This window comes from Coenobita brevimanus, chromosome 3 (assembly GCF_032717465.1).
Source record: "Coenobita brevimanus isolate Jiangsu-jjx chromosome 3, ASM3271746v2, whole genome shotgun sequence".
Lineage (NCBI taxonomy): Eukaryota > Metazoa > Arthropoda > Malacostraca > Decapoda > Coenobitidae > Coenobita > Coenobita brevimanus.
The window spans coordinates 22,010,927-22,155,105 of record NC_136956.1 but is presented as its reverse complement, the minus strand read 5'-3'; positions in this window follow the sequence as shown (position 1 = coordinate 22,155,105).

The following is a 144,179-nucleotide window of genomic DNA, read 5'->3' as shown; positions in this document are numbered from 1 at the left end:
GAGGCGTTGCGGAATCTATACCACCCAGAATCCAGCCCATAAATTCATCGCAGCCAAAGGGTCAAAGAAAATGGGGGACAAAGGGGACTATTGGTTAGCACATCCAGGACGCAACTAAACAAAGCCGAGGTCGATTCCCGTGCATGTACAAGTAGTAGTATAGTACCATTTTCTGTTATTAATCTCTTGTTACAGCTCAGCATTGTACGTGGAGAGATGGCTGCTTTACTGCCAGTCAAAGGAAACAGTATACTTAATCCCTGTCAAAGAAGCTGAATGGAAGTTATGCATTCACCCGTGCCTGTCTTTGTGTCTGTTTATGCACGAGATATCACAAAAAGTTCTGTCTGTTTATCTATAGCCAGACGCCATAATCCCGTAAGGAGTGGCCGTTTGACTGTGAGTTATCGGTAGTTGTTTTACGGGGAGGGGCACTAACCCTCCGCCAACCCACTTGTTGACACGTAGGGAACACGTATGGTTTGGTTATATGGTTGCCACTCAGCGTTGTAAATGGTTTCCAGGCGTACAGGAAACCATTCGGCATGTCACTCAATGTAAAACCCCTGAAAAGGAAAGAAAAGTAATAAAAAGTGACAGGAAAGATGGGAGAAATAGGAAGAGAGGAAAGCAGACAGAGGAAAGAATGAGAAAGGTGAAGGAGGAAGTAGCAGCACTACATCAAGTGAGTGGATGATGGTCGCCACCACCGACCAACTAAGTTATAATCGGATTTCGGTGAATTTTGATAGGTGAGCAGGCAGTGGGGAAAGGAAGAGCTGAACAGAATCTGAGGTGAATCCGGATGCAGAGGCAGGAATGAAACATAAATTGGTCTGGTGTTGGTGGAGGTATGCGCTCTTTGAATATATATATACTAGTTACAGACTGCATCCTCACGCCAGTATACACGTTTGTTAAAAAAATACCGTGTTTACTTGCAGCCTAAAATGTTTCAATGACTCTATACATTTCCAGTTGAGAAAAATACCATCCCACGTTACCATCCAAATTAATGTGCACGCAAAATATTTCCCGAATGTGCTCAAATATCTGGATTAAATTTTATGTGAAGGATAGAGGATTTCCTGACACCAATTAATATGCTAATTTGAGTAACGTGAATAATGTAGCGAGCTATTTCAATGATGTTTTAATTTTACGAAATAGCGAGAGTAATTGGTATAGCAATTTTCCAGTTCCGCACATGATGGACGGAAATAAAATAGAATATGTTAAATAAATGGCTTTCGAAAGTAACGGGGATTTATATGTATGTTGTTGCTGTGTCTGTATGGAATAGGTCTAGAGTTAACCCAAACATTTACAGTGCATCCCCTTTGGTAAATCAGTGCCGTAGATTTCAAGGCCGTGCCACTCAGTCCAGACACCTGAAGAAAAGCAAGGGAGTCGCTCTTCCCTGAGTAGCATTACGTGAGCAACAAACCCAACCGACACTTGCATTAAACCCTTAAGGGACACATAGAATGAGAGGACCTTGACCCACTAGAGCGCCAGGCGTCTTTTTCTCAGGTATGTCGTTATAATCTCCCGTATTAAAGGTTTCCCGGGCCTTAGGAAAGTATTTAGTCAGTGTATTTGATCAGAGGTGGCCTACAGCACAGTCAATAGAGGCGCCTTATGATACGTGACAAAGATGTATGTGAGGTATATATGAGGCGAGACGAGAGCTTTTTAGTGAAGAATTGTTACTGAATGAGCAGAGAGAGAGAGAGAGAGAGTGTGTGTGTGTGTGTGTGTGTGTGTGTGTGTGTGTGTGTGTGTGTGTGTGTGTGTGAAGGAAAGAGGGTGAATGACGTGGTTGTTTGCATATACAGCAGTGGTCGCAGACTCTGGAGGCAAACTTCAGCATAAAAACACCCCTGCTAATACCAATGCACCAGTCTTGAATGACAGCCCTAGCATGTACCGTACTCAATATAGACGGTGGGTTTTAGTGCCAGAGTGGTGACGTGGGAAGGAGTGTGGCACTTGAGAGGGCTGCTAGGCTTGAGGAACGGACTGTTATGACTGCACGGACTCGGACACACACACACACACACACACACACACACACACACACACACACACACACACACACACACACACACACACACACGGCAAGTATTTGAGGTGTATGAGTTTGTGAGAGAAGTAAGTTGAAAAGTAATGAGACACACACACACACACACACACACACACACACACACACACACACACACACACACACACACACACACACACACACACACACACACACGGCAAGTATTTGAGGTGTATGAGTTTGTGAGAGAAGTAAGTTGAAAAGTAAAGAGAGACAGAGTATGGCCAAGAGATGTAGTAAAGATACAACACAGCATGATGGTCTAAATAACGAAGATTTAGAGGAAGCGAGGACTTTTGGGCATCTGGGGCAGGTCTCAGGTACAGATGGAACTCAAGACCGTAAAGTAATGCACAGGATATAGAGGCAAGAGTACTAAGAGCTTTGACAAATGTTTTAAAGGAAAGATCAGTGTCTGTTCAAGGTGAAATGGGTTTGTATGAGGCCAGCGTTCTGTAAGGTGTAATGTATTGATGTGAACCGCTCGCCCTGGATGCTGGGAACCGTGAAAGGGTGGGAATATTGGAAGGGACTTGCTTAATATCCATATGTGGGTGAGACAGAGTGACAGGGTGAGAAATGGCACTGTGAGAAAGGGGTGTAGAAGCGAATGTTGTGCAGTTGCATTAAAAGGTGGAAGTATTGGAGGGGAAGGGCTTGATATTTATATAAGAATGAGACTGGCAAGATGTGAAATGTCACTGCAAGAAAAGAGTACAGAAGGGAATGTTATATAATTGCAAAAGGAAATAGCAGACCAGTGTGTTAAGGAAAGAACGAGTGATGAGGAACGGATAAAACAGGTATAAAGATCAAAAGCAACAGGTGAGAACGAAAAGGGGAGGCCAGGGAATAGATGAAAGTGTAGTGGGAACGAGATTTTGGGTCAAAGAAGCCTGATAACTGTAAAGGGTAAAAGAAAGTTATAATATGGAACAGCAAATCAGGATGAAGTGGGTTGTGTAGGGATAACTCACTGGGAGATTCCGTAACTCAACAGGACATAAATGGAGATAGTATAACATGGTTTCAGTGCTGAGGATTACATGTAGCTAAGACTCTGAGTGTGAGTGATGTTGCTTTCTTAGGTATTCAAGAGACAACCGAAGAGTGTGTACATTGAAAGATAATTTATACAGGAGTTTATAACATAGGATAATGTTATGGTTCCAAATCAGTGTGTCCATATGATTACTTAAATTCATTCAAAGATTTAGTATACTTTCTGTGTTTAATTTCTGTATTTGCGAATTAGTGGGTCTGTTGCTTCCAATGAATTATTCACATTTGCGTATTTAAATTATGTCACCCAACATTGCAGGCACGTCAGTCAAACGTGTGTGTGTGTGTGTGTGTGTGTGTGTGTGTGTGTGTGTGTGTGTGTGTGTGTGTGTGTGTGTGTGTACGCTTGTGTTTGCATATGTGAAAGTACCTACCAAATACAGAAGTGTGTGTGTGTGTGTGTGTGTGTGTGTGTGTGTGTGTGTGTGTGTGTGTGTGTGTGTTTGAATGCTTCTGTGTTTGCATATGTGAAAGTACCTACCAAATATTGAAGTGTGTGTGTGTGTGTGTGTGTGTGTGTGTGTGTGTGTGTGTGTGTGTGTGTGTGTGTGCGTGTGTGTGTACGCTTCTGTGTTTGCATGTGTGAAAGTACCTACCAAATACAGAAGTGTGTGTGTGTGTGTGTGTGTGTGTGTGTGTGTGTGTGTGTGTGTGTGTGTGTGTATGTGTGTGTGTGTGCTTGTTTGAATGCTTCTATGTTTGCATATGTGAAAGTACCTACCAAATATTGAAGTGTGTGTGTGTGTGTGTGTGTGTGTGTGTGTGTGTGAGAGAGAGAGAGAGAGAGAGAGAGAGAGAATGCACGCTTTTATGTTTGCATGTGTGAAAGTACTGAAGTGTGTGTGTGTGTGTGTGTGTGTGTGTGTGTGTGTGTGTGTGTGTGTGTGTGTGTGTGTGTGTCAGCTTTGATATTGGTACACACGGCACACCACACTCCACCTCATTCGCTGTCCATGTCTCAGTCCCCTAATGGTAATCAATCGTAGACAGGAACAGAGAATTCGTGGAAGATTTTATTTCTCAGTTCTTTTATACCCCTTGCTTAACAGTGAGTCTTAACAGTTTCCCTTTTGCGATTTACTCTCCCAATTCTCGACCCTTTGACTATGAAGAAATATTTTGCATGCTATTTCTACTGTCTTCAGGCGATGATATGAAGCATGGGAGAGTTTTTCCATGTAGAGAGCGGAAATACAACTCCTTAATTTCCATCACGTTATTTCAGTCTAGCTATCTATTGCCAGACGCCTTAATCCCATACGGGGTGGCCACAAACAAATCGCCTCCACGTCAAGCTGTCCCCCGCCGTTTCAATGCCCTTCTCCTTTATTTCCTCAGCTGCATATACTTGTCTAGTATTAGTATAATTATAAAAGGCGTCAACGGCGTGAAAGGGTTAATATAATTTTTCGAGCAAGTAATTCTTTTTGGAACAGCAAATCTCATAATCAAAAACCTTACCCTAGATGTACACGCATACTTAAAGAATATATTTTTTCATTCATATACCCTTCTGATGGTTGTGTCAGTATTATAACACTTAGGACGGAGAGAATGGAGAGCGAGAGACTGACGAGGAGAGTGTAGGTGGAGGGAGGGGAGGGAGGTGGAGGCCAAGGATGAGATGGTAGGGTGGAGTGGAGAGGTATAGGAGAGAGGGGGTGTAAGCTGGGAGCAGGGCAATGGAATGGCGGGGGACAGGGCGACATGGAGGTGATTTGTTTGTGGCCACCCCTTACGGGATTAAGGCGTCTGGCAATAGATACATAGAAAACACTTGGGCATTTATTCTTAGTCTCAGTTAAATAAAATAGTCTGGGATGAGATTGAATAGAATACTAGAGTTGTCCCGATCATTTGAGTTCATGGTATAACTTTCAGCTGAGTAAAAAGATCTTATACCAGCAAGATATACAATGCTATAGTCCTTTTACCTTAACTTGGCCCGGATTTTCGTCCTTTTGTAGCTTATTCCACGTAGCAAAAGGGCAGAATAGAACACTGCTACAGCTCCATATTTTCTCCATGGCACTTCTTTGTGACTAGCGTTATATACAGTTGTTAATCTCCTGTTACATCTTATTATTCATGATGGAGGGATGGTAATTTTGAGTCAAGTTAGCGTAAAAAGAATAGTGTCTTCTACCACGACAGGGCTAATAGGTATGCATATGTAGAAAGACACAGATTATTGCTCATATATATTTCTTCCCCTATCTATCTATTGCCAGACGCCTTAATCCCGTAAGGGGTGGCCACAAACAAATCGTCTCCATGTTGCCCTGTCCCTCGCCATTTCACTGCCCTGCTCTCAACTCACATCCCCCTCTCTCATGTACCTCTCCACCCCATCCCTCCATCTCATCCTTGGCCTCCCCCCTCCCTCTCCCCCATCCACCTCACTTACATACACTCTCCTCGTCAGTCTCTCACTCTCCATCCCCTCCACATGGCCAAACCAGCTCAATGTGTTCCTCGTAACGCTTCCTATCACATCCACATTTCTTTTCGACTGTCAATATATTAGTCAGTCTCTTGTACTAGTAACCCGCCTGTCATATATGGATATTAAACACTAGGAGTCCTCTTTATTAAGAATCCGATACCCTTTTTACTCTAACTTGGCCTAGAATCGCCATCGCTCCATCTTGAATGCTGAGTTGTAACCATCGATAAAATTAAGAATATGGTGCTAGTCATGAACAGGTGCTGTGGAAAGGATGTAGAACCGTAGAGCTAACTTTTTCTGCCACTGAACTACGTGAACTAAGCTGCACAAGGACGAAAATCGGGGCCAAGTTAGTGCGAAAGAACTATTGTGTTTATGATTAACTAGGCTTCTTTACTGGACTTTTTTAAAATGTATTTTCTCGCGTGATGATTGAGTCTGGGTTTATATGCTGCCTTTTGCACCAGTACGAGTGTTAAGAAATGCTAAATATGCGTTTGGTGCAAAGGACAGAAGGAGAAAGGAAAGCAGGAAAACAGCAGTGAATGTAGATCAAAATATGGTAAAAAAAAATGCAATTAAACTATTTTCAAGAAGAAAGTGTACGAGAGAGATGGAATAGAGAAGGAAATGGCAAGAAGTAAAAAGGTAAACGAGTTAAAGAGAACAAAAGAAAGACTTGGTTAGAAAATGTCAAGGAATTTCCAAAAGAATAAGGAAATGCTCTGGAAAGATGTAAATGTAAATATATATACTGTACAAACAATCTTATCCATAGTTTAAGATTAAAAGGGTTTATATTAGACCCGAAGTACACGTAAACCCCTCACCACGATTTTCTGTTTTCGTGTTACCTTCAGACAACTTGAAATAGCTCTGGATGGATATCTCGTAATTTAAGTGTCAGTGAAGGCTGTATCAGATAACTTTACATCAGAAACTCACTTCAGTCTATGCGAAATCATGCTGAAGTAGTAGGAGTGGAATGGCAGTAAGTTCTTAGAGTGAACTGGAAAGCCTTTTGACTGTGGAGAGCTTCTTAAAGTAAATAAATAGATATTCTGCCATTCTGCTGTAAGCTAATTTGTAACAGGTGTCGTGCACTAGGCTTTTCTTTTACGTAAGGTACCGTAGTAAATTAGTGTTACATTGTCAAAACAGAATACAAAGTTCCGGTACATAAGAATTATCTACTACATTTCTGACGATAAGTTTGTATCAGTGTATGTGTGGATGTATTTAAGTATGTATATATGTAGCCTGTGTAATAAAACTCCGAGCCTCGACAAACGTTATTTATAAATTTCTTCATACAATAATTCCGCTTCTAGTTGTCGACATTCCCCATCAGGGTAATTAACCGACAATCGAGAATGGTGAGTGAAAGTGCCTCCATATTCCATAATTGCTGCCACCAATTTTGTTCAGTATATAAGAGACATTGCCAGCAGTGGGGTTAGAGGAAGCCTTCATTTAACCAGCACCCCGAGAGGTCAGTCCCAGAGTGTAATTATCTGGTGGTGTCGGTACTAAAATTTAAAACTACGTCGCTTACTTCATAGCTAAGGATCGCCTGGTCTTTTGAAGGAGAAAAGAAGAGGAAGAATAGGAGAAGAAGAAAAGGTCTCAATGCATGTAGGGCCGCGTGTTTATGCTTGTGTGTGTGTGTGTGTGTGTGTGTGTGTGTGTGTGTGTGTGTGAGAGAGAGAGAGAGAGAGAGAGAGAGAGAGAGAGAGTTGGGGGGGGGAAGTCATACAGTTCAACTTTTGCCGTTATGGTGGTCATCCCAGGCGTAAAAATTCTTCTGACGTTGGCAGGAATAAATCTGAACTTTAGTGTAATGTATTATCCATAAGCTTAACACTCAGGTGAGGTGGAGGGAGGGAGAGGGAGGGGTAGACCGAGGATGAGGTGGAGGGATGGAGTTGAGAGGTATATGAGGGGGGGGGGTGAGTTGGGGGGGAGGGTAGTCAAATGGTGGGCGACAGAGCGACTTGGAGGCGTTTTGTCTGCGGCCACCCTTTCCGGGATTAGGGCGTCGGGCTATAGATAGATAGATAGATTAACACTCAGCTCCTGTGACCAAGATGAATAAAATCCCTTAAGTGCACAGGAGTAGAGTCCTAGAGTTGTTCCTGCCATGAGAGCGTTAATGATGGTTATATGAACACACAGATTTCCACTACTCACTATTACATTTAAGACTCGACTTGCCCGATCATGAGGGGGTAGTTGATACGATGGAGTACAAAGAAAACCAAATACTTTCAGATTTGCTGGTCTTTTTCTTAGTTAGGATAGCATATGATAGGGGGGTGGGAGCTGGGAGCAGGGAGGTGAATTGGCGGGACAGGGCGACATGGAGGCGATTTGTTTGTGTCCACCCCTTACAGGATTAAGGCGTCTGGCAGTGGATAGATAGACGGATAGCTTATAACCAGCGTAACTAGTCTATGGGTCTAAGGCAGGGATGAGACAGCACGAGAGCTCCCAAATACCCACCAAACCCTTCACCTGAGGCCGGAAGGAAATAGTAAGAAGGAATACCATGCTTCATAAAATGGCTTCGGTGATTGGTTGTAAATATTATTGTTGGTGTCGGACGTCTGTTCTGATGGTCGATGAGTTAACCCAAGCATCATTTTTCTACCAGTCATTTCAAAGCTTGAGATTAATATTGTGGATATTTGATGGTCTTGTAGTTATAAATGGATAAAATCGTGCTTTGTTGTATGTTGAACGCCTCCTCTTCACTCTATCCATCCTTTCCCTACTTAGAGTAATATAACTTGCTAGATTTAACTCTGGTAGAATATCTCTTTGTACGGTGTAAGGCCATGAATCTGCTATGCCATTTACATCATGGTTTTTCAGTAAAGCTGTGGGATTCTGATTAACAAAATTTATTGACGACTCTGCAGATTTATGAGAAGAGCTTCATGTGTTTTGAAATTTGAAGTGGGTAGCTTACCATACGTCACTTACATTATGATAGGAGTGTGTGAGTACTGTGTTTGTTGCTGTTTCCGCCCTCCCCCCGTGATGATTTCTCTCTCTCTTTCTCTCTCTCAGAAACGAATTGCGTCACTGAGGAAACGACCATGATGGGTGATACCAGTGAATTTTGAATGTGTTCCTTCAAGCGAAAACACAAATCTCGCTCTCCCACAGGTGATTCCATGTGTCAAAGAACGTCACTGCCTCCCATGAACCTTAATTATTCCTGTTATATATACAGAAACCTATACTGAAAGATTCCCTACTGTAATCCCAGGGAGTATGCCTGAAGTAAATCGCTGTTAGGACATGTGGAGAGGATGAAGAGCGAGAGACTGACGAGGAGAGTGTAGGTGAGTGAGGTGGAGTGGTGGAGAGGGAGGGGGAGGACAAGGAAATGGAGGGATGGAGTAAAGAGGTACATGAGAGAGGGGTGTGTGAGCCGGGAGCATGGCAATGAAATGGCGGGAGATAGGGCGACATGAAGGCGATTTGTTTGTGGCCACCCCTTACGGGATTAAGGCGCCTGGCAATAGGTAGATAGATAGTATTCTGCATGTAGCGTCGGATCATCTTTCGGTATTTCTCCAACTGCCCTTCCAAACGGGTTCGTACAACATCACTGGTTTTTGCGTGAAGAACTAAGAAATTATTAACTCTTTCAGACTTCCAGGACTCACTCACAGATACATTTAATCGTCTGGCGTCATGTGGAGAAGACATTAATTTCGACCATGATAAGGTTAATAATTCCGTCTGATAATAACCACATATACGAAGCTTTAGGTACCAAATACAAGCTGGGTAATAGAAGGTAAAAGAAGGAGGCTTACGTATACACCTGTTAACTACACAAGCGTTTTTATCACTCCACCACAAAGCCGTTTTCATATTCTTACGATCTCCAGTGGATTTTATTTGAAGTAGGATGGAGCTTTAGTAATGAAAGTGGCACATAAAGTCAATACCTAACACGTCTGTCTATATCTATCTATATCCCGACTCCCTAATCCCTCAAAGGGTGGCCGCAGACAAAACGCCTCCAAGTTGCTCTGTGACCCACCATTTGACTGCCCTCCCCCCAACTCACTTCCGCTCTCAACTCCATCCCTCCACCTCATCCTGGGTCTCCCCCTTCCTTCTCCCTCCCTCCACTTCACCTATATACACCCTCTTAGTCAGTCTTTCATTCTCCATTCTCTCCACATGTCCAAACCGCCTCAGTGTATTTCTTTAACACGTACACTTCTGAATTTCCATCGTAAGGTGTCTCAGAATGTCTAGATATAGGAAGAATGACTGGAAAAAGACTCAGAAGAGGCTGGAGCAATCAGTTCTCGCCAAGACCCAATCCTTCCCATACCCGCTGTGCTTGGCTTAGGATTCACTCAGGTCCTCATTTGTTCTGCGGGGAAAACAGGTGCAGCGAAGAAACAAACTTTGTCCAAGGGTATGACCGGTCCAGGAATCAAACTCCAGTGCCATCCAATCAGGAGATGGGCTGGCCCAATCACTACACGACCTGCCCCTCTTATCTGTCTATCTATCTATCTATATCTATCCATCTATCTGTCTATCTATCTGTCTATCCATCTATCTATATCTCTATCTATCTGTGTATATATCTATCTATAGCTCGATGCCCTAATCCTGCAAAGGGTGGCCGCAGACAAAACGCCTCCAAGTCGCTCTGTCACCCACCATTTGACTGCCCTCCCCACAGCTCACTCCCTCCTCCCTCATATACCTCTCAACTCCATCCCTCCACCTCATCCTCGGCCTCCCCCTCCCTCTGATACTATAGTTTATTCACTTCAACTTGGCAAAGATAATTTTTTTCTCTTGTCATCAACATCCCGTGAAAGAAGAGGATAACAGTACAGCTCTCCATCCTCTCCACAGCACTTCTTCGTGACTAGCTCCATATTCTAGGGTTGATCTATTGTTATGGTTCAGTGTTCAGGATCGGTGAGCAGATTTGTCAAGTTAATATGAACAGGGTATAGTATGGATGATCTATTGCGATAAGTGGAAATGTTGAGTGGGAGAGAGACAGGTCAGAAGGTGAATTTCTCTCTCTCTCTCTCTCTCTCTCTCTCTCTCTCTCTCTCTCTCTCTCTCTCTCTCTCTCTTTACGTATCTGTCTGTCTGTCCATCTGTCTGTATCTTCTGTATCTGTCTGTCTGTGTATCAGCCTATCTCTCATTCTCTCTCTCTCTCTCTCTCTCTCTCTCTCTCTCTCTCTCTCTCTCTCTCTCTCTCTCTCTCTCTCTCTCTCTCTCTCGTCAAAGGTGAGTCAGAGTATCAGGACAGGTAAAATATACTTAAATTCGTCATCGGAGTGAAAGGGTTAAGAAAACTTTCGAATTTCAGGATATTGATAATTATTAACCCTTTCACGAGACGATATATCCCTGAAGCTGAATGAAATGGTCAAAAAAACAGTAAAATGACAAAGGACACTACTGATACCCGCACCCACCCCCGCGGTATTCAAGGAGAAGAGAAAGAACGATATACTTGATATGGAATTAATTGCATCCTTGTAGGCCACAGGTCGTCCCAGTTCAACTATTTACGGCTGTTTTGGTGCGACGCAGGTACATGGTCGACTATACTCTTTTAACTGTAACTTGGTCTAAAACTACCATCTCTCTATCTTGAATGCTGAGTTGTAATAATCTAACACTCGAATATAATGCTAGTCATGAAGAAGTGCTACGTGAACGCCTAAAATTGCCATCTCTCCATCTTGAATGCTGAGTTGTAATAATCTAACACTCGAATATAATGCTAGTCATGAAGAAGTGCTACGAGAAGGCTTAGAACTGCCATCTCTCCATCTTGAATGCTGAGTTGTAATAATCTAACACTCGAATATAATGCTAGTCATGAAGAAGTGCTACGAGAAGGCTTAGAACTGCCATCTCTCCATCTTGAATGCTGAGTTGTAATAATCTAACACTCGAATATAATGCTAGTCATGAAGAAGTGCTACGAGAAAGCCTAGAACTGCCATCTCTCCATCTTGAATGCTGAGTTGTAATAATCTAACACTCGAATATAATGCTAGTCATGAAGCAGTGCTACGAAAAATATGTAGAGTCGTAGCATCTTTTTCTGCCAATGAGTTGCATGAAATAAACCGCAGAAGGACGAAAATCTGAGCCAAGTTAAGGTGAAGCAACTATAGTGTTCTTTTACAGTGTGTATATACCCGTATGACAGTATATACGGGTATGTAAAGCCAGAGAAACAACAATTTTCCCTGTTCCTGCTGAAGAATATTTAAATCTGGCGAAATACAGTGAAAGTCCAATCTCTGCCAGTGCTTGTTTCAGATGGTTCAGTTTCTCTCCTATGTATTCGTCAGACTTTGGGAAGATATTTGTGTGTCTACGTTAATGTTTTGCCCTTCCCTTCTGTGATATATTTACGATCATTCCTTAGGTGAATTATCGACTATATTGTGGTTGAAAAGATTAGGAGAAACACACTGAGGTGGTTTGGGCATGTGGAGAGAATGGAGAATGAAAGACTGACTAAGAGGGTGTATGTAGGTGAGGTGGAGGGAGGGAGAGGGAGGGGTAGACCGAGGATGAGGTGGAGGGATGGAGTTGAGAGGTATATGAGGGAGGGGGGGGTGAGTTGGGGGGAGGGGAGTCAAATGGTGGGTGACAGAGTGACTTGGAGGCGTTTTGTCTGCGGCCACCCTTTTGCGGGATTAGGGCGTCGGGCTATAGATAGATAGATTGATCATTTTTACCCTAACTTGGCCCAAATTTTCGTCTCTTTCCAGTCTGTCACGTAATTAAATAATAAAAAAGAAAGATTATGCTACAGTCTACACTCATTCCATAGCACTTCTTCGTGACTGGCATCATTTTCCTGCGTTTATTCCTACAACTCAGGATTCAAGACTGAGTGATGGCAATTTTAGGCTAAGAGTAAAAACGGTATAGTATTCCTGTATTCTGTATTTCTGTGTGTGCTTGTATGTATGTATGTATGTGTATGTATAATGAGTTGCCCTGCCCCTCTCTGTCAGATTTACGGATGTTTCAGTACGATACAAGTTCGTGGTCAACTATTACGGAACTGTGAATCTGTAAATTTGTGTGTGTGTGTGTGTGTGTGTGTGTGTGTGTGTGTGTGTGTGTGTGTGTGTGTGTGTGTGTGTGTGTGTGTGTGTGTGTGTGTGTGTAATATCACCCTTCAACACACTCCATTATAAAGCCTGACCCCATCTTTCAAAATGGTACAGTGACTTAAATGACCTAGTGAGCGGGTGAGTGAGTGAGTGAATGAGTGAGTGAGTGAGTGAATGAGTGAGTGAGTGAGTTAGTGAGTGAGTGAGTGCCACAGTTAAAGAAAACTTGATGTATTTAGCCACTCATTTGGGTGAGGCAAAAATGAATTATTAACCACATTCAGCTCTTTGAAGAAAATGACGTCTTAAAGGTATTCATTTTGTGTCTTAAGTAGATTCGTTTTGCCACCAAAGGACGGTTTTATTTAGCTGGGGAAAAGCCTCTCTTAAGGGTTCAGAATGATGTTTCGTTTTCATCTACGATACACTGACGCCCCTTTCACCGGTCTCTTTTAGCCCCCGGATGAGTTTATTCAGATTAGGAAATGGCATTCAAGCTAGGGAGTGAAGTATAAGTTTTCCTGATCCCTTCACTAAAATGTTCAGAAAAAAAAATGCCTGGATGTATCAAGAAAAAACTCCTCTAATACGTGAGTGGGATGAAGAGGTTAATTTCTTCACACCGAGGACATTATATTTATTCATTTCTTGCACCCTGTGACGACTTAAATTCAGAGATTGAGAGGCATCTGTCATTGATTGTGTTCATGAAAGCTGTATGTAACCTGTTCCAAAAGTTACCTGTGAAGAGAATCCTTTGTACGTGGCAAGAGAAAAATGTAACAGATGCCCTCAAGCTGAAGGATTTGGTGTTGTACGTTTTACTGAACAACATTCGTCTTTCTCTGTGTCCCACTCTGGGGAGAGATTCAAGACACTACTGCTTCCAGAATCTTCATGGTGCATTGTTACAACTCCCACTTATATAATGTAGGTCGCAGGTACTCACAGGTCGTCATATGATGTAGTCAGCAGGTACGGTACTCAAAGCTGGATCTTATGAGGTAGGCCGCAAATAATCACATCTGAATCATATGAGGTATGCCGCAAATCTCGGGTTAAAGTCCCCATGTCTGAAGCCCGGCACTCCTACCTACCACACACCTTCACATGCCACCGCTTGGGCATTAATAGGCTACCCATCGTCGTTACAGAATATATGCTAGAGCTGGCAGATGCAGGAGTGGTGCTTACATGATACGTCGGTGGGTCCTGGGAAAGATCTAGGCTGCTACTTGTCAGTTGCGGAAGCTCCCTAACACCTCCTCCCAAGCGATTTATTCTGCTTATTAAACCTTTACCGACCTCCTCTGTGTTACCTAAATCATTCTATCACCATCGCCTGCATAAATAACGTACAAAGCGATGTTAGCCGTATCTGCAAATAAATCGGTATGGAAATGGTGTTAGGGAGCTTTCTTGACTACCGAGGATACGAACCCCAGTGAGCTTTACCATAATTCGTATACCGTACTTAAGCTGCCCCCTGCCCCAGCCCAGGATTGAACTCGCATCGCTTCGAACAACAGCCCACCTCCCTGACCACCATCTTCCCCCACACATCACTCTAATGATGAGTATTTTCCTTTTACTCCAGGCTTTTCGGTGAACTGCTGAGGCGTTCTGTCGATAAGGCAAGATTTACGACGCAATGTCCTGACAGAAATAGGGCTCCGTTCCCTACCCTGGCCTGTTTACCGATTCAATCACTATTCCTATTTTGTCATGGATTTTTATTAGGCTCGAGGTGTGAAGGGGTTAATTGTGGCTCTTAAATCCTTCTAAAAATTCCGTCTCTAAGCTTTCCTATCGTCTATGGGTAAAATAATGTAAACTACGTAGACGGGTTGAAATATTTAACACTCAGGTTCCTACGACTCTTTCTTGGTTGGATTGTCGTGTGGTGCTGGCTGGAATTGAATGATAGTTTCTCTCTCTCTCTCTCTCTCTCTCTCTCTCTCTCTCTCTCTCTCTCTCTCTCTCTCTCTCTCTGTCTGTCTGTCTCTCTCTCTCTCTCTCTCTCTCTCTCTCTCTCTCTCTCTCTCTCTCTCTCTCTCTCTCTCTCTCTCTCTCTCCCTATCTATCTATCTATCTATCTGTCTATGTCGATCTCTATCTGTTATTACCTCTCTCTCTCTCTCTCTCTCTCTCTCTCTCTCTCTCCCATTACTGACACATACTCCTTTGTCTCAGATGCATAAAATCACCTAGCATAAGAATTGAATACCATAGTCGTACCGACGTTTGAGAATAAGTACCACATTGTAATACACTACTCACGTCAGTAGAAGCGGTAAGTACTTTGTTATACCACTACGAATCTCCACTACGAAATCGAGGGGAGGCTAAGGAGCGAGGGATGGAAGGGAACAATCACTGGAAGAGAACTGAATTATACAGTGTCTTTTCCATGATTTCTGCTACAATATAATTCTCTCCAAAAGCACTGTATTATATTCACTTTTAAGAAATCCGAGGCAGCCACAAGAGGGAGCGATGGAGCGAAATTCTACGGTGGAAAAATCCTCGTTTGGAATAGGTATCAGTTATATTACTTAAGTGTTTCAGCACTATACTTCTCAGCTCTACAGAATCATAATAACCAGCTCTGTACTCTATCAAATGACTCTATATTCAGTTCCGGGGCATCCGAATGACCCGTTGATGTGTGCGACGGGCAGATAGCTTCAATAGGACACGTATCGCTTACATAAAATACGCGTTTGGTTCCAGCACAAAGCGACAGAATCAGTAGCACTAGGAAATCGAAGAGGGCGGGAGGAGCAGGCGGGCGACGTGCACCTTCCTCACTACCTGGCGAAGCACTGGCACTCCATCCGGCCCTGAATCGTGGTGCCGGCCGGAGACGAGGTTCACGTACAATCAATTTCCTTTGGTAACTAAGATTAATTTTTGGAGGAAGGACAGAGAAGGGAAAAGATCGAAATTTCCCACATCTCTCGTTCTTCCTATTAAAAAAAATCTGGTTGTAGCTGTGAATCTAATCCCTGAGTTAACCAGGCGCCACAAGCCACTCTATATTATACTAGTTCGTACTCTAGCTTCTATACTAGCTGTCACGTCAGAAAAAATCCTACCATCATCCTGAATAGAGTGCTAGAGTTGTCCCGATCGTGTGAGAGGGTCTGAGGGCAGCATAAAATTCTCAGGTCCCCATGGCTTATTCTCAGCAGCGTTAAATCGTGTGGAGAGAATTGGAATACAGGGGTAGAGATAAAAGCAGTGAAATGGCGGGGGACAGAGGGACATGGAGGCGATTTGTTTGTGGCCACCCCTTACGGGATTGAGGCGTCTGGCAATAGATAGATAGATAGATAAATGCACCATGACAGTGTTAGTATTTCCCTGTACGTACTTATCCAGCCAAGTGACTGACATCATTTTAAAACCATCACCCCATTTTTTTTTATTTGTGCTGTCACTAAACGATTGTACTCACGTTAGAAGAGACTTTTGTAATTAAAGATGTAACCATAAGTAAGCAGTGATAAGAAATAAGGAAGTGAGCATAGAAGGGTCGGTTTCTTGATGGTGTTGTGATACCACCTCTAACGTATGGAAGTGAAGCTTGGACCTTGTTGGAGGGACACACGTCAAGAGTGAGAGCAGTGTAAATGAATTAGTTGAGAGGAGCCTGTGGAGTTACATGGAGAGACAGTCTGACAAATGAGGAAGTGAAGGAGCGTTGTGGTGTGGATGTGGATGTGACAGGAAGCGTTAGGAGAAACACATTTAGGTGGTTTGGCCATGTGGAGAGGATGGAGAGCGAGAGACTAACGAGGAGAGTGTACGTGAGTGAGGTGGAGGAGAGGAGATGGAGGGGGAGGCCGAGGATGAGATGGAGGAATGGATTGAGAGGTAGCCTATATGAGAGATGGGGGTTTGAGTTGGGGGGAGGGCAGCGAAATGGCAGGGGACAGGGCGACATGGAGGCGATTTGATTGTGACCACCTTTTACGGGATTAAGGCGTCTGGCTGTAGGTAGGTAGATTATTTTAGGGTGTCTACCTAAAATTCTTTAAAGTGATGTGGTTTTAGGAAGAAGGCGAAATACGCAATGGTACTGAAAGGGTTAATGAGTTTTGATTCCACAATGCTTATAGTTATTCAAATGCAGGTAGATTTTTTTTTTTTTTGTGCAAAGAAGAAGGAATCAAAGGCCAGAACCCCGCAAATTGTTCCCTCCAAGAAGAAACATAAACAGCAAAGAGCCAAATTCAAGATCCGTTCATTTCGAGATGCCAGGACACTGCGTATGGAAGTGTGAAGTGACTGAATTGATGGAAAGAAATGCGATTTATATGTAACGCAATTCTTAACACAATCTTCCTGCTGTTTATGCTATTTCATTGAGCCCAGCAAAGCCCTACATACAAAGCAAGGGCCTATATTCCCGATAAAGCTCCCTAACATCTTTTCCCAAGCGATTTATTTTGCTTGTAACACCTTCACTGCCCTCCTCTGCGTGACATCCATTCATCTGATATCGCCATACTTTGCATAAATATCGTGCAAAAGGATATTAACCAGCGCTACCCTAAAATAAATCGCTAAGGAAGAGATATTAGGGAGCTTCATGAAACTACGAGAATACGGGCTCAGGGTTTGGTGAAGACTATCTATTCCATTCCGTTTGAATATCTATCGTAAGCTGAAAAAAAAGCCGTCTGGAAATTCTCTCTCTCTCTCTCTCTCTCTCTCTCTCTCTCTCTCTCTCTCTCTCTCTCTCTCTCAAATTTTTCTCCAAAACTGTATACCTTATATTTTCTTTTCACTACCTCAAAGCGATTTTATTTAACCAAGGAGAAATTCCAAATCGTGTGGGAGCTAAATAAGGCCATATATAGGCTAATCCGTTGAGTTCTAAAGTCCCTTCAAGGCTGAGTAAAACCGTCTGGCGATAGAAAAAGTCCTCGGGTTCAAAGGGTTGGCATCAATTACACATCTTATCTATCTGTCTATTGCCAGACGCCATAATCCCGTAAGAGGTGGCCGTTGGTCTTTGAGTTGGTTGTTCTCCGGGGAGGGGCACTAACCCTCCGCCAACCCACTTGTTGACACGTAGGGAACACGTATGGTTTGGTTATATGGTTACCACCCAGCGTTGTAAATGGTTTCTTGGCTTACAAGAAACCATTAGGCTTGTCACTTAATATAAAGCCACCTGAAGGGGAAAGAAGAGTAATAAAAAGCGACAGGAAAGATGGGAGAAATAGGAAGAGAGGAGGACAGACACAGAAAAAGGATGATAAAGGTGAAGGAAGAAGTAGGCAGCACTACATCAAGTGAGTGGATGATGGTCGCCACCACCTACCACAAACCTCCTTCTCACAGCGCATATTCTTTTGTCACATATGAACGCCATTCACACACACACACACACACACACACACACACACACACACACACACACACACACACACACACACACACACACACACACACACACACACACCTCTAATATCCCTAAACAGGCATCGTTGCAAGCGTTCTGCGGAGTTTATTTGCACTAATTCCTACCTGTCTATCTTTCTACAGTCAGATGCATTAAACCCGTAAGGGCTGGCCACAAACAAGTCGCCTCCATGTAGCCCTGTCCTCTGCCCTCCCACACACACACACACACACACTCCTCTCACATATCTCTCCACTTCACCCATCCATTTCATCCTGGGTGTCCTCCTCCCTCACTCCCCCTCCACCTCACTCAGTCACTTGTCGGCCTCTCACTCTCCTTATGGTATTTCTCTTGACACTCTCAATCACATCCACGTCACGGGCTGAAGAGCATAAACAACGCACTCTGCAACATTTATGCAACAGTTCAGCTCTGGAACTGTCTCCCTCTGTCTGTATTTCCTACTTCCTATGATCTCCAGTCTTTCAAACGCAGTGTGTCCAGGCATCTCGATATGAACGGATCTTGAATTTGGCTCTCTTTTGTTTTTTTCTTGGAACTGTTTTGCTGACTCAGCCTTTGGTTCCTTGTTCCTTGCATAAAAAAAAATCTAACCCTTCACATTATAGTGTTCGAAAGCAAGAGTTGAAAAAGATTTAGGATATACTGTTTTCACCTTAACTTGGCCTAGATTTTGTCCCTTTTTGCTGTATATTTCACGTAGCTGAGGGATTGGACAATACTGTGGCTCTGCATCCTTTCCATAGCACTTCTTCGTGACTAGCATCATGTTCTACTGTTAATCTCATGCCACGACTCTGTATCCAATATGGAGAGATGAAACTGGCTCTACATCCTTTCCACAGCACTTCTTCGTGACTAGCATCATGTTCTACTGCTAATCTCATGTCACGACTCAGTATCTAGTATGGAGGGAGGGCAGTTTTAGGCCAGGTAGGAGTAAAAGGGGTGTCGTGCCTGTCACCTGCAAAATATGAGTAAGGAAGACACTATATAATATCTGCTAAGTCACAATCTTCCCCTTGAATACAACCCGCAACCGACGATGTTTGATCCAGGTCCCTAATTGCTCTGCTGGGTGAACAGGGACAAGAGGGAAGCAAACTGTATCCAAGAGTCTGATCGGCAAGAGAGTCCATTTATTATATTTTTTGTTTTATTTTTTTGTGGGTTGGGTATGCTAACTTTTATACCACCTCGTCCTCCTCTCATAGTCTCACGAAGCACATTATGGCGTCGTGACTCGTGTTAGGTATGAGGATGTACGCTTTTCACTCTAACTTGGCCTAAAACTCCCATCGCTCCATCTTGAATGCTGAGTTCTAAAAATAGATCAACACTAGAATATATTATACCCATTTTTACTTTAACTTGGCCAAAAATTGTCCTCTCTTCATCTACAGTGTTTAGTTCTAGCAGTAAATTAGCGCCAATGATGCTACTCATGAAGAAGTGCGATGGAAAGAATACAGAGCCATAGCATTGTCTTTTGCAGCCATTGAGCTACGTGAAATAAGCTGGGGTAGGACTAAAATCATGGCCAAGGTAAGATAAAAGGACTATAGTTACAGAGTTGTGGCATTGTCCATTTCTTCCTCTGGTCTACGTGAAATGCGCTACAAAAAGATGACATGGCCACGTGAAAGAGGAAGTTGTTGTTCTTGCACTTTAATCTGTTTCGAAACGAGTGATATATAACCTTCGATACGTAATACTTAGTGTAAAAATGCACTGGGCTTTTGGCAGGGGAGTAAAGGCCAGAGGTGAGAGAGAAGTGTTGAATGTGAGTAACCTACCGAACAACTGTGCATGGGAGAAATGTGGCTAAGGGTGAGAGACTTGGATTAAGAGAGGTGGACGGAGAAGGGAAGAAATTCACGGAAACTGTGCTTTGAGAGCGCTAGGGACGAGAATGGTATGAAGAAGGTAGGGTTTATAAGGGAAGGGAGAAAGGGCAGCGAATGGCGAAGCGAGGAAGCCAAAGATAGAGGTAAAGAGGAAGAAAAAGAACTGTTTGAGCAATACCTGTGCGGGAGAAGGTTATGGAATTGGGTAGAGAATAGCAGGAATCGACTGGAATTCAGGCGAAAGGGAACAGAGTCGACAGCAGAGCAAATCAAAGATGAGGTGAACAAACAATATCGACAGAGTGGTAAGAGAAACAAAGTGTTGAGGAAAGAAGCTGATAGTCTAAAACGAACGAGAGAATAGGTGGACTAAAGAGGATGAAGAAGATTGCATGGAAAAGCAGTAATTGACTCTGGTTAGGTGTAAAAGACATGGAGAGAGCATTTGAAAACCTTTTGAATGTAAATGACGACTTGGTGGCACTGGTAGAAAATTTGGTCGGCGCAGATTTACATGGTGAAGAGGAAAGCGGGTGCGATAGGGTAGGAAAAGTCGGAGGTAGGGGAAAGCCTTGCAGAATATAAAGTGCAGGAAAGCGGAAGGAAAGGATGGAATGGCAGCAGAAAGCATCATGGAAAGGGGGTAAGAATTGCGTAATGGTTCGTTGCTTTAACACATTCACTACTATGACAGGTTTTTCTACATACTTCCTCTTCCAATAGACGATTTTACTCCCTTTAAAGGCGACGTCTGTTATCTAACCCCTCCAGTTTGAAGTCAGTCCTAAGCTGAATAAAATCGACTAGTAACATTAAGAATAACATTTAAAATACATAAATGAAAGCTAAATTTATGCTTTTTCCAAATGAGGTAACCTGATTGACACTGCGCATGGATTATTTTTATCACTTTCAATATAAGGACTAATCAGTGTGAGGCTTGCTGCTGATACCTTCCAATAAAGCAGCCAGTACGTAGGAAGAACTCATTACAGAAGCAGCTATACATTCATACAACTAACTACTGACTTGCATCTCTACTGACCCCCTACATCTGGACGACATCAAATACTGACAGTGAATTTGGGTCCCGTAATAAATCTAGTATACGAGATTGACGGATGACAACCAAGGAATAAGTTGCACCAAGAGTTTAGTCATATTCGAGTGTGTGATGAATATACAGTTTGTCTCCCTAGCTAGACATTGGCCAGAACTGCAGTATTGTTGGATGATAATGAAGCTTCCCAGACGTTACTATAAATGATCCAGTAATTAGAATGTGCAGTTAATTACATCCTCATCTAAATGTTAGTTTCCATTCATACACCTTCCCTAACAAGAAATATTTTTAACATTGTTCGAAAGTAACAATTTTAAATATTTAGCGGTTTCTTAATTTAATGTATGAATAGCAAGAGATACGGTATGAAAATTGAATGTAAAAAAATGCATATGTTTTTGTTAATCTTCGTGCTATAAATTTATAAATAAAAATTAATAAGAAAACGAGAAACATCACTCAGGGCGTACATCACCAGCGCCCAACAACTGATCAGAGAGCCGAATACTTGACACTGCCTTGTGACCTTGACCTACCAGAGATTAGTCTCAAAATGGAATTACTCTTTCTTGTTTCTTCCAAAATCATTCCACTAATGTTGGTTCAGATCAGATCAAAACTGAGTTGATTTTACCTTCTGACCTTGACCTCTGACCATTCCCTGTGACCTTGACCTTTGACAGATTGTTCTCTTTATCCTTGCTTGAAGCTTTTTCCATCTCGTATAGGCTACGGCAGACAGAAACTGTTTAATTTGACCCAGATATGTGACCTTGACCTCTGACATTTTTCTCAAAAGCATAATATAAACCCCTTAAGTGATTGTCAACTCACACATAATACAAGTTACGGTCAAAGCTCTTTCAGTAATAATTGTTCACACACTGACAATAACAGCACAAATAAAAACTTTTTGATTACTGTTTAATTGACACAAATATTTACATTCCTATCAGTTGGCGGCCATCGTGGCATTGTGGAAATTACGGAAAATGCTCGTGTACAACAATCTGCAGCTTTTTTGTTCATAGCTGCTCGATTTTCTCTGTTAGTTTCCTTGTTTAGACGGGACTGTAATAGTTGGCGGAACTCTTTTTATGCTAAGACTTCTCTTGACTGAGCACGGTCATGTGATCACCGTCAGTAAAATTAATAACTGCACCAGTAACACAGAAACGATAAGAGTTAGTTTTAGACATTTCTGAATGGTAGGACATATGTCACTTAAAAAAACCTTTCTGTGGTAGTCTAAGTGATATAATCTATACTTCTTTTACCTTAAATTGGCCCAGATTTTGTCTTTTTTTAGCTTATTCTTCAAAATGACCTCCAGTCTTTTCAAAGCAGTGTGTCCAGGCATCTCGAAATGAACGGATCTTGAATTTGGCGCACTGGTATTTTGTTTTTATTTTTTCTAGGAGGGAACAATCATGGTGGGCTTCTGGCCTTTGGTTCCTTCTTCCTTGCATTAAAAAAAAAAAAAAGTTAGATCCGTGACAGAATAAGACAATAGCTCCACCATCTTTCCATAGCACTTCTTCCTGACTAGCACCATATCTAGTGCTAACCTGTTGTTTAAACTGAGAACACCAACTCGAGTGATAACAATTTTAGGCCAAGCTAGGGCAATGGGGGAATAACACACTCTCAGTCAAGGGTAAAAGAGTGCGTGTGGTAAGCTGCACTCAAGATCCGTATTTTGAAAGGACTTATACGCGGCTCTTCAGCACCTACTCTTTGCCTTTATATCTCTAATTTTACCACAAAAATATTCATTGTATGTTATTTTTGGCGCCACTGTTCATCTTAGATTGAATGATATAAAAGTCACTTAATCTTTTTAGGTATGGCATACAAAATCAGTCGCTCAGGAAGATGTGCTTGATAATATTCCAAGCTCACGAGACTAACCCAACCGAACCAAATCATCCCTACCCTACCCTACCCTACCCTACCCTACCCTACCCTACCCTACCCTACCCTACCCTAACCTAACCAAACCATCCCTACCCTACCCTACCCTACCCTACCCTACCCTACCCTAACCTAACCTAACCAAACCATCCCTACCCTACCCTACCCTACCCTACCCTACCCTACCTTACCCTAACCTAACCAAACCATCCCTACCCTACCCTACCCTGTCCTACCCTACCCTACCCTACCCTACCCTAACCAAACCATCCCTACTCTGCCCAACCCTACCCTACCCTACCCTGCCCTACCCTAACCCAACCAAACCAATCCATCCCTTTCCTACCCAAACCTAACCAAACCATCCCTACCCTACCCTACCCTACCCTACCCTACCCTACCCTACCCTACCCTACCCTACCCTACCCTACCCTACCCTACCCTACCCTACCCTAACCCAACCAAACCCAACCATCCCATTCCTACCCTAACCTAACCAAACCATCTCTACCCTACCCTACCCTACCCTACCCTACTCTACCCTACCCTACCCTACCCTACCCTACCCTACCCTACCCTACCCTACCCTACCCTACCCTACCTTACTCTACCCTACCCTACCCTAACCCAACCAAACCAAACCATCTCATTCCTACCCTAACCTAACCAAACCATCTCTATCCTACCCTACCCTACCCTACCCTACCCTAACCTAACCTAACCTAACCTACCCTACACTGACCCAACTTACCAAACTCCTGTGATGGACGGACCACAATCTCCCTTACATATCCAGGTCATTACTCAAGCGCTGATGAGGCTGTCACGGTCTCAGGTGTCTTGCCCTCACCTGACACCTGCGCGACTGATAGCACAGGTTAATTAGGAGAGAAGGAAATCTTAAATAATGTATATAGTATAATCTTAAGCCTTTGGAACTGTGACGTGTTTGGTTAAGTGGTTAATTATAAGAGAAGGAAATCTTTAATAGTGTATGGTAAAGTTCTAAGCCTTTGGAACTGTGGCGTGTGTCGTTAAGTTTTGCTACCTTCAGACGGTTTTATTCAGCTTTGGAGGGGTTGATTTTGTCCTCCATTAACCCCTCATTGACAGAGGTGTTTCCTGGGCTGAGCTAAATCGTCTGGATGTAGCAACAATAAAATAAAACATGTCCTCTAAATGAAGGGCTAAGTGATGTGAACGGGGTCAAGAGGGACACAAGGGAAGCAGACTTTTTCCGAGAAAGAGAGAGAGAGAGAAGGAGAGAGAGAGAGAGAGAGAGAGAGAGAGAGAGATGTGCCAACTATTACACCACCAATTATTGAGGTTTAGTCAAATATAAATGTAAAGTTTGTAGTCTTTAATTGATCATAGTTCAGTTGAGAGGATTACACATCAGTTCGAGAATGGACGTCGACTAGAATTATCGGTGTTAATCATACTCCTGTCACCTTAACTTGGCCCAGAATTTCAGCCTTTTATAGCATGTTTCACGTAGCTCAGTGACGTAAGAAAAATACTGTGGCTCTACATCCTTTCCATAGCACTTCTGCGTGACTAGCATTATATTACGGGATTAATCTAATGTTACAAATCAACATTCAAAATAAGATTATATTATTTGGACTACGAGTAAATAGAGCACAGCTGGTGATGCTGGCACTATCTTTCTCTTAGATCCTTACCTCCTATTAATCCTATCAATCTGCTGACGTATTTATCTGGATTATTTTCACAGCCTCCAGACCATGTTATTAACTCAAGGAAAAACTCAGTGAAATGAGTGATGAAAGTTGCACCACACTTCTCCATTAAAAGAGAGAGAGAGAGAGAGAGAGAGAGAGAGAGAGAGAGAGAGAGAGAGAGAGGGAGAGAGAGAGAGAGTCGAGAGAGACTTGAACGCTGAGTAAAATCGTGTGATGATAGACATAATAGAATGAAGAACACATTATCATAGTGAAGTGATCTATCCCTTCACACAGTTGACTTATTTTTCTTCCTTTTAACTGAATCTTTTATTGAACTTTGCAATAACTATACGAACAGGCTTACACGTAACCTCGCATAACCCCATCACTACGAAAGGACCTCCAAAAGCCGATTATACTGGTCTAGAAGCAGGAAGAATAAATGATGTAGAGCAGAGAACTCAGCTGATGGTCTCCTGGGGTCTCCTGTCAACTTCCCCTATGGACCCAACTCATTCTAATTCTAGTAATGATCCGTATTATTAAAACTAAGAGCGCGATGCAAGAGTTAACCATTACTCCCAGTCCTTCATGTAAGCAGCAGGTGAACTCTGGAACTGTTCACCTCTGTCTGTATTTCCTGCTACCTAGGTCCTCCAGTCTTATAAACGCAGTGTATCCAGGCATCTCGAAATGAACGGATCTTGAATTTGGCACCCTGTTGTATTTATTTTTTCTTGGAACAGTTTTGCGGGCTTCTGGCCTTTGGTTCCTTCTTCCTTGCATTAAAAAAAATCTTAGTAATTTTAGACGATGGTAATAAGAATTTAACCTTAAATTCCTCTATGTATTTTATGCATCAAAAAATATAGTTAAAAAAAAAAATGGGATCTTTCATGCCTTTGCACTCTTTCTTGAGGGGACAAAGGAAATCTGGATCACATGTAGAATGAGGAGGTAGGCCTGTCACATCCATTTAGTCAGAAAGTGATACTACAGCAACAGACAGAACATAAAGCGTATAATTCTTTCAGATTTAAAAATACAAGAGGCGAGAGCCACGTAATGAATTTTCAGATAACGCCAAAAATCAACGTTTCTCAATGTCATAGAGTGTCTCATAGCTAGATGTTGCTGTGTTTCGTATCAGATGGAACACATATAATGCCTTCTGTTCGTTCTCAAAAATCTCTAGCCCTTACTTTCTTTTTTTATGCTGATTGCTAACACGATGACTCTCCTCTGCATTCACCGATCAACTTATTGAGACCTCCTATGTCTTTGCACTTTGCCCTCAGGTCGATTAAACACTCTAAAAGCTAGACCTTGTTTCCACCTCACCACTGTCTCTCTGTATAAATCCTACGTCTTTTTATGTAGCATTATGAAGCATCCCTTACTGTACTGGCAAGTCTCAGTTTAGTTAACCCTTACCTCAGACTAATTCTCTTGTTTATTTTACCATTTTTCCCTCCATTATGCATCACTGTTATAGTTAAAGTCACCCACCATCCACTCACTTGATTAATGCTATCTTGAGGTGATTCGCGTACTGTACTGGAATGTCTCATTGTGCGTGACCCTTATCTCGTAACTAATTCTCCTGTTTATTTTATCATTTTCTCCCTCCATTATGCATCACTGTTATATTTAAAGTCACTCACCATCCACTCACTTGATTAATGCTCTCTTCAGGTGATTCGCCCACTGAACTGGAATGTCTCGGTGTGCGCGACCCATATCTCACAACTACCGGTAAGTCTCCTCATTATTTTATCATTTTTTCTCTTCCATTATGCTTCGTTATTATAGTTAAGGGCACGCACCATTCACTCACTTGATTAATTCTGTCCTCAGGTGATTTGTCTACTGTTGTGAAATGTCTCAATATACTCGACTCTCATCTCAAAACTAATTCCTGTTTATTTTATCATTGTCTACCTCCATTGTGCTTCACCTGTATAGTTAAAGTCACCCACCATCCACTCACTTGATTAATGCTCTCTGCAGGTGATCCTCCACCTTGTGACAAATCAGATACCGTAGTTTGATGTGGCTCATAAAACTATTTACTTTGCTGAGAGGTAAACATGCAGCTTAGAGGACGCCTGGTGGTTATGTGGATTTGGCGCCTCAATCGAATGTATTCCATAAGTGTTACGTCCAAGTATTTGTGGGATTTATTGCTCACATATTACCACTTGGGGACAAACATTCAATAAAAAAAAAATGAATAAGAATGAAAGTTGTGAATAAGGTCCGTATTATAACAGGTCTGTGCATTTTGAGTTTATGCGCAGGTGTGTGGGGAGCTGCAACAAAACTGGGCGGGGGGGAAAAAGAAAATGGTATTAGAGTAGAGGCTTCCTTAATATTTACCTGATGATGCGAACTCGTCTGTAAAAAAATGACAGAAAAAAATCAGTGGAACGTCTGTATAAATGACCAAAAAAAGAAATCAATGCGAACACGTGTTAAAAAAATGACAATAAAATCACTGCGAACACGTCTGTATAAATGCGAAAAAAAAAAAAATCATTGCCAACACTCCTTTGAAAGATGACAAAAAAAAAGAATTACGAACACGCCTGTTTAAAACAAATCGGTGCGAACACCTCTGTAAAAATTGCAAACCAAAATTAGTGCAAAGCATCTGTTAAAAAAAAATGACTACAAAAATAACCGTGAACACATCTGTAAAAAAAAAAAATAAACAGATTAATGGGAATACGTCTACAAAAATGAAAAAAATCGGTGCTAACACGTCTGTAAAAATGACAGCAACAAAAAATCAGTATGAATGCGTCCGTAAAGAAATGGCAAAAAAAAAAAAAATCAATGAGTAACTAAGTAATTTTTGTAAACAAGACATCATTGGAAAGTGTATTCTCTTTTTTATTTATTTTTTCTGTATAGTTATAGTGGTGAATGGAAGTGTCGGCTCAGAATAACTGGTGACTAGAATAAGGCATTTGATCGTGGCCGGAGCATGACTATACTCTTTTCACTCTAACTCGGCCTAAAGTTGCCGTCTTTCCATCTTGAATGCTGAATTGTAGCAAATGATTAACACTTGAATATGGTGTTAGTCACGAAGAAGTGCTGTGGAAAGAATACAGACCATAGTATTGTTTTCGTCTGCCACTGAGCTACTTGAAAAAGACTGGTAAAGGACGAAAATCTAGGCCAAGTTAGAGTAAAAAGAGTATAGCTGGGGAGATGCAAACTGGCCTCCCACAGCCATCCGCCATGTTACGTCACTGGCTTCCTTACACGAGAGGAGTCAGTTTGGGGGTTGACGTGCACAAACCAACTCTTCTTTGATTCTTGGTTTTTACTACAGAGCCCTAATCTTAATCCCTACGTTCCTGATGGGGTAACGAAATGATCAGGTAACAGGTAAAAACGTACTTCTTCAATGAGTCTATCTTGGTATTTTATCTTATCGCCCAAGTAAGTCTTTTTGATCCTCTTGAGATGTGACAGGAACAAGGGGAAACAAGCTTTGTCCAATTGTCTGATCGATTCTGGAATGAACCTTGGACTCAGTTACCAGTTGATTGTGCTACCCAGTGCATCATTAACATCCCCTTTGTTGTTGGCAATGTCGAGATTCATCTGATTACAACTTCTAAGAAACACCGATGCCTTTGTTCGTCAGGTGCAGTGACCTTTGACTCCCTGTAAAATGCTAGTAATGATCTTGCAGTCCTTGAAGTGTGGCATTCAAAATCGATACCTTGTTTGGGATGTTATGTTCTGATTTCCTTATAATTATGTTGGTCCTTGGTTTACTGCAGGACTGGTAAGTAGGTGTTATTCCCATTATTACCTCTCCGTTGCAGGGGGAAGAGGGAGGGGGAGGCCAAGGATGAGATGGAGGGATGAAGTGAAGAGGTATATGAGAGAGGGAGGTTGAGCTGGGAGCAGGGCAGTGAGATGGCGGGGGGACAGGGCGATATGGAGGCGATTTGTTTGTGGCCACCCCTTAAGGGATTAAGGCGTCTGGTAGTAGATAGATAGGTAATCCTTTACGTATTGCTTTCGACTAAATCTAATGCAGCTTGTATAATCAACATCTCGGCAAAGTCGCTACATGCAGTACAGTAAAATTATTCCTGTTTTCACAAAAGTGACACGGTTAAATAAATTTGTATTGGATGACAGAAATTCTATCTACAACTATCACTTTATGCCGGAGATGGGAGAAGAAAAATAATGATATCAATTATTTAACCAACAATAAGCATAATACCGGTAAACACCTACTTCAAAGCTGCTAGTTTTAGATGTCTTAAGCCATCAACCAATGTCATCTCTCAGTCAGCATGAATGTTGCGAAAAATGCTCATTTGTAACAAGATGCACTAGTTGATACGTAATTTGCGATAGTTAGAGGAATGTATTGCACAGGATTTTAGCTGTGAAAAATAATAATGATAATAATAGTTCCCGTGAGCTTCCCTGCTAGACTAACTGGAATATAAGACAAAGCAGAACAACAGCAACTTATAACAAAAAAAAATCGTGTATAGTCTCCATAGAATATATGAAGACATTTTGCGTAAATTCGTAAATGGCACTGTGCATTTGAATCTGGACACAGCTGAAGATCATCGTTATATTCGCTACCAATGTAACACCAAGGCTCCTATGACCCACTCAGCTGCATAAATCATCTAACGATAGCTGGTTTGGCCATGTGGAGAGGATGGAGAGTGAGAAACTGACGAGGAGAGAGCATGTGAGTGAGGTGGAGGGGGGGAGAGGGAGGGGGACGCCAAGGTTGAGATGGAGGGCGGGAGTGGAGAGGTATATGAGAGAGGGGTGTGTGAGCTGGGAGCAGGGCAATGAAATGGCGGGGGGCAGGGCGACGTGGTGGCGATTTGTTTATGGCCACCTCTTACGGGATTAAGGCGTCTGACAATAGATAGATAGATAGGTAGTTAACTGGAACAATGTACAAGAGTTTGAGTACCACGTCGTTATTGGAGACTGCATTCTCATTCACAGGTCATTCAACTTATCCTCTGCTTAAGATAATCGTCTAACTTTATCTATCTATCCATTCCCGTAAGGGGTGGCCACAAACAAATCGCCTCCATGTCGCCCTGTCCCCCGCCATTTCATTGCTAGGGTAAAATACTGCAATTATCTCGATCATGCAGAGTTAATGGTGCCAACTAAAAATTCTCAGGCTAAGAATGGAATCAAATGGCGTCAAATGGAATCAGATACGATGCGTGGCCCAAAGAGGGTTAGTGATCTGAACAGCGATATGCCAGCGGTATCTTATTTTAGCTCCGTGTAAAAATAACAGTGTGTTTTTACGGCGTGTCGGGATATCTTTTCTCCGCTCTGTGATCAGTAGTTATCGCCCGCATTTACAAGGCGGGCGATAATGTTTTTGCCCGTCTGTGTGTGTGTGTGTGTGTGTGTGTGTGTGTGTGTGTGTGTGTGTGTGTGTTCTCATGAACGGCTTGAGCTGTCAACATAAAACGTTCGGGGTATCAAGATATGGCGAAAATCTTGGACGAGTTCGAAAATGGGCACTAGGGGTCAAGGTCAAGGTCACCAAAATGGCACCCAAAGGTCAACTACCTTTTATCGGCAGCCTTTAGCTCCATTAGGCTATATCTCATGAATGGCTTGAGCTATCAACATGAAACCTTTAGGGTATCAAGATATGACCAAAATCTTGGACTTGGCCAACAGCATATTCTGGCGGACGATAAGCATTCGGCCCCCCGAATGCTTTTCTTTCATTTCATCGTTAACACACTTTGCCTCCTCTCCCTCTTTACTTTCATGAACCAGTGCATTTAGCCTGACCGATGGTGTATGCCTATATTCATTTTTGTCACCTACGTACTATTTTTTTAAATATTTATTTATATTTTTTCATTTTAAGAGACATCATTTGTAATCGGGTTAGGAAATGGTATAATTGATCTCTGCAGTTCGATCTAGCAAGAGGAAGAAAAACATTGTGGTGAGGACTTAAGGCTTATAGATTACCATGTGTTTTACTAATTACTCTCTCAGTCAATCTATTGCCAGTTGCCTTAATCCCTTACGGGGTGGCCACAAGCAAATCGCCTCCATGTCGCCCTGTCCCCTGCCGTTTCACTGACATGCTCCCAGCTCACACCCCCCTTTCTCATATACCTCTCCATCCCATCATCTTATCCTTGGCCTTCCCCTCCCTCTCCCTCCTCCACCTCACTCACATACACTCTCCTCGTCAGTCTCTTACTCTCCATCCTAATTACATATCGGTATTTCATTCACGACATTGCTGTTAATATTGGTCTAATTCTTATTACACGTTGCCTTCTCCTTTGCACTTACTTTCATTTGCCAATACATTCAATTCCTTCAGTCGGGTGGCGCTTCTGTCTTGTATTCTTCCTGCATTCAGATTATTACACTGAGGCAAGATCAGCTTAAACAGAGTATACCTATCTATCTATCTATTGCCAGACGCCTCAATCCCGTTTGGGGTGGCCACAAACAAATCGCCTCCAAGTCGCCCTGTCCTCCGCCATTTCACTGCCCTGCTCCCAACTCACACACCCCTCTCTCATATACCTCTCCACCCCGTCCCTCCATCTCATCCTCAGCCTCCCCCTCCCTCTTCCCCTCTCCACCTCACTCACATACACTCTCTTCGTCTGTCTTTCACCCTCCATCCTCTCCACATACCGATGTAGACTAAAATGGGTGGAAGAGTTTACGTTGATACAAGGTTACGAAGATTTGACTGTGAGAAGAAATCAACGTCTTAGGTCATAGGGAAAGGTCAAAGGTCAAGGTCATTGGGCGGTCAACTCAGCTTTGATCTTACTTGAGCCAAAGATAGAGGAGGGATTGGGCAAGAATGGCGTAATGCGTCTCTCTCTCTCTCTCTCTCTCTCTCTCTCTCTCTCTCTCTCTCTCTCCATAGACCATATGGTGTGTGCGGTAGTTACACTCTCTGGTCTCTGTTCTCGTCAGGTAAGGAAGCTCCCTAGCACCTTTTCCTTAGCGATTTATTTTTGGTTACGGCTAGTCAGTATCATTTTCCACGTTATCTGTGCCGAGTATGGCGGTGTTAGAATGAGTTGTGTAACACGGAGGACAGTAAGGTGCAATAAGCAAAATAAGTCGCTTAAGAAAAGGTGTTAGGGAGCTTCCTTAACCAATGAGAATACGGGCCTGGGAGTGCTAGGAGTACCCGAAAGAATATATTTATCAGAGGTGCCACAGGTAAAGACAAATATATGGCCAGGAGTGATATTGTATTAAATAGTGGTATAATATTCATGGATGGGATCGAGATGTTAAGATTGGAGGGAAAAAGTAGTGAGCATTGTCTAATTACTAAGGCAACATTGCACGTTCACTTAGGAAATATATAGCAAATGGGGTAAGGGAGTACAGACACGAGGCGCACACTCAATGAAGAAAGTGCTATAGAGAATTTAATGTGGACAGTCGCGAGTGTTATGGGAAAACTAGTAAGGCTATTGTATGTGTGTGTTTGATGATGGGAGGATTGGCTCTCACATACATCTTAAATAACATTTTACCTTCACACTGCATGGTTCATCATCATCATCATCATCACCATACTCATCATCATCAGCCATTACAAGTCCACTGCTGAACAATGGCCTCCCCCAACCTTTTCCACGAATTCCTTGACGGAGCCAATCTCTGCCACGTTTTTCCTGTAAAGTTCTTTGTCTCATCTCTCCACCTTCTGTCTGGCCTTTTGCTGCTACGCTTGAGTTCAGTTAGTCAGCCTCTTGCTCCATCGGTTATTCCTTATTCATACTACATGGCCTGCCAATCTCCATTTCTGTTCTTTTATAACTTCTGTAGGCCTAATGTCTTTGACTTCAGTCTGCTGTCTCGCCCAAGTTGATCTTTTCCTGCCTCTTAAAGATGTTCCCAGTATTGACCTTTCCATTACCCTCTGCGAACGGATTAGATAGTTGGTTGCACATCGATTTTGTCAGTTTCCAGGTCTCACAACCGTACGTCATAGATGGTATTATTATTATTATTATTATTAATGCACGGTTAATGACGCCCTGTATAAAAATATCTTCAGCAAGAGATAGATGTTTAAACGTTTATAAGTTACACGGTTCAACATGTTTAATTTTAGAAAGAGTATACGGAGAATGTCAGATTATATATTTGCAGATGAAGATACTGTGGAAAATATAGTACAGTTATAGTGGAAACGATAAATGCATGAATAAACGAATGAATGAATAAATTGTGTGTGTGTGTGTGTGTGTGTGTTAAGCAGATAGACTCCGAAGCGTAAATATTCCCTGTGTTTGTGAAATCTCCCTTATTCTGTTCAAATGATTTCAGATGCCTAACTTCCCCCTTGTTCCTTATAGTACATGCAGTCATTTCATACGTAAAAATAGTCATAAAACAGTGATGCATATATTCAGTACAGGGGTGCAGTATTTAAGGTAGGGAAAATCATGTTAGTTGTCAACTCTGATGGCGTGACATGAGAAACGTAATTTGCGTGAAGATGAGACCAGTCCGTGTGGTGGTGTGAAATTGTTAAATGTAAATATGCTTTTGGTTAGCAACGTAGAAGCCGACACTGCCCAAGATTTCAGCTCAACGGCACATTCATTTCTCTCTCTCTCTCTCTCTCTCTCTCTCTCTCTCTCTCTCTCTCTCACACACACACACACACACACACACACACACACACACACACACACACACACACACACACACACACACACACACACACACCAGTATCGATTCTAGGCACGGTTCAGGAGAGACAAAGGCACCAAGCATCTCAGGTTAAAGAAACACCCAAGCACAGGTGTATGTACCGCTTGCCTCTCATTACCTTGAGACGGTCAGGTTATCCACTGCCTCATCACCTGTAGTGCTAGTCCTTTTACTGTGAGTGCTGAGCCATTGATCCTGAGTGCTGACACCTTTAGTCCCTTGACCTTTAGTGCCATACCTGACTTTGAGTGGCATCCTTTTGACTGTGATTCTACAAGTTTTCCCTTAATGTCTATAGTTTCACCTCCTTTTCCCTGTTTCCTTTTCCCGTGTGTGCTAAGTGTTCTCTGGCTGTGTGAGATTCTGGCAGTGATTCCCATATAAATAGTTACAATCAAAGACAACCTTATCCCCTGTTCTCCAACTTGTAAAAATCAGGGAAGGGGAAATCACAAATCGTAAAGTTTTTGGTAGTACTGCTGTAAACTCCCCGAGACACATCTAAAATTATGCCTGAAACACAAAATTGCCATTTGTAAATCTACGATCACTAAGCCAGCAACTTTTGGTGTATGGATTGGTAAAAATTGCACCATCAGTCACATCGCATCAGTAATTGGCTAAAATTCTCTGAGTCTTCCTTCTTTATAACCTCTAGTGTACAAAAGACCCAAGGTTATTGCCTTACTTATTCCCCAGTTTGTTTATTGCACCTCCCCAACTTTGATGTGCTCCCTCACTTTAACTTTGAGTCCAGAGTTGCTAGTTTCACATCTTGCTGCACTGTACCTTTATATTTTCATTATCCTCATTATCTTACCTTATCTTGACGGTGCTAATGTGTTTTCCTACCTTCATTACACTTCCTAGCCCTCTCTGGACTTCCCTAGCTCCCTACCTTGCTGTTGTGCTTCTCAACTTCAAGTGCGTATCCTTAACTTCGCAAAGCATTGAGTTTTCCTGCCTTCATTCCTTCACGAAAACATGTATACACCAAATCTTACCTAAGAAAAGGTGCAGGTCAAACTAGACTAATTTTTTTTATTGAGGCTAAGATGCAATTGACAGGTTGGTGATGATTGGCTGAATGCAACATGTCCGAATAGTATTTACCAACCCAGACTTCCCGCTCAGATGTATGCTGTCAGTTAATAATGCTAACGAGTAAATAGATTAAGAAGTAATGTTGCGTCCACCCAATCTTCACCAACATGTCAAGTGCATCCTCGCCTCGATTTAAAAATAATAAAATGAGTGTAGGAGGGAGACAGCGAAATTTTATCTCTAGGCGGAGTGGGACTGTTACTGACACCCGGACACATGAGGCGAAAAATATAAACAAAATAATCAAACATGTACTGTATGTATGGCAACGCTCTCTCTCTCTCTCTCTCTCTCTCTCTCTCTCTCTCTCTCTCTCTCTCTCTCTCTCTCTCTCATGGCAAATTCCAATATGTTACGTTTCCTCCACTACACACACACACACACACACACACACACACACACACACACACACACACACACACACACACACACACACACCTGTAGACGTCAAGGGGGAACTTGTACCTTTGATGTGCTTTCGGTCCAGCACCACCCTTCCCCCCCCCTCTCTCTCTCTCTCTCTCTCTCTCAAGGCCGACCACCAAACTTGCCCTCTGGAGACAGCAAGGGAGAGGTAGGACAAGAGTGCAAGAATTTACAGAGTTACGCTTAAATCCTTCAATCCGGCTGCCAGTTTTATCTTCGCGCTACTTCCAGATAATTTTCCTGAGCTGAGAAGAGAGGTGTGGTGGTGGAGGGGTTAGACAGAGCCAGGAAAGCCCGTGGCATGGTTTTAATCACAAGAAAGTAAGCCCTGAATGGAAGAGGGGTGACTGAAGCAGCAATGATTGATGGTACCTTTACTTCCTACCACATGACTGCATAATGACACGCTCTGATCATGACTGACAGGAGGAGGAGCCTTACTAAAATCCCTCAAAGCTCAACTCAAGGGATGGGGAGAATTAAAATATTTCCGTGTACACAAGACCTCCCATGGATTGCTAAAGATAATATCACTAACAGATTCATGGATAAAAACAAATGGCAGGGTTACCAGGGTTATTCATAGCACAGAGAAAACACAGTGGCTGAGGTAGGTAAGCTGCCACTCAGTCAAACCTCAGAGATGATGGCTCCAAATCCACTGCTGTTGTCGGATATGTGCCAGTAGGAAAGGCCAGGAGAGATCCAACATCCAGGGAAGCATTAAAGAAAATAAATGAGTATGAAGCCTTACATCTGATACAGTAGCATTAAGTTCTGTGACGTATTGGCAAAGGATACCCATATATAACACCCAGGGTACCTAGAACAAACAAAATTACCATTGTGGTGATATTTTATTGTACGTGTAAATACAGGTTATCATTAGCTCTAGAACTGTGGTATTCATTTCGAAAGGTGAATGATGATGGCAGCAGCATACACCGGCGTGAAGGTCTGCATTTAGTGTGTGTGTGTGTGTGTCTGTGTGTATTGGGAGCCCTTGACTGTGGTGCCAAATACCTGCCTTTGCCTAATGAGTGGCCTGTGTGGGTATATTCAGGCCTTCCCATGTGACAACCATCAGTCAGGTGCTGGACACGATGAAGTCACGATATCATTCCCGATCTCCCTATCTTCCATCCTCTCCCCCAGCAAGTTAGATGAGAAATGCACCCACGCACCCTACAGGCGCCTTGTACCTGCCAGTGAGAGTGATGGGGGTGAGGCTAATCTAGAAAAACATGTGTCTAGGGAAATGAAATCCAAAAAAGCAACACATAACCCACATCAGTGATAATGAAGAGTGCTGTTCGTGACCTCTGCCTGTGTTGTTCCATTCACAGGAACAATTTTGAAACCAGTGTAAATATGCAGCTTCAGTACATAAGAGAAAAAAAATCAGAGACAGTATGTAAGGAAACAGAAAGGTGAAAGGGAACGTGGGCTGCTTTGGCATTAGCGAGCGAAAGTGATTGTGACCGTCGCTACATACTCACAACGCAAGTTAACATAAGGCCTGACAGTGACAGCGGTATAGCATGTAAGTGACCATAGAATTCTAAGTGACAAAACTAAGTGGATAAGTGAGTAAATATGAAAAAATGATATTAGTGAAGTTAACTGTATAACATTTTGCTCTCGTGGTAAGTAAGCAGAGTCTGGCACAAGCAGAATAGCAAATAAGTCACTGATATAGCTTGCAAGGGACAATAAAGTAGGACATGATAGGAAAAAAAGTGGATAAGTGAGTAATTTTAAGGACTTTTCAGCGACGTTAGCTATGAAACATTAATGCTCCTGTGAAAGTGTTAAATGTAGCAATATGGAATGTAGCAGTAAGGAAGTAGAATAAAAAATGAAGTAGCATAATACTGTGCCACAAGTTTTCTGAGCAATGAAAACATATGATTTAGTGGTTATTAAGTAGTAAGAATAACGAAAGTCACCTGGGCAGTAAATGCGATGGGATGCGATGCGATGTGATGTGATGTGATGGGATGCGATGCGATGTGATGGGATGGGATGCAATGCGATGCGATGGGATGCGATGCGATGTGATGGGATGGGATGCAATGCGATGTGATGCGATGTGATGTGATGCGATGTGATGGGATGCGATGCGATGTGATGGGAAGGGATGCGATGCGATGCGATGTGATGGGAAGGGATGCTATGCGATGTGATGGGATGTGATGCGATGCGATGGGATGCGATGTGATGGGATGCGATGCGATGTGATGGGATGCGATGTGATGGGATGCAATGCGATGCGATGGGATGCAATGCGATGCGATGGGATGCGATGCGATACGATGGGATGCAATGCGATGCGATGGGATGCGATGAGATGACCAAGGTAATGCCTTTAAAACACCACCACCTTTTAAGTTCTTTTTTTCCTTTTTGGGTTTTTATACAGTAATTCTAGTTGCTATTTTACTGATACTCTGTTAATTCTAATTTTTCTAACTTGGTGTGGATTCTTTAACAATTTTCTCTCCCTCCCACATAATATAGCAAATTTTCTTCTTTGTTGCATTTTTTCTGTGAACAAAAATTTGCCAGTTACTTCCATCTCTTTTGTCTCATGGCGGTTGTAGTTCTATTGTTTTTCTTCCTTATTAATATCATCCTAATCATGGCCTTATAATTTACAAGCTGCTTCCCCATCAATGTGTCTTTTAATATCAAAGTTGTACTGTGTGTGACCGTAGTGGTATTGTGTGTGGTTGTAGTGGTATTGTGTGTGGTTGTAGTGGTACTGTGTGTGGTTGTGTTTGTTTATTCAGCAACAGTGGTATAAGTGTGTTGGTGTGAGCTGTTGTGATGTTAGTAGTGGTAGTGTGTATGACAGTTGTATTAGTATGAGTGATAGTTTTGATAGTGTGCGTGGTTGTGGTAATTCTGGTACTTTGCATTACAGTCAGCGCTTCATCAATACTGCTTTTTAAATATTATGTGGTACTAGCAATCACTATCATGTAATATATATGTGTTAGTATAGATAAGCAATGTGTGGTAGTGGTGATGGTGTGGCTGTGGTAAGGATAGGAGAGGCAGCAAGACAGTAATGCATTGCTTAGATCTTGAAACCATTCCAGCAAACACAGGAGTCAAGTCAGTGGTATAGGCTAATTGGCCAGCGTTGTTTCCAGCCTCGCGTGGCCTGGTTCATTTTGTAGTTAATTAATATTAAGCCTTCCCTGATGGTGCTGGCTGCTGCTTATTTCCCAAGAGTGACCGTGATTGATAGTGCTGGCGTTTGGGTGCTGCTGTTTCTTTGGGGATTTGAACCTGCTAGTGATGGAGGGGAAAAAAAGTCAGCAGTCTTTTCCATCTAAGTCTTGGCTATTTTATTAATCTGAAACAGTCATAAAACCCTGAGTAAGATAATATTGTACCCATTAACCCTGTCATCGTCGAAAGAACTACAATTCTCTCTTCCCGGTAACACCAAACGGATGTAATATCTGAGAGTGAGTCACGGGGGTCTCGGAGAAATATTTTGAGGTCTTCAGTGGTGGTTCTGATTAATCGTGATCATTTATGGGACTGTTTCTCTTTCTGCCATGACATGACAGCAGTGACATGACCTAACATGACATGATAACACTGATACGTCTGCAATGACATTCAGTTATAAGCAGAAAAATGTCTTAATGCATAAACAACATATTACTCATCGGTTCGTGGTATTGATGGATACCCAGAAGATTCCTTGATAGCGCAATGAAAATGTATCGACAGCACAGAAAGTGATCGTTTCATTTTCTGCGCTAATGACAGATCCATCTCAGGAGCAGCGCTGTCAATCAGTAACGCAGATCCTTCTATAGCGCGTGACTGGTATTGTTCGAGCTGGCTTCCTCCTTGATGAGTTTGGATTGTTACTGAAATTACATGTTGTGCCGTATTACAAAGCTCTTCGCTCTGCTTTTGGAAATGCAAAGCTCATAAACAGCAAGTGATCTCAGGAATGATCTGTTATTTGAAAATAAGCAAATTCAGTCCCATGGATGAAGAGTATTAGCGCCAAATTAGTGTCATGTGAAGGTATGTGGCATGTATACATTTGCCTTAGAGAGCAAACTATTAAATTTATAGCTTACCCACAGTCAAAATGGAGGATCTGTTTTAATGCACTGCCGAAATACTCTCACCGTGTAAAGTAGTCATGTTAGTATTGTTATGTTAGGTCATGTTAGATGTGATGACATTTTAATGCCGTCATGTCACGTCTGTATTGCCGTCAAGTCATGTTAGTACAGTCATGTCATGTTGCAAGAGGAACTGTGTACGCCCATTAATTTCATAGAGGAAAAATACATTCTTTCACATTGTTCTGTGATGTGACAACTGAATACCGTTTTAGAAAGACCTCTTTGATACTAGAAGGATTAATGGAAACTACATTATCTGAACCCTCCAATTTAAAGCATGTCCCGTGACCTATACAGACTCATTTCTAGATAACACGAAACACACAGGATTCGATTACAGGACAAAACCATCGCAGTGAAGGAGTAAATGTCAGAAGTTTGAATCCCCTGATCCCTGAAGCTCCTGATCCGTCTTATCCAACTTCAGGTGATTATATACAGCTGTGGAAAACCGTCTCGTATTGGAGCGGTTAATGTGGACGAAGTTTAGCCCCTCTACTTGGAAGATTTTTTTTCTAATGTGCATAAAATCGTATGAAGATAGCATGAATAAAGCATAGAAAGTCATATCTATGCTGGGGGCTGTACCGGCTGCTCGAAACCCGTCTCGCTAAGCTGACCATCCCGCTTCGATTCCTCCAAAGCAGTGACTCCCAAACTGTGCCCCGGCTTTATATCCATAGTGTGCCCCAAGAATCTTCTGACGATGTAGATCTGTGCAGACAAAATGATGGCTCTGGCTGAAAAAATGGGGTTCTGAAATGTTAAAGTGAAGGAAGGCAATTGTATATATTTCCAAAGACTCTTGATACATATAACAAGGACATTGCTCCTCCCTGAAAGCCTGTATAAGAGCACTGAGCACTATTCCCCAGATTTGTTTTGAAATAAACGATTGGCTGAGAAGTCCATTTATGAGCCACCAAATAACCAGCAACTTAGTGAGGAAGAGGAGCTAACTGTCTCCCCCTGTCTGTGTTTCCTGCTTCCTATGATCTCCAGTCTTTCAAACGCAGTGTGTCCAGGCATCTCGAAATGAATGGATCTTGAATTTGGCTCTCTCTTGTATTTTGTTTTTCTCTTGGAAGGAACAGTTTTGCGGGCTCGTTGCCTTTTGTTCCTTCTTCCCCACATTAAAAAAAAATAATAATAATAATAATAACAATAATAATAATAATAATGACCACACTCTGAAACCCGAGTACATGGAAGTGTCATTTGAAAATTTTGGGGGTTCACCATGATGACGATTGCCAAAACAAAACGTAAAAAAGACACTAGAAATTCTTATGCAATTTTCTCTCTCTTATTTATGTAATCTGGGGTTCTCAGCGCCAATATAAAATGTAAGAAGAGGTCAAGATCGCTAAGTGTTGAAGAAGGAGTGAGTGCGTGTTCAGTACCCCATTAATTGACTTTTACAACAGATATGCAGATCCAGTCAAGCCGATGTGTCGTAATCATCAGGTGCTTTTGTCGTTTAATATAATGCAGTTTTCATATAATTTCCGAAGGACACACACACACACACACACACACACACACACACACACACACACACACACACACACACACACACACACACACACACACACACACACACAGGAGTGAAGGGTAAAAGGAAGCACATGAGGAAGCTGGGAGTGAAGCATTTTAGTCAGGGCATCTGCTCAATACGCCTTTGCATGAAACAGGAATGAAACTAATATGGTCACAATCACTGGGTTTCATCCTGTATTGTACGTGGGTTCGATTTATAAACTGACATTACACCTTGTTTATATTTGTGGACGTAGCCTACATGATATTTTTTTTTATATTCTGTTTACATAATAATATCCTTCAATGTCTGTGATAAATATTGCGTTATGAATTATATTATCTAGAAGTGGCGTAAAACACACACACACACACACACACACACACACACACACACACACACACACACACACACACACACACACACACACACACACACACACACACACACAAGAAAGAAAACTGCTACCAAAGTTTAGCGAAATAGGTGACACTCTTTTTCGCTAATCGTTCGTCTTCATTCTTAGTGTCTGCATTTAATTGATACCGTATTAATGGATTGGGTAAATACCATTCTCCAGATACCTCATTTCCACCATAACACACACCCACACCCACGCACCTCCCCCCCCCCGTACACACGCACCTCCCCCCCGTACACACGCATCCCCCCACACACACGCGTACCCTCCCTCCACACACACAACCCAATCACCTGTCTAGGCTCGTGTTATGTAAATGTTGACAGGAACGCTGGGCTGAGCAAACACAGAATTCACAGCCTGCGTGTGTACCTGACAGCGATAGCATCAAACTGCTGTGTGGCGACAGTAGAATGCATATGCTGATAACATTAATGCAGTCAGTGTTTTAATATGGGCTATATGTATCCGAAATTGCATAGTAATTGAGATACATTGTAGTTAATTTAGCATCATCACTGTTACAGACTCACCAGTATATTACAAACCTTTCAGTGTAAATAGTGCCTTGGAAATACTCTTTACACCCGTCGTAAGGCACTGGAAGACTACTGAAATGGTAAAATTGACAGTATTGTGATACCAACTCTAACGTACGGAAGTGAAGCTTGGACATTGTTGGAAGGACACAAGTCAAGAGTGAGAGCAGTGGAAATGAGTTATTTAAGAGGAGCCTGTGGAGTCACGTGGAGAGACAGGCTGACGAATGAGGATATAAAGGAGCGTTGTGGTGTGGATGTGGATGTGATAGGAAGCGTTATGAGGAACACACTGAGGTGGTTTTGCCATGTGGAGAGGATGGAGGGTGAAAGACTGAGGAAGAGAGTGTATGTGAGTGAGGTGGAGGGGGGTAGAGGGAGGGGGAGGCCGAGGATGAGATGGAGGGATGGGGTGGAGAGGTATATGAGAGAGGGGGGTGTAAGTTGGGAGCAGGGCAGTGAAATGGCGGGGGACAGGGCGACTTGGAGGCGATTTGTTTGTGGCCACCCCAAACGGGATTGAGGCGTCTGGCAATAGATAGATAGATAGATAAGGCCGTATTGATACTGAAGGTTAGCAGTATGTCAGCACACTACTTTAACAGCTTACAGGCCAACATTTCGAGAACTGACAATGCTGGTTGAAGAGCGACACATAATGGTTGATGCCGAAATCAGCTGTCCGTACACTGGTAGCCCTCTGTACTACCCCTCTCCTCACCTCCTCTCGCTAAGTCCTTGGTCGCACTACACTGTTTCGGTCTGTGCATTTTGAGTACCGAGAACACCTGTACCGAAACCTACTATTTCGGTTTAGGGTGCATAGGAGTACATAGGACGTGTAGATAACAGGAGGACTCTTGGCCCATGGCGAGGTTATGTGCTGGGAAAAAGGCTAATTCTGCTAAGATCTAACCAGCGTGTAAGAGAAAAGGAGAGGAAAGAGGAAGGCTTTCCCCCACCCACCACACCATCCGATAAAACCGTCAGGAGAAAGAAAAAGCTAATCCATGTTAGAAAGGACAGGCATGGAAATTTTATAGGAAAGGCAGATGAGGAATGACTGCGCGCTGTGTAAAATCTATGCTACAGATCTGTTAGAGAAAGAGCGGTACACGGTCGCCGAATATTCTCATTATAAACACCAACGTCCCACAGTCGTCAGCATACAGTTCAACCTGGAAATACATCAGTCTCAGTCTTAATATATTTGTCTAGCCTAATTTTAAACGCGTCAGTAGTTTTCGCACTAAGTACTGTTGCTTGTAGCCCTTTCCATTGCTCCTCTACTCAAATATTAAGGTAATTCTGCCCTATATTGGTGTTCCATGTCCTGCTGTTGAGTTTCATTCCATTATTTCTAGTCAGCATCAATCTCTACTTCGAAAATTATATCTAATATCGTCAGATTTGTTAACATTCTTAGGCTAAATAATTGACTTAGATATCAGTATTAGATATCTGAGTAGCTATGAATCAACGTAGCAGGGATGTTAGGCCAGAGAGGACTTCGTTTCTGATTCTGAACTGACTTACCTGATGGATTTAATTTTAACATAGCCTTACGCTGAGAACACTGCCCAGAAATGCAGGGACACGAGTGCATGGAGTCGTTCTGCCTCGCTGCAAATGACGTTAGCCTGTGTGAGATGTAGACCCGTAGAAATACCATCAGGAATTCGGGTTATATTCAGAGACTCCTTACAGTGACTGGATGCTTACTGGAAGAGAGCTGTGTGACTGGATTCTTTACTGGAAGGGAGCTGTTTGACTGTTATACTTTACTGGAAGGGAGCTGTGTGACTGGATACATTACTGGAAGAGAGCTGTGTGACTGGATACTTTACTGGAAGAGAGCTGTTTGACTGGATACATTACTGGAAGAGAGCTGTGTGACTGGATACTTTACTGGAAGAGAGCTGTGTGACTGGATGCTTTACTGGAAGAGAGCTGTGTGCCTAAATAAACAGTCTTCTCAGCATTCCCTTCCTAAATCAGCAAATAGGGCGAGAGGAAATTGTCAGCACCAGTTCAGCACATTCACCTTTTTTATTTTTATCAAGGAAGAAGGAACCAAAGGCCAGGAGTCCGCAAACCGTTCCTTCCAAGAAAAAAACAAAAACAGTACAAAGGAGAGCCAAATTCAAGATCCCTTCTCCATGGTATATAAAAACAGCTGACTCTATGCACTAAATATAGACAGATACTGATTCCTTCGCAGCAGTAATTCACACACACACACACACACACACACACACACACACACACACTTTAAAAAGGGACATTGAAGTAAGTTTATTATGTTATACTTGTGTCCAAAAATGCGTTGTATTAAAGAGCATATCATAGTTCAGTTTGTGTGTAGATAGTACGTTTGAGAAGAGCGCCAGATGCATAGAAGTGTACGTGAGAGAAAATGTCAGTATTACACACACACACACACACACACACACACACACACACACACACACACACACACACACACACACACACACACACACACACATTCTGTCTCTGTCTGTCACTGGTTCTGTACATCATCACCAACACATATGACCAAAATGGAATGTTATGTAAAGGACGCTTGAATGGATAGTTGTCAGAGGCTTAAGTCGATATTTCAGTACTAGGCCATCCACACTACGTTTGGGGCGAATATCCATGTATGTGGGATGAGGTTTACGGTGGTTTATGGATGCCTTAAAACATAAATAATCTGTACTGATAGTGTGCATGATGCCAGAGATTGGATTCACCTTTTTAAATTGCGTATACTGTTTAATACACTGTTTGTACTTTAACTGCTTTTCGCCGCATATTTACCTCTTTCCAAAATATGCGTTCGTTAGGAGTATGTAAAAGGTAACTGCATAAACACCATGATTATATGAGTTTTTATTCCTGTTGTCTGCGTGTTTATTTGCAACTGCTTCTAATGTATGAGTGTTGGTAGTTGATTACGAGAGAGGTAGCAGGTAGGGTGGCTGCGTGTATGATAATGTGTAGTATTTATAGATGTGCAATGAAATGGTGTTTGCGCGTAGTGTGTGAGCCCATTCAGAGTTTCAGTCTCATAAACTAGTTGAAAATATTGGCAGACACCAACACCTGCGTCAATTTGTGTTAATGGTTAGTGTGTTTTTGTGCTGTCAGTGTGTGCTAGGTTTTTTACGACAGAGTGGGGGTGTGAACGTAAACTGCGATACTGATTACAAAGTGCTATGTGACAGTAATGGCAATGCACACTGTACCCTGATAGTACCTTAACAGCCTGAGCATTCACAGTGACTAAGGCCCAGATGTACAAATGGCCACAGTGAGAAAGACACACATTTTATACAGCAGTGCATGACTGGGACTTACGATAACTCTTTGATGTGAAGTACCATATTTTTTTCTTAAAGTTCCCTCCAGTTCCCTAATAAGCTTGTAAAAGAGATGATGCATGGCTGTAAAGAGATGATGTTTGACTGTAAAGAGAAGATGTTTGGCTGTAAAGAGATGATGTTGGGCTGTAAGGAGATGATGTTGGGCTGTAAGGAGATGATGTTTGGCTGTAAAGAGATGATGTTGGGCTGTAAGGAGATGATGTTTGGCTGTAAGGAGATGATGTTTGGCTGTAAGGAGATGATGTTTGGCTGTAAACAGATGATGTTTGGCTGTGCTGTAAAGAGATGATGTTTGGCTGTAAGGAGATGATGTTTGGCTGTAAAGAGATGATGTTTGGCTGTAAAGAGATGATGTTTGGCTGTAAAGAGATGATGTTGGGCTGTAAGGAGATGATGTTTGGCTGTAAAGAGATGATGTTTGGCTGTAAAGAGATGATGTTTGGCTGTAAGGAGATGATGCATGGCTGTAAAGAGATGATGTTTGGCTGTAAGGAGATGATGTTTGGCTGTAAGGAGATGATGTTTGGCTGTAAAGAGATGATGTTTGGCTGTCTTTAGTGGGTAATTTATGCTATCGAATTCATCAAATGGTATGGTGTTTGTATGTCCCTGGTATGGTCTATGTTTATGGTTTATTGTCTGTGTTAAGGAAGTGTGGGCAATATTTGTTCGTGGCAGTACAAGGAAAGGCTGTTTGTGGCTGGTTAATCTGGGCTGGATGAAGGCGTCTGTTGTTAATTGGGTGTAAATATCAGTGTTAGACAGTTTGAATAACATATTACTCGATACAATTCTTAATCTTTTGGCTGTTATTTTCTCTGATATAAATAAAACTGAAGTCATCTGGAAAAATACAAAATTCATCTTTTTACGTCCAAGGAGTTAACCACAGAAATGGGAAGACAATTTTTATCTCTGTTCTTCTATGCTCAGACGATTTTACGCAACTTAGGAAGCAGCTCTGTTATTCCCGGGATAAGGAGGGCTATACCTAATCTTCCCAGTTAGAAAATTGTTAGAAGAATCCCCTAATAACCCCATAATAACTTTCCAGAGGCATTATTACGAGCGAAGCGAGCTAACGATATTTACTCTCAGGTAAGTTTGGAAATGAGGTGCCCGACCCGACCTGGCCGTCACACTGAGCAGAAGGTAATAACTTTAATGCTATGTGATGTAGAATTAAACTTCTTTCTTTAAGTGATACAGTCCCTCAATAAATTTTGTCATCAACTGAAACCTCAACCATAAAGGCGTAGGAACCCCTTGGAATCTCGGGTTTTCCAAGGGAGTGTTCGGCTCCAATCGGTGAACGCCGCAATTACGAAATCAATTTTGTAAAACATATTGCCGTCGTAGCATTATGTGTGTGTGTGTGTGTGTGTGTGTGTGTGTGTTTTGGCGTCAACTCTACCAATTAAATATCGGAGATTCCCCCGATAATTTTATATCAGAGGGAAATTGTGATAACATGGCGCTCGCTCGCTCGTCACGCGCTTCCAGAACACTACTGGTTTATTTTCCCATCACATCTACTGGTAAACAAAGGTACGCCGTCCGTAACAGATATAGAAGCCTTCTGTGTGTAGTTATCCTCAAAACACAATTAGAGTACATCAAGGAGCAGCTACCTAAGGATCTTCAGCCGTGTGTCGTGTACAAATGTAAGTGCAACAGCTGTAATGTAAGTGCAACAGCTGTAATGTGTTGTACAGTGGATAGACAAAGAGGCACCTTATAACCAGAATTCTTGAACGCTTCGGAAAGTCTGTTTGTACCGGACGCCCATACCCCAGACCCTCATTCTCTATTCGAGACTGTCCTCACACTCACGACCACCCTAGGCCCTCTGATCAGTTCTCAGGACTTTGCATGGTTGTGGAGAGTGTTATGTGTGTTTTGCTGTCTCCTCGAGCTGTAGGGCTGCCTGTGGACTTTGCATGGTTGTGGAGAGTGTTATGTGTGTTTTGCTGTCTCCTCGAGCTGTAGGGCTGCCTGTAGCACGTCAGAAGTCTAGCTATTGATATCAGATCACTGCTTTCTTCTCGTGACCAGACAAAAAGAGGAAATAATGAAGTTTTTATAGAACTGCTGTGCTTCTAAAAGTGCTATCCATAACCTATGTTTAGTGATTTAATAAAGGGGAGTACGCCCTGTTTTCACGTGTCTGTCTATAAATTATTCTCATATGCACCATTTTTATTTATCAAGGTGTAGTCTCTATTCCAGTATATTTTGTGCACTACGTTTATATATGTTTATTGGTTATTTCTCCTTCTGCGCTCCATAGATGATACTGTGTGCCCTTATAATTATACCTGTGTTGTTTATAAGCATTGTTTTTATTTATCAAGCTGTAGAGAGTCATGTTTATTATTTTTATGCACTGTTTTTTCTCATGTAGGTTTGCAGTACTTTATTCTTGGTTATTCTATGCACATTTTCTTATTTATGATTATTCTTCTTTATTTTAAGTATGATCATTTCTTCCTTGGTGCAGCTAGTATGTGACAGTAATTATTTATCTGTCTATTGCCAGACGCCTATCCCGTAAGGTGTGGCCACAAGCAAATCGCCTCCATGTCGCCCTGTCCCCGCCATTTCACTGCCCTGCTCCCAGCTCACACCCCTCCCCTTTCTCATATACCTCTCCACTCCATCCCTCCACCTCATCCTTGGCCCCACCCTCCCTCTCCCCACTTCCACCTCACTCACATACTCTCTCCTTATCAGTCTCTCGCTCTCCATCCTCTCCACATGGTTACACTGTATGTACTTGCCATACTGATTACTGTACATTTTTTCAATTCACCTGTTTTTAGATTTGGAATTTACTGTTAGGGTTTCGTACTGCTTATTTTGACATAGCGGGGGACAGGGCGACGTGGAGGCGATTTGTTTGTGGCTACCCCGTACGGGATTGAGGCGTTTGGCAATGGATAGATAGATAGATAGATTTTTAAATGAACGTTTACAAGGGATGTTTGATTAATGGTTTTGACTTTAAATTTATAACCAATCGCCTAAGATATCCTTTGTCCTGTTCTGTGTGTTACCGAAATGTCAGCTACGTAAATAAAGATGATGATGCTGTGTCTATAATAACTCTCTCTCTCTCTCTCTCTCTCTCTCTCTCTCTCTCTCTCTCTCTCTCTCTCTCTCTCTCTCAGAACAGTAATCAGTAAAACTATATATTTCAAGAGTAAGTGTTAGTCAAGGAGTCAGGGAAGGTGTTGGCTGTTGGAAAGGAAGTCAGTGGGATTCCAGACTAGTGTATCTATCTATCTATTGCCAGACGCCTTAATCCCGTATGGGGTGGCCACAAACAAACCGCCTCCATGTCGCCCTGTCCCCCGCCATTTCACCGCCCTGCTCCCAGCTCACACCCTCCTCTCTCATATACCTCTCCACTCCATCCCTCCATCTTCCAGACTAGTGCAGGTTTGATCTGTGGTCTGAAGTGTGTGTATACTGACAACTGTGATCTTCCACATAACCCACCCACGTCATAAACACACCCACACTAAGACACCTATGGCAGATTTATAACATTCCTAGCATGTATTCAGTACAGATTGTGGGTAAATGCAGATTGTGGATATTAATACCGAAGTGATTGCATGTGAAGGTGTCGAGTACAGAACTACAGAATATCAAGGAAAGGGCTGTTATTTTTATGCCCAGAACCGGACATATTACGAAAAGAAAGAGACAAGTAATTTCATAATGCCAGTGGCTAATAACGCCGGAGTGAGCACCACCCAGAGGCAGCGTCATTTCGTGTCTCCATTGCTTTTGTCCTCCTCTCAGGGTCGTGTTATTAAAACGTAAAACGAGAGTGTGTGGCCAACCTCTCAGTTTTGTGTGGCAAATTCTGAGTATTGTGGTAATGATAAAGCACACTGTTCTGTAATGATTGTCGTCTTGTTTTTATGAAAGGAGAAAGGAACCAGACGCCGCAATCCGTTCCTTCCTAGAAAAAGAAACAGAAACATTACAAGAGAGAGCCAAATTAAAGAGATACAACCTAATTACTTTTAACAATTACATGTGTTTCGTAAATGACCGACGAAAATGAGAGGCTTGCTTACAATTTCGCGAGCCCTGTTTAAATAATACCCTCCTCACACTTGTCAGCGCTTCCCACTCTTACTTTTCACTGTCCTCTTCTCTCGTGCCTGCTCTGCTTACCCTCCAGCCTCCTTGTACTCAGAAATGAAACAGGGCTTTGAAGTGCAAATTGCGATGTAAGTGTGTGATAGTCTCTGAGATAATTGGGGTTTGGCCAAAGATAAATACCTACCGTAACTCCTTCCGTCGAATGATTTATATTTTGGCAGTTCTTTCTTTAGACTTTTATTGAGTTGATGAGAGAGTTTTACAGGTAGGGCCTTGATAGTTCTCATTAACATCTTTACTAGCGGAATTTAGGTGAATAAGAATGTTTGTTGCAGGGAAAGTAAGAGAAGCGTGTGTGAATAGGGTAATGAGCTTCGCGTAGTCGACAGGCAAGAAATAAGTTGCGTTCTTCTTCCTTCCCATCTTGTTTCCCCTTCTTACTCTAACTCTTCAGTCTCCCATCCCCCCAGCGCCACGGTATCTCGTCTTCTTCATCATCCCCTTACCCGGACAAACATCTTTTTTCTGTCCTCATTTCCTCTTCCTCAGCCTTCCTCTCCTCCCTCCTCAATCCTTCCTCTCCAGTCCTACTAGCCTCCATCATGCTCTCCTCTGCTGTCTTACTCTTTCCTCTCCTAATTCATTCCTACTCTGTCTTTCTCCTTTACTACCATCTCTCTCTCACTCATTCCTTTCCGTATTCTTTCCATCCCTCTTACTTTTTCCTCTCCTCCTTCTTTCCTTCCCTCTCTCACTCTTCTTTCTCCCTTTTTTACCATCTCTCTCTCTCTCACTCTTTCCTTTCCTCTCTTACTTTTTCCCCTCCTCATTCTTTTCATTCCTCTCTTCTTTCTCTCTCTTTTTTTTTATCATCTCTCTCTCACTCTTCCCTCTCCTCATTCTTTCCCTCCCTCCCTCACTTTTTCCTTCCCTCATTCCTACCATTCCTCTCTCATTTTCCTCTCCTCATTCTTTCTTTCCCTCTCTCACTCTTCTCTCTCTTTTTTCTTTCCTTACCTCTCTCACTCTTATCTCTCATTTTGCTTCCCTTCCTTTGTTACTTTTTCCTCTCCTCATTCCTACCACCTCTCTCTCATTTTTTCGTTCCGTCTTTCTCTCTTCTCTCCTTTTTCTCTCCCTCTCTCACTCTTTCCTCTCCTCATAAACTTCTCTCCATGATCTCCCTCCTACGTCTTCCACTCTCAGCTCTTTATCTTCTTTCCCCTCGCTCTTCTTCCTGCCATAACTCTTACTCATGCTGACCTCCGATTCTCTCTTTCCTTTCCCTTCATCTCAAAATCCTCCCCGTCTCCTCCAGGTCCTTCCTCCCTCTCCATCTCCTGCGCCTCTGCTATTTCTGACGCATATTCTTCCTCCTCCACATGACAGGATTTTTGTGAATGGAAGGGTGTGTGTGGGTGGGTGTGTGTGGGTGGATGGAAGTGTGTGGGGGGGTTGTTTTGTGTGTATGTGTGCGTGTGGATGGGGGGTTGTTGTGTGTGTGGATGGGGGGTTGTTTTGTGTGTGTGTGTGTGGATGGGGGGTTGTTGTGTGTGTGTGTGTGGATGGGGGGTTGTTGTGTGTGTGTGTGTGGATGGGGGGTTGTTGTGTGTGTGTGTGTGTGGATGGGGAGTTGTTTTGTGTGTGTGTGGATGGGGAGTTGTTTTGTGTGTGTGTGGATGGGGTTGTTTTGTGTGGGTGTGTGTGTATGGATGGGTGGAAGTGTTTGTGAGTGGATGGAAGTGTGTGTGTGTGTGTGTGTGTGTGTGTGTGTGTGTGTGTGTGTGTGTGTGTGTGAGAGAGAGAGAGAGAGAGGTGAAGTGTGGGTGCATGGGGGTGGTATGGGTGTGGATGGGTGCAAGTGTGTGCGTGGGTGGGTGGCAGGAGTATTGTGAAGGGAAGGAAACGTGCGTGCATGGATGCGTGGCAGGACTTTCACGGATCTGGGGAAGTTTATAAAGAACCGTAACAAATTACAAGAAGACGAAAGTCCAGGGCTGGTAAGTGCTTATAGGAAGAAATTTTGTGTATTTGTTTCTTACATAAATATTCACTTAGGTTTTGGATTGAGTGGCATTGGTATGAATAAGGATAATAGTACAAGCAAGCTCACACACACAGAGCTCAAGGTAGGAGTAGTTTGCGTCTGGGAGTGTGGTGAAGTGTGGGGTGAAGCGTGTGGTGAAGCGAGGGGTGTGTGGTGAAGCGTGGTGAAGCGTGGGAGCGTTGACCTTGCTGGGGGCACTCTCCCGTCTGGCCAGCTTGCACTAGGGAGGGGGGGGCCTTTACGTGCATCATTTCCTTGATGAGCGCCCGTAGCTCTGCCTGGCTGAAGTCTGGCATTCTTGGGTAATGAGGTTATACAGGATGACACATCTTGTCACATTATTCTCTCTATTCTGTCCATATTTCCACAAGAATTTAAAGTCACGTTATTTACAACTCGTTCCCTCTCACCTGTCACAATCCCTAATGTTTTCTCTGCTTAGCTAATTGCAAGTGTAGACAGATTGGAGGTTAAACATGGCTAGTAACCAAGAAGACTCCCTCCTGCTTCATAGATAAGGCTTATCAAATTTGGTGCATCCCCGGCAGAGTATATGACATGATGGAGTGGCCCAGTTCCGTCATATGAATTGAAACTAATTGTTGTTATCTTCCTCATCTTCACACACACACACACACACACACACACACACACACACACACACACACACACACACACACACACACACACACACACACATTTATATTTATTAATTTGTATTTATTTATTTATATAGAAGGATATCAACACATATGCACATAATACACCACAATAAAAACAGCACAGTATGTTAGGATGGCAGGAAAATAACCATCCATCCATCCATCCATCCATCCATCCATCCATCATCCAGTCCTATGTTGCCCAATGAGCGTGGGAACCCAGGGCTAGGCAAGTTGGTCCTGACATTTAAGATGAGAATGACCAGGCTCACTGATCCCTCAGTGGCGTTACGTGAGCAATAAACCCCAACCATCCCTTGGATATAAACCTACACAGTCTCAGTTCAACATATTACATTAAGCTAAGTGAATACAGCAGTACATTTCAGCATTATTACAACGTGCTAGAGAGTCAAGCGTTCACACGGTGGCACTGATATAATTGGGCAGCTCCAGTGCCAGGTTAAGACACGTCAGTCATCTTATCCCCCATCCTCGAAGCGACGGAGGTGGAATGTAGGCCAGCTCCAGCGTGCAGTCTACCGGGTTTACGTTCAGGTTAGTCTCAGAGAACAGCAAAAACAACAACAGTATTTTTATGTTGTTAAATTATCGTTATACTTTTTCACCTTCAAAATATTCTTTAGAGCCAGTGTACGGTATTCCTCCCACCGAAAATTGTCTCTACTCTACCTAAATTACTGGCCACTGTCTTCTTCCTCTAGCCTCAGTTTATACCTTATAAAGCAGTTACCATACGTGTAATCATCATTATCATCATCATTATCATCATCATTAATCATCATCGGTTCCCATATATACAAGGGATCCAGAAAATAGGAAGTTCTTGTTGTTTTTACTGAGTAACCCCGGTTTGTATGGACGAGCAGACCCATCAAGCACAGGCAAGCAACCGATCCTGAAGAATCAATATTCCCTTGCGGTAGAGAACGCCTCGCCCAAGAGAGGCCCGGGGGAGAGGGGAGCGTGGAGGTTTGCTTCCACGTCACTACTTGATTTGGTCATATGGTTACTACCCAGCGTTGTAAAGGGCTTCCTGAGTTGTTGGACATCACCAGACTTGTCACTCAGTGTAGAGCCACCTGAAGTGGAAAGAAGAGTGATAAAAACTGATAGGAAGGGTGAAAGAAATAGGAAGAGAGGAGGAAAGACACACAGAGAAGATTGATAAAAATGAAGGAAGAAATAGGCAGGACAGGATTAAGTGAGTGAATGATGCTCGCCACCACCAACCACCTAAATAGTAACAGTAAAGCACATTAGCAGGTACTTCCCAGCAGAGTGCCCGGTGAAATTAGGCATATCCACTCACTAATCATTTACACCTTGGAGAAAAAAAATGTAATGAAAGTTTGGTCTACCTTACCGACGAAACAAATCTTCTCAATAATCCAGCTAACAATTTATGTGCGACAGAGACCGTTCAGTTGAAAGGAATAAAAATGAATGAAAGAAAGAGCAAGATGTGTATTAGTTATCAGTGCATCCACATCAAAAATTCTCCAGCTAAATGAAGTTGCTTGGAGTTGGTAGGAATAGGAAATAAGCAAGATACTGGCAGAATAAAGAGTTGAGATGAGGACTCCATGGAACGAATTCGTGTGTAGACAGTGATCATTCCTTGTATTCTATCTATCTATCTATTGCCATACGCCTTAATCCCGTCAGGGGTGGCCACAAACAAATCGCCTCCATGTCGCCCCTGTCCCCCGCCATTTCACTGCCCCGCTCCATATATTCCAGTTTTAAACCAATATTTATTGTATACCAACAAAGCTTATTAACTAATCCTATTTTCCCTCTTCCACATACTCACTGACTCACATACCTACCCATTCTTCCACTGTGGGTTGGTTTATAGTGGCACGATGAGGCAGCAACGTCACACACACACACACACACACACACACACACACACACACACACACACACACACACACACACACACACACACACACACACACACACACACACACACACACACACACACCTGCTGATTCCACTATTGTTCTGCTGATCGCTAGAATGGGAGGAGCTGTTTGTATACCTTATAATATGCAAAAGGTGTGTGTGTGTGTGTGTGTGTGTGTGTATGGTAAATTTTCTCCAACACTAAGGCATAGTTCACTCTACTGTAGTATGATCACAGCACAAAATGAAGATCGTTCCAGCATACTGCCACACCACAACAACATAATCGTTTTCCCACACACAGCTGCTACACCGACACTATCCACTCCGTACAATAGCCCCGCTCGGTGTGGAACATGCTTACTCTCCCATTATCCTCCTCCTCCTCCTCCTCCTCTTCGTCCTTCTCTTCTTCCTCCTCATCCTCCTACTCCTTCGTCTCCTCCTCCTCCTTTTTCTTCTTCCTCATCGTCTTGTTTCTTACTCCCCCTCCTCCTATTCTTCCTCCTGTTTCCACTCCTCCCGCTTCTCCTCGTCCTCCTCCTCCTCCTCCTCCTTTATCATCATTACCTTCAGTTACTTCACATCTCGTCTCTTCCATGAACAAGCAGACAGGTAATTGATATGCACTGTGTTTGGAGCATATCGACAAGGTATCACTACTTATTTTCACTGTACCCAAGCCATCATTACAGAATATATACGAAAGTGTAGAAAACAATATATTTCTCTATTGACAGAGGGTAATATCAAGGAACAGGATGAAGGTAACACAAAGTAGAAGGAGACGAGTTGGTATCACGTGAAAGGATGATATTGTAATTGTGGAGTCTGTTCTGTGGTGGAGAGACCCAACTGTTATTTCCTCATTTTCTCTGTTTTTCATTCATTCATTCATTCATTCATCCATCCATCAGTTCTTTCATTCATTCATTCAGTCATCCATCCATCCATCCATTCATTGTCATTCATTCATGCATCCATTCATTCATTCAGTCATTCTTTCATTCAATCATTCATCCATCCATGCATGCATCCATCCATTTATCCATCCATCCATCCATCCATCTATTCATTCTTTCTTTCTTTATCTCTCTTTCTGTTTGTAATCAAGTGCCATTCCTATATTTTTTTCACCAACTTGCTTAAAACTTGGTACAAATGTTTAGGTCAAATAACACCTGACTTTTTTCGTTTCCTTTAGTCTACACAGATGAATTTATAGAGTCATTGGCTAAAACATAGAAACACGTAAATTTTGAGATGTAGTGTATATGCCTTAATGTATTGCTGGTTGTATGATGTGGTTGTAGGAGTGCTCTGTGTACCTGTTGGGAACTCTGTTATGGCTAGATCAGAGGATTTGTAAGCTTAGCGAAATGTGATTACTGAGAGTTGCTGCCCCTCTCTCAGGCAGTAGGAGACAGATACGACACACACACACACACACACACACACACACACACACACACACACACACACACACACACACACACACACACACACACACACACACACACACACACACACACACACACACACACACACACACACACACACACACACACACCTGTATCATTCCACTCAGTATATCAGTAAACCACCGCCTGCTGGGTTTCGTTTCAACACCTGCTTCGTCTACACACACACACACACACACACACACACACACACACACACACACACACCTGTATCATTCCACTCAGTATATCAGTAAACCACCGCCTACTGAGTTTCGTTTCAACACCTGCTCCGTCTACACACACACACACACACACACACACACACACACACACACACACACACACACACACACACACACACACACACACACACACACACACACACACACACACACCACCTACTCAGCTTCGTTTCAACACCTGCACCTTCTCCGTCTATTTACACCTGTCGCGTGGATCCTGTGTTCTTGGACGTTCAATAATCATCATGACAATTGCACAGATGTATGTTAGTGTACGTTACCTTTGCGTCTGCCATTCCACATTCCCTTGACAAAGTTGACAATATTTCATTCATTCATCCTTCAAATGTGCCATGTCTTGCCGAATCTGAAAAGAACAGTGACGAAATATGAGTTCTGGCAGAGCATCGATGATAAATAACTTAGAGACTCCCAGCACAAGCCAGCAGTAACTCCAGCAGACACCCGCGCCCCGGCACTCAGTCAGCCAGCGGTGTATCAGCCTGGACGTGTGGCAGCTGAGTTATTGCCGCCAGAACCTCCCTCCACCTACGTCTCTCCACATTCCCAGCCCTTTGATTTTAAGTATTTAGAAGTCCATGGTTAAATTCCATAAGTGTTTCTTATTATTGGTTTTAAAGAGTATCATTTCCTTATATAAATATGATGTTCCGCCCGCCCCTCCCCTCCCACTACGTCCCTCCTCATTCCCATCCCTTTGAGTTTGTGTATTTAAAAGTCTATGGTTAAATATTCCGCTACTTTTTTTAATTATTGGTTTTAAATAGTATCTTTTCCTTATATAAAGATGGTGTGTCGTGACTGAATCTGGAGCTGTCTCCCTCTATCTGTATTTCCCACTGCCTATGACCTCCAGGCTTTCAAACGCAGTGTGTCCAGGCATCGCGAAAGGAACGGATCTTGAATTTGGCGCTTTGTTATCTCGTTTTTGTTTTGTTTTTCTTGGAGGGAACAACCTTGGGGTATTCTGGCCTTTGGTTCCTTCTCCCTTACACACACACACACACACACACACACACACACACACACACACACACACACACACACACACACACACACACACACACACACACACACACACACACACACCCATCCCTCCGATCAACAGTTGGGTACGATAACTCTCAGTCTGAACAACTCGATAAAAAGAATACAATGTCTGCTCTCACTTTCTCACATAATTTAAAGCAGCCATAGTTTGTGCTTAAAAATTATATTCCCTTCGAAATTATTGAGAGAATCGGCCTTAATCCAGTAATTATCTGTATTATATTCCATTTTATGAGATTTATTTCTGTGCATTGATATTTCAGCATTCTTTAGTGTCATTGTGTTCAGAATGTGTGTATGGATGTATGTATTCAGGTATGTGTGTATGTATGTGTGTGGCGAAGGGCTTACACACGCCTGGCATTGATAGTGGTGTGGTGGTGAGGGTGATGGTGGTGGTGTGGTGGTGAGGGTGATGATAGGGGTGTGGTGGTATGGTGTAGTGGCGAGGGTGATGGTGGTGGTGTGGTGGTGAGGGTTAGGGGGGTGGTGTGGTGGTGTGATGGTTAGCGTGCTAGTGCTAGTGTGATGGTGTTTAACAGATCCAGCAGGGCAACTAATCCAGACGACTGAGGAACACCACTTTCTGTACCTTTAGAAGCGAGTTATTCCCGCCCAATACATCTCTCAAGGGAACAGGTGTGAAAGGCTTTTAGAATGCATGGTAAGGAGCTCTGGTGAAAATTTATCCTACCCACATGACTGTAAAAGATTGGAGTTTGATATATCCACATTGTATCGCTGATATTACACGTTTGATGATAAGAAGATAAGGCTGAAGGATTCCCAGTCTATTTAGCAAGGAAACATTGATGAATTCACTCATTCTGTATATGTAGAAGGTCATATCTGTAGCCAGTGTGATTGGTAAATATGCTCTGTTGAAAGAGTCTATCTGGCAGTGGTCATTATACTCAGGAAGGGACTGAACAGTGATACCCAGCTGTTCTTACACATCCTTCTGGGCTCTTATATAACTTCTATTTTTGGGGGGACATTTATAACTACGACAAAGAAGAAAGACTCAAAACATGACTCAAATCACATACAACAAAGAAGAAAGACTCACAACAAGACTCCAATCACGTATAACAAAGAAGAAAGACTCAAAACATGACTCCAATCACATACAACAAAGAAGAAAGACTCACAACAAGACTCCAATCTCACACAACAAAGAAGAAAGACTCAAAACATGACTCCAATCACATACAACAAAGAAGAAAGACTCAAAACATGACTCCAATCACATACAACAAAGAAGAAAGACTCAAAACATGACTCCAATCACATACAACAAAGAAGAAAGACTCAAAACATGACTCCAATCACATACAACAAAGAAGAAAGACTCAAAACAAAAGACTGCAATCACAAACAACAAAGCGGTAAGACCCAAACCAAGACTCAAGCCACACACAGGAAAGAAGAAAGACTCACAACAAGACTCCAATCACATACAACAACGAAGAAAAACACAAAACACAAGACTCCAATCACATACAACAACGAAGAAAAACACAAAACACAAGACTCCAATCACAAACCATTGCCAGAATACAAACACCGTAAACTTTCCGGCCAAAAATTAGCTTTGAGCCGCCAAGTAAAAATGGTTTTGTCCAGAACATGAAAACGCGATATTGCAACATTAGCACCGGCCATAAACTCCAGCCATTTTTCACTGCCGGCGGTTCAAAGCGAAACTGTCTTATGCTTAGGGAGACGGTGGTGTGGTGGTGTAAGTGGTGGGGGTGGTGTAGTGGTGTAAGTGGCGTGGGTGGTGTATTAGTGGAGATGTGGTGAGGAGGAGGACAGTGGCATTGTGGCGGTGGTCTCGTGGTTTGGGGAAGGTGGTAGTTGTGGTGTGATGTGGATGTGGTGTGTTTGTGTGGTTATGAGAGTGATGATAGTGTGGTGGGAGAAGGGTGTTAACTGTAATGGTGGTGGTGAGATGTGGTGTGGTGGTAAGAGTGATGGGAGGGGTGAAGTTGTTTCTACGTTTTAAATTATGACGTACATAATGGTTTGGCCGAAACATCTGGATTTCGCCCCTTCCCCTTGAGGGGCGAAATATTCCTCGGCCCTAAGAGGCGACCTTAGATGGTTCCACCCATCTCTAAGCGTGGACGGGGTGATCATCTTATCAGCATAAAAAATTTCACTCTTTGTCTTATTAGCAAAGAAAACTTCACACTCTTTGGTTAAAAACTGTGGCCATGCATAATGAATTTGGCAGAGACCACCAGGCACCCTCCCTTCCCGTGGTGGGCGTCCCTCGGTGATCGCAGCGTGCTTATAACCCAGCGCGAATGAAGATCTTCCACTCTGCAAAAATTCAGGTTCCCTGGAAAACACAGGCAACGGTACGCTGTTATAACCCTCCACCTGACCACGCACTCCCCCACCCCCCTCCGCCTCCCTGCACACCTAACCAAGCGCATAACGGGCCCAACCCCCCTACCCCTCCCGTTAAAACTTGAAAATGTCAGTAGTTTAGCTCTGAAGAAATGAAAGGGAAAGTTTATAAGACTGTCGTAAGGCCAGCCATGTTGTACGGCATGGAGACAGTACCACTGACAAAAAGACAGGAGGCACAGTTGGAGGTAGCAGAATTGAAGATGTTGCGTTTTTCACTAGGAGTGACGAGGTTGGACAAAGTTATAAATGAACATATTAGAGGGACAGCGCACGTAAGTCAGTTTGGGGACAAAGCTAGAGAGGCGAGACTGAGATGGTTTGGACATGTGCGGAGGAGGGATGGTATATGAGAGAGGGGAGTGTGAGTTGGAAGCAGGGCAGTGAAATGGCGGGGGACAGGGCGACGTGGAGGCGATTTGTTTGTGGCCACCCCGTATGGGATTAAGGCGTCTGGCAATAGATAGATAGATAAACCACCACAAATATTCAGGATAATTATAATCCCAGGAAACAGTGTATTGCTCTGCTCACCCAACTAAGGACATTGCTTCAACGTCCCAGTGGTTAGCCCATAGATCCTTGAGTGACCTGGGATAAAGGGTTCATTGGTATTTGAGTTTATCTTCATCTAAGGGAACTGGACCACTCATACAGCGTATATATTCAGCTGAGGTTGCTTGAAATGTTGTAAGTTTTAGGCTAGTTATGAGGTACAAATGAATCTCCTTGGTTACTAGTCGAATTTACCATCCAGTTCGACTACCTTTGACCATTAACTGAGCTAAAAGAAGTGAGAGATCTTTGCCAGTTGAAATTAAATGGACTGTAGCTTCATACCACAGTTATAAGTCCCTAAATTCAGTGACTTTTTTTTTATATTCTTGCTGCCGCCAGACGATTTTATTCCACCGTGAAAGGATCTCTTATAATAAACCAAATAGTAGAGGTAAAATCTAATCACCCAAGCTCAAAAAAGTGTGTCATAAACTGCATAAGATCGTCTGAAAGGGGCGCAGATGGAAGTTATAAAAAAGGGAGTTAAGTGACAGATCCGATGGTTTCCTGGTATTTGGGAAACCGCTTACTACGCAGGGTGATTGGTTTAGAGCCGAGAGAGAGAGGGAGAGAGAGAGAGAGAGAGAGAGAGAGGAGGTATGGGGGAGATAGGAGAGGGGGGACGAGAGAGAGAGAGAGAGAGGGAGGGAGGAGGAGGGAGGATTGAGAGAGATGGAAAATCCGCCATCAACACACTTCCCCGGTAGCACAGGGGTACCCTAATCTTATCACCGTATTCCCGCATTTTCCTCCTATGTTCTGTATTGTCACCCCACCTGGCCGATACATCCATCACTGAAATCTACCTCTCTGTTAGTTAGCCTGGCCAAAAGTGTGCAGAATTAGGTGTAAAAGTTGAGAAGTGAAGAGGAAAAGATATAATTTTCATGATGGTTTCTCTAGCACACGATGGAGACAGAAATTGCCTTGCCCTTCTATGCCACTTCCGACTGATAACACACACACACACACACACACACACACACACACACACACACACACACACACACACACACTTATAAATGACTGGCAGAGATCTTGGCCCATTAACACCTTCACTCTGTAAGTCATAAAAATGATGTCATAGTTATCGCCCGCCTTTAGCAATGCGAGGAGATATAGTTTCTGTCGGTGTGTGTGCGTGTGTGTGTATGTATGGGTGGGTGGGTGTGGGTGTGGCTAAAATATCCCCGAAAGTTGTGTACGAATTTGCACAAAACCTTCAGGAAATAGCAGCTATGTGGATGGGCAGATGTGATTAACTTTTGGTGAGGATTTAATCAATGGCGACCGAATGCCAGCCGCCATACCGGTATATATATTTTTTTATATAGATCGGCTTTTTGTGAAACGCGGTGACTGAATTCCGTAGAGTTTTGTTATTTTTCTTCAAATTTGGTTTGTGGGTGGCTTGTAACTTTGCCAACAACATATTTTGGCGGGCGATTAGCATTAGACTCCCGTTTACTTTTGTTTTATTATTCATCTCACATTCAGACCAGTTTATACAGCTGAAGGGAATATCTAGCATTCCAAAGGTAGATTTTATTCCCCTTAGCAGAGGAAGATCGTCTCGTGGTATCCTGGGTATAGTAATTGTATGATTCCACGTAAGACGAAATGGATAAGCCCCACAACAGAGTCACAGGCACATCAAATCACCTTCTTTATTCCCTCTTTCCCTCCCTCTTTCTCCTTCTCTCCCTCCTTCCCTCCTTCTCTCTCCTTCCTTCCCTCCCTCCCTCCCTCCCTCTCTCTCTTTTTTACCGTGTCTGCGACTTTCTTTGGTTTTCAGGAAGACAAGAAAAGGCGTGTATAGAATCGTGACCTCTTGAATTTGTTGATGTACAGTTGGTGTGGTGAGTGAGGGTGGTGGTGAGTGAGGGTGGTGGTGAGTGAGGGTGGTGGTGATGAGTGAGGGTGGTGGTGAGTGAGGGTGGTGGTGAGTGAGGGTGGTGGTGAGTGAGGGTGGTGGTGAGTGAGGGTGGTGGTGAGTGAGGGTAGTGGTGAGTGAGGGTAGTGGTGAGTGAGGGTGTTGGTGAGTGAGGGTGGTAGTGAGTGCGGGTGGTGGTGAGTGCGGGTGGTGGTGAGTGAGGGTGGTGGTGAGTAAGGATGGTGGTGAGTGAGGATGGTGAGTGAGTGAGGGTGGTAGTGAGTGAGGATGGTAGTGAGTTAGAGTGGTGGTGAGTGAGGGTGGTAGTGAGTGAGGGTGGTGGTGAGTGAGGGTGGTGAGTGAGGGTAGTGAGTGAAGGTGGTGGTGAGTAAGGGTGATGGTGTGTGAGGGTGGTGGTGAGTGAGGGTTGTGGTAGTGAATGAGGGTGGTAGTGAGTGAGGGTGGTAGTGAGTGAGGGTGGTGGTGAGTAAGGGAGGTGGTGAGTGAGGGTGGTAGTGAGTAAGGGTGGTGGTGATGAGTAAGGGTGGTGGTGAGTGAGGGTGGTAGTGAGTGCGGGTGGTGGTGAGTGAGGGTGGTGGTGAGTGAGGGTGGTGGTGAGTGAGGATGGTAGTGAGTGCGGGTGGTGGTGAGTGAGGATGATAGTGAGTGAGGGTGGTGAGTGAGGGTGGTGGTGAGTGAGGATGGTGGTGCGTGAGAGTGGTGGTGAGTGAGGGTGGTGCGTGAGGGTGGTGGTGAGTGAGGGTGGTGAGTGAGGATGATAGTGAGTGAGGGTGGTGGTGAGTAAGGGTGAAGGCGAGTGAGGGTGTGTGTGTGTGAGACAAGGATATTCAAAGGACATTCAGAAAAACGTACACACACCAGGACACTCAGATAAACGTACACACACCAGGACATGCAGATAAACGTACACACACCAGGACATGCAGATAAACGTACACACACCAGGACACTCAGATAAACGTACACACACCAGGACATGCAGATAAACGTACACACACCAGGACACTCAGATAAACGTACACACACCAGGACATACAGATAAACGTACACACACCACTTACATGAACCCTTGCAGTGTTATCTAAGAAAATGCTATCACAAAGAAGGGTTTGGAGGGGATACCTGTGCAGTTTCATCCTCTTTACTCTAATGATTGAAACTTTAAGCCCTTCAGGTACGTATGTGGAGGCGAGATGGAGGTAGGCCTGTTCAGTAATAATTTTTCTCAGTAATTTATAAGCTTCAGTTTAGTAATTCAGACTCTCAGATGGCCATGACCTTAACTGATATAGAGTATTGCCGTTCTTTTGGTCATGTAAGGGTTAATGGCCAAGGTATTATTAACACTTCAAAACTCCTACGACTCACCCAGTTCAATATTTTGGTCTGATATTTCATAGGCTTGAGTGCTAGAGTTCTCCCGACCATGAGACTGTTTATGACGACCTTCACACTCTCTGGCTAAAATGACTCACTAAAATTACTCTCAGATGAGTAAAATCGTCTGCTGTGAACTTGTATCAAAGTACCATGAGTTTTCTGGCCATAAAGATGTTGACAGGCTCAGTTTGGTAGTTACTGAGGCGTACCTTGTGTCTCAGTACCATCACAATTTCGGTAATTCCTAGTCAGTGATTCTCAGAGCTAGACTCAAAAGATGGCACTACAGTCTTCGAGCACCTTTTTCATAGCGATTTATTACACATATTGGAACCTGGAATGATGTAGAATTCTATTTATGTTGCTTTATCGAGGATGTAGTGTGCATGATTTAACAAGTAGAGGATTCTGAAGTGTTGTATGCGGAATATATTGCAAAGAATTTTTCACAAACTCACCAAAGCAACTCGAAGTACAACAAGCCAACTCACGATCAGTCTATTGCCATATGTGTATCTATCTATCTATCTATCTGTCTATCTATCTGTACGTTTATCTGTCTGTTGAGAGTGGGGATGAGGTGTGCGTGGAGATGAGGCAGGTCAACTCATCCCCTCCCCCTCCCCAGAGACTCTCTTTAGTCGCGGTACCAGCAGGAAGGGGTGGCTGTTCGAGGGGAGAAAGCCTGCTCGTGGAGTGCTGGCTAATAGTGGGGAGCAGACTTAGATGCTGCCTTAACTAAGTGGGGCCTTACTAGACGGGGCTATTAGCGAAGTCCGAGTTTAGGCCCTTCCCCCAGACACTCAGGCAAGATAGCCCAACTCGGTGCCAGTCCCAAGCAAGGATAAACTGGGAAGGTTGGAGTCAGGAGGGGCATTCAGCTGTCAGACCAGCACCGCAGGACCGAGCATTATAGCGAAGATTGGTCAGTATGCGTGTCAGAATTTAATATTAGCACTCCTATACAAGCCAGCCTAGGACACGGAACGAACTGAAACTAATAGCATCATATTATTAACAGGGATCACTGTTTCGATCTTTTTTGTAACTAGTTCTACCGACATTATATTTCCGCGACTGATTAAAGTTTCGCAGGCTTAATCTTTGCTCTTCTGTACCTGAGAAGTGCAACAGTAAGCCCAGACAGTAAAACCAAACAGTAAACAGGAAACCCAAGCTGGTGAGAGGTATCATGAAAGAGATATCTGCCACCACTGACACGAGCTGCAACCCTCCCGACCCCACTCGTTAATCAGTCCCCATTACACTGATAAATAGCACTGTTCCTATATTATCCTCTCTTACTGCCTGAAATACGAACTGATGCCTTATATAACTCTTTCATTTATAGTCAAAATAATACTTGGGTCAGGAGAGTCTTAAGGGGAATGTCATATATTTTCGTTTTCAAATGCTGTCTCACTCTTAAATATTTGTAGTCCTTCCCTTACATGTTGCTTTACCGCGCTGATATAAATGATTAAATAGCAGTTCGTTTTATGTAAAGATGGAAAAACAGGAGGGATAAGTGTACTGTTCTCCCCTCCTCTACAAAAAGTGGAGCGTCCCCTTGATAATCCACACACATTAGGGGAGTGTGTGGCAAGAGTGTCGGTGGTGTGATAAAGGCAGCGTTGATGCAGCTATCCACCGGACGTTTAGAGACAGCTGTGTGTAAGTTGACATTACAAGCAGCGGTCTGGGGAAAACACATGAGGAAAATGTAAACCATGTAGATTAAGGGTGCGTTATTTGTTACATCATCCTAAGGCCATAATTATTTTACTACAGGTATTATAAAAGATATGTGATCTCTGTATTTGTTGACATACCTACTGATCTCTGTGTATTTGTGGACACACCTACTGATCTCTGTCTATTTGTGGACTCACCTACTGATCTCTGTCTATTTGTGGACTCACCTACTGATCTCTGTCTATTTGTTGACACACCTACTGATCTCTGTCTATTTGTTGACACACCTACTGATCTCTGTCTATTTGTGGACTCACCTACTGATCTCTGTCTATTTGTGGACTCACCTACTGATCTCTGTGTATTTGTGGACACAGATACCGATCAAACTCAATACAATAAATAACCTGGTAGGGAGCGATGATTTTAGAACCTGCCGAACTCAACAAACTTTCCGTAATGTTAGACCATCGTTAGTAACTCCCTAGAAAGTGGATCGATAATATTGTCCGCGACCGTACGTCAATAATAAGAATAATACGACGCTGTAACAATGCCAGGCCAAGTCTTTCCCAGCCCTACTAATATTCTTTCCGTAGTACTACCATTGCCTTCAGTCGGCGTTCAGACTAATATGTGATCGTAAAAATATAGTGATATTGGATGCTGGGACTGGAGAAGTTAATATTTTTTTTAAACCATTATTAAGTATATTTAATAGTGAAATATTACTACACACACTTAAGTATATTCAGAACAGTAAAATACGGTGTTCTTACACACACTATATAAAGACAGTGAGATACCACCAGCCACACCACTTACAATAAAAACATTAAATACTAAAACAACAAATTACTACTGTACCGGTACTTCACACACTTATAATAAAGGAAATGATATATTTCTAGACACACTTATAGACAGTAAATGCTACTACACACACTTATAACAAAGCCGTTAAAGTACTGCTACACACACTTATAACGACGACAGTAAACACGACAAAGACAGTATACGGGGGATGTACAGCGATTCTAAGGTGATGGTGTGAGTTCATTGGTTTGCAAGTGGGTGAAAGCAGTCCCGTATGAATCCTTAGCTTTAGTCTGGGAGGTTTGTTATATTGATGATGAAAACAGCAACAACAACAACAGCAACAGCAAGAGTAATACTGCAGAAATCCTGTAATCTGGATTCGTTTTATCGTGCAACCCACCTGCAATGGACTGACTACCGTAATCACTTCAAATGGAACCTACTTAAATAGATAAGTCTGGATGCAGTTCAGCTCACCCTTGTGCTGCAATACTGAAAACACAAACTTGCAATATATTACTGCATAACTTTTCTGAAAAATATAATAGATAGATGATAAATAGATAGATAGATAGATAGTCAGGGGACACACGTTTGTGGTCTAAGTAGGAAACGAGCTTTGTAAGCATACACGTGGACAGTCCAACATTCAGTACCGGTACTGATCAGAATCTCTTTCCTCTGCCAGTGATTTTACTATCATGCACAACAGACACCACAAATTTTGATCTTATTAGGCTTACAATTCAGATATTAAAGAAATTATACATACATACATACATACATACAAAAAAGACGCATTTTTATGCTATGAAGAAATCATAACGCAGCAATTCTGTACGCACAGCAAATGCTGACATGAAGCAACTACTCAGAGTTATCACGTGTATAATACATTGCTGTTTGGATCAGTTCTGCGTTATCAGTAGTGTAAGTTTAATATTAATCAAGCCCTTTTGGGTCATTTGTTGTGCATTACGGTAACACTGTAAACAGGGTGACTTTGCCTACAGGACTTCATCAGCCACCTGGTTAAGTGTGTTTACCTTCATCCGGGAAATCGGTTAACATGAACAGGTTTTCCTCTCGATTAGTCCGGGTTAACAGGGTTGTACTGCAGTAACAATAATTCGTGTGACAACATTGAATGACAAGCCGCATGGTTTACTGTAAGCGGGGAAGCATTTACTATACTGAGTGGTAATCACAAAGCCAAATATCGCCTGGTGGCTTAGTGGATTAAGACACCAACTGGATTGGGCGTTAGGGCTTACATCCTAGAGCTGGTTGGGTTATATTGCCTACATAATACCACCCAGGGGCAAGTGAGGCTGGTCACCCTCTCCTTAAATGTCGGGGCTGTGTGACCTAGCCCCGGACCACTACGCACCTGATGGGGCAAGAGAGGATTGGATGACAGATAATTACAACTACGAAGAGAAAATAATAAGATCAGCAACAACACTGATAAAAAATACACAAGAACAATAATAATAATAAGACAGATAATAATAATAATAATGATAATAATATAAATAATAATAATAATAATAATAATAAAAACAATCATAACAGCAACAACAACAATACTAATACTAATACTTCTAATAATAATATCCTAACGTAAGATGACTGTGGAATGCTACCAGAGTCCCACACAGTGCTTGACAAACATCGCCTTTATGATGGGTTACAGCAGAGTCCGTGGAAGTGTACCAGGGCAGCATCCCCCCCAGTGATAGGCAAGGGGTTCACAAATACCCACAACAGCTGACGATGCAGGTGTGTTGGGGCGAAGGAGTGGCAGTTTGATCCATGTTGCATTCCCTGCTTGATGGGGTGTACTGGCCCGATGGATTGCTGGGAACTGGTGTACTGTAGTAATTCGATGCTCAGAAACACAAAGGGAGGCTGCGCAGATGATCCAATGAACTACAGTAGCCTAATTCGATGGTCTGCAACACAAAGGGAGGCTGTGCGGATGATCCAGTAAACCACAGTGATTCTATGCTCTACAACACAAAGGAAGGCTGCGCAGATGATCCAGTGAACTACGAAAAATAAGATGGTGAGGTCTTGCAGCACTACTAGCCTTTGGTCCCCGCTGAATAACCATTTACTTTGTCTTTGTACCTGAGATGATCGTGGATAAATTTCACAAAAGATAAAGACTTGACCAAAGAGTATAGTAGTACACATTCAGCCTGAAAGACTAGCAGCATATAACATAAATATTGCATTATACTCGTTGGTACTTTCACACATTAGTATCCATACATTTTAGAGGAAGCAAAATATCGATTGCTAGTGGCATTTTCTGTTTATCCATAAGAAGTATTGTTATTATGCACAAACTTACACTTTTCCCGGGACATCACGAGCTGTAATTATATACGACATCTGCGGACCCTCTTGCTGTGTTTTTTATGCAGCGTGTTCATATTTGTCTTGTTAAGAGAATGAACATCCTGCACGGTAACCATTTCGTGAAGAAAGTAGCGTACTGGTATCTCTTGAGTTGCTGGTGCCGTCTTCCTTTCCACTCCATCTTTGGAAATGTGATGGCGAGGAAGAGTCACAGGAAGAAACTGAAGCCACATAACTGGTGCTGGTGCAGTAAGGGCTCACTGAAAAGAGTCGTAGAAGTCGATGGACCTTCGTTATGAGGTAGGAATGAACATCCATGGTTAAACTGAAAGCCGTATCAACCCTCCGATCTGACAGAACTTGGACATAAGCAAAGTTGAAAGCGGTTTGTGGTCTACCCTCAGATATGACCAAGCGTGGTATATATAATTGTGGTGGTGGTGGTTCAGTGCCTGTGATGAAGGATATGGTGGCTGTGGCGTTCTCGGGATGATGTTGCTGCCACTTCCTTGATCTTCTACTGCTTGTTCTCCCATGCTTGATCTTTCCACTTCTTGATCTTCCACTACTTCTTTTTCCACTGCTTCGTCTTCCACTCTTTTATCTTCCACTCCATGATCTTCCACTGGTTGACCTCCCTTCCTTGATCTTCCACTCCTTGACCTCCCATTCCTTGATCTTCTGCTCCTTGACCTCCTACTCCATGATCCTCCCACACTCGCTATGGTTACCTTCATGCCTTTCTTAGACGTCCATCTTCCCTTGTCTCACAGCCACGCATCTTCATCTTCAAGTATCTATGCATAACCAGTTCTGAAATACAAATGAACAAGTGGTTTGGGATTGACTTCGGTGAATGATAGGAGTCGAGTTCGATTTTAGGCTGGGAAATGAACAGCTTAATTGTATGAATATCGTTAAAAGGAGTGTTGATCTTCCACGACATCCACCGACATATACCTGTAAATCATCCCCACCCGTAATACCTTCATACCAGTGCTAAATGAGAAAGCCATAACATTATACTCAGCATGAACGTTGGGTAGAAGCCATGTGGTGATATGTGAAGGTGTGTGGCCAGTTGAAGGGCCGATGAGCCTCAGGGAACGAGCAGTCACAATGGAAACCGACGTGGGACCCATTAGGAAAAACAGTCAGATGCAGACACCCCCAACTCGAAGTGCTATCATGGCCCAGAACACGTCAGGGTTGGTGTTCAGTCTAAACTCTTGGCGCATCACAAGATCAGCAACCCTTCTATCTTCTCTTAGAGGTTCGAACCCGCACCTGCTGGACAAGGCTGTATCTCCCAGTCACTTCCTGTAACCAGTGAACTACAGAACACGCCCTCTAACCTGGCAAAGATCCCTCACCCTATCCAGTTCAGTGAATCCCTCCGCAATGGGAAATAATTTGGATTTACCCTGAGTCACGTAGAAACTTTCGACCAATTTTAGAACCACATTTACCGCAATGAAATGGCAGAACACATCACACTGATCATAGACATGTACTTCCCTTGCACAAGCGTCCTCCTGGCACTGCTGCACATTTAGCATTCCCCCCTAACAATGCACTTCAAACCAACCTCTCTAATTTCGTTATTATAACCAGTATAAATGAATAATAATAATAATCTAAGCACAAAACATAACTTCAGTATATACCTATTAATAAATGCCATTGTTTTAAGTGATTCATTACAATATACTTTTATGAAGTCTCTAAATATAACGCCACCTTTTCTCATGTTACTAGATGTATTTTTACACCAACGTTCGCAGAGCAAGAGCGGGTGTTATGCATTCAGGAGTGTGTGTGTGTGTGTGTGTGTGTGTGTGTGTGTGTGTGTGTGTGTGTGTGTGTGTGTGTGTGTGTGTGTGTGTGTGTGTGTGTTTGATAGGCAAAAAATGCTAAGATTCGGGCGTTACGAAGTCTGTGTCACCTAAATTACAGGCCAGAATCCCATTTTACTCCCTCTGAGGTGAAGGGGACGAAATTAGGTACGGTAGTCCAGTACATTTAAGGGTAGTTGACCAGGCTGACTCCTTTATTGATACTGTAAGACCTTAGTAACTAGGCAGGGTGTATGTGAGTACCGAAGCACAGTTCTTGAGGACAACAGGAGGGACTCAGTCAGGCCCGTATGCCTTTTTAGTCCAGTGATGGCAGAAATACATCAGTTGAAGAAATCTTAATGTCACCCATGAGGAAGTCAGAGGGGGAAGTGATGGAGGAACAACACAGGAATCGTCTAAGGTAGAATTGGAGAAGGTCTGAGAGGAGAGATCTGCTTTATCCGAATCCTTGGTGCCGCGATATCTCTTGAACCCAGCGACGGATTTTGACCAAACTTTTGCCATTGACATTGTATGAAGGGGCGATGAACTGATTAGGTTAGCAAGATGAATGGGTCAAAGGTCAAGGGCACACGGGGTCGACTTAGTTCGTCTTTAGCCTCATTTCAACCCACAATGAACACTGTCATGGCGGTTGTATGGCGAGTCCGTAGGGAAGGATTTGGGGAGGCAGATCGAGCGAATATTTCCCTCAGATGCTCCAGGCCCGACTTCTCAGCGATTCATTTTACTTAGTTCTTGCTATTATCAGACGATTAAAAACAGCCTTGGATTAACATATAGAATTAGAGAGGTTAAACATAGCCATCCCATTCTTAATCTTGAATTTGGCTCTCTTTTGTATTTTTTTTTCTTGGAAGGAACGGTTTGCGGGCTCCTGGCCTTTGGTTCCTTCTCCCTTGCATTAAAAAAAAATCATGTCCACGTGAGAGGTCTTTCGTAAAATGAATAAAATCGTCGTTAGTAGATCAGAACCAAACGAACTGTTACTTGTAGTGGTGAAAATATTAAGTCATAACCCCAGATGAATAATAATATGATGAATGATAATAATGAATAATAATAATATGAATATTAATAATAATGAATAATAGTAATGAGTAATAATAATAATAATAATATAATAATTAATAAATAAAAATAATAATGATGATGATGAATAATTACCTTCGCCTTCTCATAATCTTCAAGGTAAGCCAGATGAACGAGATGACGATGAAGGCCACTCCAACCAATATTGCAGCAGTGACGGTAGTGGTGTTAGTGGTGGCAGGGGAAGTATGTGTAGTGGTGGTGGTATTTGTGGTAATCGTGGTGTCATTCGTGGCAGAACTAGGAGGTATTGTGGTGGTGTTGTGACCAGTAAGGGGAGGTGTGATGAGGCTACTGGCATTAACAACAGATGTGGTGGCGATGGTGGTGTCAGTATTGTGAGATGTTGTAGTGGCAGTGTTGTCAGTAATGGTAGATGGAGTAGTGGCACCGTTGGCAGTAATAGGTGGTGCTGTTGTGGCAGTGTTGTCAGTAATGGTAGGTGGAATGGGAGGTGTGGTAGCGATGGTGGTGTCAGTAATGGGAGGTATGGTGGTGGTGGGGTTAACAGTAATGGTAGTAGGTGTGCTAGTCGTGGCCATTGCTAGCTTATCTGTTGTTGTTTTGATGCTGCTCTTGAGTTTTGCTGAATAGATAGTGCTGTCGGTCTGTTGATTTGTTTCCATTGGATCCGTGAAGTCAGTTTCAAGTGCTGTGGTGTCTTGTGGTGCGGCGGAAACGGAGAAATCACAAGAATCCAGCACACTCCAGTCTTCAAATATCTTCCTTTCTTCCTTAGTCGCTTCGTTTCTCGTCGTCCACTTGGCTATTTCACAACCGTTCTTCACGTTCGTCCTATCCCTCCAACTCCGACCTCCGTACTGCCTCTCACCACCATTCCGGATGTCAGGCTCTCCCGTATCACCTTTCCCTCACTGGTTTTCCCCACTGTTATCTTCACACTAGAGCCATGTTTTTTACCTATTTTTTCCTGTAACAGTTCGTGGATTTATGGTGTAGAGAGTTACACTATGCTGCTGTAGGCGACACCAGGAAATTATATTCAGTTGCTAGTGATGATAGGAAACTCATATAGATAACCATTAATACCTTCATGGTGGGAACAACTCTAGTATTAGGTTTCAGTTAATGTCAGGTCATTTCATCTGAGTGGCTTACGGGATCCCTAGTGTTGATACTGTCACCAATAACCCTCTTGTGATGGGAGGAAGTCTATCAGTATATGCTAGCTGCTTCCAAGGGGATTTTTCTCAGCTAGGGGCGATCATAGGAGCTGTGTTAATATCTTCACTCGTTGCCCTCTCATCTGGACGACGTGGATCTAGTAACGCCAGCTAACGCCAGATGGTTTGATGCAGCTGGAAATGAGAATAGGAGCCCAGGAGTGTTAAACATGTTAGAATTATTCCTCATCTGGTCAGGACAATTCTGATACGGTATTTTAGTTAACTGCTGGCTATAGTATTATTCTGCAACTTAACCTAAGAGTCTTAATACCCTCAGAATTAACCCTCTCATGGCCGCGAAAATTCTAGTAAATTATTTCAGCTGACGCCAGACGATATTATTCATCTGAGATTGAGCAAAGAGGCCTGAGAGTGTTGATATGGTCACAATAAACCCTCTCATGGTTGACGCAACTCTAGTGTGCCATTTCAAACAACGCCAAACGATTTTACAGCTGAGAGTGATGCACAGGAGACTAAGGAGATCATGTAGGTTCCTTTTGCCCTCCCCATGTTTGGAAAAACTCTAGCATTTTATTTGGGTTAATGCCACGAGATGTTATCCATGGCGTAGATCGTGAGAGGACGAACACCCCTACAACAGGGTCATGGGGATATCCTATGTAATCATCCTTGCTATAAATCAAGTAACCATGAATATCAATGTAAGATAAACCTACATTCGCCCTCAAAATGCAGTCTTTACGTTGGAAATGCAGTTTATTTTTCACGGGTCCATAGGGACGCCTAAAAAAAAAGAGGGTGCTCGTCCGAAACTCACTCACTCACTCATTCACTGAGTTGGTGTATTTGCTTGAAAAATGGGGTATATGCTTTATGGGGGGGAGTGTTAGGAAAACGAAATGTTACACAGTGGTAGACCTCCCCAGGCCAGGTGTCAGGAAGAGTATGAACCCTCACTCACTCACTCATTCACTGAGTTGGTGTATTTGCTTGAAAAATGGGGTAAATGCTTTATGGGGGGGAGTGTTAGGAAAACGAATTGTTACACAGTGGTAGTCCTCCCCAGGCCAGGTGTCAGGAAGAGTATGAACCCTGAGGGCACGTGTGTCCCGCCCGCAACCGTTAGGCACGGCCGGATTATCCTAGGACCACGGTTTTGTGGAGGATGGTAGAGCTTTCTTCCCTCCATGTTATAAGCATGATGGGACCCCCGAGGGCCCGCCCTAACAAGTGGGGGGGGGGAGGGGCTGGCGACCCAGGGTGATCTCAGCAGAAGTCGTTATAATACGACCAAGACTTTTAACGAAAGAACGTGAATTTTGGATACTGATAGGTGTTCACTCTGGCCACCTTTGGGAAAAAGTGGAACCACCGACGGTCGCCCTTCATGGGGGGAGGAGGCTGACACCTTGGATCCTGGCAAAGTCATCGTGCATGACCATAGTCTTAACCAAAAAAAAATAAAATGCCCGTATGTAGGAGATTACCCGGCCACGTAGGATGGGATTCCAGTGATCATCCCACACCTAAGGGGGGTAAGGGAGGGTGCCTGGGGTTCTGGCCAAAGCCTTTATGTACGGTCATAAGTTATAAACGAGGAACACGGCATTTTGCGTCCTAGTAGAATTTCACTCCAGCCACTTTTAGGCAGGGTGGGACCCCAATGGCCACTTCCCATGTGGGTACTGCCCCCAAGGATGACCACGTTATGGTTTTTGCGTAGGCACACGAAGTTCTTCATAAAAGGAGACCTACACTTGTGTATAGAGAACCCACGGCGTTCGCCCCGTCGCCTAACCCATTTGTATAAATTCCCTTTCTCATAGAACATTGCTGGGGTGGGTGCAGCTATTAAAGGTGTCTTTTGTCTTGCTTTCAAATGCAGGAAAACTGGAACAGCAGAAAATATACCAGAAAGTGTCAGTTGATGCCTTTTAAAACGAGCGCCAACGTGATGATTTAGTCATGCCATAGTTGGCTACAAGTAACAAATTGGGCTGCCTTTTTGGGCCTCAGACTAATTTGACATTTTGCCTATTTTCAGAAAGTGTGTAGACAGACAGGAGTATGAGCTCCCTTCCCTCGACGGTGGCCTTCGCTTCTCTCTTTAGGTAAGTACTCTTTACTCTCAAACATCATCGCCCTCCCGTCCTGGTGATGCCGTAGATGGTATTCAGTTGGAAGTGAGGCACAGAAGCTTGACTATTAACTGATTATTACAGCCGGATTATTATCCCTCCGCTGATTTGGGAATGTTACCCCCTGAAGTTCTTGATTTGGTTGCATTCACAGGATCATGGTAGGGTAGAGATTTTAGCTGTAGACTCGTTTTCTAGGTGACATACAAGGCAAGTGATTTATTATATTTATTACACCTTTACCGTCCCCTGTATGTGATTTATGTATTTCTAGTATCGATGTAATCTGTATTCTTATTTTTGTTTTTTCTTGGAAGGAACAATCTGGCAGGTTTCTGGCCTTTGGTTCTTTCTTCCTTGCATTAAAAAATAAACCAAAACAAAAAACATGCAAAATACAGAGAGGCCTAGGTATATAACGCCTCCCTTCCACTCCATCGGGCAATTTTTCGTGTGTTACGGAAGCGACTCAATGTCTACCCTACATAATTTATTCATTTCCTGCCCACGCTCTCACGCCCACACCGGCAGACTGAACCATCCCCACTGCCCACAGGATACTTCTAGGTGAGTTTCTAGTGTAGCGCTATTTTCGAGTCACCCTGTACACCGCTGAGTAAGAGGCACTACAATATCCCTGAAGTAACCAGAAATACATAGTTGCATCTTTATCCCTTTTCTGTCGCTTCTTCAATGGTCACTGCTCCTCTGAACCGTCTGCTTGCATCCCTCCACCACTACAGAGGGCACATAGCACCCGTCTAGCAACAAACTCTCATCCCTGTTCTGTTTAACTCTTTAATGCAAGAGTTGATCGTTACTCCAGTCCTTCATGTTTGCCACAGATCAACTCTGGAACTGTAACCCTCTGCATTTCCTACTGTCCATGACCTCCAGTCTTTGAAACGCAGTGTGTCCAGGCATCTCGAAATGAACGGATCTTGACTTTGGCGCTCTGTCATCTTGTTTTTGTTTTTTTCTTAGAGGGAACAGTCATGTGGGCTTGTGGCCTTTGGTTCCTTCGTCCTTACATGAACAATATAGTTTCTACTCAGTCTTATCCACGTTTCTGCTGGAGGCAAGCCATGGCCACAGACTTCCATACTGAATATCTTTTTTTCATTCTATACCAAATATGTTTTTTTTAATATGATCACCCTTCTAGTTTCTTTTAACTCTATCCTAACTAAACCCATGCTAACTTTACTTAAACTAACAGATCAACCTAACAAATTAACCAGATACTAACAGAATAAACCTGACCTAACCAAGTGCTAAAATGGACAGGATTTCGCGTGTAAGTCTTGATGTTGGTGCTTCCAGACTGTGCTAGACATGACAGGTAACAAGAGGTGGTATTTTGGGCCAGTTAAGAAGCGTACTACCGTAATTCCTCTTCATAACCGGTTTATTTTGCATATTACACCTTATGGTTCTCTTGTGTGCTACCCGTATCGTATTTATGTCAACATGGATTGCATAAATAACACACAATACATTTACATTTTCACAAGTATGGGAAGGAGGTGGAAGAAAGCATGGGTGAAATACAGATGAGTTGTATTCCTGCTTAGTTTTGCTTATGTCTTCTTCAGGGAAACTAAAGATGCTCACAGACTTACTTAGCATATGTACAGGGAACGTGAATTGCGCTACGGTGACAGCCACTGCCGGTCAGCATAGTGCGATCCGCTATCCCCGTTTCATTTACAGTTGACCAAGTTTCCAGAATTAACAGTGTTGCCATCGTTCTTACTGTGCGGGATCTGAAGTCCTGGGCTACACCCCTTTAGAGGCCATCACCCGTATCATCTAGTATAATTTCCCCTTACACCTTTGTTCATCCCACTGGTGCGTTTTCCTTCGTGGCCCTTCCTTTACCCCCTGGACCCATTCCCCACCATGGATTCGTATGACCCTTGGAGCCATTTTCACCCTATGGACGTATTTTTTTTTCTTATGAACATATTTTCCATGTATGGATCTCTTTTTCCCCATAGACCGACTTTCCACCCAATGGATCTGGTTTCTCCCATGGACCTATTTCAACCATGGAATTTTGTACCCCATGGAATCTATTTCTCCTACGGCTGCTTTTCCTCATGGACTTGCTTTTCTTTTGGACCTACTCATAGTTTTCTACATCGACACATTATCCTTCATGAACCTATTCCCACCATGGACTTATTCTTCCTACCTGGACCTGTTGCCTGTCCTGACACTGACACCTCCGTGCTAAGGGTTCCTTGTATGCAGCCTGTTTGGAATGTAATGCTGTATGGTAGTGAGACTTAGGTAGAAAAGGAGGAGGATATTCGCAGGTTAATACGTACAAGGGTGAGGATGATGTTCGATGGATGTGTAGTGTGTATTTGAATGACAGGCCTGGGGGGGCTTAGACTGTGAATGAAGAATTGAGGGGAGGTATGTGACATAAACATATTAGTGATATGACGAGAAGGGGTAGATTGAGATGGTCTGGGCATGTGGAGAGGATGGAAGATGACGGTTGGGTGCGGAGGGTGAGAGGTGTGAATGGTGAGGGTAGAGTTGCGAGAGGCAGACCGAATAAGACCTGAGACTAGGTCATAGGGTGTGAACATACATTCTCGTACTCACCCAGTCACTCGCTCTGTCTCTCTGGGAAAAGGAGCTAAATAGAGGCTGTTTGAGATTGAGAAGCGTGGAGATCTGCGTTGAATGACCAAGGCCGACCCATCCAAACGAAACAAAACAAAGCGGACTTATTTTCCCTCATATGACCGAAGTTTCCAATACTCTTTTTCTCCCTTCATAGACCGATTTCCTACACGGACCTTTTTTACACGCCAGACCGATTATTCCACTTGGGCTCATATCTCCAAAGACATATCCATCATTGACTTATTTTGCGACGTGGACCCATTCCAATTATGGTCTTATTTATTCCGTAGACCTGCTCCCCAGTGGACCTACTTCTTCCATCCGCCCACACACCCATATGCCTACTCACGCACCCATATCTAGAAAGCATGTCTCCTGGTTTGTCCACATCCACCTACCCTCCTGAAAAGCCAACCCACTCACTCAAACAGGCCCACCCATCCCACCCACAAAACCCAACCACCACACCCACGTGCCCCAACCGACCCAATCCTTCCCACCAATGCAACCACCCTACCCCCTCCCCATCCACCCACCCACTCAATCCTTCCCACCCATCCATCCACCCATCCTTCCCCACCCGCCATACCACACCCAACTCACTTCGCCCACCCTTTCCACTTCGCCCACCTCACCTATCCACCCCACCCGGCACAATTACTTTACCCACACCACCTATCCACCCACTCACTCTATTCATCCTGCCTATCCACTCCTCCCTGCCTACCCCCATCCCACCCCCTGACCTGCAACTTTACACACACACACACACACACACACACACACACACACACACACACACACGGGAGGATAGGTGCGTAAGGTAGAGATAAGAGAAGAGACGTCGCAGCTCATGTACGCTAACCAGGAATAGGACATACATGAGTCTCTCTCTCTCTCTCTCTCTCTCTCTCTCTCACCACCTAATACAGTGCTTCCCTCCTTTCTTCCTCACTCCTCATCCCTGCCTCTGCCTTCTGCTCACGTCGCCCTAAACACACGTCTATATTCCGTATACATCCCTTCATGAAGTAGGTCCAAGCCAGGTAGCAATCGTTGTGTGTGTCCAGTAAAATCTTTGAAAATGTGAGTGTAATTCATAAATGTCTTCGTCATTGTTCGTCTCTGCAGGGCGTCCACAGCCACGACCCTTTTATGGTTGTAGTCATACATTTTAATCCCTACCGTAAGAGGAAGACATTAATTACTGCAGTTAAGGAAATTTATGAAGGTTTGAAGGCACCACTTGCGTTGGCTGGGTTAAAAGCAGCCCCTACTAACCCCCTCTGAGCCTGATGCTTCTCCCTCAGGTAAATCTGTTATCGGATTAAATAACGGTATTATACGTCACGGGCGTTGCTGTTACAGACCCAGCCTTTCAGACACATAACTTTGCGGACTGCGGGGTAAATCCTCCTTTTTCGCAGTCCATAGAGAAGGAATTGAGAACGGTTTCATAACCAGGCATCGGAGCCGCACTGCATCAGGGTGGTTAAGCAGTTCAAAATAAGTGTACGTGTTCCGTCAAAACATCTTTTCTTGTTCCATAAAATCGCCGCCGACGCTGGTGTGCTTGTTATTAGCCCATTTTTCACAGTAAATCTATTTGTAAATTGTGCAGAATTTCACCCTTGCGACAGTCAGTCTGATTTTGGCGGCACTTTCATGTTGGTTGTGACGATGGAAGGACTAAAGCAATACAAAACACGCTACAGAACAAGAAGAGAAGGAAGAATACTGTTTGATTCTCGAGGAAGTACAAGAAATAAGGCAGGTAAGACAAGGGATTGGCTGTGAAACCTTCCTCACGACAGTGCATTTACGACACCAGTGCGTTGACAGAAGGTATGACATTCACGTAAGTCAGTGGCATTAGAAAGTGATTTTTTAACAGTAAAGGGAGTCATGCATAACACCCTTAATCCACGGAAACACAGCGGTTGGTTTGCCCTGTCCCACGTAACATAAAGCATTGTTGACACTCCATTCGAAGTTTTTATGGATTTTGGTGGCAGTGTCCCAAACCTGTTATTTCTGTGGCTGTCGCATACCACCGCCATTTGACCCACCGAACGACAAGCAGATTTATCACCACCCCTCCCTGATGCTGGATATTGCTGCGTCCATCCCCTGTGTGTGTGTGTGTGTGTGTGTGTGTGTGTGTGTGTGTGTGTGTGTGTGTGTGTGTGTGTGCGTGCGCTGGAAGGAGAAGGTATATTTCTTCCAGTCTTGTTCCAGTTAAAACCAGGCGATCGAGTAAGGTCTGGAAAATCTAGAGTACTAATAATAATCTCCTACCATATTTTCTGTTATGTTGTACAGTATACTCCTTGCAGTTTATCTTGGCTCAAAGTTGCTGTGTCTATCCTGAATGCTGAGAGGTAAAGTTGAAAACTAGAATATGATGCTATACTAAACCCACTTTAACTTTGCATATTTCCTCTACTCTGAATCCTGAGCACTAAGAAGAGATTATCACTAATTATGTGGTATTCTTTCTTGTTCATTTTTACAGAGCCTAAAATTCCATTCCTTTATTTAAAATACTGAAATTTAACGAAAGATTAACACTAAAAAATGTAGCTACGGTGGTATATTAAGTCCACTGTAACATGACTAAAAATATTATCTCTTAGGATGCTTCGGTGTAACGCTTGGTGCTCTACTCTTTTCACTTTAACTTGGCCTAAAATTGCTGTCTCTTATGCCTGAAGGCAGAACTGCGATATGATATGAACAGTAAAAAATGTAGCTACGGTGGTATATTAAGTCCACTGTAACGTGAGAGTGTCATTACGTGAGCAGTAAACCCCAACCATCCTTTGGATATAAACCTCCACAGGTTCTATCCGATTGGAGCGCCTTAATTACCCACTAAACCACCAGGCGCCATAAGTTGGTTATATGGTTACCACCCAACGTAGTAAATGGTTTCCTGGTTTACAGGAAACCATTTGGCGTGTCACTGAGTGTAGAGTCACCCACAGGCTGAAGGAACACGAAAGAATGAAGGAAAAAAAGACAGAAGAGGGAGTGTAGAGTCACCCGCAGACATAAGGAAGAGAAGAGAAAGACAGAAGAGGATTGAAGGAAAGAAGGAAGGAAGAAAGGAAAGGGCAGTCACCCGAGAGCAGCACTTTATCGAATGAGTGGACGTTGAGCTCTTCTACCTACAACTAAGTGAACAGTTAATACATATAAATAACACAGAATTGCAATGCACTAAAATACTATAGAAGCTCCCTAACACCTCTTCCATGGCGACTTATTTTTGTATATGGCTGGTTAATATCCTTTTGTACGTTATTTATGGAGAATATGGCGATATTGGAAGGATTAATGTAACACAGAAGAGGACAGTCAGGTGTAATAAACAAAATAAATCGACTAAGAAACGATGTTAGGGAGCTTCTATAACCAACGATAATACGGGTCATAATATTCGCGTCTTACTAGTTTGATGTTGTCCTGTATTTCAATAGTGATGCTGGTGTTGTTTTCAGTTTTTTCTGTCTGTGTGTCTGTAACCACGATAACTTCGCAACCGCTCAAGATACCATCACAGAATTTTACAGGTGTGTAGTAGGGATGAAAATCTCGGAGGAGTTCGAAATTGGTGAAAGTAGGTCAAGGTCAAGGTCATATTCCGAGCCGCGCAAGATATGTATCGGCGCGCGGCTGGTGTGATTAATTCCTTGGAGTGGGGGGAGTCTCTAGTTAAATTCTTGCTTTTGACTGTTTATGTAGCTCTGTAGAAACGTCGAAAAGATAGAATTGAATATATGTTTACTCACCCCTTCATGTACTAAAAATCCGTCCTTCTGTTCTTTGCTGTTGAGTTATACCTGGATTTAATATAGACTCTTTGTGAATCAGTGACATACAAGGCATTATGAAGGTGGAATGCACAGAATAAATCGCTTAGAAGAAGGTGTTACGAATCCATAAACCATGAGTTCTACCTGGATTTGAAATAGAGGCGGTGTGAATTAGTGACATACAAGGCATTATGAAGGTGGAATGCACAGAATAAATCGCTTAGAAAAGGGTGTTACGAATCCATAAACTATATATTACGACCACAAAAAGGAAGACTGAAATATATAGAGGCGATGTGAATCAGTGACCCACAGGATTTTATGAAGGTGGAATGCACAGAATAAATCGCATAGAAGAAGGTGTTACGAATCCATAAACCACAATACGGTACAACCACAAAATGGAAGACTGAAATATATAGAGGCGGTGTGAATCAGTGACCTACAGGATTTTATACCGGTGGAATGCTCAGAATAAATCGCATAGGAGAAGGTGTTACGAATCTAATAAACACGGAGTATGACCGCAAAAAGGAAGGCTGAAACGCGCTGAAACAAGGGAGAATGGCGAATGGCAGGATTATAAGTGTACAGCAGTTGTGCCTCTCTCTCATAAATTCTCTGGCTTGTAAATTGCCTCTCCTGTGCACCACTACATCCACTTTAAGTCATTAGGTTTAGAACTGAGTGTGTGTGTGTGTGTGTGTGTGTGTGTGTGTGTGTGTGGGTGGGTGGGTGGGTGGGTGTGTGTGTGTGTGTGTGTGGGTGGGTGGGTGGGTGAGTGTGGGTGTGTTGCTCTAGAGGTGAGGGTGTCTGTGTGTGTGTGTGTGTGTGTGTGTGTGTGTGTGTGTGTGTGTGTGTGTGTTGCTCTATAGGTGAGGGTCTTGTGTGTGTGTATGTGTGTGTGTTGCTCTAGAAGTGAGGGTCTCTCGTGTGTGTGTGTGTGTGTGTGTGTGTGTGTGTGTGTGTGTGAAGAAAATAACTTAGGCAGTTTTTAACATGTTTTAACTACATTTGATGAAGGGATAGAGCGACAGTCACGAAGTTAAATTATTGTTTATTGAAGCTATAGGGTAAAGATCAAGCTTATGAGACTAGATCAGAGTGTGGCCTAGCAAGATCAACTTAAGTTTATACGTAATTTAGACTAAGCGAAACTGGAAGGGTTAAAGGTAATGCAAGAACAAAGAGCTTCGATTTTTATGATAATCCGTCAAAGATCAAGGTCACAGGGAGAAGTCAAGGTTCATATAGTGTGTGTGTGTGTGTGTGTGTGTGTGTGTGTGTGTGTGTGTGTGTGTGTGTGTGTGTGTGTGCAAGAAAAAAGGAACCAAAGGCCACGAGACCGCAAAATTGTTCCCTCCAAATAAAAACAAAACAAGACAACAGAGAGCCAAAGTCAAGATCCGTTCATTTTGAGATGCCTGGACACACTGCATTTGAAAGACTGGAGGTCATAGGCAGTAGGAAATACAGACGGAGGGAGGCAGTTCCAGAGTTGACCTGTTGCATAAGTGAAGGACTGGGAGTAACGGGTAACTCATGCATTGGAGAGTTGGACAGAAAAGGGATGAGAGTTTGCTGCAAGACACTCCACTCTGATCGAAATGTCTCCCGTACTTTAAATAAAATGGTTTGGAAATAAAGGAAGCGTTAGGAGAAACACACTGAGGTGGTTTGGCCATGTGGAGAGGATGGAGAGTGAGAGACTGACGAGGAGAGTATGTGAGTGAGGTGGAGGGGGGGAGAGGGAGGGGGAGGCTAAGGTTGAGATGGAGGGATAGAGTGGAGAGGTATATGAGAGAGGGGGGTGTGAGCTGGGAGCAGGGCAGTGAAATGGCGGGGGACAGGGCGACATGGAGGCGATTTGTTTGTGGCCACCCCTTACGGGATTAAGGCGTCTGGCAATAGATAGATCAGTTAATACGTCATTGTGCCGAAGGTGCTCAAGGAACTGGAACTGTGAGCCAATAAAACGAAATTCCCCCAAAAGGTTCCTCCCACGGTCAGTTGTAATTAAAAAACTTTCTCGATTAGACCTTTGGCCGCAAGGTGTAAAGTTTATATTTCCCCGATAAAGCTTGATTTGTTTATCTCACCGAAAGCTGCCTGTGGTCTATCTATCTATCTATTGCCAGACGCCTTAATCCCGTAAGGTGTGCCACAAACATCGCCTCCATCCCGTAAGGTGTGCCACAAACATCGCCTCCATCCCGTAAGGTGTGCCACAAACATCGCCTCCATCCCGTAAGGTGTGCCACAAACATCGCCTCCATCCCGTAAGGTGTGCCACAAACATCGCCTCCATGTCGCCCTGTCCCCCGCCCATTTCACTGCCCTGCTCCCAGCTCACGCCCCCCACTCGCATATACCTCTCCACTCCATCCCTCCATCTCATCCTTGGCCTTCCCCTCCCTTTCCCCCCTTCCACCTCACTCACATACACTCTCCTCGTCAGTCTCTTCCCGTGGTCAGAGGGTTTATATTAACAGTCCCATTTATTTGAGCTCGTAAAGATTATATGACATGTAATAAAAACATGAGTTGCAGCGCATGAGAGAGGTTGATATTTAAAAACCTTTCACTCCAATGATATTTTTTAAAACTAGAAATCACTCAGAAATCCATTCCTCTGCCAACGCGAACAAGATCAAGCATTTTCTTCTGTAATTCCTCTTTCTTACCAGGCACATACTTTTACAGTCTCACATAGATCATTTTACGGTCTTAGTCTGCCGTTACGTTATTTCAGAGATCGCATACCTCCCGCAACGGTAATAAAGTTCATGGTTTCCTTCATCCTGATCCAGCATCATCTCAGAATCTAATCAACTCATCCTTGACTTACTGCCAACCTATCCACTAACTTTCATTGAGATCCGACAACAGCTTTTTGAGATGCCTTGTACACACACACACACACACACACACACACACACACACACACACACACACACACACACACACACACACACAAATGAATACAGAACCTCCGTCCAAATTCACTGGCAGGGGTAATTTTTCTTGCTACCTGTAGATAATTTTGCTCAGCTTGGGGAAAACGGCTCACAGGGAAGGGGGTTGCTGAAGTGAATTGTGGCAAGTGTATCAAGCCCTGTCTAAGAGAAACTCAAAGTACGTTTCCACGGCGACTTGGCTGCACTGTACACCCACACAGACACGGCATCTGTGGAGAGGATGTCAGTCAGCTTTAACCAGGACGACAGTGGTGTGGATATCTAGTCAGTTGGAACTTTGGTTTATTCCTGGCATCAGAGTCTCTAGTGACTGTTTATCCCTTCAGTATCCGTGTCAGGAGGTTCCAGGGAGTCACTATAGGAGGCGCTGACAGTCCTTATGGGATTATTTCACTTCTGCCGTGTACAGCGTTGAGGGGCCCTAGTGGTGAATCACGTGCCCCTCCCTTTAGTCCCTTTCGCATCTTCCTCAGGAGCGAGACAAGAGATGCTTAAGTATGACGTCTGGATTGGCTCGTAAGGGACACTGCCTTAGCCGGGGCATCTCTTCAGCTGGAGGACCATGAATGAATGGAGCTGTTTGTGGTAAAGGTCTTTAAGCGGTGAAGAGCCAATTGTTTTTAATGGTTTGGTTAACTGTTTAGCTACTAAGAAAGACACCCTGTACACAATACCTCAGACTACAACGCTTAACCAGCGATTTAGAAGTCCATTCCCCATTTTAAGTTTATGTGTGAACTGTTGAGTATAAAGACACCATGTTCAAAGGTCTCGTTTTTGGTTCTGGACGATATTCTAGATCCATCTGATGGTTTTTATAGTTGATGGTATTTATATTTGATGGTTTCACTCTAATCTTAAATGTCGGGACCAACTGCCTAACCCCGGACTCCTACGTTCCTTATGGGGCAATGTAGGATTGGATGTTGGATGGATGGATGGTTTTAATTGATGATACCAAAGGGGAGTTCTGAGTCTCGCCGGCACCTTGGCATTTACTCGCCATAGTTGTGTTGCTAGCTTATCTGACGAAGAGTTTCTAGCTTAGGTGTTCGACTTTCTTCTTCTCACTTAGCTCTATCAGTATCTTTCTTTTCCACAACTCCTTCCTTCTGCATAATATTAAAACGGGTGTAATGATTTTACTGATATTTACGCTCACAGTGTCCGTGTACCCAGTTTGCATCCAATAATCTTAACGTTCTTCAGTTCACCTAAGTGTATTTCCCCATGAACTGCTAGGAAAGAAATGTCCCTTTAACTGTAAAATAGCAGGTCGAGAAGGGAAGATATTAACAGCCAGTAAACCATAACAGTCCACGTTAAATGAGACCTGTGTCCTGCATAATTCTCACACAAGATGATGATGATTATAACTGAAGTATCATGAAACGAGCACCTGAAAACACGAGGAATCACTTTCTCTTATTTACCGATGGGATGGAGTAGAGAGGTATATGAGGGAGGGGGGAGTGAGCTGGGGGGAGGGCCGTCAAATGGTGGGTGACAGAGCGACTTGGAGGCGTTCTTTCTGCGGCCACCCTTTGCGGGATTAGGGCGTCGGACTGTAGACAGATAGATAGATTTTACCCCTAGCGCATAGAGTCATAAATACACCCAACTCCGACTACTTGATGATGACCAGTTGAAGTGTTCTGGAATAATGTTTGACACACCTGTCGTTAGTTTTGGCAGCCTTTATGGTCCTTTCTCTAACTTTCCCCCTACTTCACACACCACTTCTTCCACTATGAATTTCGCCCCCTGTTATATACCGAGACCCTGATGACTAAGGTTACTGACATCGTACTTTATCTATCTGTCTGTCTATCTATCTACAGCCAGGCGCCTTAATCCCGTAAGGGGTGGCCACAAACTATTCGGCTTCATGTCGCCCTGTCCCCCGTCATTTCACTGCTATGCTCCCAGGTTACATCCCCCTCTCTCATATACCTCTCCACTCCATCCCTCCATATCATCCTTGGCCTCCCCCTCCCTCTCCTCCCCTCCACCTCACTCACATACACTCTCCTCTTCAGTCTCTCACCATCCATACTCTCCACATGGCCAAACCACCTCAGTGTCTTTCTCCTAACACTTCCTATCACATCCACATCCACACCACAACGTTCCTTCGCTTCCTCATATGTCAGTCTGTCTCCCCACGTGACTCCACATGTACTTGCTCTTCTGTGTCGTAATTTCGAAGCTAAAGTTGGGTTTTGGCTGCATGTGAACAGCTACCGTATCTAGTTTTATATTCTCTTGAACCTGGATCATCTCATTTCCAAACACTCTGGCCACTGTTATCCTGTCAGTCTCTGTGTCTGTTTGTACTTATTTATCCCCGGCCTCTGCTGACAGTCCAGAATTCTTAGCTGCCACTCGTCACTCCCTTGAACACTTGATGTAGAACTAGACTGATTTCAATTTAGACATAACTTTTACAGGTGTTCCCGGCTCTTCTGTCATCGTCATCATAGGTAGTGCCATAGCAACCCTGTTCTATAATCCTCCCCTTCCCCTCCGTGATACAATACAGTGATGAGAACTTTTTGACAATAATATTTTATACCGAATCGTTTTTCTTAGTTCATTTGAAGATGGGGTATGTGGAGAGGATGGAGAATGAGAGACTGATGAGGAGAGTGTATGTGAGTGAGGTGGAGGGGGAAAGAGGGAGGGTGAGGTCAAGGATGAGATGGAGTGATGGAGTGGAGAGGTATATGAGAGAGGGGGGTATGAGTTGGGAGCAGGGCAATGAAATGGCGGGGGAAAGGACGACATGGAGGCGATTTGTTTGTGGCCACCCCTTACGGGATTAAGGCGTCTGGCAATAGATAGATAGATAGATATTTGCCGGACCCTGCTAACGGTGTTGGGTGGCCTAGGAATGCAATAATCTCTAATTCATTCAACCTAGATATGTTATTTCTAGCTATATAAACTAACAATACAGTCGCCTGCCAGTCCAATGTAACTCTGGGCCTCATTGTATTGCTGTTCCTGGGCTTGGGAATGAGTGACTATTTTTGTGTATATATGGCGCAAACACATCCATACGCCATAGCAGACAAAAACCTTCCTAATTCCCAAATTTAGATTCATTAAATAATTCTAAGCATCTAGTCTTAATCCTCGTGTTTTTCCGTACTTAAAACAAATATCCTAAAGTAGCCAGAACTAACGCAAACACGCAAAAACAAAATTGACAACGCTGCTTTCATTACATTCTTCTTCGGTTTCGTTATTAATTTCTTTACATTCTTCTTCGTTTTCTTGCTTAAACCTCGCTAACTCTCAAGCGACAAAACCAATCACTCTTTTCCCTGAAGGTGTGATGCTGGGTAGGTATTGCCCAAGAAAGGTAAATAGATTATTGGTCGGGAATAGGTCGATTTGTACAGCATTTCTCCGATCTGGAACAGCCTGGGAGAAGGTGTGGATGAGCAGAGGGCGAGGTAGTTTATTTCTAAAGACAGTTGATCAGAGGTCAAGATTTCAGGGCAAGGTCAAACTATCATCCCTTTAACTCTAGAGCTTTTTATTTGTTTCGGATTGAACATAGTGGAATCCTTAGGGCCAGCCAAAGATGAAATTACAGAAAGGGCAGTGTCAGCTTGAACACATTTAAGCCAATTTGAATCAAACTTGGTGGAAGGGTTAATGATCACACAAGGGTGAAGTGTTATAAATTTGAGAACCATCAGTCAAAGGTCAGGGTCACAGAGCATGGTCAAATATTCGATCATGAACAGATCGTGAGGCGCTGTATTGTACTCAGTGCTCCTTAGTTTTATTATCACCAGATTTGATTAAGCTGGGGAGGCTTTTTTGTACGGAAGCGAGTAAGTCAGAGTCTTCATAAAACCCTTCACTTCTGGGACGCTGTTAGTAAGTTCTTTGACTTCAGGAAACCATCAGAACTTTTTAACATAGAGTCTCTGAGAATCGAGAAAACAAGAGTAGAAATACACTTCAGAAAACGCATGAAGGGAGTGCGCTAAAAACCATTGGTACAAGATCAAAGCAAAAAAAAAATAATAATAACAATAATAATAATAATAATAATAAAGGGGACATGTAACCTCATCCCTACATTATTTTTTCTTTTTACTTCTTTACGTGTCATTATGGAGCAGAGGTGCACCCCAAAAAAGTGTCATGATAATCTTATGGTCTACCTTAACCAGCCATGCAGTGTACAGAATTTTGGTGCACGGGCATCTCGACATCATTACACGCTTTATAAATTGTACTTTTATACCTGCACTAATATTCTGTCATATCTGTAGTCCTGTTCTATTGTCCCACGAGGAGAATAGGGGCAGAGCGAGGCTACTTTGTCCGGATTTATAAGGCTAATGATCAGTCATCCTTCCCTGAGTGGCCTCAAGTTAGCAGTAAGCCACATCCAACCCTTAGATATACACTTTAACGACATCAGATTAAATCGTCTTAACCCATCAGACCAACAGCCGTCCATCTGGTTGTATGGTCGCCACCCAGCGTAATACAGATTTCCTGAACTACAAGAGAATTCATCCAGCTTGTCCTTGCAGGTAGCACCACATTGAGTGAGTGAATGGTAGACGTCACAACCAGCCACACACTATCGGTATTACAGTGTGACAAAATGAACCGCCAAAGTAGCTATAAGTTAACTCCTTCTGGGCTTGTAATATTGCACGTATTATCCGTACAATAAACCTAAATCCAAGCAAGAAGACATGGCTGGGGTACGAAGGTGTGTGTGTGTGTGTGTGTGTGTGTGTGTGTGTGTGTGTGTGTGTGTGTGTGTGTGTGTGTGTGTGTGTGTGTGTGTGTGTGAAGGAAGGGTACAATAGAACTCCGCCTCACATCTCTCCCCAAGAACATTCTCCCCCTCACTGGACTGAGCCCAAAACTACATTTCATTTTTTCTGAAGCTATTCCCTCGCACCATTCGGCAGCGCGGCCTGTGTGGTGGCGAGAGTATTAGCAGGCAAGGTGAGAAGCGGACATTGAAAAGTTTTAATGAGCAAGGAACGGAAGCAAAAGTTGTTTAAAGCTGAGGAGGAAATACAGAAACGGAAATAGAGGTGCAGAATGGATATTAAGCCTGGAGCAATGTGGCCCGTGAAGACCATCATCACCATGATAATGATGCTCATCATCGTTATCATCATTTTCACCTGCTTAATTACATTTATCGTACATTATACATGAGATGGGTACGCCCATATATATATATATATATATATATATATATATATATATATATATATATATATAAAGTTTACTACAGGTCTTTGACCTTTCTTTGGCTTTGATGTCGAACTACTATTTTGAGCGTGAAAATTCCTTCAGTCTATAAACGGATCGCCTTTTTTTTTTTTTCTCGCAGCTAGAAGGCAACATCGAGCTAGCTTCTTGAAATTATAGACTTAAAGCGCACACTAATGAGCCCTTCAGAACTTTCCATTTGGAGTGTGTTGACATGTGTTGCCGTTTTTGTGTGATGCATTACAGACAGACAGAAGAAACACAGACAGATGCTTAGGATAATAGGAGTATATGTAAGTATATATATGTATATCTGTAATGTTTTGCCCCGCCGCTCCGTGTTATATTTACGGGTATTCTGCAGCTGACATTTGCTTTCTGGTCTTTGTATTTTTAGTCTTAATGCACACACTAGAACGTACCTAACAGACTTTTACCTTTGGAGTTTTATTTTAATTCCTCTTGCTGCTCTTTGTGCGTCTCTACATGAGGTTCGCATTACAAACAGACCCGTTGATGGATGGACACAGACGCGAGCCATGGATTACGGAACTGGTTGTACAATACGCACATATTATTGTAATGTTTTGCTGTGCCTCCCTGGGTTATAATTACTGTTATTCTGGCATGACGCAGAGACGCTGTCGATTTTTCTTAAGTACCCCTCAGAGCCCTTCACAACTTTTTCTTTGGAGTTTGTTGACACCTCACCGTTCGCACTGCAGACAGACAGACATGAACTTAGGATTATGGAATTAGGTGAAAGTGTGTACAGAATATACGTAATGCAATGCCCTGCCCCACTCTTTCGTATTTATAGCTAGTCTGCCACAACACAGGTAAGCGGTTGACTTCCCCATATGTTGTTGTTGCAGTAGCACACTCCAAAGGGTTCTTAAGTTTTTTTTTTCTAGTTTCTCGATTAAGTATGAGATTCGAAACAACGGGTAGTCTGGCACGACGCAGGTATACGGTCGATTTTTTTTTTTCGGGGGGAGGGGGGTGGCACAACATACTCCTACGTGTTCATAACAACTTTTCCTCGAAGCCACCTCCGTCTCGTGACAAAGCTTCAGTGAATTGCTTCGTTAGGTTTTACTGTATGTGCAGATGGGGCAAAAGAACCATTTTTTGAGCCACCAAACATTCTTGTGCAACATATCTTTGTCCCTAGTGAAAGGTGTCTCCTGCTTGGCCATTGTTTGAGGCCAGTGGAGATTCCTTTCCCTGCCATCTCATTCACACAAGAAGCACGGGAAGTTTGTGTAGCTCCACTCTTGTCGAAGCAGCATACAAATTACCTCTAAGTCTCCACAGATTAACCAGATTACCTCTAAGTCTCCACAGATTAACCAGTTGTGGTCTTTGTAATCAGTCTTGTTTAAAACCATCAATAAGTTTTTATAATATACCTTGAGGTGCAGTGAATGAACTACGGGAATAAAATCATACGTGTTATTCTCGTCAGTTAAGGATGCTCCGTAACGCGTTTATAAGCAGTTTTGCGTATTAGACCTTACTGTCCTATTCTGTGTTATAATCCTTCAAACATCGCCATCTGCATAAATATCGTTCTAAAGGATATTAACCAGCTATATCGAAAAGTGAATCGCTAAGGAAATTTTGCTAGGAAACTTTACCTGACAAGGATACTGGTCTTGAACTGCCTTAAGACTCATTTTCGAAGAATCATGGAACATGTGGAGAGGATGGAGGGGGAGAGAGGAAGGGGAAGGCCAAGGACGAGATGGAGGGATGGAGTGGAGAGGTACATGAGTGAGGGGGTGTGAGTTGGGAGCAGGGCAGCGAAATAGCGGGGGACAGGGTGGCGTGGAGGCGATTTGTTTGTGGCCACCCCGTATGGGATTAAGGCGCCACTCATCAACGTAAAACTTGTATGTTCATCCAGCAGGGTCTGTGCAGGGGATCAAATAATCTTGTTAAAATTAGGAGTAATATTTTTTTCTGTTTCTGTACCAAGAGAATGATGTCTATCTGTCTATCTATAGCCCGACGCCCTAATCCCGCAAAGGGTGGCCGCAGACAAAACGCCGCCAAGTCGCTCTGTCACCCACCATTTGACTACCCTCCCCCCAACTCACTCCCCTCCCTCATATGTGCTAGGCGCTGATAAGTTTTGGGGTTAAATTCTGAAACTAAATTCTCTGCAGCCTTCTCAGCTAGGCCTAAGTCTCACACACACGATCATTTAGTGCATGTGAAAGACTTGAGGTTCTGTTATGGCCATCACACTGGAAGACCACATCATCATTGTTGTCACTGCTATCCTGATCAGAGCTTAAATGTAAATGTGTGTCCTCACGGTTGTCAGGTGGTGCTGGTGCAGGTGTGTTTGGTCCATGAGGAAAGGGTCGAAAGGAAGATGATGATGAGAGAGAGAGAGAGAGAGAGGAGCAAAGGGTCGAAAGGAAGATAATAAGTTCGATTAAGAGAGAGAGAGAGAGAGAGAGAGAGGAGCAAAGGGTCGAAAGGAAGATAATAAGTTCGATTAAGAGAGAGAGAGAGAGAGAGAGGAGCAAAGGGTCGAAAGGAAGATAATAAGTTCGATTAAAAGAGAGAGAGAGAGAAGCAAAGGGTCGAAAGGAAGATAATAAGTTCGATTAAAAGAGAGAGAGAGAGAGAGAGAGAGAGAGAGAGAGAGGAGCAAAGGGTCGAAAGGAAGATAATAAGTTCGATTAAAAGAGAGAGAGAGAGAGAGAGAGAGGAGCAAAGGGTCGAAAGGAAGATAATAAGTTCGATTAAGAGAGAGAGAGAGAGAGAGAATTTCTGTGTTGTATCCTTGAACTTAACATATGCACAAGTAGCAATCCTCACTGTTATTCTTTGGCTCCCTTCACAACACCGGAATACCAAAGCAAACAGAATATCTTGTTCCTTTGTCAGTTGCCTTATTTCCTGGACAAAAACAGAGTAGACTGTATGTGTAGCCTGATCTCAAAGTGTCTCCCTAGAATATGCATAGTAAGCCTTGTAGACTGTCAGTAATATTTCTCTGTTGTTTCCTTAGTACAAAGTAGAGTCTAATATTTCTCTGTTGTTTCCTTCTGACAAAGTAGACTCTGTATTATTTCTCTGTTGTTTCCTTAGTACAAAGTAGAGTCTGTGATATTTCTCTGTTGTTTCCTTAGCACAGAGTTGCCACAGATACGACATAAATTGCCTGGAGAGAAACAAAACCTCATGTAGCCATTCTCAGATAAACTACAAGTGACTCTGAATCAAATGACTAAGTACAGTGAACCCCTCTACAAAAATAAAACTCATACAATGCACTTCAGGACAGTAGTAATGCTAATCACACACACTGCACGACTGAATAGAACTAAGGCAAGATATACACTGGCATGCTTCTCTGTTTCCTCGTCCAACCATCGTTCACATTTTTTTATGCAAGAAAGAAGGAACCAAAGGCCAGGAGCCCGCAAACCGTTCCTTCCAAGAAAAAACAAAACAAAAACAATACAACAGAGAGCCAAATTCAAGATCCGTTCACTTCGAGATCCCTGGACACACCGCGTTTGAAAGACTGGATATCGTAGGAAGTAGGAAATACAGACAGAGGGAGACAGTTCCGGAGTTGACCTGTTGCATAAATCTGTCGATATTCATGTTCAGTTCTGTTATAAGGCAAATAGAAGTGCCAGATTCACATTAAGGTCTGTAATTTAATAAGAGAAACTGGTTATTCTGCCTCGTGAGACGTAGGGCAGGATATGATCAGCTTACATTTTTCTATACTCTATTATTTTCTAAGTCTAATTTCGTGAAAAATGAAAATTGACGTGATACTAAAATATGAGTATTAGTTTTGACATCGGTGTATGGGAATTGACAAGAACGAGCAATAATCTTGAACATTTTTGTTGTTGTTGCAAACTTGTGTAAGAATAATAATAATAATAATAATAATAATAATAATAATAATAATAATAGGGTAATAGAAGTAATAGTAGTAGTAGTAGTAGTAGTAATAATAATAATAATAATAATAATAATAATTCATTCATCTTAAATGTCTGGACCAACTTGCCTAGCCCCGGGCTCCTTCGTTCCTCATGGGGCAACATAGGATTGGGTGATGGATAATAATAATAATAATAATAATAATAGTAGTAGTAGTAGTAGTAGTAGTAGTAATAATCTTCCATCTTTTTCCACTGCTATATTTTCCCACTTATGGCCACATCTTCTTCCTGTTCTTCACTCTTCAACGCCACTTTCCTTCTTTGCTTTTATCTGCCGTTCAATCCTTACTTGGGACTCTATCCTCAGAGACTATCCTTAAACTCTCCTCATTCAGCAACTTTTCAGATTATCCTTTCCAAGTTTGGTGCTAGGTGGTGACCATCATCCACTCACTTGATGTAGTGCTGTCTACTTCTTCCTCCACCTTTATCATTCTTTTTCTACGTCTGTCCTCCTCTCTTCCTATTTCTCCCATCTTTCCGGTCAGTTTTTATTACTCTTCTTTCCTTTTCAGGTGGCTTTACATTGAGTGACAGGACTAATGGTTTCCTGTAAGCCAGGAAACCATTTACAACGCTGGGTGGCAACCATATAACCAACCCACACATGTTCCCTGTGTGTCAACAAGTGGGTTGGCAGAGGGTTAGTGCCCCTCCCCGTTGAAAAACTAACTCAAAGACAGACGACCACCAGTTATAGGATTAAGGCATCTGGCTATAGATAGATAGACAGACAGACCAATCCCTGATCTTGTCTTGGTCACGTAAAGCCATTTCTCCTTCGTCCTTTATCTGCTTGATCTGAGTTAAAGTCATGGTTGCCTTATCTCGACTTTCGCTGTTCTGTAGACCTCCTCTCCCGCCAGCGCCTCCGACCCGCAATACATCTCACTCCAGACTTGCGCCTTTGCTCTTGTCACTGCTCTCTTTGTTTCCGTATTCCTCCGCCTGTATTTTTCCGTATCGTCCTGTCGTCTTGGTATATCCCGTTTCTTCTCAGCGTTCTTCCTAGACCACATCACTTCCTGTACTTCCTCGTCCCACCACCACGTCTCATCCTCAGGGGCCTTCTCCCAGTGAACATACCCAGAACTTCCTTCCGCACTCTCAGTATCACTCAGCTGTCTCCTCCCACCACTCCTGCGCCCCCTCCAGCCGCCTAACTTCACTCAAAACTTTCTCACTGAACTAACTACTCAGATCCTCCTCCTCATCGTCCATCAATTTATCTTAGGTGCCACTTAGTGTATAAAAGATTGGAAGTTTTAGGCAAAGAGTAATACAAGATGAGTAGGACAGTTTCAGAGTTGATCCGTCAACTTTAATGTGGACTTAGAATACCTATTAACTCTTGCATTAGAATTAGACGGAAGGTAGCAAGAGTGTGGTGCTAGACGGCTATTGTGTGCCCGCTGTGATGGGGAAGGGCTACATACAGACACTTCAGAGAAACGATGATCATTGAACCAGCGATAGTGGACGCTAATGGATGCAACACTGCGGCGAAGAGAGAGAGAGAGAGAGAGAGAGAGAGAGAGAGAGAGAGAGAGAGAGAGAGAGAGAGAGAGAGAGAGTAAAAGCAGTCAGCAAGTCATTAAATAGGAGAGACTGATGAGATGAAAATCCTTTGATTCCACCCCACGCAGAAGAGCTATACCGGTACTGTATGAGTTACCCCCACTCACCCAAACATACCGTATGATAGCAGTTATTCACACAGGGATCAGTAAGGCCCCTCTCTAAAGCCAGCAACGGCACAGGATTGAAAGTAAGGAGTTGTTTCAGCATAACCCGTCTTCGGAAATTGATTTTGAGAAGTAATGTGATCCTTCCATGATACGTCTCAAGAAAACGAAGCCCCAAGCAGTCGTTGATTGTCTTGCAGTTGTTCTTGTTTTTATCAGCCTCGGTAGTGATGCTGATATTGTTTTCAGTTTGTCTACCTGTGTGTCTGTCTGTGTGCTTGTCTGTCTGTTAGCACGATAACTTCGCAACCGCTCAAGATATCATCACAGAATTTTATAGGTGTGTAGTAGGAATGAAAACCTTGGACGAGTTCGAAATTGGTGAAAGTAGGTCAAGGTCAAGGTCATATTCCGAGCTGCGCTAGATATGTATCGGCTCGCGGCTGGTGCGATTGTACCCTTGTGGGGGGCCTCTAGTTATTCTTGTATTTGTTCTTACTCTTGTCTTTGTTTTGTTGTTGTTGTTGCTCCAGATGGGCTAGCAGTCTAATGTTGCCCGCCTCCTTCACTCCACCAACCTTCTTTTGGGGAACAGGGAGTGAGAATAAGGCCATTTGTCTAGGGCATGGCTATATTGGTGTCCCTATCCAGCCTCTGCCTTGTAACTGCTAAATATAGAGATCAGTTTGGGGGACTCCTCTCTTGCAGACCCAGTGTAGTTATTATGGAAGTCTATGTGTAGGCCTGCAAACTCACTTCCCCAGAATAGCTCCCCCCCGAACTTTAACCCACAGCAGTTTAGGTCCAATAGTTACAGTTTTTTTGTGTGGCTGGAAAACACCTGTAATCTGGTGTATGGACCTTTTTTTGAATTTTGTTTTTCCTTCCTGTGTTCATGTGTTAAAAAAAAAAAACTAGAAGGTGTTGTATATTAATATTCTATAGTTTTTATTTCATTTACTCTCCCCTTCTTTTCATATAGTCTTCTGTTAGCACTATGGTCGGAATTCAACAGATGTAATGAAAGAGGAAGCGGACTTTTGCATCTAATAAATTTATAAAGACTTGCATTTACAAAAACTATATTATCTGATGGTAGCAATAATACAGAAAATCAAAATATTATAAGAGTGAAAGAAATAATAAGAAACCTAATAAATATAAAATCCATTGAATGTTATCTGCCATGGCTACTATTCCCTTCGTCTTTCTAACTATCTATCTATTGCCAGACCCCTCAATCCCGTAAGAAGTGGCCACAAACAAATCGCCTCCACGTCGCCCTGTCCAGTGCCACTTCACTACCTTGCTCCCAGTTCACACACCCCTTTCTCATATACCTCTCCACTCCATCCCTCCATCTCATCCGCGGCCTCCCCCTTCCTCTCCCCGCCTCCTCCTCACTCGCATACACTCTCCTCGTTAGTCTCTCCCTCTCCATCTTTTCCACATGGCCAAGTGTCCTTCCCTTCATGATAGGAATAACTCTGATGTTGTATTGCAGTTAACACCGAACGAAATTATTCATCTGGGTTTGATTCAGTGGACAATGAAACTAAAAATACTGAATCAGTTACACTCTCCATCACCTTTACCAATCCACCATTCTGTTCCAGCTAGCGACACTCTTTTTTATTAAGCTGAGAATGAATCGAAAACGCGAAGGTGTTAATACAGACACCATGAACCGTTTTATGGTCGTGACAACTCCCATACGCTGTTCCACCTGACGCCAAATGATTTTATTATGCATAGTGTGATCCCTACGACCTGAGCGTGATAGGAATTGATTTTCGTTAGACTGACTGAAGGTCGCGTCAATATGAGGGCTTTGGAGCTGCCTGATTATACAAAGTTACCAGAAATCCCTCTCTGTTCGCGAGAAGAGGGAAGCTGAAAAACAGGATATGGACAGTTTAAGCCTGCAGTTCACGGGGTTTACGTGGAAATGAACCTCGGGGCACAACAACAAAAAATAGCAGAGGAACAGTGAGCGTCGTCGTCTTCTCTAGTTTACATGAGGGTCACATCACAAGAGTTCTGGCTGAAACGAAGTCAAGGCAAATAAATTCCACGAGGGGCAGCAGACGGAGAAAACTTTAGCACTTTCAGTTTTATCTATAGAAAGTTAAGGCGCATCATTCGACAAGTTTGGAAAGAAGGATAAATTTTGCGAGAACCGAGACATCTGTGTAGAATGTTGAAATGTGGGGACCGTCTGCACACACACTACTTCACTCAGCACACCCACACTCCACCACACTCACACGCCAGCACGCCCACACTCCACCACACCCACACGCCAGCACGCCCACACTCCACCACACCCACACACCCTCACACCACCACACCACCACAGCCTCACACCACCACACCACCACACCCTCACACCACCACACCCTCACACCACCACACCCTCACACCACCACACCCTCACACCACCACATCCACACACCACCACACCCTCACACCACCACACCACCACCACAGTTATATTCTTCTGTATATTTTGTAATCATTATCAAATCGAATCATAAGTGTTGTATATAATGAAAGTTTAATATCTGCATATATCATCAGTATTAACTTCTTATATCCATTTACATCTTTTTAGGCCATGTGGAGAGGATGAAAAGTAAGAGACTGATGAGGAGAGTGTATGTGAGTGAGGTGGAGGGAGGCAGAGGGAGGGGGAGGCCAAGGATGAGATGGAGGGATGGAGTGGAGAGGTATATGGGAGAGGGGTGTGTGAACTGGGAGCAGGGCAGTGAAATGGCGGGAGACAGGGCGACATGGAGACGATTTGATTGTGGCCACCCCTTACGGGATTAAGGCGTCTGGCAATAGATAAATAGATAGATTTTTTTATATTCCTGATACTGCCAAAATGCCTTTGTTTAGGAATGACCTCTAGTGATGGAAGAGATTATGTGGCCATATCTTACTTCTCCAGGTCTAAAAGTCTCTCCAAACCTGAATAAAATCGTCTGAATGTACCAATAATAAACCAGGAAATTGTGCCATCACAGTGAAAGGGTTATTCCAGAAGAGACCAGACTTAGAATTCCTATGATATTTTACAGGTAACTTAAATTCAAGTATGAAATTACTTCCACATTTACAACTAGCTGCATCGACTTAATCAGCTAGTTTTTGGTGTAAGGATTTGTGGTTCGTAATATAGTGCCAAAATTGACGTTTCAGTAGTTAACATTTACACATCAGTAATTCGTAGAGGGGATAGTGGTCTGTACTTTGCATGACGTAACAATATTGCTCTATCATATCGTTCTATCGTTCCTAAATCACCATATCAATTCCTAACGTTATTTTATTGCTCTGTCATATCGTTCTGTCGTCCCTAAATCACCATATCAATTCCTAACGTTATAATATTGCCCTATCATATCGTTCTGTCGTCCCTAAATCACCATATCAATTCCTAACGTTATTATATTGCTCTGTCATATCGTTCTATCGTCCCTAAATCACCATATCAATTCCTAACGTTATTTTATTGCCCTATCATATCGTTCTATCGTCCCTAAATCACCATATCAATTCCTAACGTTATAATATTGCCCTATCATATCGTTCTATCGTCCCTAAATCACCATATCAATTCCTAACATTATAATATTGCCCTATCGTATCGTTCTATCGTCCCTAAATCACCATATCAATTCCTAACGTTATTTTATTGCTCTGTCATATCGTTCTATCGTCCCTAAATCACCATATCAATTCCTAACGTTATAATATTGCCCTATCATATCGTTCGATCGTCCCTAAATCACCATATCAATTCCTAACGTAACTATTGCTCCATCATATCGTTCTATCGTCCCTAAATCACCATATCAATTCCTAACGCTATAATATTGCCCTATCATATCGTTCTATCGTCCCTAAATCACCATATCAATTCCTAACGTAACTATTGCTCTGTCATATCGTTCTATCGTCCCTAAATCACCATATCAATTCCTAACGTTATAATATTGCCCTATCATATCGTTCTATCGTCCCTAAATCACCATATCAATTCCTAACGTAACTATTGCTCAATCGTATCGTTCTATCGTCCCTAAATCACCATATCAATTCCTAACGTAACTATTCCTCTATCATATCGTTCTGTCGTCCCTAAATCACCATATCAATTCCTAACGTAACTATTGCTCCATCATATCGTTCTATCGTCCCTAAATCACCACACCAATGCCTAAACTGATTCACCTAACTACACCTCCCTCATTCTCCTCCGCGCTGTGGTACTACGATCCAAGTTAAAGGCAATCCTGATAATTTTTTCCTGCCATTTCTTGTCCCCTTTTTCTCCCAGCTGGAGGTAATTTTCGCTCCCAGACTAAAATGCGGCTTTTTCGTCGTTGTTCCTTCCCGGCGAATCCTAAGACTGAAGGAGAGGAGGGCGAAGAAGGCGGTGAAGTCAAGGAGAGCCGCGAGGAAAATGTGAAATGAATTTGGGCTGGGTTATATTTGAGATGTTGAATTAGTGAGAAAATGCATTATGTTGATATTGTGAGTGAGTGAGGTTGTGGTAGGTATGTAGGCTAATCCATCATCCACTCTCTTGATGCAGGGCACGTCTAAGAGAGGCTGGGGTGTATTGCTCTCTTATTGCCAGTACAAGGTGACGCCATCATTGTCTTTCTCTGGATTAGGCAGCCTATCCCAGGGCTCCTGCGCTCCTAATGGGGAAACACGGGATTGGGGGATGGACGGGTAGTGAAGCTGTACGTAAGGAGTAGCTATCATTTTTTTTCGTGCAAGGAAGAAGGAACCAAAGGCTAGAAACCCGCAAGAAGCCCAGAAACCCGCAAGATTGTTTCCCTCCAAGACAAAACAAAAACACGCGTCTGTTGGGAGGAAAGATAGTGAAACTGATAGCTGTTTTTGCTGACAGAAGGTGAATATTATGATAGTGTGCGAGTTAAAATAATTGTGATTACCTTGGATTAGTCTAGCAGTGTTTTAGGCATAGTTAATCACCGACCCAAGATCCTGACAAACCTGCTGTGGTTCTCTTAATATTTCCTGACATTTTTAGACCTACCAGCATACGTGTTTTCAGAAGAGGTTGAATATCATTTTTTTTTGCTTGAATCATATGGCTTACTAAAAACAAAATGGGCAAGAACAGTCGTAATAACACAAGGGATTATGGATGAACATGGTCTACCTCTAATACGTGAGGATCCAAGAAGCATATTCACACAGGGAGAAAGCCAGGAAATATATCAGACCAGTTCGATGTAAGGCAGAAAGGGGCAGGAAAAGAATTGGAGCGTGTGGAGAAGTTTTAGCGGGAAGATTTGAAACGGGTGGGTCAGGGAGGTCATAGTATGCGTAGATAATAAAGGTAATGTAATTGTGACTTTAAGTTGAGCGAAAACAAGAAAGTAAACACGTATAGGTCATTAGGTTCCTATAAATCAGGATATTTACGTCTACATGAAGTAATTATTCCCTTTTTTATACAGTGGCAATCATCCCTCATTCCTGTCGTCTGGGTAATATTGAGGAGCTCATACAGAGATGGCATGTATAGTTTTTGCGTTATCCCTTTTTAAAATCAATTCTCTCTGTGTTTCTCGTATATTCTAACTGCTTCAATATCGGAACAACAGTACTTAGGTATACATTTATGCTTCGCTATTGCAGAGTTGGTTATTAAGGCAGGTCATGTGCAAAGTCAGGTCTCTTTCTTCAAACCCACTGATCACTCCAGGTTCAGGAAGTTATGCATTTATGAGATTTTTGTTTTCAAACTTTTGTACTATTACATTTTTCACAGCGAGAGGCGAGTGGCCATGGCGGAAGCACACCCTCCTATATCCCTCTACAGAATGGGAACACTTATGCCCTCTCACGGTACAGACAGTTCTAGTTATTAGTCTGTATTCATCACCAGACAGTTACCTTCAGTGAGTTACAGTATTTAAGAGATTTAAGTGTCATCCTAATTTTACTTTAGCAAACCCCAGACGATTTGATTCAGCTGAGAGTTATATGAACCCGAGAGAGTTAACAGTAAGGACTTTTCCCCAGTTAAATGATAAATATTCTGAAGACAGCCAGAAGAAGAAGGAGGAGGAGAAGAACGGATCTTGAATTTGGCTCTCTGGTATCTTGCTTTCCCATTTTCTTGGAGGGAACAGTCTTGTGGGCTTCTGGCCTTGGGTTCCTTCTTCCTTGCATAGAAAAAAAACATCTTTCAGGATTCACGGTCTTAGTGGAATATGAGACATTCTTAGACCTCTGCCTTAATTATTTTTCTTTCTTTATTGCAGTTATTTTCTTATACTTATTTCCTTTTTAATATAAACATAACTTGCATTAGTAACAGGGGTGCATTCTGATTGTTTTTTTTTTGTTTTTTTCAGAAGGGGTAGATTGTAGTTTGCCTCTCACTAATCCTGAGATGCAGGTGCTTTGAGAGTACAGTATTACAACAGTACAGTACAGTATTACAACAGTACAGTACAGTATTACAACAGTACAGTACAGTGTTACAACAGTACAGTACAGTATTACAACAGTACAGTACAGTAATACAACAGTACAGTACGGTATCATAACAGTACAGTACAGTATTACAACAGTACAGTACAGTATTACAACAGTACAGTGCCGTATTATAACAGTACAGTACAGTATTATAACAGTACAGTACAGTATTATAACAGTACAGTACAGTATTACAACAGTACAGTACAGTAATACAACAGTACAGTACAGTAATACAACAGTACAGTACGGTATCATAACAGTACAGTACAGTATTATAAAAGTATATATATAATAGTATAAATTATAAAAATACTTCGAGTGTTAATCAGTAAAAGAAACAGGAAAAAGAATAATTAACACCTGAACGAGAGATGGAAAGGTAAATGAACGGCTCTGTATCTTCCTTTATTGATGAATATATGTGATTTTATGCAATGTTAAAGAGGGAAGCAAAGGCAAAAGAAACCAGAAAAAAATAATACCTGAACGAGTGATGAATATATATGTGAATGGCTGTATGTCTTCCTTTATTGATGAATTTATGTGATTCTATGCAATGTGAAAGAGGGAAGCAAAGGCCTTCTCATTGACTAGGCTAGTAAGTTGCAACAAGAGGACACTGAGGAAGAGGCTGGCGAAGGAAGAAGTGTTGCAGCATCAAAGAAACCTGCAATACAGCCTTAAGATAGGGATGCCAAGGAACAAATGAAGCCCAGGAAACCCCAGGAACTCATCTCTGCCTCATTCAATCAGTTCTCCCCCTCTTATCAGCCCATACATATCTCCTAATCAGCTATTTCTTATCAATTCTTGCGTTCCTTTCCCGTCTGGTCTTATCTCCCTCGTTCTCCTCTGTTATCTCTCCTGCGTCACATTCTCTCTCTCTCTCTCTCTTCTCCTCCTCCTCCTCCTCCTCCTCCAGTCTTTTATTCAGTATACCGCGCTCATTTCATCATTCCCTTCTAGTCTTCTTCATTACTCCCTCCTCGCCCTTCGCGTTCCCATTTCATTATCATTGTTTTCTTTTCCTCTCTGTTCTCGCTTTTCATCTCTCCCTCCATCTGTTTTCTTGTCATTTCTCTTTCTTGTGGTTTCATCTTGTTTTTGCAGTCTCTCATCATCGCCTCTCTTCCGTCTCATATTTCACCTTATAATTACATCAACACCTGTGGAGGAAGAGATGTTGTTACTTTTTCAGCTGTGTGTTTCTGTGTTTGTGTGTGTGTGTGTGTGTGTGTGTGTGTGTGTGGAGAGAGAGAGAGGTATATGAGTGAGGGGGGTGTGGGCTGGGAGCAGGGCAGTGAAATGGAGTGTGTTTTTGTGTGTGTCTATATGTTTGTATTAGCGTGTGTATGTATGTGATGTATGTTTTTTATATATACATTGTGTGTGTGTGTGTGTGTGTGTGTGTGTGTGTGTGTGTGTGTGTGTGTGTGTCAACGTGTGTGTGTGTGTGTGTCAGCGTGAAATAGAGAAATTAATGTGTTTTTGTGTGTGTATGTATATATAGGCTATGTGCAGTATGTGTGCGATGTATGCCTTTATATATATATTGTGTGTGTGTGTGTGTGTGTGTGTGTGTGTGTGTGTGTGTGTGTGTGTGTGTGTGAAGAAATAACTCAAAATGTTCCATACCCAGCTTTTGAATAATTGGTGAAGGGGTATTTGACAGCCGGGGAAACTTTATTTTTTTAATTCAGAATAATAGATGAAAGGTCAAGGTTGCAGTGCGATGGCAGTATCTGGCTTAGCAGGGTCTACTTATTTTTTTTTTTTGATCCGATTTAGGCCAAACTTGGTGGAAGAGTTGAGGGTAAGGCGATATCAAAGATGTTCGTTTCTGAGAATAATAATGATAATAATAATAATGATGATGTTGATGATGATGATGATGATGATGATGATGATAAGAAGAAGAAGAATGATAATAATAATAATGATAATAATGAAAAAAAACATTCGGGAGCTGAGTGCTAATCGCCCGCCAGAATATGCTGTTGGCCAAGTTCAAGATTTTGGCCATATCTTGATAGCCTGAAGGTTTCGTGTTGATAGCTCAAGCCGTTCATGAGATATGATGGTGCTAAAGGCAGCCGATAAATATTAGTTGACCTTTGGCAGCCATATTGGTGACCTTGGCCTTGACCCCGAGTTCCCTTTTTCGAATTTGTCCAAGATTTTGGCCATATCTTGATACCCTGAAGGTTTTATGTTGACAGCTCAAGCCGTTCATGAGATATAATGGGAACAGACAGACAAACACACACACACACACACACACACACACACACACACACACACACACACACACACAGAGGCAGGCAAAAACATTATCGCTTCGCCATCTAAAGGCGGGCGATAATAATAATGATGATGATGATAGAAGAAGAGGGAAGAGAAAGAGGAGGAAGAAGATCAAATTTCGAACTGTATATCTGTGTAACCAAAATAACTAAAGCGGTTTTTATCGCATTTACTGAACTTAATGGAACGGTTGAGGGTCAGCCAAGGAACTGACCCCCCCCCCCCCCCACACACACACACACACACCTCCCTTTTCTTAGATAGGGCACAGAGCAAGGTAGACATAAAGAGTCGTTATCCGATTTAGACCAAACTGTGTGCAAGGGTAAGGTAAGGGTAAATGAATTCTCTCTTAAAATAATTTAGTCAAAGGTCAGGGTCACAAACAAAGGTCATCTCAGCATTATAGCACTATATTTCTCACAGCATCAATATTCCTCACAGCATCAATATTCCTCACAGCACCAATATTCCTCACAGCATCAATATTCCTCACAGCACCAATATTCCTCACAGCACCAATATTCCTCACAGCACCAATATTCCTCACAGCATCAATATTCCTCACAGCATCAATATTCCTCACAGCACCAATATTCCTCACAGCACCAATATTCCTCACAGCATCAATATTCCTCACAGCATCAATATTCCTCACAGCACCAATATTCCTCACAGCATCAATATTCCTCACAGCACCAATATTCCTCACAGCATCAATATTCCTCACAGCATCAATATTCCTCACAACACCAATATTCCTCACAACACCAATATTCCTCACAGCATCAGTGTTCCTCACAGCATCAATATTCCTCACAGCATCAATATTCCTCACAGCATCAGTATTCCTCACAGCATCAATATTCACAGCATCAATATTCCCCACAGCATCAATATTCCTCACAGCATCAATATTCCTCACAGCATCAATATTCACAGCATCAATATTCCTCACAGCATCAATATTCCTCACAGCATCACTATTCACAGCACCAATATTCACAGCACCAATGTTCCTCACAGCACCAATATTCACAGCACCAATGTTCCTCACAGCACCAATATTCACAGCACCAATATTCCTCACAGCACCAATATTCACAGCACCAATGTTCCTCACAGCATCAATATTCCTCATAGCATCACTATTCCTCACAGCATCAATATTCCTCACAGCATCACTATTCACAGCACCAATATTCCTCACAGCACCAATATTCACAGCACCAATGTTCCTCACAGCACCAATATTCACAGCACCAATGTTCCTCACAGCATCAATATTCACAGCATCAATATTCCTCACAGCACCAATATTCACAGCATCAGTATTCCTCACAGCACCAATATTCACAGCATCAATATTCCTCACAGCATCAATATTCCTCACAGCACCAATATTCCTCACAGCACCAATATTCCTCACAGCACCAATATTCACAGCACCAATGTTCCTCATAGCACCAATATTCACAGCATCAATATTCCTCACAGCACCAATATTCACAGCATCAATATCCCTCACAGCATCAATATTCACAGCATCAATATTCCTCACAGCACCAATATTCACAGCACCAATGTTCCTCACAGCATCAATATTCCTCACAGCATCACTATTCCTCACAGCATCAATATTCCTCACAGCATCACTATTCACAGCACCAATATTCCTCACAGCACCAATATTCACAGCACCAATGTTCCTCACAGCACCAATATTCACAGCACCAATATTCACAGCACCAATATTCCTCACAGCACCAATATTCACAGCACCAATGTTCCTCATAGCACCAATATTCACAGCACCAATGTTCCTCACAGCATCAATATTCCTCACAGCACCAATATTCACAGCACCAATGTTCCTCACAGCATCAATATCCCTCACAGCATCAATATTCCTCACAGCATCAATATTCCTCACAGCACCAATATACGAGCCTTGACCTTCCTTTGTGTTGCTTTTTTCTGCATCTTTACGTGTCCTCCTGGCTTTTTTTTCTGTTTTTTTTTCAAATAGTTTTCCGCCCTGTTCCATACCATTCCATCCTCTTTTTAAATCATTTCTATTCCTGACTTTCATTACATCAATTGCTGTTCCTCTTACTCCTCTTGTTTCTTTCCTCTTCTGCCCCCCTTCACCCTCTTTCTTCCTCTTTCACCTCTTTTCTGTTTAATTCTCATTTCCGACAGAATCTTCAAACGTTTGCCTCTTTTGTATGTCTCCCACGTCTGTGCCAAATAATTCTTCTTTCGTCTGATTAATTTTTGACTTTTCTTAGTCTTCATTTTTCTACCACTCTTTTCTGTCTTTGTCTCATGGTTATTTTTCATTTACCATCCTCCCTATTTCATCCTACCACGTATCCTGTCTGTTATCATTTATCTCCATTGCTTCATGTATTCACCTACGCCTTCTCAGTTCATTTTCTTGCCGTCTTCTGTTCATATTCATCGTTTCTCTTTGCACGCTTCATGTCCTTGCCTGCGTGTGTCCATTGCTCGTGTCCTCACTTGTAATTCCACCCTTTCTCCCTCCCTCTGTCAATTCCACTTCCCTCCCTCTGTCAATTCCACTTCCCTCCCTCTGCCAGTGTTCTCCCTCCCTTTGTCAGTTCCACTCTTTCTCCCTCCCTCACTCCCTTCCTTTGTTTCTTAGGCTCACCTCTGTCAGTTCCACTTCCCTCCCTCCCTTTGTCAATTCCACCTCTTCTCCCTCCCTCTGTCAGTTCCACCCTTTCTCCCTCTGTCAGTTCCACTTTTTCTCCCTCCCTCACTCCCTTCCTTTGTTCCTTCGCCTCACCTCTGTGCTTCGCGTCTCACAACCTTTTTTGTTGCCAGGAATTCTCAAAATGCAAATGGAAAGCTGACTGAGACAAGGGCCGCAAGTTGGTACATTGGAGTCCACGCACGCACGCACACACACACACACACACACACACACACACACACACACACACACACACACACACACACACACACACACACACACACTCGAATTTTTAAGAAGCCTGATTCGGGAAGACTGACAGGCAGACTCTCTCTCTCTCTCTCTCTCTCTCTCTCTCTCTCTCTCTGTCTCACACACACACACACACACACACACACACACACACACACACACACACACACACACACACACACACACACACACACACTTCAGTTTTCTGCGTGGGGAGTGCTAGAGAATCAACATTGACGCTGCCTAATGATAATACAGTTGAAGCATACAGTCAAAAAACGTATAAAGCAGGAACTATACAGCCAGGGTAGTGTTATGGGAAGTGTTAAGTGTTATGGGAAGTGTTAAGTAGTATGAGAAGTTTTGGAGGAATTAAATAATGATGTAGAATAGACGCTGGTAAAACATGATCAGTCCTTACAGTACAGAATTCTCCAACTAGTGCCATGGGGTCCGCATTGTAAGGACTTCCCAGTAATTTCTGTATGTTAATCCAGGCTTCAATATATAATGTTTGTTGTTAAGAAAGAGTTGTGATTCATGCCTGCCATGTGTGTTGCTACTTTTTTTTTAATGTAAGAGAGAAGGAACCAAAGGCCTGGAGCTCGCAAGATTGTTCCCTCCAAGAAAAAACATAAACAAGATAGCAGAGAGCCACATTCAAGATCCGTTCATTTCAGTAACAGTTACGTGTCACATTCATATTAGTTCTTTTCTTTTTATATTAACTCTGACAGTCAAGAAGTAGGACACCCGAACCGATATTTATGAAGGATTTTGACGAATTTCCTGGATAAACATGTCTCCTTGTACTCTACTTTTATCACAAGTTTTTGTATAAATATTGCACCACAGTATTCACCTTAGCACTGTGTTGAGCTGCCTGGTAGTTGTAAGGGAGAAGGCAAAAATATATACAAGTAGTCAGATACACAACAAGAGCTTAGTTATTTTTTATTCTGATCTTGAGTCTTCGGTAAAATGGAAGAGAGTATGTTGAACACTTTGCCTGTTATTCCTCTGCGTCTGCCTTACACTCTGGGTCTGTTATTCACGTTCCTCCCAGACAAATCACATCAGAATCATCAGTAGCCAGAGAAAAATATGATGCCTCTCTCAGCTTACGAATTTTAGCCAGCAGAGGAAGGTGAAAAGTAAGCAGTAGGTGAACTTCTGTCTCCAACTTTACTGCTGCCTCTATCCAATTTGGGGCAGCTCGCAGTGTCATGGTGTACATTTGGCTAGACATACTTTAATCAACCACATTCCTCGCCTGGGAGAGTAACAGTGCAACCTTGCCATGTCGCATCATCAACGAAAAGCTGTCCTCTGGGAAATCTGCTTTAGAGAACCTCGCACATTCCGCAGAACAGTTTAATAGCGTAGATGAATTTGTGAGTTAAATACAGGGGTGAGTGTGTTTAAGATGCGTGATGGCAGTAACGTAACACCTGTCCAGACAAATGTATAGTGAAATTATTATGATTTTTTCAAGATATGAGAATCAGAAAAAAGATACGTACATGCAGTTTAAGTCCTCATTACCTTGACCTATTTTATGACATTCTAATTGCGGAACAGATGATTTTATGAAGCTTTTGAACAACCTTTAGTATTGGACAGATTTATGAAGACCCAATAAACCTAACACCTGTGAAAGTCTCCCCCTAAGCTGAATGAAGCCCTGTAGATAGCAGTTAGGTTTGAGAAAGCCTTATCTCATTATAGGAATCATTAACACCATATACCTGACACTATACCTGTTAATTACAAGGACATCTATCTATCTGTTGCCAGACGCCTTAATCCCTTATACGGGGTGGCCACAAACAAATCGCGTCCACGTCACCTTGTCCCCCGCTATTTCATTGCCCTGCTCCCAATTAACACACACACCCCTCTCTCATATACCTCTCCACTTCATCCCTTCATCTCATCCTTGGCCTTCCCCTCCCTCTCTCCCCCTCCACATCGCTCACATACACACTCCTCGTCAGTCTCTCTCCATCCTCTCCACATGGCCAAGCATGATCAAATTACACCAAGTTTTGCGGAAATATCTTGTTGCTTGAGTCATGGTACCTTTTTCTTATTACATAGATGCCAGTATTATTTTCAAGAGAGAGAGAGAGAGAGAGAGAGAGAGAGAGAGGCTTGCTACTCCTTCTCCTCTAATACTCTCCTTTCATCATGTCAGTCCTCTCACTCTCACTCGTGCACCACTTCTCACCACCACCACCACATTCAGGTCTTTTGGTATAATATTGATTTCTCTCTCTCTCTCTCTCTCTCTCTCTCTCTCTCTCTCACACACACACACACACACACACACACACACACACACACACACACACACACACACACACACACACACACACACACACACACACACACTTTACTTTCACGCCATACACACCTGGGCACTGAACAGGAGCCTACACTCGGTGACACTATGCACCCTGGTTGGAGCATCTGCGGCATCCACCCGAGAGCCAAACCCCTCCCTATCTCCCAGCACTTCCACACGATACGCACCCAAATCCAACCATGGTGAGGCGCTTCTACCACAGGGGGAGGCCAGATCCCTGTGTGGTGTATGTACTGAGCTTTACCTGTAGGACGAGATCATATAAACAGTTGCTTACCTGAGATGTATCTGTCTTTATATCTATCTATTGCCAGACGCCTTAATCCCAGAAGGGGTGGCCACAAACAAATCGCCTCCATGTCGCTCTGTCCCCCGCCATTTCACTGCCCTGCTCCCACCTCACACACCCCCTCTCTCTCATATACCTCTCCACTCTATCCCTCCATCTCATCTTTGGCCTTCCCCTCCCTCTCCCCCCCTCCACCTCACTCACACTCTCCTCGTCAGTCTCTCACTCTCCATCCCCCTTACCTGAGATCAAAGGCCGGAAAGACAGGTTAAGTAGCAGCAACACGAATCCATTGAGATATCTCCGGAAATGGGGGGGGGGGAAGAAGGAAAGAAAGGCGTGCAGCATGTGCCTCCCGCTTGTGTTCTGAGTAGGTTCCGTAACATCTTTTCCTTGGTAACTCATTTTGCCAATTACCTCACCAGTGTCTTGTATATGGGTGATGGAAACTATGACTGTGATAAGTGATACAAATAGCACAGATGACATTGCTAAGGAGTCATATGCGAAGTACATCAGTGAGCAAGAGGCGCTGTAAAGCCTTCTAATCCACCTAGACAGAGGTTCTTACTTTTACGTGGAGAGAATGAAGAGCGGGAGACTAACTAGGAGAGTGTATGAGTAAGGGGGAGAGGGAGGAGGAGGCCGAGGATGAGATGGAGGGATGGAGTGGAGAGGTATATGAGCGAGGGGGGTGTGAGCTGGGGGGATGGACAGCGAGAGACTGACTAGGAGAGTATGTGAGTGAGGTGGAGAGGGGAAGAGGGAGAAGATCGAGGATGAGATGGCAAGATGGAGTGGAGAGGTATATGGGAGAGAAGAGTATGAGTTGGGGGAAAGGATAGTGAGAGACTAACAAGAAGAGTGTATGTGAGTGAGGTGGAGGGGAGAAGAGGGAGGGGGAGACCGAGGATGAGCTGGAGGGATGGAGTGGAGAGGTATATGAGAGAGGGGGGTGTGAGCTGGGGGGAGGGCAGTGAAATAGCAGGGGACAGGGCGACGTGGAGGCGATTTTTTGTGGCCACCCCTGACGGGATTAAGGCGTCTGGCTATAGATAGATAGAGATGAGAGAGATTTCGCTTAGTGAAGGGGTTAAGGAAGGCTATATCTTACCTTTTCAATTTAATATCTCTTCTGTATCAGGTAAAATCGTCCTTTAAGTGAAATATAAATGACTTCAAACGGATGAATCGCTCCCTCGTATATTTCAAGACACAACACTTTCAGCCCGACTTATACCCACCTCAGTCTCCACGAAATTTCACCAGGATAAGGTCAGTATTTTTTTTAGGGCATGGTAATTCTGTCTATTTATCTATTGCCAGACAATCCCATATGGGGTGGCCACAAACAAATCGCCTCCATGTCGCCTCCATGTAATTCTGTGCTACTAAATTTTACAAGGCTATTTCGGTAGTCTTTTCATTGCGTTGATTTTAATTAGTCAGTTCAGTATACAGCAACACAGTATTCTTTAAATCAGGGAATCAGGAGTAACATGCTAGACACTTCACCCCCATCGAGGATTTTCATTTTAATTGCTACAACTACACTACTTTATTCAGCTCTAGAGAGACTTTTCGAACCAGAGAAAATAATATAACGTATCAGCCTCTTGGGAGAAACACATTGAGGTGGTTTGGCCATGTGGAGAGTTATGGAGAGTGAGGGACTGACGAGGAGAGTGTATGTGAGTGAGGTGGAGGGGGGAAGAGGGAGGGGGAGGCCAGGGAGGAGGTGGAGGGTTGGAGTGAAGAGGTATATGAGAGAGGGGGGTGTGAGTTGGGAGCAGGACAGCGAAATGACAGGGGACAGGGCTACATGAAGGCGATTTGTTTGTGGCCACCCCTTAAGAGATCTAGGCGTCTGGCAATAGATAGATAGATCAACCTCTTCGCTGCTATAGTTTGGCCCTAAGTTATATAAAAGCCATCTGGTAGTTGCTAAAAAGAAGGAAAAATACGATATCAGATTAAACCATTAAGGAACAGCGGGATAGTCTTGCCTCTGCTGCACATCACACTTAGGGTCAAACTTTCACGGCGAAGGTGCAGGTTTTTGGACATATAATGCTGCAAAGGGCGTAAGTTGGTCGTTTCTCCCTTAATATTCTGTATCATGTTTACTTAACCTTGAGGCTTTACACCTTGTATGGTTAGTATGAGGTTGTGTAACACTTATCCCCCCCCCTCTCTCTCTCTCTCTCTCTCTCTCTCAAGGAGTCTGAGAGCCCTATTATCGTGTACCATAAACAGTACAATGTCAGGAACAACTAATATTCCATTCCTACTAACGTCACACGATTTCATTAAGATTAAATTATGTCTTGGGATCCTGAGTGTTACCTACTTCACCGCTCTTGTACAGTTTCAGTATATAATCCATTAGTACGTATGGGGTTGCGATATATAGAAGTTAGAGGCCAAAGCTTTCTATCCACAATGATTTAAGGGTTTTGTTTATCAAGATCTCACCTCGATAGTTTCATAAAATAGTACAGGAACAATTGACAGACACTCCATATTGTACCGATAGAAGTTGCATGATGTCCCTCTAGCTAAATATAAACCCGCCATATGACAACAAGAATGTAAACAAAGGGACGCCATCTTGCTCAACGGTTTTAACTCCTGAATTCTGGTGACCTACTTCAAAATTTATTCTTAAATTACCAAACGATATATTTACTTAGAAATTTCCCATCATAATACTGTTTACTTGGAATATATCTAACCTCTCGTCCAAAAACTTTAATCCATATAAGAATTTAGAGGCAGTAAAAATTATACACAGAAAGCGCCATCCTACTCTCTTTCTCACGGCCGCGGCAGTTCTGGTTTGTGCTACAGTTAACCCAGATTATTTTACTGAGCTGAGAATGAGTTACAGAATGAGGAAATACTCTACACTTATCCATCTAACTACAGGGGTTTATTCTAAGCTGCGAATGAGTTAGAAGGATGTCAGAGTTAAGTAGATACGTCAGGAATTTAAGATAGAGCGTTCATTGCTTCATACATTCTTTCAGATCAAATTTTCTTCTTGTTTATCTCCATTCGTGCTTTCCATTCCCAAACGACTCTCCTTCCCTGTTATATCTCCCCCTTACCCTCACACATTCTATTCTCTCTTATCAGCTCCTGCCATCGCTACCATCCCCTTCACGAGTACCGTCTTCCACTCCTACCATCGCTACCATCCTCCACACCAGCCATTGCTACCATCCTCCATCCTTACCACCTCTCCTATTCTCCACCCCTACCATGCTACCATCCTCCATCCTTACCACCTCTACTATTCTCCATCCCTACCATGCTACCATCCTCCAACACAACCACTCTAGTCATACCATCACCACCATCACAACCACCCTCAGTCCCTACCACCGCTACCAACCCTACCATTCACTGCTACCATCCTCCAACACAACCACTCTAGTCAATACCATCACCACCATCACTACCACCCTCAGTCCCTACCACCGCTACCAACACTACCATTCACTGCTACCATCCTCTAACACAACCACTATAGTCAATACCATCACCACCATCACTACCACCCTCAGTCCCTACCATCGCCACCAACACTACCATTCACTGCTAGCAACACATACTGGCACCACCAACAACACTACCAACCCTACCAACATGTACTGCTGCCAACCCCTACTGCCGCGTCCACAGTCATATAGCCTAACCCCGCTTCCTGAGACCCGGCTTATGGTACTTCATGACACTGCCTTCCTGAGCTGATCCCGGGTTTCTCCCACTGTATACGCTGTCCACTTTAACTTGGCCTGAAATTGCCATCTCTCCGTATGGGATGTGTAGCCGTATCATATCACCACTGGAATAGGGTGCTCGTCACGAAGAATTGCTATGGAAGGGCTGTACAAACGTGAAATTGCCATCTCTCCGTATGGAATGTGTAGCCATAACAGATCAACGCTAGAATATGATGCTCGTCACGAAGAAGTGCTATGGAAGGGTTGTACAAACGTAATACTTTCATGATCTTTTGTAACATTATCCCATACTAGTTACAGTGAAGTGTTTTGGGAAGAGTGATCAGCAACTAAAGATTGCCTTTAAGCTAACGCGTTTGCAAAATATATGTCTAGCTAAAAAATATAGACTGGAGACAACAAGAATAACACTGGAATAAGAACCATGTTACCGGACTGAGTGAGGTAGTTGCAGTGCATGTTTGTGGTGGGACTGATGGTAGTGAGTGGTTGTGGTGGAGGTGGTGGTTGTGGTGGCAGTGTGTGGTTGTGGTGGAGGTGGTGGTAGTGTGTGGTTGTGGTGGAGGTGGTGCTAGTGTGTGGTTGTGGTGGAGGTGGTGGTGGTTGTGGTGGAAATGTGAGGTTGTGGTGGATAGGGTGGCAGTGTGTGGTTGTGGTGGAGGTGGTGGTTGTTGTGACAGTGTGTGGTTGTGGTGGTGGTAGTGGCAGTGTGTGGTTGTGGTGGAGGTGGTGCTGTGTGGTTATGAAGGAGGTGGTGGCAGTGTGTGGTTGTGGTGGCAGTGTGTGGTATGGCAGTGTGTGGCTGTGTGGATGCGAAAAATACGTTGAGAACAAAGATTTATCAGAGACGATGGCAAAATGAAAGCAACGTTGCGACGTGTTGGGAATGAGATACGAATGTGGCTGTGGGTAGTATGCTGTCTGGTAATGGAGGTTTCATATCATTTTTTTTTATTATTATTAACCATACAGCAGCTTTATATATCCCTCTGTTTACTTTGCATATTTTTATTACCCACATTATTTTCCTTAGTACCTCACAAAAGATTAAGGAAGGTGTAATATGCAGAATACAACCCTGGGAGAGATGCCACGAATCCTCCAATGCTCTCTGAAATATGGAATTATGACCCAGGTGTCGGGTTACCCTCGGGTGATGTATACGGTATATATATATATATATATATATATATATATATATATATATATATATATATATATATATATATATATATATATACAGTATATAATGTATTTGTTTAAAACAAACTAGAATTTAATGCGTTTTTCGGAATCATGAAATGGAACCCATTTTACCTAACGGTATAAGCACCTAATTCCTGCTCGTGGATGCCACCTTGCAATGGTGAGCAGGCTTGAGCACTGCTTTGGCTTTGTAGGGCCAGACGAGATAGGTGCTAGGTGCAACCATACTGGAAGGTGCTACTAGCAGCAGTCAAAGCTAAAGCAATCCCCCCACCCAAGTCATAAGCCAGTTAGAATGGGTGTATTGCCAGTCCCCCCCCCCCTTCACGTCTCTCGAGATCCTCTCGAGTCAGAACGCCATCCGGAAAAGGTGATGACCCTTCCGGGACAATGGCGAGCAGGGCACAGAGGAGGGTGGCAAGGCCACCTCATCTCCCATCTCTCCCGATACCCTTATGAGCCAGAGTCCCATTCGGAAAAGATGGTGGTGGCCTTTCAAAAATAAAGTCGAGGAGGGCACGGAGAAAGTCCGGCCCCAGCCAGAAAAATGGTAGTGGAGATGAGCCTGCGTGTGGATAACTACCTTACAGTGGTGTGCAGGCTTGAGTACTGCTTGGACGGGGCGGAGGCCATACTAGAAGGACCTGTTAGAAGCAGTCGGTCTAAAATCGCTCTCCCTAGCCGTTTAGGTGGGAAGACAACTGGGATAAATGGGGAGGGTTGGCTTGAGGAATGGCGTCCGACCGTAAAATCAGCCAACCCCACAATGGAAAATCAAACACAATAGATTTGGCGCAGGACCGAGCTGTATGGCAAAGTTTGATCAGACACATCCACCCCATATAGAAGTGGGGAAAGATGGAAGATTAAAAAAAGAAGAATTATAAGCATTAATTTAGGTATACATAGCGATAATTTAGTTGTATGTATTGTGAAAATGATGAAAAGCAGATAAGTACAAAATATTCACAAAATATTTAAATCCAGTAGCATAAGACAAAATGCATAACAGAAACCCACGAAGTAAGAAAATTTGTTGATCAAAGGACAGATATACCAGGTAGTGTACGTAGATAGCTTGATCACATATGCAATAACATAACCGCTGACAAAAGTGATGTACAGTAAGCTAAATAAGGCACATGTCAGTAAGTTTGAAGGGAGGAGGTGGTGTGAAAGTCCTACAGGTAAATTGACACATATGGAAATGGAATGCGGGAGAAAGTTATGAAGAATGAGGAGAAACGGTTTGCGGGCTCCTGGCCTTTGGTTCTTTCTTCCTTGCATGAGAAAAATATACCCTATATATCTACCTGTCTGTGTATAGCCCGATGCCCTCATCCCGCAAAGGGTGGCCGCAGACAAGAGCCTCCAAGTCGCTCTGTCACCTACCATTTGACTGCCCTCCCCCCAGCTCACTCTCCCCTCCCTCATATACCTCTCTAACTCCATCTCTTCACCTCATCCTCGGTCTCCCCCTCCCTCTACCTCCCTCCACTTCACCCACATACTCCCTCCTAGTCAGTCTTTCATTCTTCATTCTCTCCACATGTCCAGACCACCTCAGTATATACACAATGGCAAGAAATGGATGCGTTTAGCCTTTACCATGCAGAGAGGTGGTCGCTTATAGAATTATTAAGTACACAGAATGGTTTATATATTACACACATCTTTCCACGAGCTGTACCATTCTCCTGTGTTGTTCAGATAGTTCGGCCAGTCCTTCCAGTGTCTTCTTTGTATTTGGGATTATGACTGAGGACCATCAGAGGAAATTTGGGGCCTCATACCTGGGCGAAAAAGATCAAAGGTGAGGGTCGTGGAGATTATGATATGGAGGATAGTGTAGTTCAGGTGGAGTTCCTTTTTTCTAATGCAAGGAACAAGGAACCAAAGGCAGAGCCCGCAAAACAGTTCCTTCCAAGAAAAAAACAAAAACAATACAAAAGAGAGCCAAATTCACGATCCATTCATTTCGAGAAGCCTGGACACAGTTCGTTTGAAAGACTGGAGATCATAGGAAGTAGGAAGTACAGACAGAGGTATGCGCTTTCATGTGCTCCTCTTGTTAGACGTGATCAGCATGCATCCCACGTTACAGACTGCAGTTAGCATCTATATGGAAAGGTCAAACATACAACACTTTTCGAAAATTACAGTAGAGAATTGAGTGTTTGAAATTTGGGGTTTGTGCACACCTTTTCATTCTTTGTGTGTATGTGCGTGTGTGTGTGTGTGTGTGTGTGTGTGTGTGTGTGACTGAGTTGTGTTTGTCTTCTCTTCTCCATATTATTCATACACATCAAACTCATCAAGCAGTGTACAGTTGTTGTCAGAAATATCAGTCTACCTTTTAGTCAGGCAAATCTAAGAGTCTTATAGTGTAAAAATAAATATTAAATAGGATTACCTGGTGTAGAAAGTAACTAAGCAATTAACTATCTTGCTATATTTACAGTACCAATATACAGATACGTATTTCTGGTTCAGTTTTAGATGCAAAAAGAGTAAAGATAAACGTCCGCATTCTCGTGGGTTATGCAAGCTCCCTAACGTCATTTCCTAAGCGATTTAGTATGCCCATTAGTGTCCTATTGTGTGTCAGGTAAATCCTTCAAACATCGCTAAACTCAGCATTACTAGCGTACAAAGGGATATTAACCAGCCATCTCCAAGAATAAATCGCTGAGGAAGAGGTGTTGGGGAGCTTTTTTTAACCGACGAGAATACGTGACAGTGATCCTGCTCAAAGGTGTCATGGTCAGCTCCGGAATCGAACCCGGGACCACTCAACCCCACGCCTAATTTGCTTCCCAGCCAGTGTCTCCCGCCTCGCTCGTACTTAAAGATAATTAACTCTTTCACAGCGTCCTTTACCTCGCCTGCTGGTCTGATAGTGATAAGGATTGCACGGTAATTACTTGCCTCATTATCAAGGTGTTCTCCTGCCAATCTGCCTGGGACATTTGCCTGAATGGTTAATTAACGTGGGCATACCTGTTGTCGTGGTTGAGGCAGGTGTGGTGAGTTTTGTTATTATTGTTGTTATTATTATTATTATTATTATTATTATTATTATTATTATTATTATTACTACTCTTACTACTACTCTTACTACTACTCTTACTACTACTACTACTGCTGCTACTACTGCTACAACTACTACTATTACTACTACTACTATTATTATTATTATTATTATTATTATTATTATTATTATTAATATTATTATTATGAAGTACGTGAAAGGGTACAGCAGGGAAGGAAGGTTGTTGGCACACTGAAAGCAGTGATGAGAAATAGGGAGGTGAGTATGGAAGTTAAGAAGTCACTGCATGATGGTATTGTGATCCCTACCCTGACGTATGGAAGCGAGGCGTGGACCTTGCAAGAGGGGAACAAGTCAAGAGTGAGAGCAGTGGAAATGAGTTACTTGAGAGGAGCATGTGGAGTGACGTGGAGGGACAGGTTGACGAATGAAGAAGTGAAGGAACGTTGTGGGGTAGATGTGGATGTGGTTGAAAAGATTAGGAGAAATACACTGAGGTGGTTTGGACATGTGGAGAGGATGGAGAATGAAAGACTGACTAAGAGTGTGTATGTAGGTGAGGTGGAGGGAGGGAGAGGGAGGGGTAGACCGAGGATGAGGTGGAGGGATGGAGTTGAGAGGTATATGAGGGAGGGGGGGTTGAGCTGGGGGGAGGGGAGTCAAATGGTGGGTGACAGAGTGACTTGGAGGCGTTTTGTCTGCGGCCACCCTTTGCGGGATTAGGGCGTCGGGCTATAGATAGATAGATAGATAGATTATTATTATTATTATTATTATTGCTGCTGTTGTTGTTGTTGTTGTTTTCATCAGTATCAATCGTCAACCGTCAATCATCATCAATAATTATGCATCATTATCATCACCACCACCGTCATCACCACCACCATCATCATCATCATCATCAATCAGCTTCCATGGCTACACATTTTCTCCCTTGGTGTTGCTGTTCCTCCAGTGTGTGTGTGTCAGTTTAGGATATTCAGGATTTTAATAACATGGGCATTGTGATACCAACTCTAACGTATGGAAGTGAAGCTTGGACCTTGTTGGAGGGACATAAGAGTGAGAGCAGTGGAAATGAGTTATTTGAGAGGAGCCTTTGGTGTCACATGGAGAGACAGGCTGACAAATGAGGATGCGAAGGAGCGTTGTGGTGTGGATGTGGATGTGATAGGAAGCGTTACGAGAAACACACTGAGGTGGTTTTGGCCATGTGGAGCGGATGGAGAGTGAGAGACTGACGAGGAGAGTGTATGTGAGTGAGGTGGAGGAGGAGAGAGGGAGAGGAAGGCCAAGGATGAGATGGAGGGATGGAGTGGAGAGGTATATGAGAGAGGGGGCTGTGAATTGGGAGCGGGGCAGTGAAATGGCGGGGGACAGGGTGACGTGGAGCCGATTTGTTTGTGGCCACCCCGTATAAGGGCTTAAGGCGTCTGGCAATAGATAGATAGATAGAATCGATAGTCAAAAAAACGAGAAACGAAATAGGAAATGATGGTTTTTGGTAAGGAAGTATGGCCATAATTATATACATAGTTTCTGGTATACACAAGATTTATTTTCCAAACAACCCATCAATATCCACTTTCCTGCCTCATATATCCTTTAAATATCGAGATAAGTAGCATGAATAGCACACAAGAATATAGTAACGGAGCAGAATCTAAAATAAATCGGTAAGGAAAAGGTGTTAGTACTTCCTAACCATATAACACACAAGAATATAGTAACCGGGCAGAATCAGAAATAAATCGGTAAGGAAAGGGTGTTAGTAAGCTTCCTAACCATCACACAAGAATATAGTAACGGAGCAGAATCAGAAATAAATCGGTAAGGAAAAGGTGTTAGTACTTCCTAACCATATAACACACAAGAATATAGCACCGGAGCAGAATCAGAAATAAATCGGTGAGGAAAGAGTGTTAGTACTTCCTAACCACATAACACACAAGAACATAGCACCGGAGCAGAATCAGAAATAAATCGGTAAGGAAAGGGTGTTAGTAAGCTATCTAACCATATAACACACAAGAATATAGTAACGGATCAGAATCGGAAGTAAACCGGTAAGGAAAAGGTGTTAGTAAGCTTAAAGGCAGAAGAACCCCGTCCCAAGATATAAAATGACTCAGAAAAGAAATCAGTTTTTTCCCCATGTTCCACTGCAATGGTACAATTTATCCTATCGTCCTATCCTTAAAATTTTCCGTGTCAGTTTTTCCTATGCTGATTTGCATTTCTTCTTATATGTTTTTTTTTATATATATATTTTTGGTGGCCGAATGAGACCCCTCTTTTTTATTTCGCTATTCTTGACTTAATCTTGTATAATCATTCTTACAGGAGCTGCCTAACATGGGCGAAACGACCAACTTCAGTCCTTCACTTTTCTTGTGGCTTTATGCTCCTGCGTTTCGATTTTATACCTGTTGTACATATGGCAGAACCGAGCCTTGTTCCATCGTCATCGTCATCATCATCATCATTATTATTTTTGTTTTTATTATTCTATCTATTGCCAGACGCCTCTGTCCTGTAAGAGGTGGCGTTAGGAGAACTACACTGAGGAGGTTTGGCCATGTGGATTGGATGGAGAGCAAGAGACTAACAAGGAGAGTGTATCTGTGTGAGGTGGAGGAGGGGAGAGGGAGGGGGAAGCCGAAGATGAGATGGAAGGATGGAGTGGAAAGGTATGTATATGAGAGGGGGATGTGAGATGGGGGAGGGCTTCAGTAGACTAATGTTAAATGCCACGGGAAGAGATGAAGGAAAGGCGATTGGACCTGCGATGAAGGTAGTACAGTTCAGTAGTTTCCCGCGCTTGTCCGGAGTATTCAGAGATTGGTGCGGGCTTTTGGTTTTTCAGAGGATGATAATGTAAGCCTCTTCAGTACGTTACCATTTATTATAGGTGGGAGAGGAGGCATTAAGTGATTGGTCTGTCCTTCCGTGATTGCGTGAGTCCGTAGGTTCGTAACTCTCATGTGGGCGCGATATCTCCTGAACTCATCGACGGATTTCCACCAGACTTTTGTCAGTGATGCAGTATGAGGTGATAATAAACTGATTAGGTCAAGAGGTCAAAAGTCAAGGTCATATGGGGTCGACTTAGCTTGTCCTTGTGGGCGCGATATCTCCTGAACCCCTCAACGGATTTGGACTAAACTTGTGTCAGTAATACAGTACGAAGGGACGATGAACTTTTTAGGTCAGCTAGGTCAAGGGGTGAAAGGTCAAGGTCATATGGATATAGGCGCGATGTCTCCTGAACCCCTCGACGGATTTGGACCCAACTTGTGTCAGTAATACAGTACGAAGGGACGATGAACTGATTAGGTCAGCAAGGTCGAGGGGTCAAAGGTCAAAGGTGTATGTGTGTGCGCACAATATCTCTTGAACCCCTTGATGGGTTTTGACCAAGCTTTTCTCAGTAATACAATATGATGGGACAATGAACTGATCAGGTCAGCTAGGTCGAGGGGTCAAAGATCAAGGTCATATTGGGTCGCCTTAGTTTATCTTCAGTCTCACTTCAACCCACAATGACCCCTGCCATGGAGGTTGTATAGCGAGTCTGTGCACAAGTCATACCTATGGACACTTTGCCATGACAGCTTGGGGCCCGAGTTCTTGGCGTTTCATTTCAGATTTATTGTTCCACCTTCCAGACGATTGCTCAACTTTTGGGGGAAATTCTAAGTAGTGAAGTGGTTAATGAATGCTGTGTTTGATTTCCATGATTGAAAAAGTCTTGTTACTCTAAAAAAAACAAAAAGAAATAAGAAAAACAACAAGGAGGGGGCATATGGGAAAGAAAATCAAAGGCCAAGGGTATTGGGCGTTGGGTCAAAGGGTTAATTATTTGAAGATTAGGAAGAGTATTTGGTACCTGGGAGAAGGACGGTGTTAATGTCTTCAGTAGAATTACCTCTGTTGTTATTTTTTTCTTGTTACCTTCAAATGATTTTTTTTTCAGCTTAGGATATGACAGTCGAGCATCATTTTTTGTGAATCTCTCTCTCTCTCTCTCTCTCTCTCTCTCTCTAGATAAACAGATCAGATATTTTGTTGTTACTTTCTATCGTGTTCGGCTGAGTCGTCATATTTTCCAATCATAACTTTTCTCGTTTAATTTCCGCCTTTCCTCTGTTACTTCCTAAACTGCCATTATCTCCCCTCTGTTCTATGGCTTCCCTGACCCTCCAATCAAACTCTGGCCTCTCACTGTACCCTATGTCACTTACTCCATGTACCGTGCACCCTTACCCTCCCTCACACACTCTCAACCCTCATTTGCATGTACAGTTCTAGCAGATAAAAAGAAAATGCACGTCTCCCTGTACGTGTATGTATCGGGATCACACTTTGGGCAGAAACCATAAGAGATATTGTTTTAATCTTGCCTCTATTCACCTAGCTTATTCATATCTTTCATTTCCACAGCCATATCATTATTCACTTTCCATACCTAGCTGTATCCTCTAAACACGCTCTTTTCTTCCTTTAAGTCGACAGAGTTCCATGTCATTTACGAGTCTTGATGTATCTTGCCTCTCGTCTAAGCAACACACGCTCATCCCTTAACACTGTCATTTCTGCTGCTATCCCTCTTGCCTTTTTCGACTCATACCATGTCTTTCAAACATACGGTACGCTATGTGGGTACCGTCACAGATTCGTACTGTTCTCTTGCAGCTTACATACATAGAGCTCAGTTTCATATCAGACTCAGCTCTCCAATACCTTGACACATTTACTATTATTCCTATTAATTCACCTAGGTACTTACACCTTTAGGCCAGTTTCAGAGCCACTCTAATCGTAAAGCATTCCAGTAAGAGAGCCTCTCTCATCAGTCACCTCTTTACCCTCACCTACATATATTTCTCTTATTTTTTCGAACGACGGCACTCACGGCCACAGAACTCTTAGACTGTACGGATCCTTCAACATTAGAAGCACCCCATCGTCGCCATACGTCTGATTTGAAACACTGTTCCCTTCACCACTCATTACTAGACCTATCCCTCTTTCTGTTGATCTCTCTCGTAAACTGATCCTTAAATAGACAAATCACAACCTTTTTGTCACCCCAAATGATCATACCAAGACATCCAAACTGCTGCTACATAGGAGTATTTACAACCGTGATCTCTCTCTCTCTCTCTCTCTCTCTCTCTCTCATATATATATATATAGATAGATATAGATATAGATATACACTATTTAACGGAACGTCTGTCCATCCACATCATACATAATGTTTGTGTCATTAAAGTCATTCCAATACCACCATACTGCGCATAAACAGATAATATTTTTATACTTGCATTACAGCTTGCATGAAACTGCAAGAGAATAATAAGATAGAGAGATCTATGAAAGCAGCACAGACGAAGGCAATAACTAACAGACAAGGAGACAGTTTCATCATATTTTTCTCAAGTTTTTCTCGACCAGTTTGTCAGGTGTCCAGCCAGGCAGAAACACAGAACTCACAGCGTCTCGTGCAAGGCTGAGCGACGTAGCATCTTGGAGTATTCCGTTGACATCATTATTAAGAAAAAAGGAAATTACCTGAACGACGAGCCGGTATGTTGTGCTGGCGAATTATAATACACAAAAATATGAGAGAAAAGAAGGATAAATATTTTCATGTCCTTCGACTTTCCACTTAAAAAAATAATAATAAAAAGGAGATGAAGTGCTACAGGATGCATATATAACAAAGCTGCTCATGTACGCTCGATTCATGACAGAGTGAGAGAGAGAGAGAGAGAGAGAGAGAACTTTGCTTTAATTTCTCCTATAAATCACAATTCTTCGTTACAACAGGACATCAGTCGTGTGTGAGGGTTAAAAAAGCATCCTAACACCACTTCTTTAGCGATTTATTTTTGGATATGGCTGGTTAATATCCTTTTGCTCGTTGTCTTTGGAAAGTATGACGATACCAGAAGGATTTAAACGACACAGAGGAAGATAGGAAAGTGTAATAAGGAAGATAATTCGCTTAGGAGAAGGTGTTAGGGAGTTTCTTCAACTGACGAAAATACAGACCGTAGTTGTAATAAAGAGAATAAATCGCTTAGGAAAAGGGGTTAGGGAGTTTCCTCAGTTGATGAAAATACGGACTGTAGCGTGCATCAGTAAAATAAAAAAAAATACTGCTTTGAGACGTGCAGAATAAATCGCTAAGCAACAAGTACTAGGGATCTCAGAAGCCATAAAGAGAGAGAGAAAAAAAAAACGACTGCGACCCCTATAGACCTTGTACTTGTCGACACAGAAGGGTTCCTAACACTTTTTCCTTGGCAGTTTGTTATGCCTGTTTCATTCAGTACTTCCCTGGAAAATGGAGAATGGAAGACTGGCTAAGAGGGTGTATGTAGGTGAAGTGGAGGGAGGGGGAGACCGAGGATGAGGTGGAGGGATGGAGATGAGAGGTGTATGAGGGAGGGGGGAGTGAGTTGGGGGGAGGGCTGTCAAATGGTGGGTGAGAGCGACTTGGAGGCGTTTTGTGTGCGGCCACCCTTTGCGGGATTTGGGCGTCGGGCTATAGATAAATAGATAGATAGATAGATTTCCCTCTACGCCTTTCATATTTCAGAATCGATATTGTTGACTTTTTTTTTTTTGCAAGAAAGAAGGAACCAAAGGCCAGGAGCCCTCAAGATTTTTCCCTCCAAAAAAGAACAAAAAAATAGGATAATGCAAGTATATTAATGTGAACTATTCTCAGCTCCTTCCATTTTGCATACCGAGTTGGATTAAGATCTGAGCAATAAAATGCAATCCTAGTCACGAAGAAGTGATAGAAAGTTATTTAGATAGAAAGGAGTTACATGGAGAGACAGACTGACAAATGAGGAAGTGAAGGAGCGTTGTGGTGTGGATGTGGATGTGGTAGGAAGCGTTAGGAGAAACACACTGAGGTGGTTTGGCCATGTGGAGAGGATGGAGAGTGAGAGACTAACGAGGAGAGTGTATGTGAGTGAGGTGGGGGGGGGAGAGGGAGGCCAAGGATGAGATGAAGGGATGGAATGGAGAGGTATATGAGAGAGGGGGGAGTGAGCTAGGCGCAGGGCAGTGAAATGGCGGGGGACAGGGCGACATGGAGGCGAATTGTTTGTGGCCACCCCTTCCGGGATTAAAGCGTCTGCCAATAGATAAACAGATAGATAGTCGAAGAAATGCTAGGGCAAGAATATACAGCCATTGCATTGTCATATTCTGCCTTTCAACCGTGGAACAGAATGCTACAAAGGAACGAAATTGTGGACCATGTTAGAGGGGATGGAGTATAGGCAGATATAAAGGTAAGAAAGAGCTGCTTGTGGGTGTGCTTAGGTGAGGAGAACACAAACAGAATCTCCCTGACACCTTTTCCTAAGCGATTTATTTTGTTTATCACACCTTACCTTCCTCGTCTATACGTAAATTCTTCCGCTGTCTCCATACTTTGCATAAATAAAGTACAAGAGGATTTCAACCAGTCATACCCAAAATAAATCGCTTAGGAAGAGGTGTTAGGGAGCAGCCACACTCGTCAGGCGGGGCATTCACCTCCCACACAGGTAGGTCAAAGGTCAGCTTGAGGAATTTACTAACTTAGGTCATTATACAACTTGTGTGGTGATGTAAACTTAGTTCGCCTCTGCCTCACTTATACCAGGGTCTTACACACACACACACACACACACACACACACACACACACACACACACACACACACACACAGAATGAGAGAGAGAGAGAGAGAGAGACCTACTTCTTGTCACTCCTACCTTCACCATCGTACATCACCTCCACCGTCTCACGTCATTTTTTTTCCTGTCTTTTTCACACTGTTTAGCTCAGTCCAGGGGAGACTTCGAAATAGAGGAATTCAGTGTACTCTTCCTTACCCCTCTGCATCACCATATATCCCCCAGCATCTTCTGCCCGAGGTCTGTCTATCTGTCTATCTATTGCCAGACGCCATAATCCCGTAAGGAGTGGCCATTTGACTTTGAGTTAGTTGTTTTACGGGGAGGGGCATTAACCCTCCACCAGCCCACTTGTTGACACGTAGGGAACACGTATGGTTTGGTTATATGGTTACCACCCAGCGTTGTAAATGGTTTCTTGGCTTACAGGAAACCATTTGGCTTGTCACTCAATGTAAAGCCACCTGTAAAGGAGAGAAAAGCAATAAGAAGTGACAGGAAAGATGGGAGAAACAGGAAGAGAGGAGGGCAGGCACAGAAAAAGAATGATAAAGGCTAAGGAAGAAGTAGGCAGCACTACATCAAGTGAGTGGATGATAGTCGCCACCACCTACCCAAGGTCAGAAGTATATATTTTCTGACTCTATGAATTTTGATTTTGGCGGAAAGGTGTCGACGAATTTTGATAATGAATTTCTTGTGTTAGTGAAGCCAAATGTATATGTAATCAGTCTTATTTACGAATTAAGATTGAAATAGTTTATAGCAAATGCAATTCGTGTGTGTGTGTGTGTGTGTGTGTGTGTGTGTGTGGAGAGGTATATGAGAGAGGGGGGTGTGAGCTGGGAGCAGGGCAGTGATATGGCGAGGGAGAGGCTGACATGGAGGCGAATTATTTGTGGCCACCCCTTACGGGATTAAGGCGTCTGGCAGTAGATAGATAGATAGATAGATAGACAATTCGTGAATAAAGAAGACCTACCAGAAGGACTCATGATTGCCCTAACGCCCTTTCCTTAGCGATTTAGTTAGCTTATTACTCCTTTCTGTCTTCTGTGTTACATAAATCCATCCACTATCGCCATACTGTACATAAATAACGTACAAAAGGATATTAGCCACCTATATCAAAAAAATAAATCGCTAAGGCAGAAGTGTTAGGGTGCTTCCTTAACCGACAGCCATGGAAGCTCCTTAAACACCTCTTTACTACCGATTCATTTTGGATATATCAGATTAATATCCGTCTGTGCGTCATTTGTGCAGAGAATGGCGATATTTCAAGGATTTTTATAACACAGCGGAGGACAGTAAGGTGTAATAAAATAAATCACTTAAGAAAAGGTGTTAGGGAGCTTACTTACCCAACGAAATAACAGGTAAACCGATTATGTTTGTGACTGCACCACGGCCACCTCACAGAACGAGTATTGGATTGGTACATAGGGTAGTCCATACATTGCGCCCTCCTGTTTTGTGTTTTCTGGGAAAGGCTCATCCTGCGGGTGTGGGAAGCGCGGATATATTGGTTGATGTAATTAGTGAGGTGGAGGGGGGGAGAGGAAGGGGGAGGCCAAGGATGAGATGGAGGGATGGACTGGAGAGGTATATAAGTGAGGGGGTGTGAGCTGGGAGCAGGACAGTGAAATGGCGGGAGACAGGGCGACATGGAGGCGATATGTTTGTAGCCACCCCTTACGGGATTAAAGCGTCTGGCAATAGATAGATAAACTAATTAGTAATCAATTTGTGGACATAAAAAGCATGAAAAATGGTTATGTGATGCGCGGTAGACACGAGTAAAGGTAAGTGAGCCTCTCCGTACACCCGAGAACTGGGATGTGCAATGTATGGACTGCCCTATGTGTGGTAGGGGGCTGTGAGGTGTGGTATGGTGGAGGGCGGTGTGGTGTGTGTGGTGCAGGGTGGTGTGGTGTGTGTGGTGCAGGGTGGTGTGGTATGGTGGAGGGCGGTGTGGTGTGGTATGGTGGAGGGAGGTGTGGTGTGTGTGGTGCAGGGAGGTGTGGTGTGTGTGGTGCAGGGTGGTGTGGTGTGTGTGGTGCAGGGTGGTGTGGTGTGTGTGGTGCAGGGTGGTGTGGTGTGTGTGGTGCAGGGCGGTGTGGTGTGTTATGGTGAAGGGCGGTGTGGTGTGTGTGGTGCAGGGTGGTGTGGTGTGGTGTGGTGGAGGGCGGTGTGGTGTGTGTGGTGATGGGCAATGTGGTGTGTTATGGTGGGGGGGCGGTGTGGTGTGTTATGGTGAAGGGCGGTGTGGTGTGGTATGGTGCAGGGCTGTGTGGTGTGTGTGATGCAGGGAGGTGTGGTGTGTTATGGTGGAGGGCGGTGTGGTGTGTGTGATGCAGGGAGGTGTGGTGTGTTATGGTGAAGGGCGGTGTGGTGTGGTATGGTGGAGGGCTGTGTGGTGTGTGTGATGCAGGGAGGTGTGGTGTGTTATGGTGGAGGGCGGTGTGGTGTGTGTGATGCAGGGAGGTGTAGTGTGTTATGGTGGAGGGCGGTGTGGTGTGGTATGGTGGAGGGTGGTGTGGTGTGTATGGTGAAGGGTGGTGTGGTGTGGTATGGTGGGGGGCGGTGTGGTGTGGTATGGTGGAGGGCGGTGTGGTGTGTGTGATGCAGGGAGGTGTGGTGTGTTATGGTGGAGGGTGGTGTGGTGTGGTATGGTGGGGGGCGGTGTGGTGTGGTATGGTGGGGGGCGGTGTGGTGTGTTATGGTGGAGGGCGGTGTGGTGTGGTATGGTGAAGGGCGGTGTGGTGTGTTATGGTGAAGGGCGGTGTGGTGTGTTATGGTGAAGGGCGGTGTGGTGTGGTATGGTGGGGGTGATGGCCGTGGCGATGGGCTGCCTTTTCTGCCACGTTACCTTTACCTGCTGATCAATTACCCAGTCCTGGTCTTTTAAACATGTACGTACTGACAGACACGCGTTAAATATCCTACAGTGTGTGTGTGTATGAGAGAGAGAGAGAGAGAGAGAGGGGGGAAAGGGGGGCACAGAATCCTCCCTCCACATATATAAACCCCAGAATCGTTATTTACCTTTGCTCTTGTACAGTCGATGGGCAAAGATCTATTTAGCTAACAGTAAAACAAAATAAAATACAAAATACTGTAGATCGTATAAGGAAAATGGAAAGTGTAATAATGAAAACAGTACCCCAGGTTTTGGCGATAATTTCCAAAGCATCAGATGGCGCTAAAACATGGCTATCGTCTCTGTGTCACTTTTTATTTTAAACCCATTTCCTTTCCTCTTAAAAAGGCCTCATTCGGCTCGGTTGATGGCCAGGTGCGATCAGACTGGAGGCTTGATTTGAGTAGTAACCAAGGAAACTCATTTGTACCTCATAACCAAGGCTCATTTAGCTTCAAACAACATAATATTGAAGTTATGCTTTGCAAGGTTCCGTTAGATGAAAGCATGCTAACCATATATATAAACTGTGTATTGTGGGATGCCAGTTCATTATAGCTATCTCTGTCTATCTTTCTGTCTATCTGTCTGTCTATCTATTGCCAGACGCCGTAATCCCGTAAGGGGTAGCCGTTTGTCTTTGAGTTAGTTGTTTTACGGGGAGGGGCACTAACCCTCCACCAACCCACTTGTTGACACGTAGGGAACACGTATGGGTTGGTTATATGGTTACCACCCAACGTTGTAAATGGTTTCCTGGCTTACAGGAAACCAATAGGCTTGTCACTCAGTGTAAAGCCACCTGGAGAGGAAAGAAGAGCAGCAAAAAATGACAGGAAAGGTGGGAGAAATAGGAAGAGAGGAGGACAGACACAGAAAAAAATGATAAAGGTGAAGGAAGAGGTAGGCAGCACTACATCAAGAGAGTGGATGATGGGTTGCCACCACCTACCACCAGTTTCACAAATGATAGTCAAAGTTATCGACTTTCTTACACCTTCGTACACTCAGTTTTGCGATACTGCCGTTAAAAGTTATTATACAATATTTTCAATTAACAGAGGAGACGCTTTGGCCGAGAAGAGAAAAAAACAAAACTTTATTCCGTTCAGCGAGGCATGACTTTTTTTTTTTACAGGAGATGAACAGAGGAATGAAAAAACAAATTAAACTTTTCAAATCCATGCACCAGATTACAGGTGTCCCCGTTCAAAGAAAATTGCATCAACAAAAGACTGAACTCCGTCTTTACAACGCGCGAATCGGCTCTCTTCCTCTGTTTTGGGTTTTCCTTCACAGTGTATACTCTACCTAAGTTTAGACAATTATATTATGAAGGGGAAAGTATAGGTCGTATACTCAGAAGACTAAAGAAGAAATATTTGTATACCTTTTACGATATGGGTGGAATTCTAATGTTATTGTGTGGTATAGATTCACCACTCACTCTCTCTCTCTCTCTCTCTCTTGATGCAGCGTCAGCCAAGGGAGTGAAGCGGAACACTGACTCTCGATTTAGGTCAATTTTTCTTGACAGGGAAGCTATGATTGGAAGCAGCCAGGCGTGAGAGAGAGAGAGAGAGAGAGAGAGAGAGAGAGAGAGAGAGAGAGAGAGAGAGAGAGCAGACGAGAAATTTTTGCATTTGAATTTTTAAGTGACCTTGAGAAGTCGAAAGTTCCGGGCGCTGAAATGTGTGTGTGTGTGTGTGTGTGTGTGTGTGTGAGAGAGAGAGAGAGAGAGAGAGAGAGAGAGAGAGAGAGAGGTGGGGAAGGAGGGAGTGTGAAAGGGTATGTGTGAGCGAGTGTGTGAGAGTGAGGGTGTGAGTGAAAGTGTGAAAGTCAACAGATTCCTGGGAGTTAAAGTGTGTGAGTGGAGGTACGCCGGGAACGAAATGACTGTGAATGTAAATAGCAGCGTCAGAAGAGAGAGAGAGAGAGAGAGAGAGAGAGAGAGAGTTATTCGCTTGTTTCCCCACAATCTCTCTCTCTCTCTCTCTCTCTCTCTCTCTCTCTCTCTCTCTCTCTCTCTCTCTCTCTCTTTGTATTTTGCCGCCAGAACGTCACTTTCTTCAGCATAACAAAGAAGTAATTTAGAGATTAACAAAGGCTGTATCTAAGACATCCATTAAAAACAGCCTCTTCTAATTTAAACATAATCGTCTGGACATGGAGGCGATTTGTTTGTGGCCACCCCTTACGGGATTAAGGCGTCTGGCAATAGATAGATAAATAGTTTGGATGTAGTAAAGATTAAGTAGTAATATAATCACAGGAAATAAACTAAACAGATCATAACACACGGTACAGGAAAAAGGAAGATTTGAGATGGAAAATAAATCGCTGAGGAGAGGCGCTAAGAAGGAGGGATATTTGTGGTGGAGATAATTTAGGGGAAATAAAACCCATTAAGTTTCACAAGTCCCCCCTAAACTGAAGAATTTTTAGGGGTAACAGAAACAGACGAAAAGAAAACGGGGTACTGAAGTGATGTGAGCCAAGGGGAGTGTGTGTGTGAGGTGTGAGAATATATGCTGATGACGGTGGAGAGAGAGAGAGAGAGAGAGAGAGAGAGAGAGAGAGAGAATTTTTAACCCTCACTTTATGATGACACCTCGTTCATGATCAGACCAACTCCGACCGATTCCATTCATCCTAGAGGCGCCTCCAGCAGTGAAGGGGTTACTGAAGGATATACGTAACTCTTGCAGTTCCCAAAGTCTCCCCTAAATTGAATAAACTCGTAGTAAATATCTGGATTACATTTAAAACTAGATTACATTTAACTAGATTACTATTAAAGCTAGATTAGATTAAACTAGATTACATTAAAAAGTAGATTACATGAAACTAGATTACATTTAGAGCTAGATTACATTAAAGTAGATTACATTTAAAACTAGATTTCATTAAGAACTAGATTACATTAAAAACTAGATTACCGGTACATTAAACTAGATTACATTAAACTACAATACATTTAAAACTATATTACATTAAAGTAGAGTACTTTTAAAACCAGATTACATTAAAAACTAGAAAACACTCAGAGAACGTCCCAAAGCTAGACGAATCATTTGACGGCCATACAGTCAATTAACTCTACGGTCTTTGTCAGCCGTGTTTCATTACCTCTTGCGTGCACGTAGATACGTTGACGCCAATAAAAGTTTTGATTTACTCCTTCATTTATACCTGGATCCACCTCAAATTTTAATCAACTCTCCATTGATCCACTGCCCACCTGTCCACCAAAATTCACTGAAATCCAAAAACACTCTGATGATATATTTGCAAAAAACACAGACTGACGCGGGCGAATGCTTTACCTCCGTCCAATTTCACTGGTGGAGATAATGATGTTCTGAAACTGTAGGGTTAAGAAAAGTGTGTCTGAGAAAAAGAAAGTATCCCTCTCTGTGTACTAAAAAAAACTGCAACTGCAAAATTGATAATGAACTGTGATATATTTCGTCCCTTTCTGTGTGATGATATGCTATTTATTTTAGTTCTGTCACCTGCTTCCGATTTCATGCAACGTATTGACTGTCGGGCATAAAAGGGTCAATGATTGTTGTACTTAGCCCTCTAGTTCCAAATCTCAAGTAAGCCCTGATGTCTTTCACGAAGTATATACGTCATTGGAGTGAAGTGGTTAAATTCTTGACAATGATAGCGTCGTTAATTAATAATCTTGTTGGAAGCAGATTATACTCCTCCTCTTGGGTGGGGTATTGAAGAGGAGAGTCTAGAGAAAGCCTTCATTAACCTGTTTAGTATATGTGGTCTTTCTCAAGTTGTGGGGAATCATCACCAAGAGTTAACCAAGAGGCCATTGCAGTGGATTCGTAAAGAGGAGCTGGTACAATCAGTTAAACAATCTCGCTTCTTTCTTTCTTTTTAAAGGGTCTGTTTCTGTTTCCGCATCTGATTTAGCATATATCGTTTTAACCTTATAATGGATCCAGTACTATTCCTTAATCTCTTCCCCTCTGCTACTTCCACATGCATGAAACCTAAATCTATTCGGGGGATGCACAGCTTATCCACTTAGGTTTCTGTAATATTAAGGCATACAGTCCCGAACGAATTCCTCCTCTTTTAAAGGTCTACGCTTCCGTGCTGACACCCTGCCTAGGTAAAGTCTTTCACCTTTGCGTTATGAGGAAAAACAGCCACTCAATAACCAGGCAGTGCATACGGTACCAGGCTGACTTCATAAACTGTGCATGTCAGTGGCTGGTCAAGGCAAACCACACTAGCTCATGCGCTGGGAGGGAAGGTGAAGCAAGGCAGAAGTAAACAGCGCCCGTGGAACAAAGTAGAATCATGCATCGCGGCTGAGTGTTTTAGAGACAACAACTACACTGCTTTGACTCCAACTTGGCCCAGATTTTCATCCCTTTACAGTTTATTTCACTTAGCTCCATGACAGAAAAAGATAGTATAATTGTTTTACGTCCTTCCCTCAGTACTGCTTCTTGACTAGTATCATATTGTCAGTGTTAATCTGTCATTACAACTGAGCACTCAAGGGGGAGAGGTGTCAATTTTAGGCCAAGTTAGAGTAAAAAAGGTACAGTTCCTCTTCGACTTAGAGGGCTGGAGCTACGTCAGGAATAAAGCTAATGAAAGGACAATAACGCTTCCATACCAGTCCTGTCAATCTCCTGTACTCCAGTCAACACGCTTCCTGACTCTATTTTGTACCTGTTGTCATGATTACTACAATGTTTTCACGCTTTTATCCCTTTTCTTTAAGTTAATCTTCTTCACATGTTCACTGGTGGCAGCTTCAGGTCGGATATTTTACTTATAATAAATTGGATTATCAACATTTTACTCTCATCTCTTCATTGGTTGCCTGTTAAATTTGTCCACGGTGATTAAGAGAAAGAAAATAGTTTAAACTGAGAACACATATCTCTTGTAGCAGTTCAGTTGCTTCAGAAACAGATGTAGAGTCACAATAGAAATTATTGTCATGTGGAGAGGATGGAGAGTGAGCGACTGACGAGGAGAGTGTATGTGAGTGAGGTGGAGGGGGAGAGGGGGAGGGGGAGGCCAAGGATGAGACGGAGGGATGGAGTGGAGAGGTATATGAGAGAGGAGGAGGTGAGCTGGGAGCAGGGCAGTGAAATGGCGTGGGACAGGGCGAAGTGGAGGCGATTTGTTTGTGGCCACCTCGTATGGGATTGAGGCGTCTGGCAATAAATAGATAGATAGATGAATCTTTCCTTCTAGCTAGAACTTTGTCCTTCATCAGCCTACCTCAAAAAGGGTGACCACTTTCAACATAAAACATTACTCAGTTACATTAATCTCTTGTTCAGACTCTCCTGATTATGAATATTTTGAAGCATCTTTCGTCACATAACTTTCTGATCAGCATAGTTCCCGCCAAGAATGCTCATCTAACAGTCATCTTATATTCCCTTAAAACTGGTAGTCATCCTTCTTTCCAGACTTTGGTGAAACCTTTGTAATTGTCTCTAAAATCTCGCAAGAGCTCGACCGAATCAGGTACAGACTGTAGTGTTATGGTTTATGCCCTTGTGCCTGCGACTTCATATTCAGGTTTCATGCAGGACACTTTATATCTGCTGTTGGAAAAGATCATTGTTTTTCTTCTAAGGTAACAGTAGTGGTGTTCCTCAGAGTTGTCCTGTCAACAACTCTTCCCTCTGTTACGATCCGTGTCTCTTTAAGCTGCTCATCAAATGTTATGTACGCTGATAGCTCCACGCTTCACCTTTCCTTCCACATATCATGACCTCTACTACGTCAGTCATTTTAGCAGTCATGGGATGAGCCTCTTACACCCCTTGTTTTGAGTTATTTATTTTATGAGAGGGCGAAAGAAACCGTCTTCAATTTATTATGTTGCAATCTCACTTCTTCCATCTGTCATTTTCTGGCAACCATTTCAAAGAAGGACCTTGCTGGGGTGGAGTTGGCGCGCCGAGAGTGGGTAGGCGAGGAATTGGATGAAGCAGGTAGTTTGTATTCATGCTACAGAGGCAGGTACGTGACTAGCTCAGCGCCTAACTCGCCTAACACACTCAGCTGACCGTATTGAGATGCCAGAAGCGGCCTAAGACTGTGAGCGAGCAATTCAAACTGCGGTGTAGCCATGACTGAGAACATACGCGTGATTTGAATATACGAGAACCTGTCAAGCATGATGTGTATACTCGTGGCCCAGAGAATAAGGGATAAATGATGGAACTGTGAAGCCTAGACCAGGGCCCCTACACTCCTGATGAGGCACACACGGGTCGGATGGCAGATAGATAGATAGATAGATAGAGAGAGAGAGAGATTATATACCATCATTGATAGTGAGGTGCAAGAGGAAAGCGTAGATAAATACCCAGTAATTACACGAGTCATACAGGCAAACAATCAATTTCTCTTTATTTGTTAGCTTTGTACCAGAACACGATCCACAATAGTCCGTGTATATCCAGGGTTCCGGGTTATGCTTCTGAGTGTACAGGAACAATAATTTTCTCACTCTAAGTAGGCGTAAAATTGGAGTGGAGGGAGGGAGAGGGAGACCGGGGATGAGGTGGAGGGATGGAGTTGAGAGGTATATGAGAGAGGGGAGAGTGAGCTGGGGGGAGAACAGTCAAATGGTGTGTGACAGCGACTTGGAGGCGTTTTGTCTGCGGCCACCCTTTGCGGGATTAGGGCGTCGGGCAATAAATAGATAGTTAGATAGATAGATAGTAAAATTGGGCATCTTTCTATCATGGGGAGATGTAACAAAAGATTAACAATACAATAGGGTGCACTAATCACAAAGAAGTGTATGGGGAGGATGAAGAGGGATACCATTTTATTGTCATTTAATTTATAAGCTACAAAAGGACGAGAAACTTCGCCAGGTTAAAGTGAATGACCTGTAGGGGAAAATGAACTAAGCCCTCCAACCTGATCAGCCAGAAATTAAACTTGGGTTCTCCTAGTTCCAAGCTGATTGTACTAACCAGTGCACCACCTCCCCGCGCCTAAATTGAAGTGTGTGACAGAAGCAATGTGACGTCGAGTCATATACAAACTTACGATCAAGTTTCTCTCATGCTGATAACTTTTTTGCGTAGAGAAGACAAGGAAGGCCAAGTTTTTTTTTTAATTCATATCTCTTGTTCTTTCCACAGAAGAAAGTGGAGGAGGAAAAAAGTTAACATGTTTTATTATTTATTTTCAAAGTACAAGGAAAGTGAACGCAGAAATTTCCCGTTTTTTGTTGTTGTTGTTGTAAATTCAAAAGCGGAGTTATGAGAGGGAATTCTTCGTTTGTGTGTGTGTGTGTGTGTGTGTGTGAGAGAGAGAGAGAGAGAGAGAGAGAGAGAGAGAGAGAATCCAGTCCCCACTCAGCTCGATCCACTATCAAAACGAGAATATCTGCACTTACTCACGTATTATAAAAATCCCTTTATGGCTGCACTGCCTGCGTTTATGGTTTCGTGTGAGGGGATGTGTGTTGGGTGCATTCCTATAGTCCGTTCACCTTAACTTGAGCTAAATCCTCTTCCTTTTGCAACTTATTTCACGTAAGTCAGTGCCAGTAAAAGAATTCGCCACGACATCACATCCTGTCCCTACCACTTCTTCGTTACTAGCATCATATTTGGCTCCCTGTTGTTTTTGTCTTGGAGGGAGCAGTCTTGCGGGCTCCTGGCCTTTGGTTCCTTCTTCCTTGCATAAAAACAAAACAAAATGCTGGTCTTAATCTCCTGGTACTACACAACATTCAGTATGGGCAGAGAGCAATTTTAGACCAAGTTAAAGTGGACATAGTATAGTCAGCTACTCCCCGATTGGCTGTGCATGTTGTGTGGGGATGGGCTGCAAGTTTTACCTCTTATACTCGTCATTAATTCTTTCCCTTCCCTCTCTCCAGTGCCTCCTACCTCCTGTCCAATCTAGCGTCATGACCACCATAACAGTGAGCTTCGCCTGGAACGACACCTGCTGCCCGTCTGCTACCCTTTACCGTGAGTGTGATTAAACGCTTTTGTGTGTGTGTGTGTGTGTGTGTGTGTGTGTGTGTGTGTGTGTGTGTGTTTAGCTTTGTACATTTAACCCCTTCAGCCCAACGTTTGTGTGTGTGTGTGTGTGTGTGTGTTTGTGTGTGTGTGTTTAGCTTTGTACATTTAACCCCTTCAGCCCGACGACTTTATTTGTGCATGATCTTACTGTCTCCAGGCGATTGTGTGTGTGTGTGTGTGTGTGTGTGTGTGTGTGTGTGTGTGTGTGTGTGTGTGTGTGTGTGTAACTTTGTACATTTAACCCTTCAGCTCGACGACTCTATTTGTGCATGTTCGTACTGTCTCCAGCCGCTTTCGTTCATTTTATTCATTAACCACATGCCTAACACAGATCCTTCCAAAAATGAATGAAACTGACAGGTGGTGATGTGATTAAGGTGAAGATTAGGTCATAGTGTTGTTGGTGTAATTATAAAAGGAACTTGAACCTAAACAGCAACTCCAGAGGTGGTTTGGCCATATGGAGAGGCTGGAGAGTGAGAGACTGACGAGGAGAGTGTATGTGAGTGAGGTGGAGGGGGAGAGAGGGGGGGGAGGCCAAGGATGAGATGGAGGGATGGAGTGGAGAGGTATATGAGAGAGGGGTGTGTGAGTTGAGAGCAGGGAGGTGAAATGGCGGGGGACAGGGCGACGTGGAGGCGATTTGTTTGTGGCCACCCCGTATGGGATTAAGGCGTCTGGCAATAGATAGATAGATAGAACTCCAGAATCGAATTGGGGTTCTGCGCCCCCCAAGCTGGATGTGTTAGGCCGATTATCACCTGTTTCCCACGCCTTCTGGTTACTGCGTTAACTCTTTCATGGTCGGGAAAGGTCTAGTATTTCAGCTAACGCCAGGCGAATTTACTTAACCGAGTGAGTGATAGGAGCCACAAAGAGTTAAAAGGTCATCAATACCCCTCTCATGATTGAAATAACTCTTGTATATTATTCTAGCTAACATAAGATGATTTTACTTAAGGTGTAAATGACTCACAGGAAATTAAGGATGTATCATAAGCCACACATTCATATCAACACAGTACATGGAGCTTCTCGTGTTTTTGTTTTTTTACAACTAAATCCCTGCTTCACCCTCTTCGCATCCCAAATAAGGGAGATCCCACGCTGTCTGTTCAAACATTGCAGTACAACATTTTCGGATATTTAAGTGAATGGCGTGGCACTCACTGAAGCCGAGCAAGAGTTGATAACATCAGAATCGATGGTTCCAATTCACAGTGCCAGTGGAATCGCTGCAGCCTCCCCGATATCAGCTGCCCACAATAAACTAAAGTTATAATGGACATAGCAACTCGCTGAAGCCCCTCCCTGGCAGCAGTAGTTGACCTGTATTGTGTTGCAAGAAAAGGAGAGTACAGAAATAAAAAAAGGGGGGGGGGGTGCTATTTATCATATTAATCACTTCATCATGATATATATCCATCATCCAGCCCTATGTTGCCCCATGAGGAGCGTAGGACCCCGGGGCTAGGCAAGTTGCTCCTGACATTTAAGATGAGAGTGACCAGCCTCACTCATCCCTGAGTGGCATTACGTGAGCAATAAACCCCAACCATCCCTCGAGTATAAACCTGCACCTGTTCAATCCAATTGGAGCGCCTTAATTACCCACTAAACCACCAGGCGCCATAATTTGGTTATATGGTTACCACCCAGCATAGTAAATGGTTTCCTGGTGTACAGGAAACAGTTTGGCTTGTCACCCAGTGTAGAGTCACCTACAGGCAGAAGGAAGAGGAAAGAATGAAGGAGAGAAATACAGAAGAGGGAGTGTAAAGTACGCGTAGGCAGAAAGAAGAGGAAAGAATGAAGGAAAGAAAGACAGAAGAGGGAGTGTAAAGTCACCCGTAGGCAGAAGGAAGAGGAAAGAATGAAGGAAAGAAAGACAGAAGAGGGAGTGTAAAGTCACCCGTAGGCAGAAGGAAGAGGAAAGAATGAAGGAAAGAAAGACAGAAGAGGGAGTGTAAAGTCACCCACAGGCAGAAGGAAGAGGAAAGAATGAAAGAAAGAAAGACTTCTCAGTTACTAGTGTATATTCCATAAATATAATAATAATACTTTGCAGATAAATACTTCTCATCTTCCTTAAAAAATATAAATGTCTTATATATATTCACAATATAATTCTCGCTTAGTATAAACCTCTTCTCAGGCGACATAGAGTGTGGAAACATATCGTCCTTTGAGATGTCCTGCGTGTGAGTGGTAAATGTTTAGGTCGTCGATGTAATTGTCGTAAGTTAGTAGCAGACGATTTAACCTTAAAGAATGGTCCTAAATGGCTTTTAAACCCAGGAACTAGCGCCTATGCAGGCTAATGACCCCTTAAAACCACAAAATAAGAAGCTTCTGCGTCTACCTTCAAGGACATTTATATTGGATAATGTAAATAACTTGTATGAAACGGATAAAATATTTATAATAACGTTTGAAAATAAAAATCCGCGTGTTCAATTGTACGATTTAGCACAGTGGACGTCCAGCTTCCCAGTAAGAAAACGGGAAGAGGTCCAATAACGTTAATATTGAAATTGTTCGTAGTTTTTCTGTAACACTAATCTCTGGAAACTGTTTGTGTTCTTAGTTTCATGTAGTAATAAGCCGTAGTTTTAAATCAGTAAATGATGAAAGTATAAATGGCAACTCCAACGACTCAGATTTCCCGCCATTTCTGTTGTCCGAATTTCAAATCGATTTTTGAGTAGACTGTGCGAGGCAGAGGGCACCGACTCCAGTTTGCACCACCACGACACTCAGTTATTATTATTATTATTATTATTATTATTATTATTATTATGGCGAAGATGCACATGGAGGAGTATGCAACATGTCCGAATAACATCGTTGTATTTCAGATATCGGGAATTACCAGGTGTTGTGAATCAGAACTGGTAATTGAAGTACACTGCATTCACCCAATCATCACCAACGTGTCAAGTGCATCTTCGCCTCGATTAGAGAGAGAGAGAGAGAGAGGGAAAAAAATTGAGTGTGCCAGGACGTCAGGTAGCCCACAGCGGTTCAGGAACTAACCTACCACCATCAATGAAGTCGATTTTCTGACAGCATCCGTCAATCGCGTGGTAGTGTTCGGCAACTCGAGCTCACTCCACGATGCAGTTGAGCTTACCACAGGACCAATTCTCCGATAAGCTCATCAGGTACACGGGATTCTGGAATATTCTCGCCCAGGTCTAATTCTCAGGCACCAATAATTCTCAGCTGGATAAAATCGTCTGGTTTCGTGGATGAATTACTTTGTTCTTAGCTTGGTTGACGTAAATTACACACGCTATGATAAACACAAGTCGTATGAGTATCAACGGCAGTCCAGTATGTTGTACAGGGACGTGGGAAGAAAGGATGATGTATATACAGTATGTGACAGTGTTCTAGGCGTATGTGTGTAAGAGTATGCTAAGCAGTGTGGGAAGAAAGCATGTTATGTGACAGTGTGTTAGGCATCTATATGTAAATGTGTGCTAAGTAAAATATTGATACGGTATTTATAAACACCGATAGACCCATCGTGTGCGTAAGATTCCTCGTGTATGCATTGGTCTTAACTCCTACAACTACCAAACTCGAATATTAATGCGAAAAATTACGAACACACAAAAACCGTACAGCCCAAGGAAGTGTGCAGGAAAGGAGAGAGGAACGTAGGTAAATACAGCTGGAAAGGATAGAGTGACATTGATAGACACGTGTGGAAAGGTGACAGCGACACAGGTAGACACGTGTGGAAAGGTGACAGCGACATAGACACGTGTGGACAGGTGACAGCAACACAGATAGACGCGTGTGGAAAGGTGACAGCGACACAGATAGACACGTGTGGAAAGGTGACAGCAACATAGGCACGTGTGGAAAGGTGACAGCAACATTGACACGTGTGGAAAGGTGACAGCAACATTGACACGTGTGGAAAGGTGACAGCAACATAGACACGTGTGGAAAGGTGACAGCGACATAGACACGTGTGGAAAGGTGACAGCGACATAGACACGTGTGGAAAGGAGAATGCGACATAGACAGACACGTGTGGAAAGGTGACAGCAACATAGACACGTGTGGAAAGGTGACAGCAACATAGACACGTGTGGAAAGGCGACAGCAACATAGACACGTGTGGAAAGGTGACAGCAACATTGACACGTGTGGAAAGGTGACAGCGACACAGATAGACACGTGTGGAAAGGTGACAGCAACATAGACACGTGTGGAAAGGTGACAGCAACATAGACACGTGTGGAAAGGTGACAGCGACATAGACACGTGTGGACAGGTGACAGCGACACAGATAGACACGTGTGGAAAGGTGACAGCGAGACAGAAGACCCACTGAAGCCTGGGGAAACGAATAACAATCGTCGACCCAAAAATGGTTCCTATAACGCATTGCTATGACAACGCTTTTGGTTAAATCATCATCATCATCATCACCATCATCATCATCATCATCATCACCACCATCATCATCATCGTCGTCGTCATCATAATCCACCTGAAAAAAAGTAAATAATTAAAGAATGTGTTTACTGCCCGTTCCCTGTAAGTTGTGAAGTGGGAAAACAGTGATATGTGATGTAATTATCTGTATTGGAGACTTTCTTGTCGTGTCGTTTTTCTAGATTCATTTTTATATACTATCTCTTTTTATCGTCTATCTGTCTATCTATCTGTAGCCAGACGCCTTAATCCCGTAAGGGGTGGCCACAAACAAATCGCTTCCATGTCCCCCTGTCCCCCGCCATTTCACTGCCCTGCTCTCAGCTCACCCCCTCCCCCTCTCTCTCATATACCTCTCCACTCCATGCCTCCATCTCATCCTTGGCCTCCACCTCACTCACACACTCTCCTCGTCAGTCTCTCACCCTCTCCACGTGGCCAAACCACCTCAATGTGTTTTTCATCGTGGTGGATTATAATGAAGTTTAGTGTCCCTTTCTCGTGTCAGCTTCATTCTCACATTAAACGTTGCAGTAGAATTTAATCCAGTACACTTGATACAATATTTGGGTGACATTCGAAATTTTTACTTAAAAGATTAATAAGTATCTTGAATGCAACCCAAACACAAATTCTTACTTTCAAGATTAATAAGTACCTTGAATGCAGCCCAGACTTTTTCAACAATTCTAACCTATTAATAACCAGAGACATCAAATAATAATATGGCTTTTAATTTGTGCATTAAGGCATATACTTAGGCTAGTGAAGCATTTACTAGATATTGTTCCGAACTGTAAGTCGTCAGTTTACAAAAATACTCGTAAACCACAAGTGTCAGCATCCCTAGCCTCCCTAAGAATAAGTGGTTAATGGGGATAATGGCACTTTATTTTTCCCCACAACGCAGTAGCATCCACTTTGTCGCTGCCATTCTTATCTGACAAGGGAGAAATTCAGTACGCACGTCTCCTTGCCAAAGTAAACACCCGGACGCCATTAAAGCAGTTACCACTCTCAGGTTCCAATATGCTGCTCTCAGGGAATAAAACTTTTTCGCTTGTGTATAGATAGATAGATAGATTTAGATAGATAGGTAGATTTAGATAGATATATAGAGGGATTAGGATGAGATCTGCAAGGTCCGAATGAGGGGAAGAGGGAGGGACATGGTAACTAATTGTAGAATTAAGAGAGGCCTCGAATTTGGGAAAAGTTTATACATAACAATTGTCGTTCTCGTAGTATTATTGGAACTTGATAGAATGAACATTTGGACGATCCTGCCTTCAGTACGTCATTATCGACTTAGTTCCCGTCTCCACCACGAGAGCTATTTTCACTAATCCTCTTTGTCGCTGTTTGTCTCTCCAGGACCAAATATTCTCCATAGAGGTAGGAGAGAGAGTCAGAATTAAACCTTCACCACGTTACCCAAATACGGATATGGAAGGGTTGTCTGCAAAGTCAGTAGTACACTCGAACGTCTATCTACCTATCTATTTGCCAGACGCCTTGATCTTGTAAGGGGTGGCCACAAACAAATCGCCTCCATGTCGCCCTGTCCCCCGCCATTTCACTGCCCTGCTCCCAGCTCACACACACCCTCTCTCATATACCTCTGCACTCGAACAAGCAAGTATTTTCCGCCTATTAGTATTGACTACTGAAGGTACCTTTTTTACAACAGGTGAGCAAGGGAAGGAAAAACAAATTGAATAAAAAAAAATAATCCATACACCAGACTTCAGATGTCCTCCATTCATAACAAAAATCTATAACTGTTGGACTTGAACTGCTGTGTACCAGAGTCCGTATATGCCATTAATATAACCCATCATGATGACAAGTATATGTAAACAAGTGAAAAGTTACGCCAGCCATCTAAATTACTCGCCTCGACTAAGCTTTGAAGTCAGGGTCAAGGCATCACAGAGCGAGGGAAAGAATGTGCAAACACTATGTTGCATTGACGCTGGATTCTTGTAAATTAAATAAGGTCGCTTGGAGGTTGTAAGAGTATACGACAACAAGAAGTCATCGTACAGAAAAGTTATATTGTTCGTTTCTAATTATTATAGTATGTGAGTTCAGTAATCTTAGCCAGATCGTTTGGGAGTAACTAGGAACTGCAAGGTGTGCCGCCATGCTGCAGGAAATGCCTGTAATCTGCTTTGCCTGCATGATGGATGGCCACCAGCTGTCAGCCTCATATCAGCCCCCGTCCTTGCCCTTCCCGTCCACGACGTCTAAACTCAGACTTGTCGGGACTTTGCAACTGTCTCTGCTGGGTATATTAATTAAATTGCTTTGCAGAAAGAAAGAATGATAGGCTGGAACTCTGCACAAAAGTTTTCCATTCCAGAAAAAATTTTAAAATAAAAGACATTCCTAAAGCAAGATCATTTCATTTTGAGATGCTTGGACACATTGCCTTTGGAACATTGAAGGTCCTTGAACTGAGAAAGATAGTTCCAGATCTGATCAGCTGTATACGTCAAGGACAGAGAAAATCGGGAATTCTTGCATTAGGGAGTTGGACAGGACGGGAGGAAGACAACTTGTACGTTGTAATGTGCGAGGGAAGCAGACAGAAAGTTCAGAAGAGCAATGACCTCTGAAATAGCATCAATAATGAGAGAATGATATCCTGTGGCGAAAAGAAAGGTGGACGCGTTAATAAGAGGCGACGAATTGATGACACAAAAAGCCTTTGACTCCACCCTGTATAAAAGAGTTGTTTGGTGACATGCCCGCCATACACAGAGCTACACTGTACACACGGGCTAATAAGACCTCTTTGTATACTTTAAGGAAAGCGCGAGTCGGCGCAGCACACCCATTATCCCGGAAGCGAATTTTGCAAGAAAGGTATAGTAATCTACAGTACCTGTGATTAATCCGGAGAAAGACAACAATAATATTAAAAAATTATGATGTTGGGTTTAGCTTCATGTGGCCAAATTTATTGAATATTCCTGTGGAGAATTTAACCAGGTAGAAAGATGGGAAATCTAAGCATTTGATGTAATATATTTAACAAGATTTCTTTTGCTCTTATCTCATAATTAACAGCTCAAAAATAAGCGTGTCAGAGCCTCATCACATAGATATTAAAACGACTGATGTGATTGATGGTATGTGTGGAAGAAAAGTGAACAGTGGAGTAAATTAAGGGTGGATAGCACTAGACGCTCAGAAGGTCATTGATCAAGACACGGAACAGTTGGTGATCGAACAGAAGCTTGAGGACATCACTATTGTTCCCCCTATAAGAAAAACAATGGCCTTCTACAACAACAGGCGCAGAGTGTTTAGCATGGAAGCTGAAGATGAAGACGTACGGAAACCATAAGAAGTCAGTCTGGAAGTTAGAGGACTGTAGAAGACTCGATCGAAACATTTCTATCTTTTAAGCAATAACAAAGGTTTCATCAGTGTCTGAAGAAAGAATGACTAACAGTTTGAAAGGAATATCAGTATGCATTACCTGTAGGGATAAACACGGTTCAGGTAACGTCACATACATAAGGCATAGGGGCACACGTACCAAAAAGCCCTCGAACCCTAGCCTTAAACACAGACTTAAACAAAAATGCTGGCTAGATAAGTGCAAACAAATCTCAATGTCCCACTAACCTTCGCAGGCGTCGCGAAATTGAGTGGCAAAAATAATCAATTTCGCTCATATTTCTTCGTACTTTCTACATCAGGCGTAACTCCAAAACAAAGAGGCTTACATGAGTGTGTTACTCTCAAAAATGTTTCGTAAAAACCTGGAATGTGCCTTTTCTTAATTAATCATTCAAGCTACAGTCCGCCAGTTACTGCGTACAAACATTCTCTAGCAGCCAGACTTCTCAGATATGTAAAATTCTTCAGATTCGTTTGCCCCACTCCATGTAAGTATCGTACCCTTACCACATCAGTAATCGCTGTAGCAATCATCGCACAGTATCATGTCGTTTTATAGTACAGCTGATATACTCTTGAAAATCAGATACACACAAAAAGATCGTAAACGAAGAAGCAAAAATTTTATTTAAAGTGATTGTGAATGTGTTGGCATAAAAAAAAGAATGCAGGAACGTGAGATATGAGAACACTGGAACAAAGGAACGTTTAGGATGGGAGGAAGTTGAGTCCCATACCTGTTAATATGTTCTACGAGCTACAAACGTTTTCTGAGGACAGTGTGGAATGTAATAATGAGTAGAGGACTTTGAA